Below are 120,972 nucleotides of genomic sequence, written 5' to 3'. Positions count from 1 at the left end.
TTGGTTGATGCATGTCATCGATCCCAAATGCGTGGATCAATGCTCATGATATCAATCACTGGATTGTCTGGTCCAGACTCGATTCTTTACAGACCACCGTCATATAGCTGGAATATTGCTGAGTGCGGCGTTAAACAACAAACCAACCAACCAACCATGGTGCATGTTATTAAATTATACGTTATTATATTATACATTTATATATAGCAGGTATCCAAGTACTAGTATCTGCTCAAGTTCGGTTTTCGGTTCCCCAACCAGTGGATCCATTTACATTCCAGCTATCATTCTCAACTCCCTGGGGAGCATACAATTCAAGCTGCCTAGGGACGCTAGAAGGTTTTTCATCCACCTCACATGTCAGGTACCCAATCCCAGCTGGTTGAAGACAGGTACATTTGAACTAAGTCACTTGCCCATAGAGACACTACACATTTTGACACTTGTGATCTGCTATCTACCATTGGACGAGTGGGTTCTTTTAAATACACAGGGTGTATGTACTGTACACTGGGGGTAGTGACAACACTGTAAAGACCTGTAAACATTGTTAGTCCCAAGGCTGAAAAACAACCCAGTCACTAGCGGGATACGATCTCAGCACCTGGCGCTTTTGACCGCTTGCCCACTCTGCATGTCACACACAGCTGTCAGAGCCTCAGTCAGGTGTTCCAGCAGGTGTCTCAAGACGAAGGTGTCTCACTCTGATGACAGAGCTGTCCATGGCGTAGGTGACACACAGCTTCCCTCTCTCCCTCACAGGGGTGCTCAACATAAACTCCATAGCAGCATCCTTGGAGGCTACAACAGATAATACAGATCTCAGAATGTCCATAGAAAAAAACCCAAAAGTCTATGTAGCTCACCTTCAGTTTTGGTTAAAACTGGCCACATAAGATCAAAGTGAGTGAGTTAAAATTTAACGTTGCATTGGCATTATTTAAGCCATATAGCGATGAGACCAAGTTAATTCATTTACAATTTATTAGATCAAAGACCAATAAACAAGAATATGCAAAAACAAGAAACAGATGTTTCAAGACAGTGAGTGAGTGAGTGTGAGTGAGTGAGTATGGTTTTACGCTGCTTTTAGCAATATTCCAGCAATATCACAGTGGGGGACACCAGAAATGGGCTTCACACATTGAACCCATGTCGGGAATCGAACGCTTTAACCACTAGGCTACCCGACAGCCCCGAGTGAGTGAGTGAGTTAGTGAATATATTTTAACACCACATCAGAAACTTTGCAGCTAATTGCTGTGTTTTAATACACCAAAATAACATGAATGTTTCGTGATTATAAAAGCAGAACTGGCTGATTAATGGGCCAAATATGACATTTTCAACATGAAAGTCATGTTAAAGATCAAATCCTAATATTGTGAGCACATCTTAGAGACACCATTGCTGGGTTAACATACACAAAATGTCATCTAGACAGAGCAGACGTCGAAAATAATCAGTAAATCTTGACAAATCCAGTCAAACCCTGTTATCTCGAACCTAGCAGGACCGTTTTGTAACTTTGAGATATCTGGACGTTGGACATGAAGATGCATTAATACCCAGACAGATCACGACACATAGCAATAGAAATTTAGAACAGCATGTGATGACAAACTGAAATGTATTTTGCTGACCATGATAAATAATAAATGTAACAATAAATATTATAATAAATAATAACTGTGACAAGTTTTGTACGGTGTACATGTACCTTAGGGGTCTTGGTTGATGCATGTCATCTACCCAAATTGCATGGATCGATGCTCATGATGTCAATCACTGGATGGTCTGGTTAGACTCGATTATTTACAGACCGCTGACATATAGCTGGAATATTACTGAGTGCGACGTTAAACAACAAACAAACAAACCAAAAATGCACGTTAGGCATAGCAGTAATCCCTGTTTAGTCTGTCCACTCGATGAAAACAAAATGCCACTCCAACAACTTGAGTGAGTGAGTATGGTTTTAAGATTCTTTTAGAAATATTCCAGCAATATCATGGCTGGGGACACCGGAAAATGGGCTTCACACATTGTACCCATGTGGGGAATCGAGTGAGTGAGTGAGTGAGTATGGTTTTACGCCGCTTTTAGCAATATCCCAGCAATATCACGGCGGGGAACACCAGAAATGAGCTTCACACATTGTGCCCATGTCGGGAATCGAACCCGGGTCTTCGGCGTGACGAGCGAACGCTTTAACCTCTAGGCTACCCGACCGTCCCCCTGTGGGGAATCGAACCCTGGTCAACGCTTTAATCACTAGGCTACCCCACGTCCCAATTCACAGCTTGAGTAGTGAGTAGTGTCATACGGCTTTGATTCCTTGAATCCGACATTGATCGTCACTTTTCTGAGCAACCAGGAAGTGTTTGTACTCATGTCTACTCACAATATTCTATATGTCAACAAAGATTACATTACAATAGGATTAAAATTAATACATACTGTATTCGACATAATAAGGGCCCAGGGCACACTCAAAATTAGAAATAGTGGGCTCTTATTAGAATATTATTTGGTGAAAAATTAAATTGAAAGATAAATTTCATGGTTTATGCTGAGAGCCTGACATGTTTATGTACGACAGATATATTTTTCCAGAATTTAATTGCCCAGAATTAAGGGTGCATATAACACAGGGGTGTTTATCATACGCAAATAAATAGGTCTTGTGTACATTGATCAATCTGAAGGGGTGCTAATTGGGATTGTTCACTAGCCAATACATTAGCAAATATCGCTGTGGGTGCTTATTGGAGCAGGACGCTTATTACGTCGAATACGGTAATTGGTTGAGCAACAATTGGTTTAAATTGCTCTGTACTTTTACAGTCACGTTAGATGTGTGGGAAAGGTACCAGATATACCTGCACTTCTCAAAACTGTTAATGTGACAATGTCAACTTTGAGATAAAGGTGCACACTTCTGCAGATGCAGTCCTAGTTTCGAGATAGCGCAAAGTACATTTATCTCAAATTCGAGATAAGCGGCCAAATTAATATGTATTTATATTGTGAGGCAGTTGGGACCCAGAGAATAGGTTCGAGATATATTGGTACGATAACGAGGTTCGACTGGAGATGTATATAACCTACAGAGGCCACTGTTGGGAAATAAATCCTAATGCCCCATAAAATGCATATGTGATATCCCACATACAGTTTACTTACTGCTATAACATTTCATAATGAAAAATGAAAAAACTGTCTGAGAAATGGGCAATAATGATATTTTCAAAATGGCCACCATGGTGAAATCAGGATTCTTTAAGGAAATCTTGGAGAAGCAACTACTTTGAGCACATACACAAAAGTCCAACTTCTTAAACCCTGAGGTTTCACTACACAGATTGATTGTTTGATGGAGCAGGTAACCTCGTGGTTGACAGAGTGAGTAATACTACCTTGAACATGGTTGACAGTCAGGTGGAACTGTGTGCCCATGGAGTGAACCGCCTTGACCCCATCCCCAGCTGACATCACCAGACTGCAGGATCCACTGCAACAGGCAGGTGCTTGTTTACATGTGTGTCAGTCAGGCAGGTGATTGTTTACATGTGTGTCAGTCAGCAGGTGCCTGTTTACATGTGTGTCAGCCAGGCAGGTGCTTGTTTTACATGTGTGTCAGTCAGGCAGGTGCTTGTTTACATGTGTGTCAGTCAGGCAGGTGCTTGTTTACATGTGTGTCAGTCAGGCAGGTGCTTGTTTTACATGTGTGTCAGTCAGGCAGGTGCTTGTTTACATGTGTGTCAGTCAGGCAGGTGCCTGTTTACATGTGCGTCAGCCAGGCAGGTGCTTGTTTTACATGTGTGTCAGTCAGGCAGGTGCTTGTTTACATGTGTGTCAGTCAGGCAGGTGCTTGTTTACATGTGTGTCAGTCAGGCAGGTGCTTGTTTTACATGTGTGTCAGTCAGGCAGGTGCTTGTTTACATGTGTGTCAGTCAGGCAGGTGCTTGTTTTACATGTGTGTCAGTCAGGCAGGTGCTTGTTTACATGTGTGTCAGTCAGGCAGGTGCTTGTTTACATGTGTGTCAGTCAGGCAGGTGCTTGTTTACATGTGTGTCAGTCAGGCAGGTGTTTGTTTACATTTGTGTCAATCGGGCAGGTGCTTGTTTACATGTGTGTCAGTCAGGCAGGTGCTTGTTTACATGTGTTTCAATCTGGCAGGTGCTTGTTTTACATGTGTGTCAGTCCGACAGGTGCTTGTTTCACATGTGTGTCAGTCAGGCAGGTGCTTGTTTACATGTATGTCAGTCAGGCAGGTGCTTGTTTACATGTGTGTCAGTCAGGCAGGTGCTTGTTTCACATGTGTGCCAGTGGTTAATTATGAGTAAAAAGCAGTTATCACAAGCATGGTAAAGTAATGTACAGTCTTAGAAATTTGTCCACTGGAATAGCGTAATCCTTATTTCACACGCCCTCAGTTTGACGCTAATCCTGCTGCAACAAGACAAAAATGTTTACTATGTTTACATTTTCTGTCAGTTTTATTCAGTTCTGATGTAGAGCAAAATTAAAGTATTGAAAACTGGTTCAGAATTATAGCCAAGTGGGAATGAGGGCTAACAAGATTGGATTTTCCTCAGCACAGTTTAGTAGTCTTGGGCTAGTGGACTAGCACAACTTTCAACGGCTCAATGTATCTTTTAAAAAAGGAAAAAAAGAGAGTTTTATTGTGAAAAATATAATGAATTTAGTTTCAGTAAAGATTTGTCAACAGTAAACACTTAATTCCTGGGAACCATGAAAATTATGGGTAATCCAGTATTCTAGACCGTTATAAGACAATTGTTGTGATAAGCGTCTCGCTGGTTCAATACAACTTCTTTAACAGAAACAACACATCGAGTTAAAAGAGATTGAACTAATGTGGTTTCCCTGTGTGGTCAACTAAAAATGAAAGAAGCACTTGTAAAATCACATTAGGAGAACATTTTACATCAAACAGAGTTTTGAGATGAACAATGTCTTCATCAAAGGATTTCTCGCATGATACTTAATCAACAAAATATTCAAACTTTCATTATGTTTTGCTCAGCTTTCATTGCAGAGCTTTTGATCATTCATCCCTGATCCGAATTGTAATAACTGATAATCACAAGTTCAAATAAAGCCACAACAAACCAAACAAAATGTCCCCTTTTGAAGGTTTCTCCAATTATTTTTAATGTTGAAGAATAATATTGAACCGTCATAACACAGTGCCTTGATCGAAAAATGATGACAAATTAATAATATTCATAAATTTCTGAAAACAAGGGAGATAACCTGTGAGAGACTAATTATCAAGATCCATGCACAGGCAAGGTGAGGCTTATTTCCCCAGCCTAGAAACATAAACTATGATCAAGGGGTAAACGATGAAAGAATACCACAGTACATAAAACAACAACATGTGCATGACATTTTCCCCTCAATGAATGCAAATGATCTAGATTTTGTAGTAATGTTTTCTTTCAAAGATAGGATATGTCAGAAAATGTGCATACTACTGGCATTGAGATTTCTTAATAGCCACAATTTGCCTTATGATGTGCCATAAAATATCTGATATGAATAAATTCCTTTTTTGGAGGTCTCTAATTATCCATAAAACAGAGACTTTCTGAACATCAAAGCATTCTGGACTGAGGTGAGCTGACATTGTTACATCACCTAAATCCACCAAAACTGTTGCCACTAGAAAAGTACTAACACCCTCTAATCAATAATAGCACTGACCAAATCAGATATTGGAGGAGTTCATTATACTCTTAGAGGGTAGGTGTGTGAAAGTTATATTGAGATGAATGAGTCATCCTTTAGCCCAGAAGCTGCCCAGTTGGACACCAAAATGTCCAGTTACCATAGCAACCTGTCCTACCTGGTCAATCACATGCCAGTATCAAAAGCTTTGATTGGTCAATTATGATCTCGACTGACGGATGATTGGTTAAGTGACAAGCATGACGTGACAAGTCAATTGACTACTACTGAGATTAATCAAAACAATTAGAATCCGTACAGTGGAGACACTAATTTCCTTGTTGCTATTTAATATGGCAACTATAACTACCGCTGCTGCTTCTAAGGCTGGATTCCGACAAGACTCCATGATATTATGTGATTATTACATTGTCCAAAACCATAAACCGCATAAATAAAAACAAAAATAGCTCAAATGTCTCAAATTGAATCTCTTTTCTGACGCCATTTTTTCATGAATAACAGATATCCTTTACAAATATGACAAAATGCAGGAGGCATAACGAAACAAAACAAAATGTTTTCCTGGATAATTTGAGATCAATTTTTCTTTAGAAAAAACCTCACACATGCTAAAAATAAACATATTTATGCTGTAAACATTATTTGCTGTCAGATTTGTTGTTATTGTGTTCTTGATGCTCCGAAATCTCATTAAGATCTGACAGAAGTAGCCACAGCTTTCAAATGTCTTAATTTCCACACATCAGATATTCAATAACAACAACTATGAGTGATAAAACCTGCAAATTGGTTTATCCACATTGTAAGTGACAAAAGACCTCCATAGACTCAATTTCCGCTTGAACTCTCACAGCTGTGACATCACTCTGGAACAATGGGATTACATAATACAATGCCATCATTCTACCATGACAACAGAACCTGCATTTTAGCAGAATGTGGAGCAATTGACTAAATCAGTTATTCTACAAAAACGTCATCACACTTTTCACACAAAGAATATGAATGTGAAAACAAAAGATACTGCTAAAAGTGTTCATTCGGGTTAAAAATCCTGAAGATTTCCTGGTTTCAAATCCCATTTACCACCTGCTTTTATAAACCAAAACCTTAAAATTTGAACCAGTCTTTTAACTAGAAGATTGCAGCACACACACCCAATTGTTTAACAATTTCAATGAAGTTTAGCATTCTAAACTAATAATTAAGGACAGGTGAGGTGAAATGGGGTTTAACATTGCGTCCAAGATTATTACACTTATATAGCATTGTGCATGCACGTGTATGTGTGTGTGTGGCTGCTTGTACTAGTCCGGACTGATGCCGTTTTATAGTGTTAGCTCACTGATATAACATGCCGCAGTTTAACATGAATATCTCACTCAGACACAGTATACTGTCTCCGAGCCGACCAGTCCTTGTTTTAGTCCCTTAATGCCGAGCGCTAGACAGGGTAACAACAAGGACCATCTTTTAACGTCATTTGGTATGACTCGGCTGGGGATCGAACCCCGGACCATCCGCTCTACCACTAGACCACGGAGGCAATTAGGACAGGCTCATCTGTAAAATATTTAAAAAGTTTGTTCGTACTTTTTTTAAAAAGAAATATTGCTTGCATGCTGTATTATGGTTCTTAATACTTCAAAAGAGATTTTTTAATCAATATCCTCAAGGAAGTAGCCCGGCTGTACTTTAACGCTTACATGTCCACCTTGGAACCAAGGTCACTGTCATGGCAGGAATAGTGCCATGATGTATTCAGAGAGCCATCAACGCCAACTGGTCAGAGGTGCTAAATGTTGGTAAATGTTCCTATTTTCACTTCACTGACAGGGTTGCAACACAATACAAGAACGCAGTAACAACATTTATGTTAGTTATATATTTTTTGGCCAAAAGATTTCTGTTTCAAATGAAGTAAAGGACTATCTTGGCTAATGTAGACTCCAAGACTCTTATTTGGCCAGATGTTTTCTTTTTTACGTTTCAAGAGAAGAAATTCTAAGAAATAAAGTAATCAAAATATGTTTTTACTATTTATATCTCCTACTAGTAACATAGACCCTCTTATACAATATAAAATGTTATAATTTTATATAAATTTCATGTCTACTATCAGGAATTAATAAATAAATAAATAAAATAATAAAAAAATAAAAAATAAAATAAATAGATTAAATAGATTAAATAAATAAATAAATAAATAAATAAATAAATAAATAAATAAATCAAAAAGAATAAATATAAAAATAATAATAATAATAATTTTTTTGACCGACCTTGTGTGGAAAAGCTGGAATAAATCCATGAAACATAAAATTACAAAAGCGTGGCCTTAACAATGCATTACACTTTGCAAGTCATTAGCTCCTTACATTCTACACTGAAGTAAGACACACTCACTCTTCTAACAGTGGATCAGAGGTAACCTTTTTCTATGTAAGAGTATCTTCAATACGAAATAAAAGTAATCTCATTAAAATCAGACCTCAGTTCTCGCTACCGCTAAACAAAGATCTGAGGACATCCTGTTAGGGATCATGTCAGAACGACCCTTCTTCTGACCAATCAGAGCATCGCTTACCAGATTATGAAAGTGACAGTCGGAATGTGATTTCTATTCATGCAACCTCGAAAACGACTGAATCCATACAATCTAGACCATCTATTAGGCATTCCAGAATGTTCTTTTGTTCAGCTTTCAAATTTGTAATGGAGAATTTGTCAAAATATGTTTCGAAGCGTAGTCGCCAATTTGCAATTAGTGCCGTAAAGCACGAGAAAGCTGCCTTTTGATTGGTCATTCCATTGGTCAGTCAAAGTTTGCGCAAGGTCAGTCTGACATGACCCGTAATGGGATGTCCTCAGATCCCATGTTTAGCTGTAGCGAGAACTAAGATTAATTTTAATGAGATTGGAATAAAAGTCACTTATCCATATTTTTCACTCTTAAACAAAAAACTTTCTCTATATTTACTGTCATCAGTGAATGTTCACAATAAAATTCTTATTGTCGACAATATTAGTCATCAAGTTCTTGGAGGAGGTTCAATGTCTCATCTCTAATCTGAATGAACGTGACGATGCAGGCTTTGTAGACAGTTGAGGAAAAGCTGTTGCGACAAGAGGTCTACAGCATAAACTTTAAATGCACAACTTCAAACGGAGCTTCAATGAAAGGCTATAGTTTGCCTGAGGAAGGACTACCTCAACAAATAAGAGGAATCAAAACACTTCTTTCGAAAATAATTTACAACCTGAATGTTGGAAGTCTTTACAAGAATAATGAGACAAGCAATGGAAACTAGGAAGATGGACCTAGTCTGCCAGGGTTTGAAATTCCTTGTATTTTGGCGCCAGTGGTAAAAAAAGGTTTCAAAACCCTGATGGCATGCTTAAAAACTCAAAGCTTCTTGATGAAACTGGTGTGATTGTAAAATGATTTACATAAGCCAACAGAAACACCAAACACACATAGTATCAGTGTTAGGGTATTCCTTCTGTCTGAACACCGCTACTATCATTTATACATCCATCCCATGGCACATAACTAGCACAACACATTGTGGATCTAGACTAACATTTAGTCTCTGAAATCTTATATTACACAATATCCTTCTTGACTCTAAAAATATAAAAAAAATTCCCTATGCTGATTTCAGAATAGAGCTAGACTTGCTTTTGTATGCATTTCTAGATTATTATTTTTCATAAAATATATTTATTCCACGGTCATGGTGCAGGACTAATTGTGGATCGTGAGTGAGTGAGTGAGTGAGGTTTTTGGACGCTTTTAGCATTATTCCAGCAACATCGAGGTTGGGAAAACTAGAAATGGGCTTCATACCTATTACCAATGTGGGGAATCAAACCTGTTTTTTTGGCATGACGAGCCAACGCTTTAACCACTAGGCTACTCCACCACCCCTAGAATTATAGTATACTAACAACAAAAAGAAACTGTGCATTGTTAATTTTTTTTCTAAATGTTTTCATGACATTGAGTCCAAATGCGGGGCGGGGGTCAACCAACATTGTCACAAACTCAATAAGGGGTATGCCCACTGTCAGAAGCGATAACAGCATAGAGTCCATCAAATGGGCATGGAAGGCTTGTGGAATGGCTTGTGATATTGTCTGCAACTCTGCGGCAAAATCATGAACGTTATCTGGCAAATTTTGTAAATGGCGTAGACATCTCTCTATTTCATCCCATACATGCTCTATAGGAGAGATATTCAGTGAATTTGCAGGCCAAGGCAGTACTTGAACATTGTGCTGTTGAAGAAAAGCCATAGCATCCCTAGCCGTGTGAGGACGGCCATTATCCTGTTGGAATGTCAATCCTGGGCCATGACACTGAAGAAACGGAATTGCCACTATACTGAGAATCTGATCTATGAAGCCCACACCTGTCAAATTGCCCTAAACAACAACTAAAGGGTTCAGTTAGTTTCTATCGCTGGTTATCTGACATGTACTTATCCCAACCCAAATCATCACGGAACCACCCCCAAAGCGATTCCTCGCCATAACACAGGCTTGAGCATGACGCTCCTCAAGACATCTGTAGACAAGTTGATGTCCGTCACCGTGGGAAATGTGAAATCTGGACTCATCTGTAAAAACATCACAAATATGTGCACAGTTTCCTTTTGTGGCTAGTATAGATGACACTATGTCCAAAAAGAAATTTTATAAAAATACAATTTGCAATTTATTACTTAATGATACACCTGCACATTGGAAGCGATATCTACAGTAGAATGAAATAACTTTTCAAAAAAGAAAGGAAATTTAATTATTTTAATTTTGTGTGGTTGATTGGAAGAATGAGTGAGTGTGTGTTTGGGTGCAAAGGCATTCACTTTGGTGTGTCTCAACATTTCTCACCTGGCAAAACTATCTAGCAATACATTAGCAACACATGTTTTTCATTATGGGTGATCCATGCTGTTAAGTGTTGGAGAAGAAGACAGGCACAACTATAAATATACAGAAATTACATCAACAAATTGATTTGTGAAAACCAAGAGGGAAACAAAAGTCCATTTTTGTTCCTTAAATGCCATTAGGAAAAAAAAGGTAGGAATCCACTGCTAGTCCACTTGTACAAACAAAACAATTATCTCCTGAAACTGCAGCGATTCCTAGTTTAATGTATAATTGCATTACCTGAGAGAGATATTCCCACAGTGGTGCTGTATGACTAACAACTAATCCAATCTATCAGAGGTAATCATGTTAGTCTCCAGACAACTAGCTCTGTTTCCAGCAGGGTAGGTAAGCAGCTGCTGCCAGCCGAGTCAGGGGAGCTAACTCTTGCCCAAAGTAGCCGTGAGTCAGCATCGTATGAATGACATAATACCGAGATAATATCATCATGGGTTTGTTGCAGCTTCCCAGAAATTATCTTCAGGATGTTTGTTATATTTACTTGAGAAATTATTATCTTGAGTTTTTTGTAGTTACATGCAAACATATCATAATATGTCGTAGTTTCATGGGAACATATCATTATATGTTTGTTGTAGTTCCTGGAAAAATATCATTATGAGTTAGATGTAGTTTCCTGGAAAATACCATTTTGAGTTGGTTGTAGTTTCTTGGGAAAATACCATTTTGAGTTGGTTGTAGTTTCTTTGGAAAATATCATTTTGAGTTGGTTGTAGTTTCCTGGGAAAATATCATTATGAGTTTGTTGTAGTTTCCTGGGAAAATATCATTATGAGTTGGTTGTAGTTTCCTGGGCAAATATCATTTTGTTTGTTGTAGTTTCCTGGGCAAATATCATTTTGAATTGGTTGTAGTTTCCTGGGCAAATTTCATATTGAGTTGGTTGTAGTTTCCTGGGAAAATATCATTACGAGTTGGTTGTAGTTTCCTGGGAAAATATCATTATGAGTTGGTTATAGTTTCCTGGGCAAATATCATTTTGAGTTGGTTGTAGTTTCCTGGGCAAATTTCATTTTGAGTTGGTTGTAGTTTCCTGGGCAAATATCATTATGTGTTTGTTGGTGTTTACTTGGAAAATACAATTTTGTGTTTGTTGGAGTTTACTGGGAAAATATCATTATGTGTTTGTTGGAGTTTACTGGGAAAATATCATTATGTGTTTGTTGGAGTTTACTCGGAAAACCGTATTCGATGTAATAAGCGCCCCGCTGTAATAAGCGCCCACGGCGATATTTTCTAATATATTGACCAGTGAACAATCCCAATTAGCACCCTTCAGATTGATCAATGTACACAAGACTTATTTATTTGTGTATAATACGCAGTTGTGTGTTATATGCACCCTTAATTACGGGCAATTAAATTCTGAAAAAATATATCTGTCGTGTATCATTTCAGGCTGTCAGCATAAACCACAAAATTTACGATCTTTCACCAAAACTATATTCTAATAAGAGCTCCTTATTTCTAATTTTGAGAGCGCCCTGGGCGCTTATTACGTCAAATACGGTATGTGTTTGTTGGAGTTTACTGGGAAAATATGATTTTGGGTTTGGTCTTGACAAGGAAGACCTTTCCGTTTGTGGTCATCTGTGATCAACATAAATGAGTCCAGCGCTGATACAGATTACTCCTTTTTGATCCAGATTATACCTATCAGCATGAAAACCTCATCTTTGATACTTCTGCTGTTTCAAGGAATGCTTTAAACTGCGTCGAGTCTGCTTGCAGGCTCACTACAACAGGGAGTGTTTCCCTTCAGTCGCTTGTTGTTCAAGTGAGCTTCAGTCATGCCCCATTGTCCAACATAAACAGCCAGGTTTTGACGTCTGCTCTTCCGCTACTGGGAACGAGGGGGCAAAGACCAGCACAAACGTACATTCCAATCAATGGTTTCAATCAAATTTGAGATTGCAAAATTACAAAGCACAGCAACTATACCAGTATTTGGTCCGTTTCTCGGAACATTAATCAGGTTTTGATGTGTAATTCTATACGTAGATGACTTTCATTACTTCTATTTAACACCATTATGTCGCTGACCTTTAACTGATCCCTTTCTCAAACCTGAAATATTCGATGGTGGGATTAACACACAAGATGATTTTTCTAATCGACTGCCATACTGACTTTGATGTGTGTTTTGTTAATGTCCTGGTTGTTTTGTCAGTTTCAATTTGTGTATTCCGACATGTTGGTACTGAAATAACGCCAACTATACAGTGAGTGAGTATGGTTTTACGCCGCTTTTAGCAATATTCCAGCAATATCACGGCGGTGAACACCAGAAATGGGCTTCACACATTGTACCCATGTCGGGATTCGAACCCGGTTCTTCAACTTAACGAGCGAACGCTTTAACCACTAGGCTACCCGACCGCGTCGCCAACTATACAGAGTGTAGACAAGAAATGGCAGGCCATGTTAATTTTCCATTTAATTATAAAGAGTAGGATCCTCTGTGTTGTTTGTAGAAGTGGTAATTGGGTGGGAAGAGGAGGTGAAATCGGGTTAACATCGATTTCAAAATTATTGCACCTATACCGCAACATGAGATACCATGCCACAGATTAACATGGACACCTCACTCAGACACAGTGCACAGACTCTAAGCCCAGCTGTCCTTGTTATATTCCCTTCATGCCGAGCGCCTACTTTTGGTATGATGCCACCAGAGGATAGAACCATCGACCTTCTGCTCTTAGGGCAGACACTCATTCCAATAGACCCCAGAGGCAGTCAGAAGTGGTAATCAGTGTTACTTGTAAATATATTGATGTAGAACCCAGGGTCAACAACCTCTGGAGATGTTGCTTCAGGGGTGAGTGAGTGAGTGAGTGAGTGAGTGAGAGTGGGCTGGTGAGTGAGTGAGAGTGGGCTGGTGAGTGAGCGAGTGAGTGTGTGAATAAGTCAGTATTGTTTTACAATGCAGATTCAACAACTATGTCAGGTTACCTAATCATCTAAGGCACAGCAATGCCACAACCCTAGGGTTTTGGGTTCGAATCCTAGTTCGCCCTCATAATGTTTCCAGGTGTGGTTAACGTCTGAGACCTGCATCACTTCAAGGTACTCCTCACACCAAGCTTACACGCGGATATCACTGAAATACTGTTGAAAACTGTGTTAAGCTCAGCTCACTCACTCACTCACTCACTGATAGTTGGCTCTCAAGACAAACACAGGAATCTCCAGAAATGGTAGATGTTTCACCACAAGTCTCCTTGGACAGGTGAGGTGAGGTGAAATGGGATTTAACGTTGCATCCAAGATTATTGCACTTATATAGCGATGTGCATGCACGTGTATGTGTGTGTGGCTGCTTGTACTAGTCTGGACTGATGCCGATTTATAGTGCTAGCTCACTGAGATACCATGCCACAGTTTAACATGAATACCCCACTCAGTATACACAGTATACTGACTCCAAGCCGACCAGTCCTTGTTTTAGCCCCTTAATGCCAAGCGCCAGACAAGGTAACAACAAGTACCATCTTTTAACGTCTTTTGGTATGACGCGAACCCTGGACCTTCCGCTCTCCGGGTGGCCGCTCTACCATTAGACCACGAAGGCGGTCCTCCTTGGACAGATGACCTTTCTTATTATGCAAATCTTGAAAACAACGAATGATTGTCACCTCATGAAAACAGTTGGTCATGGAGTGTGCGAGTGAATGAGTTGAGTTTTATGCTGCTTTGGAAAGTATTCCAGTTACATCACAGCATGTCAGCTTACCACTTTGTTGGAACCCACAAGCACAGACATGGTGTTGACAAACCTAGAAACATAGCCTGGGCAAACCGGGATTCGAACCACAATCCAGCATGCCCAAGGGATGCAACTCTGCACAGGACATTGCTGTTATTCATGGATATGTACTTCCATAATAACATATGACTGCTCATTCAAAATGCTCACTATACTGTCTTCACAACACTCACTTCTTCTGTCGGATGTATGCAGCAGCATCGACCACCATCGCCAGAACTGTGGCAGTGTCATGTTCCGTGCCATGCTTCTGTGGAAAAAGAAAATCAGTCATAGTGTTTGTTTGTGACTTACACTGCACTCAGCAATATTCCTGCCATTTGACAGCGGCGTGTAAATAATCGAGTGAGTGAGTTTTGATTTTACGCCGCTTTTTTAGCAATATTCCAGCAATATCACGGCAGGGGACAACAGAAACGGGTTTCACACATTGTACCCATATCGGGAATCGAACCCGGGTCTTCGGTGTGACGAGCGAACGCTTTAACCACTAGGCTACCTGACCGCCCCATAAATAATCGAGTCTGAACCAGACAAGTGGTTAAGATCATGAGCATCGATCCACGTCTTTGGGATCGATGGCATGCAATCAACCAAGTCGCTGAGCCTGACCACCCAATCCATTCAGTTGCCTCTTACGACAAGCATAGACAGCTGGGGACCTCATGGGTTCAGTTGTAAGGAAAACAGTAGGAAACAGTATCATAAGTGTCAGTGTGTTAGTGGGATTTATACCACAGCCAGCAATATGACAGCAGTCTGTACAGAAACAAGGCAAATAATTATATTGACAAATATACAAACCCACTGAATATCTTTGATGTTTCTTAGTCTGCAACAAGTCTTACGTCAAAAACTGCATCAAATTATGTGAGCACTTTGATTAAAAACATGAAGAGATTTGGAAAATATCTGTTGATGCTAAGTTGACGGTACACATGCTTTGCAAATCCTGCAATTGACCAAAGTCTGCACGGCAGTTTACGAACCAGATGTTGTTTTAGTTACACGATTTTGATTGGACTGTGCATAGTCAAGATATAACTCCATAAATCCATCCTAGTTCGGCAAGGGTGGCAAGGGTGGGTAAGATGACATTTATAGTCAGTTAACTCCTTTGCCTCGGGAAGATGGAATGTCTGTGTCACCGGAGTCTACAAACTACAATGATTTTGTAATACATTGAAAAATTGAAGTACGCCCATCAATACCTACCGTATTCAACGTAATAAGCGCCCACGGCGATATTTGTTAATATATTGGCTAGTGAACAATCCGAATTAGCACCCCTTCCGATTGATCAATGTACACAAGACTTATTTATTTGTGTATAATACACACTCGTGTGTTATATACAACCTTAATTATCGGCAATACAATTCTGGAAGAATATATCTGTTGTATACAAACATTTTCAGGCTGTCAGGATAAACCACGAAATTTATCTTTCAACTCTGTTTTTTCTTCACCAAAATACCATTCTAATAAGAGACCCTTATTTCTAATTTTGAGAGCGCCCTGGGCGCTTATTATGTTGAATAAGGTATGTTTAATTTATTTCTTCAAACTGGATGCTTTTCATTCGGGGCAGTGGGCCCATGAAACGAAAAATAAAAAATGTGTGGCCTAATTTCAGTGTGTTGTCGTAGAAATTACTTAATTTCCTTAAATCTGGTTGAATTACATCGCCAGTTTGATTGTTCTCAGATTGACTACTGCACACTGCACGGCTGTCAGTGTTACAGCAATATTCAAGTAATGTGCTTCTCCCGCTGTCAATCATTCTGATTGGTTGGAAAAATGTATTGAAAGTCTTCATCAATATACAACACTGATTTATTTTTCTCTCATAAAGTTACATTTCCCATGACATGTATAATGTAATCAATAATTCTTTTCCAACTGTACTTTTACAGCTTAGATTCTGCCTTCCATGCTTCAACTATTCATGAACTGTTTGGTTTCCAGAGTGGATACTGTACAAACTGAATGAATGTTCTCTTGTTACAAACACGTATACCGTATCTTAAATATCGGCACCATCCAATCACTGGGGGAAACAATTCGGAAAAAAGAAGAGGGTATGTTTGTCTTCAAGCTGAGTTGAAGAGTGATTTAGTGAGTGAGTGAGTGAGTGGGTGAGCGTGAGTGAGTGTGTGAGCGTGAGTGAGTGAGTAGGTGAGTGAGTGAGTGAGTGAGTGAGTAGGTGAGTGAGTGATTTAGTGAGTGAGTGAGTGAGTGAGTGAGTGGGTGAGTGAGTGGGTGGGTGAGCGTGAGTGAGTGTGTGAGTGAGTGAGTGAGTAGGTGAGTGAGTGAGTGAGTGAGTGAGTAGGTGAGTGAGTGATTTAGTGAGTGAGTGAGTGAGTGAGTGAGTGGGTGAGTGAGTGGGTGGGTGAGCGTGAGTGAGTGTGTGAGTGAGTGAGTGAGTAGGTGAGTGAGTGAGTGAGTGAGTGAGTAGGTGAGTGAGTGATTTAGTGAGTGAGTGAGTGAGTGAGTGAGTGAGTGAGTGAGTGGGTGGGTGAGCGTGAGTGAGTGTGTGAGTGAGTGAGTGAGTAGGTGAGTGAGTGAGTGAGTGAGTGAGTAGGTGAGTGAGTGATTTAGTGAGTGAGTGAGTAGGTGAGTGAGTGAGTGAGTGAGTGAGTAGGTGAGTGAGTGATTTAGTGAGTGAGTGAGTAGGTGAGTGAGTGAGTGAGTGAGTGAGTAGGTGAGTGAGTGATTTAGTGAGTGAGTGAGTGAGTGGGTGAGCGTGAGTGAGTGTGTGAGTGAGTGAGTAGGTGAGTGAGTAGGTGAGTGAGTGAGTGAGTAGGTGAGTGAGTGAGTGAGTAGGTGAGTGAGTGAGTGAGTAGGTGAGTGAGTGATTTAGTGAGTGAGTGAGTGAGTGGGTGAGCGTGAGTGAGTGTGTGAGTGAGTGAGTAGGTGAGTGAGTAGGTGAGTGAGTGAGTGAGTAGGTGAGTGAGTGAGTGAGTAGGTGAGTGAGTGAGTGAGTGAGTGAGTGAGTAGGTGAGTGAGTGAGTGAGTAAAGTAATTCTGAAAAAAGAAGAGGGTATGTTTGTTTTCAAGCTGAGTTGAAGAGTGAGTTAGTGAGTGAGTGAGTGTGAGATTAAGTGTGTGAGTAAGTGTGAGAGTGAGTAGGTAAAGTAATTCTTAAAAAGGAAGAGGGTATGTTTGTGCTCAAGCTGAGTTGAAGAGTGAGTTAGTGAGTGTGAGAGTGAGTGAGTGAGTAGGTGAGTGAGTGAGTAAAGTAATTCTGAAAAAGGAAGAGGGTATGTTTGTGTTCAAGCTGAATTGAAGAGTGAGTTAGTGAGTGTGAGAGTGAGTGAGTGAGTGAGTGAGTGAGTGAGTGAGTGAGTGAGTGAGTGAGTATGGTTTTCTGCAATATTGCAGCAAAATCACGACGGGGGACACCAGAAATGGGCTTCACACATTGTACCCATGACGGGAATCGAACCAGGCATGAAGAGCGAGCGCTTTAACCACAAGGCTACCCCACCGCTCCTTTCATGTAATAGAGTCAGCTGATGAAGTCAACATCAGAGACATAATCACCAGATTCATAGACGATAATGTGAGGAACAGCATAGAGTGTACGTGAGAAATCTTCATTTACATCACAATGAGTGGAAAGCCCATGAGTGAGTGAGTGAGTGAGTGAGTGAGTGAGTGAGTGAGTGAATGAGTGAGTGAGTCGTCTTTGCACCACTTAAGCAACACTCCTGCAATGTCACTCATTGTACCTATGTGGGGAATCGAACACGGCCTTTGGCGTGACAAGTGAAAAATTTTAACTACTTAGCTACCCCACTGCCAAAGAAACCCCTTAAAAGGGGCATGATAATCAACTTGAAATCTTGGCCTGAAACAATCCACAGATTCTCCAGATCAGTAGAAGAGCCTGCCTGTTTAACATCACTGAACTCCAGACACAGCATGAGTCAGAGTTGGATTTCACATGCTTATCAATATTCCAACATCACAGCAGGGAACACCAAACATGGGCTCACACATTGTACCCATGTGGGGAATCGAACCCAGGTCTTCAGCTAACGGGCGACCCAGGTCTTCTGTTATAATTTCGTAACATAAAGTCGCTATTTTCCTTGAACAGACAGGAGTAAGAACCACACTCATGAGTGAGTGAGTGAGTTTGGTTTTACACGGCTTAGAGCAATATTCACACAATATCAGGGCGGCAAACACCAGAAATGGGCAAGGCTTTGCTACTCCAGTATATCTACCCTACTGTATAAACATTGCCTCCTACGTGTATATATACTTGCTTACTGCACTCTGTAAATCACTTGCTTGATAACGGTGTTAGAACCTACACCGAAACGTCGCCCTTAATTGTAATAAAGAAGTTGTTCATCCATAAATTCTTATCCTTACTTAGTACTCCAACTTCTAAATGCCTATCAAAGAAGAAACCAGAAATGGGCTTCACACATTGTACCCATATGGGTAATCAAACCCAGGTCTTCGTCTAAAGGGTAAACGCTTTAACCACTAGACTACCCCACTGCGCCTGCACACAGAAGACATGCCAATACATTTATTACAAGTTTATATATACGACAAAAGCTGATTCTACCCAGAGGCATCCCCATTCTTACACAAACCAACTCACCTTCCTTCCACCATACTTTCCACCGAACATACATGAACATTTCACACAGACAACCCTTGTAAGAATTTGACAAAAAGTCGTAATCCTTGTCAGAGCCTTGAATGGAACAAGTGGGACGTGACAATATCGGTGTTGTTTATCATCCGGAATTTACTCTTCAGTGTTCCCGAGTCAGATCCACGCGAACAATGTCGTCCATGTCACAGCCAACAGGCTTCAAGGACTGTCAGTGATTATATACTAAAAATCTTTCATCACACAAGTAAATTCTATTAAAATGATACAACGGATGGCATGTACACAAACTGATGCCTGTTCTAAATATACATATATGATACATTGCCTTGTTCAGCTTGAGGAGATCTGTTGTTATTAAGTTGTGCATGCACGCTTTTTTCATAGTCGATATAATTATATCAAAATGAAAATGCCTTTTGACAGATAAGATGCTTATTTTGAGTGAGTGAGTGAGTGAGTGAGTGAGTGAGTGAGTGAGTGAGTGAGTATGGTTTTACGCCGCTTTTAGCAATATTCCAGCAACATCACGGCGGGGGACACCAGAAATGGGCTTCACACATTGTACCTATGTCGGGAATCACACCCGGGTCTTCAGCGTGGCGAGCGAACGCTTTAACCACTTGGCTACCCGACCGCCCCTGCTTATTTTGAACACTTGTTTTGTTTTACTTTGGTAAGAAATTTTATTTCAAGATTATTTTTAAGGAATTGGACACAAAATAATGAAACTCTTTTAGGAGATGTTTTGCCTCTTTGAATAATGGCCCAGGGGGACAAACATGAAATAAATTAACACACATGTGAACATAAACAAAGTATGAAAATCCTCTATTAATTTGGACAGTTGCATTCCTGCTAAAATTGTCCGGATTGACTAACTTCAGGATTAGCAAATCCTAGGAAGAAAGATGTGTTACTTGTTTACATGTAACTATTCCTAAATGTAAATGTCCAGCAGGTAGGGTTTCAAGATTCCATGGAACATATTGCGTTTGTAGGGCAAGCATTGTTTACATGTAACTATATTCCTAACTGTAAATGTCCAGCAGGTAGGGTTTCAAGATTCCATGGAACATATTGCGTTTGTAGGGCAGGTTCCCTCCTCCATGGGGTTTCAGGGTAAGAACAGGCCCCCAGCAAACATACCGGATATGCCTGTCATAAGAATCGACAATAGATTGGGTGATAAGGCTCGGTGACTTGGTTGAAAGCATGTCTTCAACGTGGATGGTCGCTCATAATAACAACAAATATCTAATCAAATATAACTTTCAAATTCAAATATTTAGTGATGAAATAAATTAGCAATATTTACATGTAGGGAAATATTTGGTTGTTTCCATTCTCAATATGAAACATGCAGCACTTTGAGAAGAAAAGAAAATTTGAAGAATGAATTCAGTTTTACCCCAGTAGGCATTAAAACAACCTTCAGCTACCCTGGTCCGTCTAAACAAGGAGTTTGTTGATTACACAGAAGATGTGATAAATCAGTAGCACTATATAGTCCATTTCATAATTATTTCTGATTTTAAAGTTGTTAGGAAATCTATAGGGCTACAATATTTTTTGGCCTTGAGTACACACTGGCATTAATACTATATAGGTTGCTATGAAGTTAGATCTAAAATGCCTTCCGAACTAAGACCTTATGTAAATATACACTACGCAACTTAATTTTGATTGATTTCAAGAACAAAACGTTTCAGTTTTTAAACCACTGCATAAAAAACCCAGATCTGATGAAAATGGATTCTTAATTGCCATATTGCTTTTAAACAAATGAAAGAAACATGTTATATTTTAGAGGTCAGTACACCATGCAGTGATATTTGAAACAAACTTGGAAAATAATAAAGATATCAATATTCCACAACTGAGTTGTGATAATAGAGTCAGGCCCAAACAAATAACTTTCATGTCAAACTGTGCACATAATTTGTACCTGTCAGAACAAGAGTTGTCAGTATTTATTGCGCAGTTGTTTCCTTCTTAAAGCTTCAACGTTAAAAAAACAAAAAAGATAACAATTGCACTGAAACACAGTTCGTCAAAGGAGGACATTTTGTTCAACTATCAGTTATTAACCAAATGTATTATGTAATTTAATCAAGTCAACAAACTTGTATTCCCTCATGCATCTATTAATTCCACCTAGGCTATTATCCGCTAATCCTGTAGAGGGGCCAGGGGTCGTCATTTCACCATGGAAGTCTCCCGCGTTACTACAACCAGTTGATCAATGTGAGTTGTGCTGGCCGAGAGGGTGAGTCATCCACAAGCCTTCCCTGCCTGCCTGCAGCCACTGCCAGGGACCAGTCATTGACTGCCAATGTCTCTGTGTGGACCAACATGCATTCATAACTACAACATGTGTCTGTTGTGTGATAAGTTGAATGTAGTATGATACCCCTCAGTCAAAAGATAGTGCACTGTTGGCTATGGTATTATACACCCATGTCATAAGATAATATACTGTTGAATGTAGTATAATACCCATGTCATAAGATAATATACTGTTGAATGTAGTATAATACCCATGTCATAAGATAATATACTGTTGAATGTAGTATGATACCCATGTCATAAGATAATATACTGTTGAATGTGGTATAATACCCCACAGTCATAAGATAATATACTGTTGAATGTGGTATAATACCCTTCAGTCATATAATAACATACTGTTGAATGTGGTATAATACCCCTCTGTCATAAGATAATATACTGTTGAATGTGGTATAATACCCCAGTCATAAGATAATATACTGTTGCATGTGGTATAATACCCCTCAGTCATAAGATAATATACTGTTGAATGTGGCGTAATAACCCTCGGTCATAAGATAATATACCATTGAATGTAGTATAATACCCCTCAATCATAAGATAATATACTGTTGAATGTGGTGTAATACCCCTCAGTCATAAGATAATATACTGTTGAATGTGGTGTAATACCCCTCAGTCATAAGATAATATACCATTGAATGTGGTGTAATACCCCTCAGTCATAAGATAATAATAAATTGTTGAATGTGGGGTAATACCCAACAATCATAAGATAATATACCATTGAATGTGGTGTAATACCCCTCAGTCATAAGATGATAATAAATTGTTGAATGTGGGGTAATACCCAACAATCATAAGATAATATACTGTTGAATGTGGTGTAATACCCCTCAGTCATAAGATAATATACTGTTGAATGTGGTGTAATACCCCTCAGTCATAAGATAATAATAAATTGTTGAATGTGGGGTAATAACCAACAATCATAAGATAATATACTGTTGAATGTGGTGTAATACCCCTCAGTCATAAAATAATACTATACTGTTGAATTTAGTATACTACCCCAGTCATAGGATAATATACTGTTGAATGTGGTGTAATACCCCTCAGTCATAAGATAATAGACTGTTGACTGTGGTATAATACCCCACAGTCATAAGATAATATACTGTTGAATGTGGTATAATACCCCACAGTCATAAGATAATATACAGTTGAATGTGGAATGAATTGGGGCTGGGACAGGTATCTTGGGTACTCGGGTCGGGTGGGTACTGACATATTGTTTAATGACAAAAATTGTCTAGATCTCCATGGTTACACAAGTCAATAATGTTCGCATTTCTTTCTGCCTTTCATATGTTTGAATAAAGATAAAACTTCAGTCAGCTTCAGTGTATGCATGACCAGACCATTTAAAAAGTGTACATCTAAATACATTTTTTCAGGGTTACGGTCAAACTATTCCTAATCGGACATTTCGTACCTACCTCTTGAGACCTGCAGTGGGTACCCAGGTAGGGTCGAGTAATAGAGGGGTGGGTATCGGGTAGTAATTTTGGACTCATTCCAGCCCTAGCATAAATATCCTCAATTATAAGATAATACACTGATGACTGTTAATAATACCCACATATCACCTAGAATTTATTCACTAAACAAGACTTTATCTTCAAGCTGAAATGCTTTCTCTTCAACTTTTAATCTGAACAGATATTATCAAATAACAAAATACTGTAACGCTCATTCACAGAAATCCTATACTAAAACCCTGTCATGAAAGTATCACTGAAATGCAAGATGATACAAAAGGTCCAAAGGAAAACATACATCAGCCAAACCTGTATCAATACTTAATGCTGCACGACAGAGGTGTGCATTCTCCCACAACCTGACAACATTCCTCAGAACAAAGTCAGTTTAATTATGTATAACAGGACAAATATAGGTAGTGGTCAGCCAATGAGAGCCCCACCAGCATCCCTGATCTCGGGCAGGCCATATCACTGTCACTGTTGGGTTTTCAGGAAAACTGCTGATATCCTTGAGACAGCATGAGTGAGTGAGTAAGTATGGTTTTACGCCGCTTTTAGCAATATTCCAGCAATATCACAGCGGGGGACGTCAGAAATGGGTTTCACACATTGTATCCATGACGGGAATCAAACCCGGATCTTTGGCGTGACGAGCAAATGCTTTAACCACTAGGCTACCCGACCTCCCCTGAGACAGCATGAGTGAGTGAGTAAGTATGGTTTTACCCTGCTTTTAGCAATATTCCAGCAATATCACACCGGGGGACATCAGAAATGGGTCTCACACATTGTATCCATGACGGGAATCAAACCCGGATCTTTGGCGTGACGAGCAAATGCTTTAACCACTAGGCTACCCGACCTCCCCTGAGACAGCATGAGGGAGTGAGTTAGTATGGTTTTACGCCGCTTTTAGCAATATTCCAGCAATATCACAGTGGGGGACACCAGATAATGGGTTTCACACATTGTACCCATGTCGGGAATCAAACCCGGATCTTTGGCGTGACGAGCATATGCTTTAACCACTAGGCTACCCGACCTCCCCTGAGACAGCATGAAAAGTGAGTGAGTGAGTGAGTATGGTTTTACGCCGCTTTTAGCAATATTCCAGCAATATCACGGCGGGGGACACCAGAAATGGGCTTCACACATTGTACCCATGTCAGGATTCGAACCCAGGTCTTCGGCGTGACGAGCAAATGCTTTAACCACTGGGCTACCAGACCGGCCCGACAGCAAGAAGAACAGCGAGCCCCGTTGAATCAAATGGTACATCAGGTGCCGAGAACACATCATTTTATTTTTTTATTCTCAGCATCTCCAAACTGTGTAATTCTGGTACCTGCAGCCCCCCACCATCCAAACTCCCCTCCCCTGGTTGGTTGTGTGTCATCACACCCTGATGGTGTGTTCATGCTATCATCCACTGGTTTGACTGGTCATATAAAAGCTGCCCTGATAGAGCACACTACTGTCAACTACTGCTTAAAACAACATTCATTTCCACTCAGGACAAATGATGTTACTGATCAACTATTTACTAAACACTTAAAAATAAGAAAATCAAGTGCGTCTCTAGTTCACTTCTGTATAAAACTATGGTTAAGGATTTAAAGTAAATACTTCAAAAATATTCGATTTCCACACCTCCAGACGAATTCCACTGAAAAATCTGTCAATTACAAATACAAGATTTAACGGTGTGTCCGTAAATGAAGCCTTTTCGTCACTTAATTGAATGTAAAAGGCAATTAATTAACACATTTGGCCTTGGGTCAACAGGGCCGACAGAGATGTCATATAATCAATGGGGCTTTCACACAAGATGATTAACAATGCATTGCCTGTGGTTTTCCCAGTCTTCAACACAGTCGTGATCAGGAATTGGCACAACCGTCAATACAAATCAGACTCTCTCTCTTTTACCCATTATCCACAAATAAACAGTGAGTGTCAGCTAGACATATGTACACTTCGTAATGACACACTTGACATCCACTCCACCCACTACCATCAGCCAAGAGTTGACGTCTGCTACTGTAGTCTTCTGTCACCATTGTAAACAATCTGGAGGACAGGAGTGGACATAAGTAATTGCCAGGGGACGGGGATGGGGGCGGGACGTCTGCTACTGTAGTCTTCTGTCACCAGGGTAAACCATCTATTGGACAGGTGTGGACATGAAAAGTACAGTAACCGGCTTAGGGGGATAGAGGTGTGACGTGACGTCTGCTACTGTAGTCTTCTGACAGTCTGTCACCAGTGTAAACCATCCAGAGGAAAGGAGTTGACATGAAAAGTACAGTAACTGGCTTAGGGGGATAGAGGTGTGACGTGACGTCTGCTACTGTAGTCTTCTGTCACCAGGGTAAACCATCTATAGGACAGGAGTGGACATGAAAAGTAGATGAGGGATGGGGACGGTATGGGGACAGGGGATGGGGACGGGGGATGAGGACGTGATGTGATATATCTTCTGTCACCAGTGTGAACCATCTAGAGGACAGGAGTGAACATGAAGCGAAGCCGGGGAAGGGAGACAAGGGCTCTGAATGAACCACCTAGAGATTACATTATGCTTATGCATGACTAAAATAAAGCCTTCTTGTCAGTGAACACATTTTGCACATGGGTGGAATCAAGGTAGGTTTGAGGATGTACAAGCTTTTTTGATGCTGGGTCATCAACTCTGTGGTGGAGTAACTGCTGGTCTTAGGGGCAGGGGCCACATGATAATAATCAAAGCCAGCAAACACAGTGGTGAGGTGAAATGGGGTTTAACGTCGCGTCCAAGATTGTTGCACCTATATAGCGACGTGCATGCATGTGTGTGTGTGTGTGGCTGCTTGTACTAGTCCGGACTGATCCATAAAGGTCAGAAAGGCTAAGTAAACGAGGAGTGTGTGGTCACAGTGTCTGACTTTGTTGAATATGTCACTGTACCATGCATTATAGTGAAACTTTGTTCATGCCATCAACCACTGGTCAGCGACAGAAACTATCAGTAGTCCTGTAGTCCTTGCCAAACTGCCCAATGGTTAAGGTATCATAAGGTCTAGTAGAAATTCGCCATTTTAAAGAATTTTTCAATATGTTATTATTATAAGGACGAGTGGACTAAACATGCTAGTTTCTATCGTTGCTGGTGTGCCTGACCCTCACTCACTCACTCACTCACTCATTCACTCACTCAACTTGACGGACCACCTAAACTACAAGCCCTTGCAGGGTTACAAACTAACAGTTTTCGTCCTCTAGTCCTTATAATGATAACATATAGCAAAACCCCTAAAAAGGGCAAATTTCTACTAGTCCTTATGATACCTTTACCATTGGGCAGTTTGGCAAGGACTATAGGACAAATGCCAATTTCTAACGCTGCCTTGAAGGCTACTTAAACCGATTGCAGTTATGGGCCTGAATTTATGGCCCAGGGAAACTCTGAAAAACAGACACCTGATGCAAATCAAGAACCATATCAGTTATCTTGACTTCAGGTAAAAAGGTTTTCAAGAAAGAAATCTAAAACAAATGCAGAGTAACTGATGACCTGAAATGTGATGAATACACTGATAATACCTTGATATCACTGGCATACAGGTCGATATCATCTATAATGACCACATCGGGGAGACAACTTGTCATGTGTATGTTGGCACACCATCCAATCAGCTCGCTCGCATCAGAAAGGTATCTGCAATATAGCATGAAACACACATAAGAAAGAGGCTGTCAGTTCCCATCTGCTTGACAAATAGCAATGATTACCCTTATCAATTAATGCCTAGAGACATTGTCTGAGAGTCACACACAGCCCTTATCTCAAACTACAAGTGGGCACCAGACCATCAGTTTCTCTTACAATTCCAGAATCAACTCAACTGACATAAATGATTGTTTGTTTGTTTGTTATTTAACGCCGCATTCAGAAATATTCCAGCTATATGACAGAGGTCTGTAAATAATCAAGTCTGGAAAAGACAATCCAGTGATTGACGTCATGAACATCGATCCAAGCAATTGGAATCTTAAGACATGCATCAACCAAGTCAGCGAGCCTGACCACCCGATCCCATTAGTCGCCTCTAATGACAAGCATAGTTCCCTGTTACAGCAAGCATGAGCTGCTGAAGACCTATTCTTTCCTGGATCTTCACAGGTTTCCAGAGAAATTTACTAAACTCAAACACTCAGAATCAACTTGTCTTTGGACAACTCGAACACTCAAAATCAACTTATCCTTGGGACAACTAAAACACTCAAAATCAACTTACCCTTGGACAACTCGAACACTCAAAATCAACTTATCCTTGGACAACTCGAACACTCAAAATCAACTTATCCTTGGGACAACTCGAACACTCAAAATCAACTAATCCTTGGACAACTCAAACACTCAAAATCAACTTATCCTTGGACAACTCAAACACTCAAAATCAACTTATCCTTGGACAACTCGAACACTCAAAATCAACTTATCCTTGGGACAACTCAAACACTCAAAATCAACTTATCCTTGGACAACTCAAACACTCAAAATCAACTTATCCTTGGACAACTCAAACACTCAAAATCAACTTATCCTTGGGACAACTCAAACATTCAAAATCAACTTATCCTTGGGACAACTCAAACACTCAAAATCAACTTATCCTTGGACAACTCAAACATTCAAAATCGACTTATCCTTGGACAACTCAAACACTCAGAATCAACTTATCCTTGGATAACTTGAACACTCAAAATCAACTTATCCTTGGGACAACTCGAACACTCAAAATCAACTTATCCTTGGACAACTAGAACACTCAAAATCAACTTATCCTTGGACAACTCGAACACTCAAAATCAACTTATCCTTGGACAACTCGAACACTCAAAATCAACTTATCCTTGGACAACTCGAACACTCAAAATCAACTTATCCTTGGACAACTCAAACATTCAAAATCAACTTATCCTAGGACAACTCAAACACTCAAAATCGACTCATCCTTGGACAACTCAAACACTCAAAATCAACTTATCCTTGGATAACTCGAACATTCAAAATCGACTTATCCTTGGACAACTCAAACATTCAAAATCGACTTATCCGATACCTCAATAGTTGGTAGTGCAAGAAGGGAATATTTCTAAAACACCGGGTCCAATTCCACAAAACCATCTTAGTACTAAGGCGATCATCACTTCCGTAATGTAACACAGACATACAACAGTCAGAGTGCTAAGTTGGCTTGGTGGAACAGGGCCTAGTTCTATCAGTGCCCAATCTCTGAAATAACATTATTCTTCGTTGCTACCTCAATCAGCATGACATCCAGACAAGGCAGCATGTGCACACACCAGCTCCCAGCAGGAAGACATTGTTGGTCGTACATCAAGCTTCATCACGTCAGTACGCCTGGCTCAATGTATTCCTAACACCTCGCAGAGAGCTCAGTCACCGCCTTATTTAATTGTTTGTGCGGAGAAATAGAACAATCACAAACAATTACTGATCTATTTGAGTGCTCGGATTATTGATATGAACAGCACATTGAAGATTGCAAACTGGCATCAAGCAAGCAAGTCCTTACTCTGAGATTCCTCTCTGCAACTGTGTGAGTGAGTGCCTGTCTTATGATGCAGGCAACACTATTGCTGCTATTTGTTATGCATTGTAAGAGGTAGTGCAATGAGCTGTATTGGTAATTTTTAGATTAATGATTGGTTTTAAAAAGAAATCAATGATGGTCCCATTTCTATTTGCCTACAGTGCATTGCGGCTACAGTGCCGATCGCCTACAGTCAAGCTGGTCTTTAGTGCACTTTGCCTACAGTGCATTGCGGCTACAGTGCCGATCGCCTACAGTCAAGCTGGTCTTTAGTGCACTTTGCCTACAGTGCATTGCGGCTACAGTGCCGATCGCCTACAGTCAAGCTGGTTTATAGTGCACTTTGCCTACAGTGCATTGCAGCTACAGTGACGATCGCCTACAGTCAAGCTGGTTTATAGTGCACTTTGCCTACACTATGAAACATGCATCCCTTACATAAACTGGGGACAACCATATTTGTTTCCCAAAATACACAGCTGTGTAGAAGGGGGTGTGTATTATACATGCCATAATGAGTTTTGAGGTTTTTTCCCCCCCAACGGAGACATTTAGGGAGAAGGCGGTAATAAGTGCTGCACTTGTGCCCAATCCCTTTGTCTTTTTGGACACTAAAATATGTTTAATAATAATAAAACGGAGACATAACCGTGAGCACATAGCACTGGAAATACCATGTCAACAATCCATACTGGAGTACACAATGTAATCTTGTAATTACACTGTCAGGCTATAAAAAGTGTTCATTGTATATCTGGACTTATGTTTGTAACTTATCTCATTAATTTTATTCAAAATTTCTTTTAATATTATTTTATTATTTTATATTGATTAATTTCAGCGAAATCATGTGTGAAGTGATCCGAAGATAGCACAACTCACTGTTATTTAGAGCAACCACGGTCAGATTACCGCTATTGATGCCTTGAAACGAACTTTAGTTGAGAGAGAATTGATACATATATCATAAGTGCCTTACTTTGACTCGTTAAAAGTCATACTTGTTGCATTTTGATGATTCTGTGTCAACATCTAGTTCTCAGGATCACATACGGTACATGGGAGCCTCAACGGTGACTGGACAAATTGTTCCATGTGAAAAAACATATCCGGCAAAAGCTTAGGGTTATTTTTATTTTGAATATTTTTTGAAAAAGCTGCAACTAAAATAACATGATATTGGAATAAATTATCCCTGATAAAAAAATAGTTTCAGATACAATTTTCCACGATCCTTGCATTAAAATCCTTTAAAGTTCAATCATTGGGTAAATTTTTAACCGAATCACCAGTAGATTCCAAAGAAACGTGTGTACAGCTGATTACTTTTTCCGGCTTAGTTTACGAGAAAATGCACAAGGTAATCTTAATCCCTGCATGTGAAACAATGACTAACAGAACAAAAAAGAGGGGGGCCATCTAATTCCTATGTTGAACACCTCATCAGCAATCATGGCCATCTAATTCCTAGGTTGAACATCTCAACAGCCATCATGACCATCTAATTCCTAGGTTGAACACCTCATCAGCCATCATGACCACCTAATCCCAAGGTTGAACATTTCAACAGCCATCATGACCATCTAATTCCTAGGTTGAACACAGCCATCACAACCATCTAATCCCAAGGTTGAACATTTCAACAGCCATCATGGCCATCTAATTCCTAGGTTGAACACCTCATCAGCCACCATGACCATCTAACTCCTAGGTTGAACACCTCATCAGCCATCATGGCCATCTAATTCCTAGGTTGAACACCTCATCAGCCATCATGTACATCTAATTCCTAGGTTGAACACAGCCATCACAACCATCTAATTCCTAGGTTGAACACCTCATCAGCCATCATGGCCATCTAATTCCTGTGTTGAACACCTCCACTGACTCAGCCATCATGGCCATCTAATTCCTGTGTTGAACACCTCATCAGCCATCATGGCCATCTAACTCCTAGGTTGAACACCTCATCAGCCATCAGGACCATCTAATTCCTAGGTTGAACACCTCATCAGCCACCATGACCATCTAATTCCTAGGTTGAACACCTCATCAGCCATCAGGACCGTCTAACTCCTAGGTTGAACACCTCATCAGCCATCATGGCCATCTAATTCCTGTGTTACACCTCCACTGACTCAGCCATCATGGCCATCTAATTCCTATGTTGAACACCTACACTGACTCAGCCATCATGGCCATCTAATTCCTGTGTTGAACACCTCCACTGACTCAGCCATCATGGCCATCTAATTCCTGTGTTGAACACCTCCACTGACTCAGCCATCATGGCCATCTAATTCCTGTGTTGAACACCTCATCAGCCATCATGGCCATCTAATTCCTGTGTTGAACACCTCCACTGACTCAGCCATCATGACTATCTAATTCCTGTGTTGAACACCTCATCAGCCATCATGACCATCTAATTCCTAGGTTAAACACCTCATCAGCCATCATGACCATCTAATTCCTAGGTTGAACACCTCATCAGCCATCATGACCATCTAATTCCTGTGTTGAACACAGCCATCATGGCCACCTAATTCCTGTGTTGAACACAGCCATCATGGCCATCTTATTCCTGTGTTGAACACCTCCACTGGCCAACATGGGGGGTTACTCAGGATCAAAGTCCGCATGTGAACCCCCTCATGGTGTGTAGAACGTGGTCAGGGAATGGCAATCATTGAATACTGATAATGGTGCCTAACGAGGTACCTCTGGTATAATCTGCGTCCAGCCTTACAGGCCCTTCCTGCAACATCTACTGACAGCTTGTTAATGTTTAACAAAACATCCGGGGCTGGAGAAACCTATTAACATTCTGTGAGTCATCAACTCATGAGTGAGTGAGTGAGTGAGTATGGTTTTACGCCGCTTTTAGCAATATTCCAGCAATATCACGGCGGGGAACACCAGAAATGGGCTTCACACATTGTACCCATGTCGGGAATCGAACCCGGGTCTTCGGCGTGACGAGCGAACGCTTTAACCACTAGGCTACCCGACCGCCCCTATCAACTCATGATAAATGTAGAGATAAATAAAAACAATTTTATACAAGTAACAAACAAACATAAAATATGTGGTAATTAAAACAAATTCTTCATTTGGATAAGATTCTGTTGCTTTGTGGAATCTGTCCTCAGTCGTGTACGCAAGCGGGGAAGCCATGATGGTGCGAGCAGATGCTGACACCCACTTATACTGATTACATCCATCTTATTGCACAGCACATGTTTGTCTGGTAACAGGTCTAACCTCTGGCTGTATTACCATGGTCATTAACTGGACTTATTGCTTGTTATTATTAAGTCAGAGCTGTTTGTCGGGAGTCACATATCAACTTAAGAGAACATATTTCCAAACCCTGCCATATATTAGTCCCATGGAAATCTCACCCTGGAATCAATAGACATCCATCACAGAGTGACTGCTGTGAGAAGTATCTGGTCACTAAGGTGAAACTTTTTCAAGACAGGTTTATGGGTTCCATCAACTGTTTTCACAGTGAAAAGTGGGGAAAATACAATCTGAAATGTGCTCTTCTTTTTATTCGGCCATAGGCAAACTTACGTGTTGACCTCAAAAGAATTGCACATACAATAACTTACATGTGGACCTCAAAAGAATTGCACATACAATAACTGCAAGAATATTTATCAGGTGACAATAGGTCAAATAACAAGACATATTCAGATAAAAAAATAAAAAATAGAGAATCTGAAATGTCTTTTAATGTTTTATTTAATATTCTGCCCCGATTCATTGCCCAGCTTTGTCCCCAAAAGCCAAGAAACAAAGGTTTAAAGACAACAAACTTCCATCTTCTTCTCTCCAGGGATGATGAGGATAATTCACAAGTCATTACTATTATAAATAACAAACCAGTGAATTGATTACCCGGTAATAAGCACCGTGAAGGCAAGGCTGGACAGTGTGGAGAGACTATCCAAGAGATAAGGACATAATTCACTTGGAAAAGTCTCCCGCAGCACAATGAACACTCCCCAGAAATGAGTCATCACTGCTCTGATAGTAAACACTATATGAAAGTAGTGGTCGGTGACATCAAACTAGGCAGCTGTAATCTTCAAACTCAATTAAAATCATAGCTGGGTGTCCCACTTGTGGAATGATGTTGAAGCAATGCAGAGACAATGTTGAGAGACAATTCCTTATTGCCTGTGATCAGTGACACTTAATGCATGCCATGAGGACACTACCTGCAGAGTAGACCTACACCAAGCACACTGTTAAATGCATGGATTATGGATTAAATCAACTTACACAGATTGAGTTACGCAGGTAAGGTTATTTTAATCAGGAACAGGTATAGTTGTAGAACGGAGGCATTGACTGACAATAACATTAAAACATGCTTCTGTAGGTAATATGACAATAGAGTAAGAAAAATAACTTTGGCTTCAACAAGTCCGCAAATTTATCCATGTTGATTTTTAAAAGTTTATTTATGGTTTTCATATATTGATGAGAAATAAAGTTAAAAATCATTTGTTTGATAAATGGTTGTCTCATTGAAGTAAAACTAGAACCACTACAATTTAATCCAAAATGAGCAGTACTATGGACAAGAATTATTACAGATGGTTTTTTTGTAACAAACAATAAATTAAAATCACTGCAATGATCAATAAAAGTATGTGAAGTGAAAATCACAAACTAGTTCATGAAAAAAAGCAATATTCATAAAGAATATTTAATGTCCAAATTGTATAATCACCAAATTTCAAGCATTGTTTATTCATTCATAGTTCTGTTTCAAAGCAACATTTTCTCAATTTATTTGCCTGAATAACATCCATTTTTCCATTCAAGGAAATGTTAATTTCATATGAAGCAGCCAGTAGTCAATATTTAGGTCAAGTTAGTGAGACTAACTTATCATAATCTTATTCAGTTGTACTTGGTGGTGAGTCATTCACCACACTGCTTAGGGAGGACGTCTTCGGTTTGATAAAACATACTTGTCGTCAATAAATCTTTGTGGCTTTTTTCTCAAAACATATTTCTTATTTTTATTAGGCAAGAAGTAATAATATATATTTTTTAAATCTTCTGTTCAAATAAAACAGAACATAATGTCTTTAGCCTATCACCATCAAGCTATAAATTTAGGATGTTACTAATCATGTAATTATTTTACCAACATGTTCATACAAAACATGGTTTCCTAGACACTTGGTTAGAAGTTAAGGAATGGTGAGTGGGTGAGTGAGTAAGACAGGACTCTGGTAGGAATATTACAGGAATATAACGGCGGGGGACCAACAAGCACTCAGAGCTTTTTGCTCTGTTGGGAATCAAACCCAAGTCTTTGATGAGTTGATTGAACACTTTATTTACCATGAGTGGGCTCCCCTACCCAAGGGTTTAACTAGACCTGCTGAGAGGGGTATGTTCGGCCCAAAGTCTGTAGGAAATGTCAGTAGGAATTACCAAATTGCAATTAAATAAAATATATATAAACTTCATGTTGATATTATATATAGATTGCAATCTCCAAATACAATCTCAAAATGTGTCTGAACTTAAGATTGAATCCCATTTTCGATTAATCTGGCAATTTTGGATAAATCCTTGCTACCACACTGTACATGTTAAGGGCACCAAATTTATGTTTATAACCAGTCAAAACATATTAGATACACAGTTTGTGCTGGGAGTCATAATTGTTATGAGTTTTATGAAGCGTATTCAGAGTCGCTTCAAGTCTCCCGTTAACTCAATATTCTGTGGTGTATTCATTCGCCATCAAGGTCGATTCAGATAAAATTTATAAAATAAGAAATTGTTTTAAGTTTGTGAATTCATTGTTTGTTGTTAAAGGTCCAATACCCATTCAAACAAAAAGGTGAATTGTATTGATCTGAACAAATAATCCGTTCTTGAAATGCTGGAAAAAAATAATTTTTCGTCAGATTTACAATCAATAACACTGGGCATGGAACTGGACGAAGAAGAACAAATTTCTACTCAAACAAAAACTCCCCCTGCCAAAGAATATGGTTGGGATCTTACATAGATACAAACAAAGATAATAACTTCCTTTCACAAGCTTGTTACCTTGACAACGTGCCCCATCCTTGTTATCAAAGGGGAAGCAATGTTATAATTTGTCATTGGCTTACATCGTAAAGGAAGATTTCAATCTGGATTGTGGTTCAAGGATGGTCCAAACGTATTTGGTTCAAGGGTATCTCAGTTCCCACCAATTGTTCTCCAAGTATTAGTCGTAACGTATGGGCTTTCATTGGGTGAGATTACTCGCCCGATTAAAATAAGTCTTGTGGCTGAAGTTGCAGACTGGATGTCATCTGTACAGCTTATTCCTGGAGCGTCATATACAAGATTATACACTAGGTGTGATATTCTACCAGTTATTCCCCATTAACTAACCTGACAGGGTCACTGGCCATACAGGCTTGTACAGATATAAACATCCACTTGCACAGGACTACAAAGAGATATTGGGACATTTTTAACATTTCAGTCAATGCCCCACTATGGACCATTAGCTGCAACTTGCAAGTATAGCATTAAACACTGGGAGAAGAGATTTTTTCAGATAAAAGTGAATTTTAGAGGCATAATAAAAATCATAATTGCAAAATAACATTACAAAAAAACGACCTCATGATATATTTAACAATATTTGACAAAGTAATACCAAGGAATCCGAATGAAAGTATAAACAAAATAGTATGAATAAGGTAATGTAAACAATATAGTGTAAAACAAGGGAGTGTAAACAATATAGTGTAAAACAATATAGTGTAAACAATATAGTGTAAAACAAGGGAGTGTAAACAATATAGTGTAAAACAAGGGAGTGTAAACAATAAAATGTAAAACAAGGGAGTGTAAAACAATATAGTGTAAAACAATATAGTGTAAAACAAAAGAGTGTAAAACAAGGGAGTGTATACAATATAGTGTAAAACAAGGGAGTGTAAACAATATAGTGTAAAACAAGGGAGTGTATACAATATAGTGTAAAACAAGGGAGTGTATACAATATAGTGTAAAACAAGGGAGTGTAAACAATATAGTGTAAAACAAGGGAGTGTAAACAATATAGTGTAAAACAAGGGAGTGTAAACAATATAGTGTAAAACAAGGGAGTGTAAAACAATATAGTGTAAAACAAGGGAGTGTAAACAATATAGTGTAAAACAAGGGAGTGTATACAATATAGTGTAAAACAAGGGAGTGTAAAACAATATAGTGTAAAACAAGGGAGTGTATACAATATAGTGTAAAACAAGGGAGTGTAAACAATATAGTGTAAAACAAGGGAGTGTAAACAATATAGTGTAAAACAAGGGAGTGTAAACAATAAAATGTAAAACAAGGGAGTGTAAAACAATATAGTGTAAAACAATATAGTGTAAAACAAGGGAGTGTAAAACAAGGGAGTGTATACAATATAGTGTAAAACAAGGGAGTGTAAACAATATAGTGTAAAACAAGGGAGTGTAAACAATATAGTGTAAAACAAGGGAGTGTAAACAATATAGTGTAAAACAAGGGAGTGTAAAACAATATAGTGTAAAACAATATAGTGTAAAACAAGGGAGTGTATACAATATAGTGTAAACAAGGCAGTGTAAACAAGATAAACAAGGTAGTATAAACAAGATAAAGAGTAAACAAGATAGTGAAAACAAGACAGTATAAACAAGATAAACAAGGTAGTGTAAACAATATAAAGAGTAAACAAGATAGTGTAAACAAGATAAACAAGATAGTGAAAACAAAGACAGTATAAACAAGATAAACAAGGTAGTGTAAACAATATAAAGAGTAAACAAGATAGTGTAAACAAGAAAAACAAGATAGTGAAAACCAGACAGTATAAACAAGATAAACAAGGTAGTGTAAACAAAACAGTGTAAACAGATAACAGTAACACACTGCGCAGAACACTTGAGAAATAGGGTGTTACTCTTGCCAGCTTATCGTAACCAATCAATACCAGTTGATAAGACTGCATGTTGAGATCACAGTGCAACAGTATATGACATGTTACTTTGCAGCTTAAATGGCATCAAGTTGTTCATGTATGCTGTGATCTACAATCCAGACACACGAATCGTAAACCACCTTAACAGACCTACTATGAACGGTGGGTAACCAATATAGCCTTGTTGTCCACAACAAGGATGACTCACTGCTTGCATCACCAAGTTGATCAAAATAGCCCTTCTACTTCTGCTAGACTCTGTGACACCTTAACGTTTCGCCAATCTCATTGGTCCACGCCACAATACGTCAATTAAGTATTTTTTATTTTCATGAAAAAAACTGACTTGAATAAAGCCCTGAAAAATACCATGGCCTGATGAAAACATCTGTGTCTGATTCTTACAACACAACTAACTTCAACAACAGAAATAACACTCACAGTAATATTCTAAATATTTCATCACTTGACGCTGTGAGTGAGTGAGTGAGTGAGTGAGTGAGTGAGTGAGTGAGTTGGGTTTAATGATGCTTTGAATAGCCATTAGTATGTTGAGAAAATTCTACAGTGAGTGAGTATCTACTATTTAGTGTTTGGTGTAACAGTTCTTAAAGCAAACATTTAAGGTAAGAATCAATATTTTTTACCTAGTGTGTATTGTCCCACCACTACTAGTCATGTGGTTAACCTTGTCACACCAAGACCCAAGTTCAGTTCCCAATATGTGTGCATGTGTGAAGCACATTTTTGGTGTCACCCTCCATGATAGGATCCCTTGGAAACCTAGGATAGTGGGTTTGAATCCCGGTTCGCCCCATTTATGTTTCTAGGTTTGTCAGCACCCTACCCATGCTATTGGGTTTCACCGAAGTGGTAAAAGTCTGAGACCTGCATCACTTCGGGCTTTCCTCCCACATTAAGCTGACACGCCGCGATATAACTGGAGTACTGTTAAAAGCGGCGTTAAACCCAACTCACTCACTCATTCCATGATAGGACTGCAGTCATGCTGAAAAGGAACATTACACCCATTCCCAGTTACCTGGTCCCTCATAAAGAAGAAAAAAATGATCTGACTTACACGAACTTGACAGCCTGCAGCACAGAGGGGTCCGGGGTGGGCATCCCATGTACGGGGAGGGGCAGGCGGGACAGGGGGTGGCGGCAGATGAAGGTCACGGTCTGGTTCTCAGTAGCATGTGTTACAGCACATTGAAACAGCAGGCTTGTCTTGCCCCTGTGGAAGACAGACATATGACATACACAACACCTGTACAGGTCTTATTCCTGTGTTCTAATGCTTGTGGGACACACTCATTGGTCATGTCTGGAAGACACCCATTGGTCATGTCTGGAAGACACCCATTGGTCATGTCTGGAAGACACCCATTGGTCATGTCTGGAAGACACTCATTGGTCATGTCTGGAAGACACCCATTGGTCATGTCTGGAAGACACCCATTGGTCATGTCTGGAAGACACCCATTGGTCATTTATCATGTTTATGGACGACACCCATTGGTCATTTATCATGTTTATGGAAGACACCCTTGGTCATGTTTATGGAAGACACCCATTGGTCATCTTTATGGAAGACACCCATTGGCCATTTGTCATGTTTATGGAAGACACCCATTGGTGTTGTTTATGGAAGATACCCATTGGTCATGTTTATGGAAGACACCCATTGGTCATGTTTATGGAAGACACCCATTGGCCATGTTTATGGAAGACACCCATTGGTCATGTTTATGGAAGACACCCATTGGCCATGTTTATGGAAGACACCCATTGGTCATGTTTATGGAAGACACCCATTGGTCATGTTTATGGAAGACACCCATTGGTCATGTTTATGGAAGACACCCATTGGTCATTTGTCGTGTTTGTGGAAGACACCCATTGGTGTTGTTTATGGAAGACACCCACTGGTCAACAGATAGGGAGGTAGAGAGCTTACAGAGAAATCCTTTACCATGTTTACTGGTGACCTTACAACAGATGGGAAGTAGAGCTTACAGAGAAATCCTTTACCTTGTTTACTGGTGACCTTACAACAGATGGGAAGTAGAGCTTACAGAGAAATCCTTTACCATGTTTACTGGTGACCTTACAACAGATAGGGAGGTAGAGAGCTTACAGAGAAATCCTTTACCATGTTAACTGGTGACCTTACAACAGATGGGAGGGAGGCAGAGCTTACAGAGAAATCCTTTACCATGTTTACTGGTGGCCTTACAACAGATGGGAAGTAGAGCTTACAGAGAAATCCTTTACCATGTTTACTGGTGACCTTACAACAGATGGGAGGGAGGCAGAGCTTACAGAGAAATCCTTTGCCATGTTTACTGGTGACCTTACAACAGATGGGAGGGAGGCAGAGCTTACAGAGAAATCCTTTACCATGTTTACCGGTGGTCTTACAACAGATGGGAAGTAGAGCTTACAGAGAAATCCTTTACCATGTTTACTGGTGACCTTACAACAGATGGGATGGAGGCAGAGCTTACAGAGAAATCCTTTACCATGTTTACTGGTAAGCTAACAACAGATGGGAGGGAGGCACAGCTTACAGAGAAATCCTTTAACATGCTTACTGGTGACCTTACAACAGATGGGAGGGAGGCAGATCTTACAGAGAAATCCTTTACCATGTTTACTGGTGACCTTACAACAGATGGGAGGGAGGCAGAGCTTACAGAGAAATCCTTTACCATGTTTACTGGTGACCTTACAACAGAAGGGAGGGAGGCAGAGCTTACAGAGAAATCCTTTACCATGTTTACTGGTGACCTTACAACAGATGGGAGGGAGGCAGAGCTTACAGAGAAATCCTTTAACATGTTTACTGGTGACCTTACAATAGATGGGAGGGAGGCAGAGCTTACAGAGAAATCCTTTACCATGTTTACTGGTGAGCTAACAACAGATGGGAGGTAGAGAGCTTACAGAGAAATCCTTTAACATGTTTACTGGTGAGCTAACAACAGGTGGGAGGGAGGCAGAGCTTACAGAGAAATCCTATACCATGTTTACTGGTGACCTTACAACAGATGGGAGGTAGAGAGCTTACAGAGAAATCCTTTAACATGTTTACTGGTGAGCTAACAACAGATGGGAGGTAGAGAGCTTACAGAGAAATCCTTTAACATGTTTACTGGTGAGCTAACAACAGGTGGGATGGAGGCAGATCTTACAGAGAAATCCAATACCATGTTTACTGGTGACCTTACAACAGATGGAAGGGAGGCAGATGACATGAGTCCTCCAGGTCACAAGAGCTCCAGACAAGCTGTGAATTTGCGTAAATAGGCAAACTGAATCACCATTACCCAATTAATTTTGAGTTGTTTGCGTACAAATACGTATGAATAAATTTAAAATCCCAAAGTATAACGCTCTGTGTAACTACCTGATGTATCCTTTTGAACTTGTCTGCATGCATTCCTTGACAAATCTTTATTGACTGATAGAGTGCAGGCACCACACACACATGAACTCGCTGCAGTGAATAATGCATACAAAAGTGATGTGTCTCTTACCGTAAACAGGCATGTATATCCCTGTTGTGAGTTTATTCTAACATGTCAGACACTTGGTGCAGCACACGGACAGATACAAATCGGAGGTCACCAGAAACAATATTTCAAGCAGAATTATTCAAAACAAATGGCTACTCATTGACATAAAAGTACCCAGTAGACAGAACCAAGGGGAGGAAAATATACTTAACACCCAAAGAAAACTACCCAAACCCAATGTGAACGATAAAATGTGAAAAAAGTTATCTGTTGCCGTGGGGCAGGTAACCCACTGACAGTGAAAACCATGAGTCTGGATTTAGAAACATAATATAAGGCCTGGGGATATGTATCCCAGAATTTGAGGCTCATATACTTCTTAATCGGTCAGTGGTCCAGAACCTGTCAATGCTATGCACTTGTGACACTTGGCTATCAATCAAAATATTTTCTTGACCTTCAAGTAAAATTTCAATGATCCATTTAGCATTGACAATTAACTTGCACTTGTGATGACAACAGGTCAACTGGTACACACATCACGTCTGCTTGCAGATTGAAGGGAGATAACTCTTCCAGCATCATGCAGCTTCACTGTTCACATTAACACATGTGCCCAGAAGCATCATGCCATTTCAAGGATACCAAAATACATTTGTTTAATTGATTCCTAAAGAATTAACAACTGCTGAGCATGAAAAAGAATTAAAGACAGGGGTCAAAGGGTCAAGGTCCATACATTCAAGGATGATATGTTCAGGTGAGGTGAGTCGAAAAGGGGTCTAACGACCCTTTCAAGATTATTGCGCTCACCTAGCAAAAGTGTGTGTGTGTATGTGTGTGCACGCGCGTGCATGCCTGTCTAGTCTTAACTATAGCCGCTTTTAGGGTGCTAGTCTCGGCCACAGTTTAACATGGATACCCGAATTCGACACAGTATACTAACTCCGAGCTGACCAGCCCTCCCCTTAATGCCAGGTAACAACTAGTACCATCTTTTAATGTCTAGGTATGACGCAGCCAGGGATTGAACCCCAACCTTCCCTTTTCTGGACAGACGCTCTATTCTCTAAAGTGAGTGAGTTTGGTTTTATGCCGCTTTTAGCAATATTCCAGCAATATCACAGCGGGGGACATTAGAAATAAGCTTCACACATTGTACCATGTCGTGATTCGAACCTGGGTCTTCGGCGTGACAAGCGAACGCTTTAACCACTAGGCTACCCGACCGCCCCCTATTCTCTAGACCACAGAGGCAGTCTCATATTATATTATTTAAACTTGGGGTGATAGTTGCATTTCAAAAGGAAAGTACGGATGTAAAAAAAACTGCAAGTATTCTGGTGGAAGAAACTAGGAGCATCTTTATAATTATTCCTTTTATAGTCCATCAAAATTGATCACCATGAGTCTCAATATACAACAACAGTAATAACAAGTGGAGCCACCAAACAGCAATACGTTCTTCAGATAACTGACAGACAGACAAGCTTATTCAATGAAAGGCCTGAGGCCCATAATACACACACGAAAGAGTCATTTCACAGGTGAAAGTATTTTTCATCAATCAGGCCACACATTATTTATTTTTTGTTTGCCTGCTCTCCTACTGAAAAGCAGCTTGAAAAGAAATAAATTAAACATGAAAATATTTATTTTTATTGTCTTTCGCAAGTAATTTTTACCCTTAATAAAAAACGTTATACAGAAATTTCATATCTACATGTCTGTGATTCAAGTAGCCACCTGCAGTTTTAAATCCACTACAGATTGATTTTTATATGGAAAAGCTGGAATAAATCTGTGTAACATAAAATTTATAATGTTAATAAGGAGTAAAAATGACTCACAATGTTTACCCAGCTTGTCCTGCAGTTTCTCTATTGTATGATGGTAGGGGCTGGGGTAATATATCATAACATCGTATTTCCAGTTATCAGTGTTCCTGTTCACCAGTAATTTCAAGTTTTTTACCACTAAAATGAAGCTTGGACCGGTAACTCATGTGACTGCTAGTCCCATTTGGACCAGCAATAAAGTACCTCATAAATCTTCGTTGTACAACAAAACATTGGCGATAGTCATATAAGTATAGTTTTCGAACAAAGTCAGCTTGTCTGTTACCATCAGGGTTTCCCATAATCTATTTTTAGTGCAAGTAAATGACATTTTGCTTTGCTTCACGGTTAAATATATATTTGTTGCAACTTAGTCTCTAAATATTCAAAAGAAAGAGAAAATTGTGACTGAACTTTGTGTGAATGATGTTTAGATCTAACTAAGTTACTTCGGAGATGATGTCATCGCATTAAACATGATGTTGAAATAATTAAAACCAGGTAATTTTCATAATTTTTTTCATGTTTTCATGACTGGTAAAAAATGTGTTGGAGTTGCCAGTCCACCAGAACTGAAAGTTTCAAAAGCCAGCAGGGGCACTGGTTATATATTAGGGTCAGCCATATCACCTGTGGTTTCTTTTGATGGAGAATCCAAACTGACCTGATTGTTTGTGGACAATTGCAACTCAGGCGAAACCCATGTATGGTGGTCACAAACCAAGTTTCATATAAATCTGGGACGGAAACCGTTGACCAGCAGAACATGGCACTAACTGTGAATGAAAGGGCAACGTCAATGTCTTCTCTCTTAATGTAAGATAGACTGCTGTTAGAACTAATAGAGTGCTGGTCATAACAATCCCACCCGAACAAGAGTTACACAGAATAATTCCACTTACACTGCTGAACTGCCAGTAACAATTACTCCTGACGGCTTATCCTGGGCCATCTTCTCGACCTGGTCAAGGTCAGCATGGGTGGGCAGCATCCATGGGGACGTCATGGGGAACATGTTGAATAGTGCCATGTTGTAATCTGTCCACCTTGGGAAAAAAGAATTTCATCTTTCTATGCAGGTTTCTGAATTGATACGGAACAAACATTCTGTCTGCCATGAGACTGAAATACTTATGCAATTTATTTCTTTTCATTCTGTGGCTTTACAGAGCAACGGAAATATGTTTTGTTCATTGTACCTGGTCAGTCAGTTTTCTGGTCATGTTTGTGGAAAATGTCTGTTTTGAACAGTATTCTTAAAAGGACACCACCTAAAAGTCCATTAAGACATCTTTAACATGGGACAAAATGACTCAGGTTGGCAGGCTATTATGAACTTCTTTCCCTGAATGAGTGAGTGAGTATGGTTTTACACCGCTTTTAGCAATATTCCAGCAACATCACAACGGGGGACACCAGATATAGAGAATCTCACCCGAGTGTCCTTTGATATCAAATATATCAACACAAGTTGATAAAAGTGGTTGATATATTTGATATCAAAAGACACGAGGGTGAGATTTTTTTTATCATCCAATATCATTCTTCCAACTTTTTCAATTTGTAGACATGGGCTTCACCCATTGTACCCATGTGGGGCATCAAACCCATGTCTTCAGCGTGACGAGCGAACGCTTTAACTACAAGGCTACCCCACCGCCCCGCTTTCCCTGAAAGCGATGCAAGTAGTACCAAGCCAGACAAATATTAATGGGACTGAATCTGGGATTTGAACCCAAGACCAATAGATCATGGCAGTGCATAATGCTAATTGCAGAGATCTCAATATAAGGGTACTCAAAGATTATATACAGGCTTACTTATGAAACCTCATGACATGGCAGCATTAGAAACTAACAGTTTTCATCCACTAGTCCTTATAATGATAACATATAGCAAAACCCCTAAAAAGGGCAAATTTCTACTAGTCCTTATGATACCTTTACCATTGGGCAGTTTTGCAAGGACTATAGGAGTAGTGCCAATTTCTAACGCTGCATGGAGTTAGCTGCATATGATTAAATTCTCCTGTTCACAAAAGAGCCTCCTGTGGAGAATCTGTTTCAGTGACATGGTTGATTGTGTGTCACTGTACCCGGATTGTGGATTGTTGCTCATAATCACTGTATGTCTGGTCCTGGGAGACCATTGGGAGAAAAGGGGCAGGAACTGACTGGGTATGTGGTGGCAACAATATCTTGATCAATGAACCATGTCACTATATAGAAAAGTTCCAGCAGAATAAATAACAGCCAAATATTATATCAAATTGTTCCTGAGAAAAATAGTCTCAGTGACATTTGCAAGTCACTTGATGTATTGTTGGATCATAGGTTTTCGGACATCATACATGTTCGGACAGCTATGTTTATCGCGATTACCTGGGTGTCACACAGTCATTGTAAATTGTCATATGATGGCTTGTTTTTAAGATATAGATGTCTTTTAAAACTGAGTGAGATGTTTTACAGTCGCTCATGTGATTAGCAAGAAAAAATATGAATGTTTCTGAAGTGTTCAAAAACCCATAACAAGGGGATAAATAGCTTGAGATCTAGATTCACAAAAAGTGATACACAATAAAGAAGATAATATATGGATGTCAACTTCTTTATTAAGAGGATCACAACGTTTCAGTGTATATGCTTACTGCTTCATCAGGCGAATGATGATGAATGAGTAAGCATATACTCGAAACGTTGTGATCCTCATAATAAAGAAGTTGACATCAATAAATTATCTTCCTTAGATCTTTATTGTTTGGGGGGGGGGGGTTTAAATAAAAAGTGAAACTTCTAAGTGCGTTAATTCATATTTTGTATGTGAAGGATACCGGTAAGAAAATATGTGACTGAACGGTCATTAATATATTAACAGATTACAAAAAAACCGACATGGGCGTTTTTTTCACATTTGGGTTTTACCTGCTTCAGATCGGAAATCACAAACGTCAAGAAATGCGAAACGGTATATAGAATTGAAACATGGCTTACATATGGGGGATTCAAAGTTGTATACAACAGGGTTGTTCACACTTGTTGACAGCGATTCTGTGGGAGTAAACTCTATAATTCACATATCACAAAAATTCTAATTTCCCGCAAATAGGAATGCTTTTGCTTCCGGGAATCGCTTTGCGTCTTCCGGTGATTTGTCAAGCTCAAGACGTATGTAACGGGAAATTTGATTGGCTATGGGTGAATCATGTTACTAAAATTAGCTAGTGACCTCATTCACGCGTACTCGGACAGTGTTTGAAAATGGCTGTAGGATCTGTTTTGAAGATATGTTACGTATATTTTATTAATCTCAATGTGTCATAGTTATTCCAACAATACTCCGGTACACCAGAAACACTTACATCAACGAGAACAGCCAGTGACAAGTTGGATATGTGTGTGCCGTAGGATCAGGCGGACAACTTCACTAGAACCATGTTGAATCGTCTGTCAGCGACGTAAGTTATGCTGGTTTTGTTTGCAATGAACGCGTGTGTTTTGGCCTAGTTCCTCCGTCTGTCTTTTCTTGTTGCTATAGGGTTCAGTTTATGTAATACACTGTAGATGTCGAGTCGATAAGGTGAATGCATTTTGGTTGTTCATTTGATGTGCCGCTTATGCCGGTGACCGGCCACACGGTTGAATAAATGGCAGTGTTTATACATGTGAGAAGTTTGACCTCTGTCGGTCACACACTCATACTGTAAGCAACTGGGAACTACGGTGTACCTGTGTGTATTCCACGGTGTTATTTGAGGAGTTATACCAATCAACACGTGTCCAGGATACTTCACGGGTGTGTATTATGTGACGCTGTTTCATAATCTACAGGTGTCCGGTAGATACATTTCCAGTGCGTTATGACTATCATGTGTCCAGTCATATGGCACACCAGATTTAGGACTGACAACGTGAGTCACCGTGAGATAGGATTATTAAAATGTTCCTACTGTTCCGATGAAGTTGATCAATTGTCATTTCACGGCTAGTTGCAATGTCAGGCAATGATGTTTTATATTTTACACTATATGCCACACACTTATGATACAATATTTGGACTTGTTTATGTCAGGGCTATTGCAACACAGGAAGACTTTTGAAATTATAACATACTTTGGCTCCCCAACTTACACATGGAGTTCACTGAAATTCTAAATAACACGACAGTAACATTTGGTATATTTAGCCAAAATATGTGATATATTCAATCAGCTTTGTAACAATAATGATTCAGAGGTGTTATGTAATCTGTACCATTCCTTGATTATTCATAGGACAATTAAGGATTGGCCCAAGGGAGTGTTTTTTCATGCTTGAAACTTGTGGATAGGTGTCAGTTATGAGATATGGGTGAAGATGTGAATAAAAGTAAAGAAAATCATATTATTTTATAACCTCTTGACAGCTGTTAATATTGACAAAAAGATATATTTAGATCTAGTCAATTAGTGTAGATGTTAAGTGTATGGTAAGTGTATAGCCAAAAAGTGAGTCACTGAAATAGTGAGATTGCAACAATTATTGCACAACGAGCTAATTGATAAGAATGTATGAATCATCTGAATACAATTATTATGATCTTGATTGTGATAATGTTCTTGGTATTAACATGTACATGTAATGATGTTGATGCATCTGAAGGTATTTAGTACTATTTACCATTCCACTATCTAATATGAATAAAGATGTGTGTCAGTTTTCCTTTAATTTGTCTGTGTAACCAATCAGTGTGAAATGCAACTGGGCAAAAGAACCCTGTGATAGCCCTAGTAAATTGTGTGACTGTTCATGAGGTAAGCCTCCTTGTGATGTTGACCATAGCCAATGATTTTATCAGCAAAGGTTAATTTAAGACATCTATATATTGGGAGGTTTATGCAGATGTTTCTGTTAAAACTTGCTATTCACCATTTTTTTACATTGAAACTTATCAATTATGAATTGATAAAATTAAACATTATAATATATGATTTTAAAAATTAAAAAATAACCCCTTTAGCTGAATTGTACATAATTTGTTATCTGGCAAGAGTTGTAAAACTAAATAGCAATGAATACATACACATTTCTAGCAAACATGTTTTGTGATGCATTCACACACAAAAACATGCAAGAAAAAGCTGATAATGCTACTCATTTTACTCTTTGTTTTGAACAAGACAGCATTTTTTGAAACCTTACACTTGCAACAAGAGTGTGCTGAACTGATGATACATGTGGCGGTAATGATGAAGATAGCTGGCATGTTGTAGAGTCAGCCTGTCATTAGTCATGGCCGTAGCCGTACTTCCATAAGCACACATGTATGTCATTGGGTAAGTGGAACAAATCTTATTGGGATGTTTCCTAAATACAACAGTTGGTTTGTCCTTGCCAAGATAAACATTCCATATTTCCTTTCTTGATTCATTCTGGAATCTGAGTCCAGGTGATGTACACCTCCTGTCTCATGGGTGCACTTACAGATGTCTTCACACACAGAATACACATTCTCATGTGAATCATTCATGTGGAGTATTTCTGATAAATGTTTGTCTTGTGTTCAAGATCAGGGTTCTGATGCTGCTAGTCGTTGTGATATGTCAGAAGGAAAGCTTTTTGAAATTGGTGAATTTCAAGAAGTCTTTTTGGGTGGGACTAGACATTGACATACTTGTGCCTGTTTCTCAGACAGGTTAATATAGGGTCCAGCCTAACCTGTGACCTAAGTCCTTTCAGTTACAGGTGGATAAAAATGTCAATAATGTTAAAGGTAGCTACAAGGAATGACAACAACATTAACTATTCCAAAATGACAAACTATAATTCCAATCCAGGGATTGAATTGTATTGCAAACTCGCTGCTAATGGCTTCATCACTGCCAAGTGGGAGTGAGTTCTATATCAGTCTAATTGCAGATGGTTTGTTTGAAGTCAAGAATAGACCTGGTTTTGCCGCAGTCTGTGGTTGCATCATTCCTGCCAGATGCCAACATACTGCTACACAGATAATGAGATATTGTTATTGAAAATGCTCGTTCATAGGATAACATAGTTAATAATTCTGATCTGGAAAGGATTTTTGAAAATGTCAAAATCAATCAAAGTTTATTTTCTTGCTGATTTTGTATAAACCTTTTTGTCATTTTTAATATGATATGATTTATGATGGCAGCATTTTGAACAGTGTCATTATCTCCTAATTAGGCTAAATACGTGTCAGGGTATACCATTCCCGTGAAGATTCCGGGGTAGAATAGGTCTTCAGCAACCCATACTTGCCGTAAAAGGCGACTATGCTTGTCGTAAAAGGCGACTAACAGGATCGGGTGGTCAGGCTCGCTGACTTGGTTGATACATGTCATCGATCCCAATCGCGTAGATCGATGCTCATGATGTCAATCACTGGATTGTCTGGTCCAGACTCGATTATTTACAGACCGCCGTCATATAGCTGGAATATTGCTGAGTGCAGCGTTCAACAACAAACAAACAAGTAAGGGTATTTCATTTTTGAAGGCATGAAAGTATGCAATGTGAACTGTACAAATACTGAAACACAGACCTTGAAGTGAGTGAGTCAGTTTGGTTTCACCCCGCTTTTAGCAATGTGCCAGCTATATCTCAGACTGAAAATTAGGTCACTGTGGTAAACATTAAGAGAAACACACAGGTCATAACACTGTGTTCAAACCGCATATCCACTGTTGATCAACTATCATTTCGAGGGCTTAGGTCTTTGATGTGTAATTCACTGATATAGCTGAAAGTGGGAATTCCATGATTTAATGAATATGTAAATTTCCTGTTGCAGTTCCAAAACACTGATCAACAGTGCATGCAGTGATGACATGCATAATTCTTACTACAGGCATTGGTAACTGAAGCTGGTTTTGACCATAGTTGCATGCTACACTGATCGTTGTTGTTCTGGATAGTTTCATTGAATGTTATTTGGTGGAACTTTGTTCGCTGGCACCCACTAGATCATAGTGCTTTTGGTTACTAATAGACAGATTTATTTCATATGGAGAAAGTAAGTTATTACTAATCCCTATGTCAGAAACCGATTATCAATGTGAATATCCAGAGCGATAACCAGCACAAGGTACTGTTATGCACTTTGTTGTGATATGATAGATATATCACGATTCCTGTACTTGGCAAGTTAAGGAAATATTTCCATTGTCAATATACCAAGGAAATAGACAGTAACCCAACTGAAACACATGAAGCAGATTTGTGTAAATTAATAAAACAATGAGCTAAGACTTCTTGTACATACAAGAAGAAAGTAGTATTTTACCATCCATGTTCATACCATTTTACAACCCGTGAAGATCCAGGGTAGAATGGGTCTTCAGCAACCCATGCTTGCCATGAAAGGCGACTATGCTTGTCGTAAGAGGCGACTAACAGGATCGAGTGGTCAGACTCGCTGACTTGGTTGATGCATGTCATTGTATCCCAATTGCGTGGATCGATGCTTATGATATTAATCACTGGATTGTCTGGTCTAGACTCGATTATTTACAGACTGTTGTTATATAGCTGGAAAATTGCTGTGTGCGGCGTTAAACAACAAACCAACCAAATCAAAACATTTCACATGTCACCCTTGTTTCGAATGGAGCATGTAAGTCAAGGGGCCCTTATGACAACAGTGATAAGTTAGCCACAGTTACAGCGGAGAAGACCGAAAGGACCACCTATTAATTTCAATAACTGCTTGTATATGGTATAATATATCATTTCATGACCTATGTATACAATACTTGTATCATGTTATATCAACATATAACCTATGGGATACAACATTTGTATCACTTTTTATTAGTTCATGATCTAATTATACAATACTTGTGTTTTGTATCATTTCTTGATTTTAAGATACAATACTTGTGTTGTTTTATATCAATTAATGATCTACAGATACAATACATGTATTTTTTTTGTATAATGTCATGGTCTTCCATTACAACACATGTATTTTTTTTATTGATACCTATTGACCTATTGATACAAGACTTGTATTGTTTTGTATAAATTCATGATCTATGGTTCTCATACTTGCATCTTTTTGTTCAATTCATGACCTACAGATACAATACATGTATCATGGCACAGAGCATAAGAATGCACCAATATTCAGTGAATCGTTGAATTCCAAGTAGTATTTGTTGGTTTGACTAGATAGATCACTGACTGACGTTGGATTGTGTGAACATGTTGATAGCAGTAGGTGTTTTAGAGGGTTAACCCGCTGATATACCTCTGGCTGTATCATTACAGCAGGTGTGTCATGGCGGAGATGGCGCTGAGCCTGTTCATAACAGTAGATTTGGTCAATCTTTCATTGCAGTGAGTGAATATTGTGCATTGTATTAGCAATTTTGATATTCAAACAATCACATTCTTCTTGCATTAGGCATCCACCTGCTTTAAATTTGATAAAAATAATAAAATAATTATCTATGTTGTTTCCCAAACCATGTAGTATGTTCTTAGTTACGACCAGATTTGTATTGTGACATGCACATGCAAATCTAGCAAACTAACTATGCTAGCTTCAGTGAAAAGGTCATGCAATCATTCATTGTATGGAGTATGCACTTTTGGTAAGGGGTTTAGCATGTTAGAAATGTCCTTTCTATTCTTACCAAAGATTGTTTTATTGAACAACTGAAGAACATTTGTGGTTTTATATAACCTAAGCATTTTAAATGAACAATTCATTCAATTGCTTCATTCTGAAGTGTAAAGAACTTTCAAATGCTGGAAAAGTCGTCTGTAAAAGTGAATGCAGTGTTTGGTTCTTCAATAGCAAAAAAAGACTTTGTAGCTGTTTTGGGAAGAACTAGTTATCTTCTTAATGTTTTAGGACAGGTCGGGTAGCCTAGTGGTTAAAGCGTTCACTCTTCATGCAAAAGACCCAGGTTTGATTCCCCACATGGCTACAATGTGTGATGCCTATTTCTGGTGATCTCTCTACTGTGATATTTCTGGTATAATGCTAAAAGAGGCATGACACCATTCTCACTCACACTTCCTAAATGTATAAACTGAGTAAGGCAATACAAATTAGTGTGATATACTGTGAAATGGGTCATCGGAGGATATGATCTAAAAATGTATCTTCAAGCCTCAATACATTTTTAAATAGGACACTTACAGTGTGAAAAGCACACAGGTTTATACAAGGGGCAACCAGTTATGACTCATGCCCTTGTGATGATATCAGTGATTGTCAGGTCGAGTCAACACCTGGTGATTTTGTAATTTGTAGGAACCTTCCTTGCCCTAGTCATTGTGTCACGGCTGTTTGGAGTTCACTAAGTGATGGATGAAGTCACACAGCCAAAGGAGATCATGAACGCAATGATTTAGCGAGGGATGCTAGATGACATGTTGAACTGAATAGGTGCTGTGGTAGTTTAACTTAATGTGTACATAGGTAAAATGTATCTCACTCAGTATGAATAATTGTTAGTTTGTCACATTGACATCTAAGTGTCTCATCTAAAGATGTCAAGTTCATATGCTCGAATATGTCCGACTTTGAATGCTATCATGTATAGGAATTTGATCGATAGCACAAAGCAGAGATATACTGTCTTCAGGTTTTGTGACATGGATGCATGTTTTTGTGTGTGTGAATCATGATTGCCAAACAGTAGCTGATCATGTTTGTGTGTAGGTGTCATTATGAGTGTGAGCTGTGACTCCCGTCAATAATAGCACTTCGTTCATTCCTGATCCTCTTGTGTTCATACAGAACGCTCAACAAATGAGTAATGGCTGCCACATTCTGCTCTCTTTCTTTACACACTGTAGCCAACCTCCCCCATTTTCATGACTATGTGCTCACAACTGGAATGGGGCTGACAGAAGGGGATTCTTTTTTTGTGAATCACAGGGCAGTGTATTGGGATCAGACTCAGGTGTTTGTACCTGTACCTCGCTGGCCAGCTCCTCCCCTTGCCCAATGTTAACGTCGCCATCACATGGAGGGAGCCGTCCTCGCTTGTCACTCATATTCCATACCTCACACATTTCTATGTACTTTTCTGAATCATTTTATTTGGCAATAGTGTGAGATTAGGTTTACAAAGGTCAGGGTTAAAAGTTGGAGAGAGGAGCAGACGGCATAATGCCTTGACATGTTCCAAGGAATCTCAGTGCAAGTATTTCATACGGTATATATGCAGGATTAATATTTGCTCGACTGTTTGCACTCATATGCTGTAGAAGCGTTAAATATCACCTGCAGATAGGATAGGTTGTCATGATTTTAAATATGCTTGAGAGCCAGGTTTAGAATATGTACTGGCTCTACATTATACACCGTTAACATTTGAGTAAGTATTATTATATTTCGCGAGTTTTTTGGGTTTTTTCTTGGTTGAATATTGAATATGTTTTCTATTACACTAGAGAGTAATGTATGTACTGAATGTACTGAAATATTCTAATGATGTCCTTTCAATGAATCACAACCTGTTTAATCATCACAAAAGGGACTGATTCTGATAAGTGTGATAGAAAAAATATGACTCAGGATTTGTTTAGGCTGATATGTATTGTTACCATAGTAACCTTGCTAATTTAAGAATAAGTTTATTTGTAGAAGACATTGGGTCAGTTGGGTGAAAAAAGCATTCGCTCACTTTCACCTGGGACATTTATATCTGTATTTGTCTCCTGTCATGATGTTGCTGTAATATTCCCAAAAGCGATGTAAAAGCCGCCTCACTCACTCACTCACTCTCAAAGTGCCAATCTTACACACAAAAAAGGTTCAGTGTTGTAACATATTCATTTGTTTTTCAGATTGACCATGCCTGGAGCATGCAGTAAGACAGGCCCCACCCCCCTCCCTGTGGCTCCACCCCAGAGGTTCTACACGACACCCTGGTACGTCGCGGTCAGAAGCATGTGATGGAGGGACAACATACGGACCATGTCAGGAGACGCTTGTGTTCCTATTAAGGGTTTTAAATTCAAAGTTTCTGTGATACATTAAGGATATACTGTTAACGATGGCCCTGATCATGGACACAAGTGAGGTGCCATGTGACCCCTCCATGGTGGACGAGAACGGTAATGGTCTTCCGTGGGGACTTACCGATCATAACGGGCTTGTTGATGTGCTCAAGAAAAGATGTGAGAAGGTAAGCAAAATATTGTGATTTATGTTAATTTTTCTTATTATGGCACATACTGTAACAATACACTTTAATAATAATGTGCATATTCAGAGTTAGAACTAACATTTTTAGTCCACAAATCCTTACAATGATAACATATAGCGAAACTCTTAAAAACAGCGAATTTCTACTAGTCTTTAGACACCTTACCATGCTTACCTATTGGGCAGCTTGGCAAGAACTATAGGACACTGATAGTCATTATGACCACAACCACACCCTAAAGCGTGCTCAAAGCGCTACATTAATACCCCGGTCAATGGATCAGTGTGTTTAAGATTTTTCATTCTCAGCTCCTTTGGGAGTATACAACCCAAGGTGCTGGGATATGATTGTGATATGATACACAGTATAAACTCATGATTCTGGTCATGATCAGGAGCTCTAATTCAGTGTTTGAATGTAAAAACTGTAGACTAAATCCAGTTTGTAAATAAGAGTCAGTGTATAGCATCAGAAAAGAAAGTATTTATCTTTGAAATAAGATATAGTTAGCTCATGGCAAGTTATGGTTTAAATCAGAGATGCAAATTGGCGCTGGCCTATTTCACCGAATAACTTTGTTTAATATTAATGTTGTCCCAAGGGTTAGAAGAATTTCAGGATTATACGTCGTCGCTTGAAAATATTTCATGGTTTTAAAGTTGTATCCCTGATTAGATAGACTGGGAATCTTTCAAGTCGCCTATCTCATCTGCCTACTTAGGTAAAGTAAAAGCACTGCATAAGCATCAAAGAAATTAATATGTCTTCTGTATGAATGAACATATCTTTGACCAGTCAATCTAATCATAATTGGCTAGGTTTTGGTCAATCTTGCTCGTTACCATGGTTATACATTTAATACACTGAAAGAGCCCTATGTGAAAGTTTGAGAAAGCAACTTATGATCTTGGATATTTTACTTTGTGCCTTCCACAAGTATCATTTTTTACAGCACTTCTGTCCATTAGACTGCTGATAAATACTTAACAAGTCTTTTTTTGACTAATAAATCATAAAGTTATACAGTATTCATGTTCCTGAGCAAAATGTTGTGGTATCTGATTGAGATGATTGGCTTATTGGAAGGGCAGTGTTTGAGACAATAAGAGGTCCAGGGCCCACTTGCACAAAGCGGTCTTAGCGCTATGAAAATTGTAAGCCTATATTAAAGTATGGGAGTTTTGATCATCTTAGCGCTAAGATCGCTTTGTGCAACTGGGCCCTGCTGTCCTTGAGGTTTGCCGCTCTGGTATTTGAATCAGGGACGCCCCAAAATCTTAAATCTCAGATTAAAGTTATGATGACCCCTTGACTTTCATGCTTAATTTTGAACACTGCAAGGAGAAATTACATCAAATAAGCAGGATTCCTGCATTAAGATGAACCATCATCATATATATTTGATAATAATGTCTGTTATGAAATAATGTAATTTTGAAATAATCAGCTTACATTTATGAGCAATATTTATGTGATTGAATGTGACACTAACATCATCCTGTGACATAATTAACTCTGCATCTTTAGCAATAAGTCGCTGCAGCCAAGTCATGACTCACTGACTGAAGCCGTGTCAATGTATCATCGTGACTAACTGCCTGCAGCGAGGACAATGTACCATCATGACTCCCTGACTGCAGCCAAGACAATGTACCGTTATGAATCACTGATGCAGCCAAGACAATGTACCGTTATGAATCACTGATGCAGCCAAGACAATGTACCATAATGACACACTGACTGCAACCAGGACAATGTACCATCATAACTCACTGCCTGCAGCCCAGACAATGTACCATCATGACTCACTGCCTGCAGCCCAGACAATGTACCATTATGACTCCCTGACTGCAACCAAGACAATGTACCATCGTGACTCACTGACTGCAACCAAGACAATGTACCATCATGACTCACTGCCTGCAGCCAAGACAATGTACCATCATGACTCCCTGACTGCAACCAAGACAATGTACCATCGTGACTCACTGACTGCAACCAAGACAATGTACCATCGTGACTCACTGACTGCAACCAAGACAATGTACCATCATGACTCACTGACTGCAACCAAGACAATGTACCATCATGACTCACTGACTGCAACCAAGACAATGTACCATCGTGACTCACTGACTGTTATCAGGACACTGTACCATCATGACTCACTGACTGCAGCCAAGACAATGTACCATTATGACTCACTGCCTGCAGCCAAGACAATGTACCATTATGACTCACTGCCTGCAGCCAAGACAATGTACCATTATGACTCACTGACTGCAGCCAAGACAATGTACCATTATGACTCACTGACGGCAGCCAAGACAATGTACCATTATGACACACTGACTGCAGCCAAGACAATGTACCATTATGACTCACTGTCTGCAGCCAAGACAATGTACCATCATGACACACTGACTGCAGCCAAGACAATGTACCATCATGACACACTGACTGCAGCCAAGACAATGTACCATCATGACACACTGACTGCAGCCAAGACAATGTACCATTATGACTCACTGTCTGCAGCCAAGACAATGTACCATCATGACACACTGACTGCAGCCAAGACAATGTACCATTATGACACACTGACTGCAGCCAAGACAATGTACCATTATGACACACTGACTGCAGCCAAGACAATGTACCATCATGACACACTGACTGCAGCCAAGACAATGTACCATCAGAGTTATACTATTTTAAGTCACTGACCACAGGTAATTCATAGCACTTTTTATCTATGACAGGTAATTTTTCCTGATTTCCGGATCATAGGTAAATGAGAGTAATATTAACATGATTAAACCAGCGTTATATTCAAATTCTCTTTGTGAGTCTGCATGTCAGATCAACAACAGCCAAAGAAGCATGGAGACGCTCAAATTTGCCTTGGCACTCAACAGGTCCCTTATTGGTCAATTCCATCATGTATGCTGCAGTTTAGTCAATTAGCGCTATTCTAACAGCGTAGCAGAGTCATCTGTACTTGGGCACTTGCTGTGAGCAAAGGCAGTCGTAGAAAGCAATGCAGCAGCCAAGATTGGTCAAAACAACTTTTGAAAACAACTTTTGAAAAATAATTATATCGCATTGTTAAGTTCCATGAAGAAACAAAACAGAAAACATGGAATTTCAATTAAGTTAAACAATAACAAAAGGTGTGAGGAAAAACATCTGAAGTGAAATATTGAATCATTAGTAATTATTTTACCTCATAATGTATAACAAAATAAGTATTCCATCCCCTTGTTATTGTGCAAAAATGATTTCATTTGATTGAAACTTGTGCAAAAACTAAAAGTACGGATTTATATCAGTAAGAAATTGAATTAGTTGTACAAGAAATGTTCTTTACTGTCAAGTTGATAGCAACACATACTTAAGACATAAATCAATAGATAACAGTGATCATATTCATGGTGTGGCAGGCTTGTGGGAGCACATGATTCATGCAGTAACTTTCACATTTCTCCCCACCAAAACAACTGCAAATGAGTTACCGGCAGTTACGCGAATTCACAATGACTATGAAGATTGTTTGGCTGACGGGACAAAAAGTATCCGTCATGTCTAAAATTGGTTTATCTCTTCATTCTAGGGAAACACTGACTGTACCAGCAGTGTAGGGATGAATAACACGCTAAGATTAGTGATAGTAGACAACCACAGGAATGTTAGTAGCCCAGGCTGGTGCTGTGTGATGTCTGGACTCTGGACTATAGTGTTAGTCACCGGGTAGTACACAGTTGGTGCTGCGACCATCTGGTAGACTTACATGGTTGGCAGCACCTGGGAATTCACTCTGGGTCAAGTTACCCCGTAACCCACATCGATAGAAACTTAACAGTTTTGGCCCACTAGTCCTTATAATGATAACATAAGGCAAAACCCCTAAAAAGGGCAAATTTCTGCTAGTCCTTAGGATCCCTTAAATATTGGGCAGTTTGGCTAGGACTTTAAGACTAGTGCCAATTTCTAATGCTGCCCCAGGGAGGGTCAGTCTATGGCTGTATTCACTGGGTTTAAGGTTCCCCATACCCCAGGGAGGGTCAGCCTATAGGCTGTACTCACTGGGTTTAAGGTACCCCATACCCCAGGGTGGGTCAGTCTATGGCTGTATTCACTGGGTTTAAGGTGCCCCGTACCCCAGGGAGGGTCAGTCTATGGCTGTATTCACTGGGTTTAAGGTACCTCATACACCAGGGAGGGTCAGTCTATGGCTGTATTCACTGGGTTTAAGGTACCCTGTACCCCAGGGAGGGTCAGCCTATAGGCTGTACTCAGTGGGTTTAAGGTACCCCATATTCCAGGGAGGGTCAGTCAAGCTGTATTCACTGGGTTTAAGGTATCCCATACCCCAGGGAGGGTCAGTCTAGGCTGTATACATTGGGTTAAAGGTACCTCATACCCCAGGGAGGGTCAGCCTATAGGCTGTACTCACTGGGTTTAAGGTACCCCATACCCCAGGGAGGGTCAGCCTATAGGCTGTACTCACTGGGTTTAAGGTACCCCATACCCCAGGGAGGGTCAGTCTATAGGCTGTATACATTGGGTTGTGGGTATCCCATACCACAGAGAGGGTCATTGTTTAGGCGTGTCATCATGACTTATAAACAACTTATTTGCAATGAAAAGTAAACTTGAGATTCCAGCCCAAACAATGTATTTCCGTTTATGTTTGTTCACTAACTGCTAACCCAGATGACTCAGGTGAAGACGGTGTGATGAACATCAAGAATTTGCACGTATGTTGAGAAGTCAATCGGTTTACCTGTCTGGTAGACCAATCAACCACATGTTCTAAGCTGTACTTGTGTGAGTTGCTCTATGATGCCATGGGATCCTACACTGCATTACACACGTGTCAACAATGTCCTAATGTTGTACTATTTACCTGTAAACAGGTTCTAACAGATAAAAAGAAATCCCACCACAGATGACTTCTAACTCTTGATTGCAAAAATTGTGAATGTGAAAACAAATGTGAAAATTCAGGGATAGAGGCATATCACAATAACTGTTTGCTGGAGACATTTGTTCAGTGTTACAGATATTCTGGGCCAGTATTTAGACATTGTATTGAACCAGTGAAGATATGGGTCAAAATAGTCTTCATCAACCCATGCTTGCCGTAAAAGGAGACTGCTTGTTGTAAGAGGCAACCAACGGGATCTGGTTGTCAGGTTCGCTGACTTGGTTGATGCATGTCATCCTATCCCAAGTGTATGGATCGATGTTCATGATATTTATCACTGGATTGTCTGGTCCAGATTCCATTATTTACAGACTGCTGTCAAAAAGCTTGAATATTGCTGAGTGCGACGTTTAACAACAAACAAACAAACAAACTGATACACACTATGAAAGCCAAAGGATCCTTTCCATAAACATAATGTTAAGAATTACATAACAATTGTCTGTATGTTGATATACCAAAGCAAAAACTCTCAACAAGAAGAATCCAAGGTTTCTTTCCCTTGGTATAGCCTAGTATACTCATGATTAAACATTTTTTAAGCTGTTTAGTAGGTTTTTGTCCTAACTGCATGACTCCATGATGTCCATAGCAATGCCTTTCCTGTCACTTTCTCAATGTAACCATACTGATTTAGTGAATACATACTGGCTGTTATGAATCATTATTTGTTTACTGTTAAGGCCTTAGTCACTGAGTGTATTGTAGTTGCGACAAAGGCAAAATGTACACATAGTATTCCATAGTAACGAGGCGTGTGAAGTCCCTTACAGCCAACAATACCCTGTTTTCCAAGCCACCTGATATTGACAGGTCGGTCAGCCTGGTGGACTGGCTGAGCACAGAGGCCACCGGACTTGGATGAGTCACCCTGGTCAGCCTGAGTCCATAGTTACTACAGTACTACCCCCTGATTGGTGCGTCCATTGTCATAGTGCTGTATGCGTCATGTATTCAGTATTCACCAACAGTAATGCCATTAGGCCAGTACGCAGCATGTATTGGACATGAATCATGTGGTCAGTTTACAGTCAAGAAACAAGTACTGTTTGATGTCTATTTATGTATGAATCATCGGGTCGTTAATGGTGCTTTGAGTGATATTGGAACCACATAAAACATTTCATTGATTCAAATAAGAGTGGTGTTATGTTTCCACGGAAAAGTGATTGTGGTAGCAAGCACAAAAATGATACCTCATGTCGTTTTTGCTAGCTAGAACATTGCAATTTTTTCCATCTGTCCCCTGTATTTGCGTTTATTGCTAATTGATCCTAACTATACTTCGAAGTAACGTTTACTGTTAATCAGAGTAAGTGAGTGAGTGAGTATGGTTTTACGTCACTTTTTAGCAATATTCCAGCAATATCACAGCGGGGAACACCAGAAATGGGCTTCACACATTGTACCCATGTCGGGAATTGAACCCGGGTCTTCAGCGTGATGAGCGAAGGCTTTAACCACTAGGCTACCGCCCCAGTTAATAACATGCTACCCAAGTAGGTAACGCTGAGTACTTGTACTATTTTTTGTGAATAAATCTGTTAAGTAAGGCATTTGCTTTATTACCTGAAACTTCCATTTGAACTTCCGGGAATGAACATGCTGTCATGAAAATAACTGGTTTGCAATATTTGGCTCCTTTACAAATAAATTAGGTTTCAAAGCCTCCGTGTATTGGATGGATGTGAAAACATGGTGGACTTGAGAGTAAGGACATCTGTAGGATTTAGTTTTTCTTGAACTTAGTTTAAGATGTCATGTTGACAAATGGTCATCCCGATGAAGATGCCTCATAGAGAATATGGTAATGGACTGATTTTAAGAATAAACAAAATACATTACTGTATATATACCTGGTTTAGTCATGATAACAGTATTCTTTACTTACTTTGCATGCAATACTCAGCTTTGACAGCTTTGAAGGAGCAGCACTATCAAAAAGGAATATCAACATGTCAGAATATTACAGATTCAGTGTTCGAACTTGAGGAGGGTCCGGGAGGCCAAGAGATTGCTTATGTAGTACCTCTCAATCTTTAACTTTGGACCTTACGGTTATGACAAGTAAGGATGTCATCCTATATTGCCATATCGATATGCTGGGAATGTTTGATGTCGATACTGTACATACAAATTTATGAATATTGATACTCAACTAATAATTCACTCCCACAGAACCATATGTAAAGAATACCATGTTTAAACTAGACAGTGAGAAACAGAAAATTCAATTTGAAATATTTAATGGATCAGCCTAGTTCATATTTATCTTAATGCCAAATGCAGGTGGAAGTACCGTATTCGATGTAATAAGCGCCCCACTCTAATAAGCACCCACGGCGATATTTGCTAATATATTGGCTCGTGAACAATCCCAATTTGCACCCCTCCAATTAATCAATGTACAAAAGACTTATTTATTCGCATATAATACGCACTCATGTGTTATATGCACCCTTAATTATGGGCAATTAAATTCTGGAAAAATATATCAGTCGTATATAAAAGTTTCAGGCTGTTAGCATAAACCAAGAAATTTTTTAATTGGGCACTTATTACGTCGAATACGGTATATATATATATCGATGCTAAAATTTCCAATCAATGACACCCTTTTTGGGGGGACAAGGATTCCTTGGTTTCTTTTGGCACAGCTAACATAAGACACCGTGGATGGTTAAATACAATATATGTACAGGAAAAAGTAAATATCTGTTGTCAAAGTTTATCATTGGAAACAAATATTGGTATGAGGATCATTGTTTACCTGTGTTTAGTACTATGGATTCATTCATTCATGGGGATTCATTTGTGATTCATTGTGTTTGTTACAATTTATTGGTGGTAGAAACTCTCTGCTCGTCCTGAAGTATAATGAACCATCTTCCAAAGAATCGTAATTATGGAGTCAGTTCCTAGAGGCTGTGGGACTTGTACCAATCAAGCCTATTATGGTAGACAGTTCTTTCAGTTGTAGCATACAGTTGGAGGAGGATCAAGTCATCCACCATCACACAGACTCATCCTATGTTCCTATATAGCAGCATAGCCCCCAGCTGACTGTTAGGCTGCTCTGTCCTCCTTCCTCCCAGCCCCATCACAAGCTGCTTCTGCAATCTCTCACATACAATTAGCTGGTCCTGCTACTAATTCCTGTAGACAGAGCCTAGTCTTGCGTTATCAGTGGCTGTGATCACAGGCGGTGGCAGCTCTTGCACAACTGTTGGAGTAGATATTGGACCATCTGTGCCACAGCATTGGAGGAGTTATTACACCTTCCTCTGTGTGGATAGGCATTTATTCTCCTTAAAATGGGGATGTCTCATTCCTTTTTTTTATATTTCAAAAGTAGCTTCTATTTAATGTCTGAAAATGGCAGAGGTTGTCCGTGAAGGAAAATGTTTTTTTATTCTCATCTTGGATGTCCATTATAAGCACTTGAAGAAAACGTTTATGTATTTTGTTTGTAACACTTTTTACATTTCATCTATCTGATATATACTACTCCACTTTTGATAGGGATTTTTTCTCTTTCCATGATGCATAAAAATGATTCTCCTGTGTCAAGTGGGTATAAATATATCTGATTATGCCAATCGTGATGTGAGTGGTATATATTTGTTCATAGAACTCATGAGATTTGTGATAAGTTAAGTATGATCATCGGTGAAATTGGTATTTTGGGCAATGCAAAGTGAGATTTGGATGAGATCTGAGAGTGATACTGATATTATAGCTAGCATATGTAGTAGCCATTGTAACTGCCACCTCAGGCAACTGGTGAACACTCAGGTGCTGTATGAGTCAGCACGGTACAAAACATATTCAAGATCAATCTCTCATTACTCGCACTGAATGTGCCTACCTTAAGCAGGGAAACCAATATGGCAGCACAGTGTTGAACTCTCTATTAAACCTGTAACTGGGGAGGCAGAGAACCTGTCAGGTTTGATCACAAGTGGACAATTCTTTTTGATATTTTGAGGTAGCAATATTTTGACAAAAGGAAGACTGTGTCCTGGAGTCAGTCTAATATACCAGTGGGTAATTGTAATGCACGGGTGTATTATGTAATATGTTTCAATAGACATGGTTGTACAAAAATAATAATGCATATAAGTTAGTAATTCCTGCAAATCGTTTAACTCTATTACGTCTCAGCCATAAATCCTGTATTTTGGCTGCAGACACACTATAACTAAATCTTCAGATGTTTAACAGAAGTCCTTTTCAGTGTCAACTAGTTGTTCCCCTAATAGCACATGTAGCTCTTCAGCTCTTCTGTGCAAAAAGGCGGGAAAAACGTCAGTTCTTTCCTGTGTGTGCTATACATATATACACAAGTATGTTATTCATTTCGTTTGTTTGTTGTTCAGTGTCGCACTCAGCGATATTCCAGCTCTATGATGGCAGTCTGTGTAAATAACTCTGGACCAGACAGTCCAGTGACTGACATCATGATCATTGAGCTAAGCATTTGGGATACGACATGCATCAACTAAGTTACCAAGCGCGACCATCCAATCCCATTAGTTGCCTCATTCGACCATCATGGGTTGCTGAAGACCAATTCTAACCCGGATCTTGATGGTGGTTGATCCAAATATGCCTATGATTTACCACTGATAATATTTTATATTCTCTTGTTTTCTGCCAATGTGGTCTGTGATCTTGACTAACCTGATTATCTATACTGTTTGTATTATTAAAACTGATTGCAACAATGTACAACTTGAAATTTGTAGCATACAAAAGTTATAAAAGTAATAAAGTAAAACATTAATTAATAATTATATTTATGAGCAAAAGTTTTGTTGACTGTTGATACAATGTCTGAGTTGGTAGTGCACCTGAAGAGCCTCTGCACTGTCAACCACTGCACAAACATATCACTTAACCTGGTAAAGCACACCAGTTATGACTCATCTTGTGTGTTGTGTTCTGGATGGCAGAAAAACTAGTGTACTCGCTGCGGCCTGTTAGCATCATTCGGACAACTCACTGGCAGGTTCCAGGGCTCAACAGCGCTGCAAACAGGACTCCTCGCACCTCTCAAACATTTGTTGCTACTACACGACCAATTTAAATCATTACAAAGAAGCATTTGTTTTTGGGAGGAGGTGCTCTGAGTTCACATTGCTCGAGTTCAAGTGGAATCATCAGGGTTAATTTTCTATTTTGAGATGTCATAACTTACATTAGATATTGTATTTCAAGTTTTGTTTGATGTCTTAAAGTCTTTTGTTCCTGTTGGTCGGACACACACATATAAAACAGTCTATGTACAATTGGTTGACTCGTGAAGATCCAGGTTAGAATAGGTGTGCTTGTGTAGTCAGATCGTTGTTCTTGTAGTCAGATCGGTGTGCTTGTAGTCAGATCATTGTTCTTGTAGTCAGATCATTGTGCTTGTACAGTCAGATCGTTGTTCTTATAGTTAGATCGTTGTTCTTATAGTCAGATCGTTGTTCTTGTAGTCAGATCGGTGTGCTTGTGCAGTCAGATTGTTGCAGTTGTAGTCAGATCGTTGTTCTTGTAGTCAGATCGGTGTGCTTGTGCAGTCAGATCATTGTGCTTGTGTAGTCAGATCAGTGTGCTTGTGCAGTCAGATCAGTGTGCTTGTGTAGTCAGATCCGTGTGCTTGTGCAGTCAGATCAGTGTGCTTGTGTAGTCAGATCAGTGTGCTTGTGCAGTCAGATCAGTGTGCTTGTGTAGTCAGATCAATGTGCTTGTGCAGTCAGATCAGTGTGCTTGTGTAGTCAGATCAGTGTGCTTGTGCAGTCAGATCAGTGTGCTTGTGCAGTCAGATCAGTGTGCTTGTGCAGTCAGATCAGTGTGCTTGTGTAGTCAGATCAGTGTGCTTGTGTACAGCTCAGTGGTATTATTAACTTGTGCGACATGTGTGGTATTGAGGGTAACAGCCAGTCATGTGACCACGAGTGGTGACCTTGTATCAGTCTACCTTGACAGGGTAAAGATTAAACATTGAGTCTCGATGTGTGCTGATGACTCACTCCAAGTCTAACACACATGATAATCATGCCCGTTTGCTATTCACTCGACCAAGGAGGCTTCAGGGACTGCAGGGGAGAAGTCATTATCTAATCCAGTAGTCACGATGTACGTTGTTGACATGATCATAAAAAAGAAGAATATGAACTTCTAATAAACATCAGTAAATTGTCATGATTCAGATTCGTATGTTCGTGGTCTATGAACACTAGAAGTACAGTGGGACTTTGTTACTGACAATAATACAGCAACATTCGCAGATGGGTCTGTATGTCCATGGTCTATGAACGCTACAAATACAGTAGGACTTTCTTCACTACAGATTAGGGGTAAAACGGTGCAGCAGTGCATCGCAAGTTTTCATACCACGATACGATACACGATACATGTTTTCTGTATTAATGAAGACGATAATACACCTGCTAAAATAAATTATTTTGTTATCAATACAGTTGTATGTTTTCTTATTTACTCACCAACTTCTAACAGTTTGATGCATGAGGATTTATAAACCTGCTCTGAAATATTTAGTTTAATGTGGATTCCGGGGTAGAATAGGTCTTCAGCAACCCATACTTGCCGTTAAAGGTGACTATGCTTGTCGTAAAAGGCGACTAAAGGGATCGGGGGGTCAGACTCGGTTGATACATGTCATTGATCCCAGTTGTGTGGATTGATGCTCATGATGTCAATCACTGGATTGTCTGGTCCAGACTCGATTATTTTACAGACCCCCGTCATATAGCTGGAATATTGCTGAGTGCGGCGTTAAACAACAAACAAAAAAACAAAAATAGTTCCATGCGATTTGATGTGAATATGCTTATCATTATATGTATCGTATCTTTACTTATATATAGTTTCACTCCTACTACAGATAGTACAGCAATATACATAGACCGGTCTCCATGTCTGGAATATTGCTGAATGTGACGTCTAACAAAAAACAAACAAATGTGCTGCATCATATGTAGATATGGTAGATGGGTCTGTATACCCACAGCTCCAAGCCCCGTTATATCAAAGGACAGTTTAAAGATGGTACTTCAAACCTTGCCTGGCACTTTGCATTAAGAATATATAATCAGTATGCTATGTCTGATTGGTATATTAAACTGAGCACCTGTGAAGATTTGGAGTAGAATAGGTCTTCAGCAAACCATGCTTGCTGTAAAAGGCGACTATGCTTGTCGTAAGAGGTGACTAACGGGATAGGGTGGTCACGCTCATTGACTTGGTTGATGCATGTCATCATATCCCAATTGTTTCATCAATGCTTATGATGTCAATCACTGGATTGTCTATCCAGACTCGATTATTTACAGACCGCCGTCATATAGCTTGAATATTGCTGAGTGTGGAGTTAAACAACAACAAACAAATTAAACTGAGTGGTATGTTAATCTGTGGCATAGTGTCCCCATTTCACCTCACCTGTCTGTCCAGAGAGGAATGAACTTAGAGGCAGTGTCAGTAAGTGTTAGTTCCCAGTGACATGGGGGTGTTCTATGAGTTTGAGAGACTGTATGGTTCTTGTTCAGGTTATTAGGGACTTGTCAGAGAGGGGATTGATTTGCAGCATCAGAAGGATGGCCTCAAACTGTGTTGCTTGTAAGATAGATTGGGGTCTTATTCTTGAAAAAATATATCATAGTATTGGGTAATATTAGCTTATTGGTAATCTGAAAATTTGTATAAACAAGGATTCATGCAGTGAGTCTTCTCATTCACTTTATTACTTCATACTTTTTTATATGATTTAAAAGAGATCTTGCTTTGTGGTTATTTAGGATCTAAGACAGTTAATATAAAGTAAAATTCAGGAAGGACTAATGACATCTTGAGGACTACCACTTTTACCATTAGATAGATGGCAAGAATGCCATTATTTAGGATCTAGTACACTTAACATCAGGAATATTATTTTGTATGGAAGACATGCCATTTATTGTTCAAAGGGTTTACGCAGTTTCAGTGTTTGAAATTGTCATAAGTCCACTCGTCTGAGACAAGTAAAAATTAGGAAAGACTAGTGACATCTTGAGGACTACCACTTTTACCATTAGATAGATGGCAAGCATGCCAGAAACCTATGATTGTGGATTGGAATCCTGGTTCGCCCCAATTATGTTCCAAGGTTTGTCAGCACCATACCCGTGTTCATGGGTTTCACCAAAGTGGTAAACATCTGAGACCTGCATCACTTCAGGCTGACACACCGTGATATAACTGGAAAAATTGTTAAAAGATTATTAAACAGTGTTAAACCCATCTCATTCCGATTTCACTGACTCAGCCTTGGTGACAAGAAACACCTTTCATCCGGCAGAAAACAAGGAAGTATGTTCAGTTCAGGGAAAAAACTTAGTTACCGTATTCGACGTAATAAGCGCCCCGCTCTAATAAGCGCCCACGGCGATATTTGCTAATATATTGGCTAGTGAACAATCCCAATTAGCACCCCTTCCGATTGATCAATGTACACAAGACCTATTTATTCGTGTATAATACGCACTCGTGTGTAATATGCACCCTCAATTCTGGGCAATTAAATTCTGGAAAAATATATCTGTCGTATATAAACATTTCAGGCTGTCAGCATAAACCACGAAATTTATCTTTTAACTCTGTTTTTTTCACCAAAATAATATTCTAATAAGAGCCCCCTATTTCTAATTTTGTGAGCGCCCTGGGCGCTTATTACGTCGAATACGGTATACGGACCACCCCAGCCTGGGAGAAGTCAGATATGATACAGTCAATCACAGAGGAGTGAGTCTGGACGTTATTGTTCGAGGGAATAGCACATGTTTGAGATAACAAACCATGCGTCCCTTGGAGTGTATCGTAACCTGAGTTGGCTGTTAAACATGTTGAACCAAAATCAAGAATTCATAAAGAACAATCGTATTAAGAATCTATGCAATTTGGGATTTGTGTCTCATAGTCATGATAGTGAAGTGATAGTTTATTTATTGACATTTCAAAATTTATTTATTTTAATATTTACGGAAAGGTTATTTTCGTGATAGCGGCTTATTTTCAGTCTTGACGTCAAAGTTTTTATTCCCTGTGAAAATCGGGATTCGTGAGAAACAATCATATATCAAATGAGTAAGCTTCTTTTTATAGTAACACTAGAAGTACATGCACTTGAAATATCCTTTCTCACATCTCTATGTTTTAATTGCCTGTGAACTTGTTGAATAATATGAAACATCACATTTCAAAAGAAGTAAACTGCTTTTTATAGTAACACTAGAAGTACATGCACCTGATCTCCTTACATCATGTACATATAGTGTCTGTTTGTTTGGTCTTTGTGATGCTTTGCAATGTCATTCACCTTGTTTCACCTTGGCCGTTGAAGGTGCAGTGCTGTAGACTGGGGCACAGATGGGAGGGGCAGTTTGGGGTACTGAGGGGAGGGGCAGATAGGGGCACAGTTGGGAGGGACAGTTTGGGGCACCAAGAGGACATGGTTCATTGGGGCATTGAGGGGAGGGGCAGATCGGGGCACAGATGAGAGGGACAGTTTGGGGCACTGAGGGAAAATGGTAGATTGGGTTACTGAGGGGAAGAGGTAGATTGGGGCACAAATGGGAAGGGTAGATTGGGGCACTGAGTGGAAGAGGTAGATTAGGTTGGTTGGTTGGTTTGTTGTGTTTGGTTTGTTGTTTAACGCCGCACTCAGCAATATTCCAGCTATATGACAGCTGTCTGTAAATAATCGAGTCTGGACCAGACAATCCAGTGATTAATATCATGAGCATCGATCCACGCAATTGGGATCGATGACATGCATCACCCCATCCCGTTAGTCGCCTTTTACGACAAGCATAGTCACCTTTTACGGCAAGTATGGGTTGCTGAAGACCTATTCTATCCCGGAATCTTCACGGGTCAGGTAGATTAGGGCATCCCTGCCCCAATCTACCCTTCCGATCAGGTAGATTAGGGCACAGATGGGAAGGGTAGATTGGGGCAGGGATGGGAGGGGCAGATTGGGGCACAGATGGGAGGCCAGATTGGGGCACCAAGGGAAAGTGGTAGAGGCACTGAGGGGAGGGGCAGATTGGGGCACAGATGGGAGGGTCAGATTGGGGCACAGATGGGAAGGGTAGATTGGGGCACAGATGGGAGGTGCAGATTGGGGCACAGATGGAAGGGGCAGATTGGGGCACTGAGGGGTGGGGCAGATTGGGGCACAGATGGGAGGGGCAGATTGGGGCACTGAGGGGAGGGGCAGATTTGCGGCACTGATGGGAGGGACAGCTAGGGGCACCACGGGGAAGTTGCAGATTGGGGCACTAGGTTGTGTGTGTGCTACATTCGGGCACTGTATGGAAGGGCTTCCAAGATATGTCCTTGGTTTCATTTCACAGTTTAATTAACAAGAGACATTTCACAGATATGCAATAGTGATAGTCTTGTTGTTCATCCTGTATATGTTCAGTGTAGATATGGTAGATTATAAAACAAAAAGACTGTCTGTCAAACCATGAAGTTTATTTCTTATCCCTTTGTTTGTAATGACAGGTGTATATTATAGTGTTTGTTATATGATAATGGATTGAACTTCAGATTTGTGAGAAACATAATTCTTTGTCCATGGATCAGCTGCTACCATACTCAGAGCAGTGTGTGTATTGGACATGTTAGATGAAGATAAATCATTTCCACAAGTTTCTGTGAAAAGAAGTCTGGTTAAACTGATTGGGCATACTCGTGAGTCTATGTGAAGCCCCACAGCGGAGTATACAGTTAGATTGGATGTGTGTTGTGGCCTCGGTAGACGACAAGATGGCTACACCCTCACAGCAAGCACTGAGTCATAGCTTACCGATACATGAATGTACCAATCTTCTCCCTAGCCCCCAGGGACCACGTGCCCTATACGCTCCCCTTGTCAATGGATTCAGCCGCAGCGCACTGCTCATTCACAAGTTCCGCCTTAATGCATGGGTATATCATTGATGTACTCGGAGAAGGAATCTATTGAAACAAAGGAGTATCTTGCATGGGGCCATGATCATTGTCAGGGACACTTTATGCCTGAACTGAAACTGCGGTGTCTCATGTCCAGATATGATTAATGATGAAGTGATACATTTTCATTGATTATTTTCGTCTGTTACTGTCATGGTAATGAATGGATGATCCTGTTATCATATTATGATTTTGTAAGTGATAGTTTCCTGTTTTTGTGAAAGAATTGCCTTTGTAAAAATGTTGAAGTATTTTCAAAGAAACTGACAAAATTGTTAATCTTTCATGTATTAAAAGTAATTTCTAATGACAACCTCCAGTCATTCTGTTGCGAGGGTCATGTGCTCAGTTCATGGTTTTTACTTTGTAAACAGGAAGTGATCTCACCTTATCAGCATACACACGTTTTGCTTCCTCATTAAAGATATATGCTCATTGGTCAGAGGTTATATCAATTTTATTTTTTTGGTTGTCCAGCACAAACTGAATTGAGCTACACATGATCTGTATTGTAGTGTTTTGTATTATTAATAATTGAAATAAGTAATGTATCCAGGGAATACTTGTACACATGTGAATTCATGCTTCTCAAAGGAATTTCTTTTCATAAATAAAATATGTAGAATGTTGATGTCCATTGAGTGTAATTGAGGAATTTCATCACAAAGTCAGGTGTTATGTCCCAAGATTGACAACCTTTCAATCATTCATTCCTGAAACAGTTGTAGATTCCTGATGAAATATTATGATAGTGACATAAGACACCTGTATGAATGAGCAAGGGTGACAGTGTGACTCATACTGCTGTGTGGCTGTCAGTAGCAGGGATAATCAATCCCATTGGTAATATTCCACTGCAAGTCGGTGGGTCAGGATCTGTGAGTCTTGATTCTAGTTTTCAATGCTTGCGATCCAGTCTGAACAGTGACAGGTGGAGTCACTTCTCCAACTTTGTGTGTCTAATGGTGACAGGTAGGTCACAGCCACACCATCGTGGCCCCCTTAACGGTGACAGGTCAGTGACAGATGAGTCACTGACACATTGTCATGTCACCCTGAACGGTGACAGTTTAGTCACTTCACCACCCTATTGACACCCCTAATGGTGACAGGTGAGTCACTGCCACATCCTAGCATCACCCTGAACGGTGACAGTTTAGTCACTTCTCCACCCTAGTGACACCACCGATGGTGACAGGTGAGTCACTGCCACATTCAAGCATTACCGTGAACGGTGACAGTTTAGTCACTTCACCACCCTATTGACACCCCTAATGGTGACAGGTGAGTCACTGCCACATCCTAGCATCACCCTGGAAGGTGACAGTTTAGTCACATCACCACCCTAGTGACACCCCTGATGGTGACAGGTGAGTCACTGCCACATCCTAGCATCACCCTGAACGTTGACGGTTTAGTCACTTCTCCACTATAGTGACACCACCGATGGTGACAGGTCGTTGACAGGTGAGTCACTGCCACATCCTAGCATCACCCTGAACGTTGACAGTTTAGTCACTTCTCCACCCTGGTGACACCCCTAATGGCAACAGGTGAAGCTTTCCTGTTTGATCATGTCAATAGAAAAGACTACTCACACCTCTGAGGCAGATGTTATCAGTGAAAATTCTCCTGATACGTATTATGTTGTATTTTTCAAGAGAGGAAAAGATTGTAGAACAGTTGTTTTGTCATGCGCGGGTGACTTTTATAGCTGAACACATTGAAGGGACCCAAGAATTACGATGTTCAAGAAAATCAGTTATACTTTGCTTTTGTTGAGATCCATAACCCATAAATAACAGGGTGTCCAGTAAGGAGTAAGAGTTGCAGGAATTTGTATGACGTGTTTGCGGCGAGTCCAGTGACATCACACAGTGTGCCCTGTCTGACGCAGGCTCCCTGTATCTGGGTATGTTGGAGCTGTTGGTGCAGACTACCTCCTCCCCTCCCGGGTTGAAGACTTCAGCCTGAGGTCACTCAGGTTATCAGACAGCGGGTCGTAATATTTGCGCAATTATGACGTGTCTACATCCTTCCTGCTGACTCCCTGTGCACCCTGCTCTGGTACTGATGGGGTCAGGGTATAGCTGTGTACCAGAAGGCTGCTAGCATGATGGTTATGACTAGTCTACGGCCTGTACGCATTACACTTAGTTATGGCCTGGGGGACTGATGTGTTGTCATTTATCAAATACATTGCAGGAAAAAAACAACCACGCATATCTTCCAGCAACAGGAACTAACAGTTATAGTCCACTAGTCATAATGATAACATATAGCTAAACTTTTAAAAAGGGCAAATTTCTACTGGTCCTTAGGATACCTTAACTATTGGGCAGTTTGGCCAGGACTATGGGACTAGTGCCAATTTCCGACGCTGACTTCTGACTTTCCTCCCTGTCTTATTTACTGCTGACGTATATGACTAAAATATGGTTAAAAGAGGTGTAAAATTGACTCACTCAACTTATGGTGAATGATGTCATGGTTCTGTTTGAAACAGGAGTGTTTTATTTGTGTTAATATAAACCCAATTCAGCTTGTCCATGCTTTGATGACAACATGGCCTCTTCCTCCTTGGTGTTATTGAAGTGTTGTGTGCATCCTGTAGGATAATGAAAGATGGCACACCTGTAGTAAGCAGTGGCTGAGTGCAATACCAGGTGCACAATGGGGGAACATACCTGCAGGGAACTCTCCTTCAAACTGCTGCCGCCACTGCACTCCTTGACTTGGCGCAAGTTCCATCCCCGCCGCTGACTTTGCAATACATGTGGATGCTCTCAGCACTTGATTCAGTCATGGTCTTCAAGTTTGATTTGATGTGATTTCCTTGTAATAAATTTTCAGCCTTGAACTTTTGAAATACAATAGAAGAATTGATGTGAGGATAGAAACAAAGGTTGTGGTTTCTCCGTCAGACCACATGCCTGTTTGTGGAGAGTCCTCCGGGTGGGAATATTAAGAATGGCAATTCCAATTATTTATTATTGTGATATTGGAAAGAAGGTGTAGCTTGCCTGGGTGGCAATGTGTCATCAGTTCCGAGCTAGAGCGGTTCAGTACATTCAGTTGTCTGGTTACATGTATTCACCACAGACTTGACTTTAGCGTTAACCTGGAGTTGAAATAGAACTTGGAATAGACTTGCACAGGTCTCTAAGGTCATTAAATCATATTTCCTCAATTATATAAACAACAAGAAGTTGTCCATGGCGTTCTTGGATACTGTCGGCTTATCTAGGCTTGTTGATTATAAGGATAGAATCACTGTACATCCATGGACATATCATTCAGTGCAGCCTTTGAACAAGGCTATATATTTAAGTATAACCTTTTTTTATTCCTGAAGTAGTTGAGGTACAAGGGTTCAGGACCATGTGCACAAATCCTTCTTAACAATATGACTTGTAACTCCCATATCTTAACAAACTACAGTGGTCATTGCTCTCTGAAGAGTGGATCCAGAACAGTGATGTTAGTCTGTCTCCCAGACCATAGGAATAAATTTAAATTGAATCCAAGTGAAGTCTAGAATGACTTGGCAAGTCTAGATTCCTGTGCAGTGTTAGAAAATGGAACTTGTCTCATAGTCCATGCCAAACAGCCCAATAGGTATCATAAGGACTAGTAGAAATTTGCCATTTTAAGGGTTTTGCTGTATGTTACCATTAAAATGCCGAAAATTTAGTTTCTACTGCTGTGTAGCTCGACAGGGCCAGGAGCGGTCAGATGGCCTAGTGGTTAAAGGTTAGCTCATCATGCCGAAGACCCGGGTTCGATTCCCGACATAGGTTCAATGTACGAAGCCCATTTCTGGTGTCCCCTGCTGTGATATTGCTGGAATATTGCTAAAAGCAGCGTAAAACCATACTCACTCACTCACTCTACAGGGCCAAACCCGTCTTCTTAGATACTTTCGAACTAGATATTTTAAACATACAATGCTTGGGTTACAATGTTCAATGTTGTTTATCATTGTAGGTCCTGGTGATTGACAGTCGGTCATTCCTCGAGTTCAACACCAGCCACATTCAACAGAGCGTAAATGTATGCTGCTCCAAACTGGTCAAGAGGCGTCTTCAGCAGGACATGGTAAGACAGCCTAAGTCTAACACAGGTCCACACATGGCACTGCCTGGTCACAGGTCTGTGAACAGATCTATGTAACATGGAATATTTGCCACGTTCACCCTCGGTAATCTGCCCCATGTTGGAGGTGACTGTGGGTCAGTGGAAATTTCCCGCTTCTGATAGTTTTACCAATATGTTATGACTAATTGGATGAGTAGTTATATACTATTTAAAAAGTTAGGGACCACCCGATTCTTACATATTGCTGTAGTTAATCTGTCATGGCAGGACATTAACTATTGCATTTAAAAGAATTGAGTGGTTATTAACTTTCTTTCAGTCATATATGTAATGCTAACAGTCTGGGGGTGGTAAATACTAGGCCTTGTTCCCTAGCCCAAAGTGATCTGCTTCATGGCAAAGTAGTTTATCATTAGCTGAAATTTCCTGTTTCAGTTAGATTGCCTATGTACGATATCATTGAGCGAGTGCTGAGAAAGAAAGAAATGGTGTTATATGATTTTATCTTGCCGAGCTCAACCCACAATGCAACATTTGTCATGGATGATTACGTGACTAACAAGACCATTCACATCTCTCTAACTCCTGAATACAGCTCTGACTGATTTACCTATTTTTATCTTTTCTCCTGCCCGTCAATACTACTGTACAGGCTAAATGTTCAATTGTTTGTTGTAGTCAAGAGATCCATGTATAGCAGTGACGATGTTTCTGTATTTCCCCATATTGCACAACCACAGTACATACATACTAAACACGACCAGCCTGGAAGCTACCAACTGAAGTATGATTCATGTTTTGATCAATATTGACAGCTATGAATAAGCTGACTTACACTCACTGCGTTGGATCCGGCCTAGTTACTTTTATTTCCCTTGGACAAGACCAAAAACAGGATCTTTTTCACGACCTTTTCTTCTTTGAGCATTTACAAGTCCCGATTGAATGATGCTTTGTAATTTATTTGTTGAAGTAACGGTACATGAGAAGGTAATCAGAAGGCCTTATGGGTACTAGTCTTGACTTTTGATCGTGTTTAAAGAGTCTGGCTTGATTGTAGGTCATTCACTGATTAAAGTTCAATGTCCTTTATATCAGGAGTGCCAAGATCATCTCCACCTTGTTTAGTAAAGTAGTATTGAAACCCAGGCATGTCTGTGGGTGTGGATAAGCCACTGCAGAATCAGGCATGTCTGTGGATAAGCCACTGCAGAATCAGGCATGTCTGTGGATAAGCCACTGCAGAATCAGGCATGTCCTTGGGTGTGGATAAGCCACTGCAGAATCAGGCATGTCTGTGGATAAGCCACTGCAGAATCAGGCATGTCCTTGGGTGTGGATAAGCCACTGCAGAATCAGGCATGTCCTTGGGTGTGGATAAGCCACTGCAGAATCAGGCATGTCTGTGGATAAGCCACTGCAGAATCAGGCATGACCTTGGGTGTGGATAAGCCACTGCAGAATCAGGCATGTCTGTGGATAAGCCACTGCAGAATCAGGCATGTCCTTGGGTGTGGATAAGCCACTGCAGAATCAGGCATGTCCTTGGGTGTGGATAAGCCACTGCAGAATCAGGCATGTCTGTGGATAAGCCACTGCAGAATCAGGCATGTCCTTGGGTGTGGCAGCCGCTGCTGTTCTGATTGTGGAGAGGTAGACACCATTCATATCCAACAGTCCACCACTCATTGTGGATGAGTGATTTATGTAAAGTCGTTGGATTTTGGGAGAAAACAACTAATCCCTCTTCAATTTCATTTGTCTCAAACAGACCCGTTGACATTTTCACCTGTGAGGATGCTCTTGTCCACTCACTCATTCACTCATCCACTCATGATACAGACATAACTGAAAAAAGTAACGCAATTGCCCAATACTTTTTACATAACAATTTACAATTAAATTTACAGATGCCTACTCCAAGAACAACTGAAGCTGAAACTCTGTAATACAAATCTCATCGATTCGTTGCTGTTGAAGCTTGTTGCAGCCAAATGATCAATAGAAAACTAATATGATTAGGTCTATGTTTCTTATGATTCATTGATGGTGTCGTCACTCACGATTCAACATGTATTGGCATATTGACCTTCCAAATTAGTAAAGCAAGAAATCTGTCGGCCCATCTGCTTATATGTATTCATTCATCTGTGCTGCTATTTCTTGATATGGAACCTTGATTCCGGATATCCACCAGAGTGATGATTGTGCTTCATTGATAGGGACTTGAGCCTGAGTGACGGTGTAGCCTCAGAGTGCGCAGTTGTGAATCATCCAGTTACACATTGATTTTCCTTGTTTGTTGATGCTGAAGATGGTCATCCCAGCCTTGGCCCCTTCGTCCCACCTGTTGGATGTTCAGACCATATCTCCCAGGAGGTGTCACTTGTTGTCACAAAGAAGATTGGTAGTGCCAACTGTTTACTGTATGACAGCATTTCAATGGGATAGGAGTGGACTGCTCTCTCTCTCTCTCCCTCTCTCTCTCTCTCTCTCTCCTCTCTCTTCCTCTCTCTCTCTCCTCCCTCTCTCTCTCTCTCTCTCTCTCTCTCTCTCTCTCTCCCTCTCTCTCTCTCTCCCCCCTCTCTCTCTCTCTCTCTCTCTCTCTCTCTCTCTCTCTCTCTTTGGTCCTCTTTGGAAGACATTTGTACTACATCATACTTCTGACCCCTTTAGCCAACTGCTACCACTTTTTTCTGTGACTCAAGTGGTCCACCTCCTGCCACTGTGGGCCAGGCAGGCCAGCCAGCCAGCATATCCTCACACCGATTCACATCTACAGCCACCTCAGCACCTTGGATGATGACTCACATTTGTAGACTGCAAACAATAAGCATTGTTGTTGTGCTGTTAAGAATTAGAAACATTTGATCAGGGCTGTCATACTGCTAGAATGTGGAGAAGAGGCAGATGTTGTTGGGAGGAGGTTTTAGAATGTGTGTGGAAGTTGCAAAGTCGGAGGTTGTTGCATCATGGTGCTCACCATGCTGCTTGTCGACATCTGTAATCCACGATAGGTGATGCTGAGTGATGTGTTGGCGAACACATAGGTACTAGCTGTGAGCTGAGTAATGTGTTTGCAAGTATACACAAACCATGAGCTTAGGGATGTGATAGTGTGCATATACACCAGCTTTGTGCTGGGGGATTTATGTATAGCTTGCATATATACACATGATACACTAGCTATGAGCTGAAGAATTTATGTGTAGCTTGGACATACACACTAGCTATGAGCTGAGGGATTTATGTATAGCTTGGACATATACACTAGCTATGAGCTGAAGGATTTATGTATAGCTTGCATATATACACTGGCTTTGAGCTGAGAGATTTATGTATAACTTGGACATATACACTAGCTTTGTGCTGGGGGATTTATGTATAGCTTGCATATATACACTAGCTATGAGCTGAAGGATTTATGATTAGCTTGGACATATACTCCAGCTTTGAGCTGAGAGATTTATGTATAGCTTGGACATATACACTAGCTATGAGCTGAGAGATTTATGTATTAGCTTGCATATATACGGTGGCTTTGAGCTGAGGGATTTATGTATAACTCGCACATATACACTAGCTATGTGCTGAGGAATTTATGTATAGCTTGCACATAAACACTAGCTATGTGCTGAGGAATTTATGTATAGCTCGCATTAATACACTAGCCATGAGCTTAGGGATGTGATAGTTAGAATGTATATATATACACTAGCTTTGAGCTGAGGGATTTATGTATAGCTTGCACATAAACACTAGCTATGTGCTGAGGAATTTATGTATAGCTCGCATTAATACACTAGCCATGAGCTTAGGGATGTGATAGTTAGAATGTATATATATACACTAGCTTTGAGCTGAGGGATTTATATATAGCTTGCACATATACACCAGCTATGACCTGAGGGATTTATGTATAGCTTGCATATATACACTAGCCATTAGACTACCATTTAGTCTATGAAATCTTATATGACACAATATCCTTCTTGACTCTAAAAAAAACAAAAATCCCTATGCTGATTTCATAGCTTGCTAGACTTGCTTTTGTGTGCATTTTTTTTTTTTTTCAAAACATAAATATATTCCACAGTCATGGTGCAGGACTAACTAGCCATGATCTGAGGGATTTATGTATAGCTTGCACATATACACTAGCCATGAGCTGAGAGATTTATGTATTAGCTTGCATATATACACAAGCTATGTGCAAAGGGATGTGTTTAACAAGTGTATGCACTGGCCATTGGCTGAGTGATGTGTTTATGAGCATATATATACACTAGCCATGAGCTCATAGTAGCTCTGTTCCTGTACAGAGCATGGCACAAGCTGGTACATAATGTCCCCTGAGTGGATCAGGTTCCTGCTGCACCGGTCGTGGACATCAACAGCTGCAGTAGATGTGCAGCTAGCGGTTCAATACATACCTATTATCAAGCCATTGGTATTAATTCCCATTTTTTTGACATTTTCTCTGAATACATTTCCAAATTTTTCACACAAATCTTTTTAGTTGAAAACCTGTTCCTTATAACAGCGTTAGAAATTGGCACTAGTCATCTAGTTACTACCAAACTGCCCAATAGTTAGATGTTTTTGCTTTGGTCTTGTGGTCAAAGCCCTTTGTAAAAATGATATGAATATCAAAATAATATTTATTATCCTGTGTACAAGTCAGGTTAATTACGTCTGCTGTACATCAGACGACAACCAAGCTATATCCCATTCCTCCACAGCTTGAAGTGCTGTGTGATACATGTTTATATTCACCAGTTTGGGTAGATATCGGTGCTGTGTATCTGAGACTTCACATCCTGATGGACAGACTACAAGAAGCAGGAGCTTCCCCACAGGGCTGATCACCTGATTGGGCTGCTACACATTTGCTGCACATAGTTGACTTATGAATGCGGTTAAGGCAATATGTAGCTGGACTGGCCAATATGAAAGTATTTCTGTAGAAGCTGCCTACAAGCTGTGGGGATCACTCTGGCCTCATGCCAGTCTCCGCATGGAGCCTGTGATTTGCTCAACTAAGAGTAAATCTTCTGTTATGAATGGGCAACTTTTTATTTTTATTTAAATTGTCAGAAAAGTCTGGTGGAAATGTATACCTTGTTTCTATTTTGGTGTGGGTAATCTTACATCGTCATGAATGAATACAGCAGTGGAGATTGCCCTGCTTTATCTGGTGGAAGTATGTTGGGACATTACACAAGTCCATCTTCACTATGGATGATGCTCCTGTAACTTTTACTCCAGTTCAATCTTAGTCATATGACCTTGATATGGGTATCCTTTTCCGCGATACAGAAGTTGACAACTGAATTTATGGCTGAAATGTGTGTTATCCTTTTTTATCAAAGGTTATCCTTTTCAACCATTCTCGATAGCGTAGAGTTTGAAAAAGGGTGTAATTGCACAACCATGAATGTTGACAGTGGTTTAAGTGCCTGAGTAGTGAAGCAGTGGATTGTGGGACGTCAAACATTGACAACTCGGGGCTCAATGTTATCAGGGTCAAGGTTGTGTGACGCTCACCTGTGCACAAAACATGCACCAGGCAGTTGTTGTGGTGCAAATTAGGTGCATTTGACATCCAGCTGTCAGGGAATTACATCGCCCAGCAAGTTTGTTAACTCAATAATTTTCACTGACGTCATGTTTGACATGTTTGACAGTATCTCTGCTGGGTGAACACTGATTCATACCGTGACAATATTGGTCTACAAGTTTGTCATGTTTTATGCAACTTTGGCATATTTGTAACCCCCCAGGAACTAACTAATATATTGTCCTTCACTAAGTGCTTGGCAACATTCTATCCAGTTACCAGGTACTGGTTCCATACATTTGAAAGAGAAAGTTTAACAGTAGCTTAAAATGTTTATAAAAAAAACACAACAAAATATTAGCCCACCGCAGTTTTAAAATCAGGACTATAAACTGCTGTTGTGATGAAAACGTTTACCAAAACAAGTTTGTTAATGGCTTATATTTATTTCAAATTGAAGCAATTTTATGAGATAAGATTTTGTATAATGTTGACTTGAGACTAAAACATTCATAAGACTGGCATGAAAACATTTGTTAATCACCATGCTTGTGGTCAGTGAAAGGTAATTGACCATCTCATCATCTTTATTTTTAACCCAACAATGACATGAATCACAACCACTTGTTTCTAGCATGTACTTACAACATCAGTTAGCCTGTTGGGACAGAGACTGACACCAACTAGCTTTGTCTCATGTCAAAGGAATGTGGGCGACTAAACTTGCAGGCTTTTTAAGGGATGTCCGCATATGTTATCACTGATCAGGCTAGTTAATTTGGACTGTTGACCAAGGCCCAAAACATTAATGTGGTTTTGTTGTCCTTCATGACCTAGCCACAATGAATAAACCTGATGAACTTACCTTGTTGTAAATGACAAATATTGTACTTAAAATGCCAAACTAGGTTGAACGTAAATGATTGACCTTTGGTACATACCACTGCCAGCGAGTACATGTAGATATGGATGGTAACTTTGTGAAAACATTGAGAATGGAAATTTAGAATTTAACATTTAACTAGCTATGGTCCCCATTAGTCCTGTGCCATGTCTGTGGAATTCATATATATATACATATGTTTTATTTATTTTTACTAGAAGCCTAGGCAAGTCTAGATCAAACTAAACCATGTCTAGTTTTCTTGAAAACAGCAGAAGAGGAAAGGTTCTTTCGAAGAAAAAAATAAATAATTATTTGTGTTAGTCAAGGTCCCTATAGACACCCTAAAATATAAAATATATTTTATAGTTCCATGCAAGTCTATAATTGTTTGGCATATCTAGATTTCCTCAATTTCTGAAAATGGAGATATTGTCATGGTTTCTTTCCAATGTATATAAAAAGAGAATTTTAAAATAATTTAAAAAGAATTAGATTAAATAAACTACTCATACTGTCTTAGCAATGTTGCAAGAATGGCGAGACAGCCTGGTTGAGGCTCGTCTGTCATCCTTGCTATTGTTTTTGCCATATGCAGTGTATTACTTCAGCAAACACATATGTTGACAAGACCTTTCGTTTGTTTGGGGTTATGACTAAAGAGGCACGACATTACTGTCAAATGACATCACAAATTGTAGTGATTCCCTGTCTCACATGCCAGTGTGTTAACCCTTAGACGCTGACTCAACCCCACCATTGTTTATGATGCATACAGATCTGTAGCTTGGGAGGAGAACACTGGGAGAAGGTTAGTGGTTAACGTACCTAACTTGCCACCAGTCATGTGAAAAGTATACAAACATCTGTTTTTTGCAATTGGAGTGATTAACAAAGACTTTGAAATAGATACTGTTGTTTTTTTAGATATGGATGACTTTGTTCCCACTTTTGTTCCTTTTAGTTCACAGTAAAATACATGTGTGCACGTTGTTTTTTGGGGGTTCTTAGCTACCATCCAAGGCTTCATAAAGATGCCATTAAACTGGAGATGGTATTCTTGTCAAATATATTGTACCCTTGCAGCCATCAGTGTGGAGGTGATGTTGAGGTGTTGATAGCTCACCTGGAAAATGTTTCTGTGGAGTTACTGTTGGCAGTTAAATGATGTATCAACAATGCAAGTACCTGTTGACAAAGAGTTGTACTGAAAGATAAGCAATAATGATAGATTGCTGTCGGTGTTTTCCACAGTCAGTAGTAAACTAAGTTGTAGTTTGAGTCACTATCGTTGATGAGTTTGACTGCTTCTGTCCATAAAGTTGTGTTTTACAATGCATCCAACATAAAAAAATGAGATTTGGCTCTTTGTGTTTTCGGGTGGCTTCTTAAATATGTGTTGGAATGATTTTGAACCATTAGTTAAAGAACTAATTGATTTGTGGTTTATATATTACTGTTTTTTAAGATATTTTAAGTACATACTCTCGAGACTTGTAGAAACATTGCACTCAGTAACTTCATCTGGTATATTTTTCAAAAACGGTTCTCTGTGTTTTTGTACTCATGCTTTATAGTGTCTCTTCGTTAATTATGGAAATATGTCAACACAGCATTGTTACTGGAGTATATGAGGGCCTGTCTATATTGATATGACATTGATGCCTATCTACTTATGATTGATTGGCTGATGTGAGAGCCTGAGTCACAGTGAGGTCTTGACAGCTAGTGTATTACCCTGCCCATGTGACTATCACACGCCCAGCCAAGTGAACTAATAGTCGGCCTTGACTCACCACAAAGCTTATTAAGCAAAGTAAGAAACCACATCAAAGTCCCAATTGCTGATGGTGTTTGGGAGACATTGTGACTGATCTATCTGAAAGTTTGTAGAGTTGAAGACTGATATGTTGCTATGGGTGGTAGTTTGAGTATGACAATTAAATTGAATTGTGGTGACGGTAATTATAGGAAAATGTCACTTTCACTAACTGAGATAGGTTTTTAAAATCCTGAATTCCAAACGTGTGATGAATGTGAACAAACACACTGCTCACAGACTGTATGCATGCACACAGTGGCTCACACACACTATTCACAGACAGTATGCATGCACACAATGGCTCACACACACTATGCATGCACACAATGGCTGACACAAAACTCACAGACAGTATGCATGCACACAGTGGCTCACACACTACTTACAGACAGTATGCATGCACACAGTGGCTCACACACACTATTCACAGACAGTATGCATGCACACAATGGCTCACACACACTATGCATGCACACAATGGCTCACACAAAACTCACAGACTGTATGCATGCACACAGTGGCTCACACACACTACTCACAGACAGTATGCATGCACACAATGGCTCACACACTATGCATGCACACAATGGCTCACACAAAACTCACAGACTGTATGCATGCACACAGTGGCTCACACACTACTCACAGACTGTATGCATGCACACAGAGGCTCACACACACTACACACAGACAGTATGCATGCACACAATGGCTCACACACTACTCACAGACAGTATGCATGCACACAATGGCTCACAAAACTCACAGACAGTATGAATGCACACAGTGGCTCACACACACTACTCACAGACAGTATGCATGCACACAATGGCTCAGTCACACTACGCACACACAGTATGCATGCACACAATGGCTCACACACTACTCTCAGACAGAATGCATGCACACAGTAGCTCACAGACAGTATGCATGCACACAGTGGCACACACACACTACTCACAGATAGTATGCATGGACACAGTGGCTCACACACTACTCACAGACGGTATGCATGCACACAGTGGCTCACACACACAACACACAGACAGTATGCATTCACACGCAAAACACTTGCAGACAGTATCCATGCTCACAGGCTCACGCACTAGTCACAGACAGTATCCATGCACACAGGCTCACACACTAGTCACAGACAGTATGCATGCACACACAAGAACTCATAAACAGTATACATGCACACACACCACAAGCACATGCTCACACATATATCTTACAAGTATACATACACACACAGGCTCACACACAAGAACTCACAAACAGTATGCATGCACACACAAGTACCTACATATAGTATACATCATACATGCTCACACAGACACTCACCACAAAAAAACACTACAAGCTCATTGACCCAAATGATTGGAGCAATCTGATATGAAACTGTAAGCCTGGTAAGGAACTGTATGGATATCCAGTGTTGTATTTTCCAGACCACTAGCTTGAACAATGTTAACACTGGCATGCTCACTATCCAAGATATGAAAATTTCACTCACCCAAGTTATATACCACTTTTACATTGGGCAAGTCCCCAATAATCGTTTCAACTTAAACATACTAAATTCTAGTGTATCACAGTATCACCATCCACAAGTACCTAGCATGCAGTGTACCTTGCTGGATAGATAGTAGGTGGGAGTGGAGAACTATTGGTATTTGCCGAATTGATTAATAATGAATATGTTTTGTTTGCTCTATACCTATACATATACGCAAAGTCAGCTTCCAACTGACTGGCTGTGTGTGTTGAGAGTCTCTGTCCGCATCATCTATGTTTCATGTCCCAGCAACAGATACACGTATTGATTCCAAGCATGACAGATCAATCTCCACTTTCATGATTCCATTGCAGATGAGATAAAACTTAGACTGTTACACAAGGCCATGTTTCAGAAAAGCAAATTTTTTATTCTTAACAGACATTTTAGTCTAACATCGTCTGGTGTTCTTTTACAAGTCATGAAATATGTAACATTAAACTTTCTAAGTACACCATTCTTATGATATATACATAAAGGCAAGATGATAATAACTGTATACTCACAGGGATGATGCGTTTAACATAGGGTTGCTTGTAGCAAGTGTATAATAACTGTTCTGGTATCAGGTTTGTAGAGGATATTATATGAGTGTTCATGTCATACTATGTTTACGACATGAGTGTCTAAATTCCGGTATTTCCCGTGCAAGGTAAATTCCGGAATTTAGGCCAAGTATCGTAAACGTAGTATGACATAAACACAAATATAATGTTCTATGTATTGACGAAGATGTCTACATACAGAGACAAATTTTAAAGTTTACCTATAAGGACAGTCGGTAACCACAATTTGTCGAATGACATCAACAATCTTCAGCTATGATGTCGTTTCTAGTGTGACGTCATTCCGAGTCACCAAATTTGAATGACTTTAACAATGCCATTCGGATGACGGAAACAACACACTGTTGTCTCATGACATGATGTGTCCCTAGGGCACATATGATTTATGTGAACCCGGATATGTTTGCCCTCCTAGGTAAAAAATGTATGTATGGACATAATGACACCAGCTGCTGTATTGTATGAGAGCTAGGTGATGTCCAATCACACTCAACCAAGATGTAACTCTACACTGAGACGGAACACACTTGAAAGGCATGTATGTATTACAAGTGAGATTTCTAGGGCTTTCGTGATGAAAGGAAAGTTAGAATTTTCTTATTTGATTTCCCAGGAGGAAAACCATAAATCAAGCTGATTTTAGAAAGAAATGCACTAGATTCATTGGAATATTGGATTCGATCCCATCAACATGTTCCTCTTTTCTTGGGCTGTTTTTATTGTGAATCTGATACCAAATTGATGGGCAAGAGTGCTTGGAATAAGACTACTTATCAACTCTTTCCTTGCATGTGAAAGTATCAGATTCATTTCCAGATGAATCGAGATAGAATTAAATGTTTTTTAATGGCTCTCTCATGTCAATACTTATGTAGATTCTCAATCAGATGCCTTAACAAAGATGGCTTCCCTATTCCAGATGCACTGGTGCTCTACTGGATGTAGACAACAAGTAGTTTTAAACTCACTGAAATGAATGACAGGAAAATGATGCTGTTGTGAAATTATTCTTTGTCATTTATGACCATTCTATTTTCAGATATTTTTGTTATTAGATGATTGGTGCAGATGATGCATGAGAATGTTCTCGGGCGTGAATGACAGTATATCCATTAACATGAATGTTCGGGTTAAATTAGATGAAACATGGAATGTACATGGTGTCGACTTCAGGACATTCTGACCATAACACACACTTGCACACATTTTGCTGTGATGGTGTGATATGTCCATGGCTGAAGGTGCTGTGCATGTACAGAGAGCTTACTGTGTTGTAGGTACACGTTAGAGACCTGCTGGCACAGACATGTCATGCGGATATTGACGAGAGTTGGAATGTCATCGTGTACGATCAGTGCACGGAGGACCCCTCCCTCTTCACCGAGGACAACTTTGTCTACGTTCTGTTACGCAAACTGGCACTTGTCTACAACTCCGTCACTTTCCTCAAAGGTAAGATGAGTTATCTTCTTCAGAAGTTGGTGTTCACACGAGACATGAGAATTTCACATTTGTGAAAAAATCATATTTGTTAATCAGTAAGTAGTTTCGATTGATTGTATAAGCTATTTTTGTTTGACGGACAGATAAAAATAATCAATGTTTATGGAAACTTTGAAATGTTTAGCTTACTTGTGGATCTTACTTGCAGAGAGCAAAAACACTTTTTCATTTTGGCTATGTCTTCGAAGGTTTTATTGAAAATCATTTAAGCTAAGATTGAAAGTGTAATGTAAACCAAGGTGTGATGAGTTCTTCGCCTCTTAGCTAGTCTGCCTCATTCCTGGTGTCTGCTGTGTTCCCAGAATCCATGCATCAAAGATAGACGGCTTAACCAAAATAGCATCTTAACTCATACACCAAAAAAATGGATTAAATCCTGAGTGTAAGGAGATAAGGTGTGAGGAGGCCCACAGCCTCCTGTGAGAGGGAGGTGGAGGAAGGCTTATGTATGCACAGGGGAGACTCTAACATGGGATGATAGGATGGTGATTGGATGGGGAATATAGACAGGTATATGGAGCAGAGAGCAGACAGGTGCCCTACAGGGATGGGAAATTGTAACTTACATTGCAGGATTGTCAGAAACAATTTGGAAGAAGCAATAACTTATGCAGTTTGAGAAGTTTGTGTTTTACTTTGCATCTCCTGATGTTAACATGTTTAAGGGTCTGTTCTACACATCTGAGTGCTCGACTGATGGATTTCACATACTTTAGCATAGACCTATGACAATCACACACTAAGATTGTATTGTGGGAAAGGACCTGTTTTTTTATCTTTATTATTTCATGAAGAATATGAAGAAACAAGATTTTTGGGTCTTTTTGTTTCAGGCATTGTAACATCCTTTGAGTCAATTGTTCTTGAAATTTCTCGAAATGATGACCTCTTTTGAAAGAAATTGTGATAATGAATGACCAACAAATTTCCAATTTGATACTGGTCATTGGTATCAATTGATTTTGACTCACTGTTGCATACAATCTGCCAATGAACTTGCTTCATTACAAAGTACGTCAATGGTGGCCACAAAAACATGATCACTAATAGGATCCAACGTGCTATCTGGAAGTTAGTGATGTGAGTGTAACACAATAGAGAGGGTGTTGTAACTGTCATATAAGAGGGTGGGGAGGGAGATACGGATGATATTGACCATACAGCTGGACACTCCCTCAGTGCAGATATGTGTTCATCCTAGGTGGATGTGTCATCTCATTAGCATAACTAGGCCTCCTTCCTCCATTCACAAACAGCATGGGAAAACATCTCATACAGGGATGTGATGTTATCATTTAGTATCCTGTTTGCTTTATTGTTTATTTAATCTGTAGAAAAACGTCACTATCAGGAAGTTATAGGTAAGACACAGTTGAGAAATGGGAAAACCACTTGGAAAAAGTTTTCCTGTTTGATTTCAACATGAAGAAGTTTAGGATCTGTGGGTGTCATTTAAAAGTTAGATGTGAAACTGATGACAAGATAGTATGGATGATCACCATCTTTATATGTTGCTACCTTTGTAATACAGTTTTGTTTTGTTTGTTTGTTTGTTGTTTAACGCCGCCCTCAGCAATATTCCAGCTATATGACGGCGGTCTGTAAATTATCAAGTCTAGACAGTCCAGTGATTGACATCATGAGCACCGATCCATGCAATTTGGATCGATGACATGCATCAATCAAGTCGCGAGCCTGACCACCCGATCCCTTTAGTCGCCTTTTCCGTTAAGCATGGGATGCTGAAGACCTACTCTACCCCGGATCTACACATATAGAAGTTGATGTACAATCTGGTCAAACAAGTTTATATAAACAAATTGCAGTATTTGGTTTGATTGCAATCATTAAGGGATGATTTATGTTATTTAACAATTTTAGAAAATACTGTTGCATCCTGTTTCTGTGATCAACAGGTGCTATTGGTTGTAGGAGTGTAAGTGTTGTGGGTATCGTGACTCTGAAATCAGGGAATTGATTACCGGGTACTAACATGCCATTGATGATACATCATAAGGGGATTGCTCACTTCTCCACATTTACCTCTGTTGGCAGTTAATCATTGGCTCGTCGCTTGGTGGCTGTATGTTGATGCTGAATATTGGTTTAGATTGCACAAGAATCCTGCTCACTCTACTTTATGATGTGAACCAAATACCTCAATAAGCAACTGGAGTACACTTGTGAAGGATCCATAACCGCAGTTTGACATGGTTCCCATGAAGATCCGGGGTAGAATAGGTCTTCAGCAACCCATGCTTGCTGTGAAAGGCGACTTTACTTGTCGTAAGAGGCGACTAACAGGATCGAGTTGTCAGGCTCACTGACTTGGTTGATGCATGTCATCGTATCCCAATTGCATTGATTGATGCTCATGATGTCAATCAGTGAATTGTCTGGTCAAGACTCGATTATTTACACACCGCCGTCAAATAGCTGGAATATTGCTGAGAGCTGTGTTAAACAACAAACAAACAACAACGAACAGTTGGACATGCTTTTGTCCAATATAAACATTTCATTTTATTTTTTGAATTTTTTAGAGATATGGAAATTGATAATGATAATGTTTGGCCTAAAATGATACCGGTACAATTTTTCATCTGTCAAACTTGAGTTCTATGTCAACCATATTACATTCACTGGCACCGTCTTTACAGGTGCAGATTGTTTCTATTTTGTTTCAGTAATGTTTTGTTCTGATCGTGTGTTTTTTTATCTTGTAGCTTGATATTATTATGATCATATTACTAATGATCTTGTGCAGTGGAGGTAATATCATGTGTCTGTGTGTTGCAGGGGGGTTCTTGGCATTCCAAGCCATGCACCCTTCTCTGTGTGAGAGCAAGTCGAGCTGCAGTTACAAGTGTGCCCCCCTCACCTCGCTGTCCCAGCCCTGTCTCCCTGTCACCAACATCGGACCAACGCGAATCCTGCCCTTCCTCTACCTGGGCTCACAGCGAGATGCTCTCTCTCAGGAAACAGTTCAGGTACTCACTCATTGATCAGTTGGGAACTGACTAGTTAACACAGAAGGCTGCTTAGTCTGGTGCTAGTCAGTGTCATCCTGTATGAAGATGAAATGTTGATAAGTCCTGTGGATACCTTATCCCCAGCGTTATACCTGTCTTTCTCCTGTTACTCTCAGGAAACGGTGTCAGGGTCATTTGAGAAATTTCAAATAGCCCTGTATATTTTCCGTCACCAATGTGTGGACTGATTCCCCTGCCGTTCCTTGACTGGGGGTGACAGTGAGATACCTTTGTGTAACAGTCCAGGTCCTTGTTCTACAAGGCTATCTTAGCAATGACTGTTGTAACCTCCACAGAGTGGTGGGGTAAATGTGTGGTCAAAGTGTTCGCACGTCACACCGAAGACCCTGGTACAATTTCCTGTACACAATTGCATGAAGCCCCTGCCATACTGCTGGAATATTGCTAAGAGCTGCATGAAACCACTCGCTCGCTTGCTTGCTCACTCACTCACTCACTCACTCACTCACTCACTCACTCACATACTCACTAACTCACTCACATACTCACTCACATACTCACATACGCACTCACTCACATACTCACTCACCCACCCACCCACTCACATACTCACTCACTCACTCACTCACTCACTCACTCACTCACATACCCACTCACATACTCACTCACTCACTCACTCACCTCCCATAATTTAACATAGACTTACAACAGCCGTAGCTCTAATACTCCCGTGTAGAACAGGGCGATGGTGTATGGTGTCCCTACTCACACACCAAATGCTCGCTGAATGAGAATTGTGGGTCTCATGATGGAGTTCAAGTGTACAGTGGTTGTTAATAGTACTTATGTGAGAGATCAATAATCTGTCAATAACTTGTTAGTCACCGAAAACGGTTTGACAACAGGGTGTCGTTTTGTATTTATTTCCATCCTTGTTATAGAGGAATATACACACTAATATACACGCACACACACACTACACAAAAGAAGTCAATGAGCACCCAATTTGTTTCATAAGACTATAGTTAATCTGTCAGTCAATCTATAGTAATGTGAAAGACAAGGGCGTTCTTAACTTCTTTTGTGTAGTACATGTATGTAGATGTATAGTGTGTTTTATCATATCATTCATTATGTGATGGTATACTAACAACAAGGTGCTACATTACAACAGGACACCTTTTGATATTTCCAGAGCTGATCCAATCTTGTGTTTTAACAAGTCGAATTAATTTTTCATTGAGAAAGTGGCTGTAAGACATTTAGGCGTTTGACAATCACAGCATGGCGTTTGAATGTGCCGTTCTGTTGTTGTTAAGTGCCATGTCTCGGGAGAGCTTGTCGGGATTACGGCTTGGTGCAGCAGGTACCTTACGCGTGGTGTCTTATCAGTACACGATCAGTACACGCATGATGCTGTTTATAGAACTACGTTGACACCCAGTTTCTCGTCTCAATGAGAATGTCAGTGAAATGACTGTGAATGTAGGTCAGCCAACTTACAAGGAAGCAGAATGGTGTGTTCACTGACCCATGGCCACATAGTACAACTGCCCGGGACAGGGTCGTCCAACCATGACCAAAGCGTGTTGTGAATTACGTAGGTAACAGTGTGAATGTATAGGGGGAGTGGCCAGTTTTATACAGGGTGTTAACGCACTCGTTACTCACAAGCATCATCATAATCATACATTAGTTGTTTGTTAAGGGGGAAGTTTGTCGTCCTTGACAACTCCTATTTGTAAATAGACATGTCACTAGTTGATACGTAGGGCCTGTTTTATGTGTATTGATTTGGGTGAATCAACAATCAACATATAAAGTGTTTCTATGTTTTAGTGTTGGTTTGTCAGAAAATTATTTAATTCTTTTAGGTTAATTAGAATGTGGAGATTATTTGGACACAATTGAGATAATTCCTGTTTGGTTGCTTGCTCATACATATAGGTGAGTTTTTCCAGAACTGGCTCGGTGATGACTCACATCTCACAGCTGTATGCTGCCGCGGCAAAATCTAGAAACGAAATCAATCAAACTATCGCATGGCATTGATGAGCAATATTCACATCAATATGTTACCACTTGATTGAGAAGCTTGTGGTGAAGCTCGACTGCTCTAAGTTAATTGCTTTCATTTGAAATAGTTTGAAAAGCAGAATTTTAACGTGTGTATTTTTGAAAATCTGGAATGTGAATTGGAGAACACTAAACAGATGAATTTGTGTATGTTTTTTATTGATTTATCTTCTCAAATGTTTATGTGTTGTGTTTATATTTTTTTTAACAGATTAATGCTGTTTCATGTAACAAAAAAGTATTCAGTGGTTTGGTGTTGTTTAATTTAGAGATTTGTAATTAAGTTGTACGAGCTATTAAGAAACTTAAGTCGTCAGTACGGTAGATCTTGTTTGATATAGGAAACTAGAGGTCTTTGCTACAACCGTTAAGTGGACCCTTCGACTCTTGTCCTATGAGGCAATCAATATCCACTGATAATCTAGTAGGATCCAATTATTGTTTAAACAGCGTAAGGGAGGTAACTGCGTGGTAACCAGCTAAGGTGCATTGACCTGTGTGTGATAGATGTGGGATGAGTCATGAGTGATAAAAGTCGTCTTAGAGCTGTGTTCAAAATGTTGTCATCCTTCTTCCTGCCTTCACTCGTCACTTGTATTCCGGGGTTCCCTCTCAATCATTCAATCTGTCTGGCCTGCTTCCTGCAAATTGTGGTTTCTAACCATTATCTCTCAACCAGCATTTTGGCATTATTTCATGGGGTGTATACGAACCATAGTCATCACTGATGGTGTCTGTCATGCTTTATACCTGCTCACGGCTAAAATTCTTTCTCTTTTCAAGTCAGGGTGTCTTTAATTTTTTAATTTATTATTTAAGTTATTTTTTCGTATTATTATTATTATTATTATTATTATTATTATTATTATTTGTCTCATTTTTCAATTCATTTTTTCCTATTGTTATTATTATTATTTTAATATTATTATTATTTTTTATTATTATTATTATTATGTGTCTTTCATTTTTTCCTATTATTCTTATTGTTGTTATTGTTATTGTTATTATTATCCCTTGTTGTATTTTGACTATCATTCTTTATCCCATCAACTTTTATCTTTTACCTTCCAAGCTTTGAGAACAGTGTCTGTCATGGTCTGTCTCCCACATGAAACAAAGATCTATGTAATATGATGTAAAGCTAACAGAAATTCCCATTTGCGACTTCGGAGTTGTTTTTCAGTTTTTTAGTATGTCACAGGTGTCCACACTCAGTGAGTTGGCCCGCATTGTTTTCAACTCCCATCTCTGTGAAGAATATCTTGTGACACACAGTGAAGACATTAACTAGGGAAACAAGGCATGCTCTAAAGGTCATGGAAATTAAATGAAGTCTCTTTGAAGAATGTAATCGTCGGTTATTTGTCAGTTGATCATTGTGGTCCACGTGTGGAGGACTTATAGATCAAGATGGTGGAAGACAAGACTGTAATTACATAAACTGGTCCTATTTTCGGCTAAAGTTGCTTGGCTTGTTAACATGTCATAAATCCATTGGAGCTTATTTAAGTGGGCCTTTATCTTCCAAATGAATGAGCTGGTACATCTTGACATTGGAACTCACAACATTTCTCAAGATTTATGTTCGCATTGAGGCAGACTAAGTGATATGTTCCCAGCATCCCTTAATTGTTGTAATGTGCTGTATTAAGAACCATGTAGGCACCCCTGACCAATTTCCAGACCAACTTGCAAGTAGTACTTCAGCTCCATACTAAGCCCCGCACCCCCTGAACTAACTGGAGTAATATTCAGTGACTTTATTGGAGACAAATGCCATTAGGACATTTGATGATTTCCATTCTAACCATTCACTCCCTACCATCATTTTGGCATTTATTTCTTGGAATTTACACGAACCATGGCAAGGGCAGATCCAGCATTTTTAAAAGGGTCCAAAATATCAAAATCCTCTCTCAGATAATTTTACTGTCTACAACATGCTGCATTTGGTTTTCAAAAGAGGGGTGTCCGGACCCCCTGTCTGGATCCGCCTATATGTTGTCATTACTGTCTGTTGTGTGTCATGCTCTATTTCATCAGCTTTTCATAGGACATTCTTCTATGTCCTTGTCAATTTTGAAAATTATGTTTTAGACATTTTAGTGGACAATCATCAGTCATTGTCCTAGAAAATGAGCTGATCTGAAACCCTGTTATTACTGCAAATATGATACTATACTTTTGAATGGGATACTTGAGATATCTTTCTTGGCCAATGGCTTCCAAATCCTAAGAAATCTGTTCGTTGTAACATTAAATTGTGAGACTGTCTCTATCATCAGTTGAGTGGTATGGTTTATTGGGTGGCAACAGTGGCTACTGACGACGAGTGCTTGTGTGTGTGTGTGGCTATCATAGCATTCATTATGTCTGTGTTTATACCTGTCTTCCATATGAATTGTGACCCGTGAAGAGCCGGGGTAGAATAGGTCTTCAGCAACCCTTGCTTGCCTTAAAAGGCGACTATGCTTGTAGTAAGAGGCGACTAACGGGAACGGGTGGTCAGACAATCAATCAGTGGATTGTCTGGTCCAGACTCAGTTATTTACAGACCGCCATTTTATATTTGGAAGATTGTGCAATGTAAAACAACAAACAAACACCATATGAATTGTAGAATGCACTAGAATAATCGTGTGTTGTGATTGTTGTTCTAGTCGACCGAATTTCTGGAATGTTGTCAGTACTAACATGATGTGTTTTTATTGCCTTCAGGTAAATGGGATTAACTACATCCTAAACTTGAGTACTAACTGCGGACAGCCACCATTTGTCCAAGATGGCCACTTCCTTCGCATTCCAGTCAATGACAATTACAGTGAGAAGCTGCTGCCATATTTCTACCAAGCATTCCAGTTCATTGGTGAGTAACTCACACCACATCCCACTGGTCCCCATCTTAGAAATCAGACTAAGTCAGTGTTGTCAAATTCCACGGATAAATATTCACATTTGTATGCACACAAGCTTCTTCTGACATTGAGCAACCTTGACCTTGAACACCATGTGTAGGACGCCGGCAGATCATGTTCCCAGTATTCTCCCCTAGATGAAGAGCTGAATGAAATGGTTACAGTGTGCGGCCTGTCTGATAGAGTGTCATCATTCCCCAACTGCAGCGATAGAAACTAACAGTTTTAGTCCAATCGTCCTTATGATATCATATAGCAAAACCCTCAAAAAGGCCAAATTGCTGCTAGTCCTTATGATACCTTAACTATTGGTCAGTTTGGCATGCATGGATGATGGCTCAAGCTGCAGGGGTAGGCGCCGTTTGTCAAATTCAACTACAGTGGTCCACAGCTCATTTCAGACTAATTTTGTTTAAAAACTAACTAGTCCTTATTTCTCACTGGACTTGAACTAACAGACTTGTGGCTGAGTCAAACCCTGTGTTGATAACCATGGGTACACTTGATTGTATACAAGCTGATATTTTGTGGGTGAAATTATACTACCTGTGGTTTAACATCTCTCAACCTGTGGATCTTGTTTGGTCTGAAGCACATGCAAGTGTAACCTTGAGTGACAAAAGCTTCATCTATGCTCCCTCATGAAATGAATTAACTAAACAGGAGTACAATTCGGAAACAAACAAGTTTCATCCCAATCTTCTTCTGTTAGATTTATGTATGTCAAGGAGTCCTAGTTTTAGTAATACATTTAAATTACTGAAGTCATGCATTTATCATGTCCGAAGAAAAACATATTTGAATTATAATCACAGAAGTAATCCAAGTCAGGTAATTACTTCTACTTATGCAGTACATGTTTTAAGTTTACCTCACACAAGTAGATATTTGTACCATTATTCTTGTGATTGATTAAATGATAATGATAATGAAAATGTGTACTGACCCGTGAAGATCTGCTTGCCGTAAAAGGTAACTATGCTTGTCGTAAAAGGCGTATAATGGGATCAAGTGGTCAGGTTTGCTGACTTGGTTGATGCATGTCATCCTATGCCAATTGCTTTAATCGATGCTCATGATATCAATCACTAGATTGTCTGGTCCAGATTGATTATTAACAGACTGCCGTCATATAGCTGGACTATTGCTGAGTGCGTCATTAAACAACAAACTTAAACAAAGAAAATAATGTGTACTTGTAAGGCACCAATCCCATAGGCAGGGCATGTGCTGTGAAGTGCTACTGATGGTAACTTCCACTACGTACATGTCGCTTGGTATCTGTAGTACTCACATTTGACATCTTGAAGTATCAGTCTAACATCAATGGTCACATTTTGTTCCAGACAAGGTGCGTGAGGCAAATGGCTGTGTACTGGTGCACTGCCTGGCGGGGATCTCCCGCTCACCCACACTTGCTATTGCCTACATCATGGATCACATGAAGATGTCTTCCGACGACGCCTACAGGTACCTACCACATGACACGGGTCATTGTCACACATCCAAGTAACAGGAACTCTCCATTACGTCACCTATGTTTGTACATACAGAAACCTACGGTTATAACAAACTCAGAGGGACCACTAATTTCAGTTCTTTATGACCGTAGTTCGTTATAGGCATATATACAGCAAATGGACAGGACCAAAACTACTTTGTTATATCCATCAGTTTGCTATAAGCGTCTTTGCTATAAATGTAGTTTACTGGACATTTCTTTCAAAATGTCTACCTCCAATGATTGAGAAAAAAGTACTTTTCTATTCGTATTAGCTTCTGCTGGGTGGGCAATCAATTCAGCTGTTTCTATTAGAGGTGGTTATTGTGATTTGAAACCTGTGAGTGACAAATCTGGTAGTTACCAAATTCATGGTAGAATATTTGATCTGCACATTTGTTATTTGGGAATGAGGTTGCAGTTAATGTAACGTCAATGTTATTTCTGTTTATCTTCTACTTCACAACCTGAAAGTTTTAAATTACTTCCGGGGGCACGGGTGGCCCAGTCATCTAAGGCGTCGCAGTTCGCTCTGCAGAGTTGCGTCCCTTGTGCACACCAGAAACCTATGATTGTGGGTTCGAATCCCGGTTCGCCCCGATTATGTTTTTAGGTAGGTCAGCACCATACCCGTGCTCGCAGGTTTCACAGAAGTGGTAAATGTCTAAGACCTGCATCACTTGGGGCTTTCCTCCCACATTAAGTTGACACGCCGTGATATAACTGGAATACTGTTAAAAGCGGTCTGATACCCAACTCACTCACTTAAATTTTCTTCCAATCCTTTTGATAATAAAAGACCAGGAACCCTTTTCAATGCAGTATGTATTAACTTTGAGGGTATATATCTGTATTCATTGGACATTGCAGTTCTGAATTTCTGAGACAGTGTTTAGAGACTTGAAGTGTGTCATTAACCCTCAGAGATCCCTTCTTTCTTCAGATTGTTTGTCACAGACTGATTTCTGTTGCAGGTTCGTCAAGGACAAGCGACCAACCATATCACCAAACTTTAACTTCCTTGGGCAACTTTTAGACTTTGAAAAGCAGTTGCGACAAGGTCTGAGTGAAAGTGGCAAGAAATCCCCTGATGGTGCAGCTAAGACTTACGAACATCGACCAACTCCCTTTGTGATGGATTTGCAGTTGTGTAGTCCATCCTCACCTGTAACAAAGTCTTTCAGCAGGCACCCGATCTACTTGGAAACCGGATTTCCATGTGGGGACACAACTGTGAAACTTGCAGCTTCATCGACACAGACAGCAGCAGCAGCAGCAGCAGCGGCGGCAGCAGCAGCAGCAGCAGAGGAGGCAGCACAACCAGAGGTGGAGGACCAAAGTGGACCGTGTGCAGAAAGTGGTGTTGAGAGTGTGTCCGTCTGTGCTAGCTCAGACAATCAGACAGAGGATCCTCGTCTCATTCTTCCTCTCACCTCGGACATCTCCTCCTCATGTGAACTCATGGACACAGTCACACTCAGAAAGAAGTGCGCTCATCCTCAGTCGTTATCTCTGGGTGTTCAGCAGCAAGAATCAATGCAAGTAGATTCGAGTCCAAGTGATGGGACATTTGTGAAGGATCATATGACCCTAGAGACTAAGACAATTCGTTCCACCAGAAGGAAATTCTCACTTAATCTCAGTCCAGTGACAATGAGTCCAATTTTTCCATCAGCTAGTTCACCTCAGACTCGACCAGTTTCAATGGATAGCTTTAAAGTACAGTCTCCAATGAAAAGGACATCTACGCCGAGTCGGCCTACATCTCTCGAAGGGTTATCTTTGCCTTCTTCTGAGAACAATACACCATCAACACCAAGCAAGCCGTTCTCATTGCTTGGACTGCTTCCTTCTGAAAGTAACACACCATCATCAAAATCCAAACATTTGAGGTTGCCAGGAGCAAGCTCTAGCTCAGGAGTTCCCTTTAGTCTTCAGTCACCAACGACAGCCATGGCCAAACTCAACTTCAGTCCGACACTTGCGGAGCAGATGGAAACTGTCACTGTGGAGAATGAGTCCCAGGTTCACAACTTTCCAGCTACCTCACTTGACAAACTCAGCTTCACTCCATGCCTGGCTAGTGACGACAGCCCTGGCAAGCATAAAGGAGCAGGAGCCACAAAGCGACCAATCAGCACAGCTTCAACAGATTCTAAATCCTCGGAGCCAATATCACCTATGTCCATCAGTAGTGTTAGCTCTAGCAGCAGTGCATCTGTGCCCTCGCCTGTCACTAACAAAGTTGTGTTACGCTCCAAGAAGCCATCGTCTCGGAGTTCTCCCAGTTCAAGCACCTCTCCAGTGTCAGAGACCAAATCTCTAGAACCTTCTTCACCCATGTCCATAAGTAGTAGTTCTTCTGGATCTAGTGTCACATCACCAACGGCAACGACCTCCAAGGTCATTTTACGATCTCGTGAGAACAAGGCAAAGCGACCAATGGTACGCCCCAACAGTATTGCCTTCTCTACTTATCCTACCTTCGACCTTGGCTCTGACTGTCAAGACTCGCCGACATCCGGCAGTGCGTCTCAGGATGACACGTCAGAGGCTTACATGTTACAGAACAGTAAGAAATCAAAACAGGAGGATTCAGAAAGTGACTCTTTATCAGAGAAGAAATTCAGGTGGGGCAAATACTCTGAAAGAGAAGTGTATAAACAAATCACTGCTGCAATGAATAGTGCTATGTTACGGACCAGAGTGTATGAAGCCTCTCGGAAAGCTCGCAGTTTGGACGATATATTAAGTTCCGAGGAAGGTAATGCTAGTAGTGACTGTGATTGCACAATGTTCGGGAAGATTCCACGACGCTGCGGCCCAGGCGACAGGTTCACATCTCCATCCTCATTCTTCGATCACCTTCCGTGTCGGTGTCGTGGGTCATCCGACCCGTACCAATCTAATAGCAGCATATCCTCGAGTGGCAGTCACAGCTCACTGCATGGGAGTCTGGAGATCATTCAGGTATCCTAGAGCTGCCGGACACCGTTATATGTGCAATTCGTGGACGGTCACGTTGTTGTTGTGCAGTAGTGTAGTCATACTGGGTGTTGTGAGTCTGCACGTCCTGCTCATCTTGAACATTTACCACTGCATGTTTACTTCCAACCCAGTCTCACACAACTGGAAAGGCTGCAGGAATACTTCCTGTTTATGATTTGTCTCAGTTTATGATTTTTAGCTGCTTCCTCTGTTTTTCTTGCTGTATGTAGAACCAACTTTTCACGTGTGTATATTGTTTGTTTTCCTTTATTCTTCATTGTCACTTCATACGTTGTGTTACCTCCCCTTGAATGACTTGATTGGCTTGTCTGGATTCTTCTGTTTTGTTTTTTCTTTGAGCCTTGCAGAATGAATTTTTTGCATAAAACATTGCTTGTCAGTGCTTCACTTTAAGATATTTTGGGAATGGCTGTCCTTGTGTTTTTGTCACTCTTTCTTTTGGTGAGGATTTTTTTGTATCTATTCAAGAAGTATGTCTTTATTTTCATGCATTGCCATGTCACTGTTGCATGTGTTGTCACAACATGATTCTTAAAGGGGGACTTGGCTTGGGCAAATTGACAGTCCTGGCACAACATGATTCTTAAAGGGGGACTTGGCTTGGGCAAATTGACAGTCCTGGCACAACATGATTCTCAAAGGGGGACTTGGCTTGGGCAAATTGACAGTCCTGGCACAACATGATTCTTAAAGGGGGACTTGGCTTGGGCAAATTGACAGTCCTGGCAAGTTTGGTTTAGTAATTCAAACACCGCTTTGTTATCTGCTCACTCCAATTTTATCATGTCTGCATCTGGCAGCTGTCTCAGTTGCCCAAGATGATGTCTAAGGTTCACACATCACCAATAACAATGTCTGGACCTGGGCCCACTTGCACAGAGCGATCTTAGCACTAAGATGGTCGTAACTCCCATACTTTAACATAGGCTTACAATAGTTGTAGTGCTAAGATCGCTTTGTGCAAGTCGGCCCTGGACAGAAACTGGACTCCAGACAAGCACAGTTCCCCTTTAATGTCACGAAAACAATTAGAAGAGATTAGTGCAAACTCTAGGACTTTCGTGTTGCCATTTTTGTGACAAATTTCAGCAAATTTTAATTGCAATTAGAGTTTGTTACTGTTTCCACTGTTATGTTATTTGATAGATTGACGTTTTTTTCCCATAGTTCACATTTCTGATGTGGGAGGAAAAGGTCTCACACATAGTTCAACTTGATTCACAGATTTTGATAGGATGGTAACTAATGAGAGAGCTAACATGTTTTCATTCTGTGAGTGTACATAGTACGAGAGCATGCGGCAGTGTCGCCACGATAACTCTTACCCATCTGTTACCCTTACTGTTACTTTACCCACTAGTTCATAGCCCAAGTCTAGTCAAATTTCTTTCGATCTCATAAGCTTTGCTTATAAAGGTCCTTACAGTAACAGTAAGATCTACTGAAAAGAATGTCAAGAAACAGGTTTGGGCTTGTAGACTCAAAAGTTTATGGCACCGATTGCCATCTCGTAGCCGACATTCTGGTCACAAATCTAGTAAAGGTGGTCAAGTATTAAAGCTCACTCTCGCCATTCACAGCCCATTTCTTTTACCGCTCACCCACCCAGTGTAGAAACGTTTCTGTAAGGCAAGGGATCTACCTGTGTAGTTTAGGAGATGAGAGGGTTTATATGAAATTCGAAGAGTAAGCTGGTACAATATTAATGTCAGTTGAACTTACACGTAGACAATCTGATGAAGCTTTGAACACAAGGCTAGCAGTTGATGATGCATCTACTCAGTACATTACTAAGAGGCATCGAGAAAAAGTCAGGCTTGTCACAGCAATGATCTTCAATAATTCAGTTCCAGCATCCAGGTCAAAGATTTATCGAAAAAGCTGGCATTTCTTTTCATTTTTCACTTTGAAATATTCCAAAGGTTAAGACATTGGTGACTCTTGAATTCCAGCCTCGATGTGTGTTCCCACCACTCCCTTCCCTGTGCCATGTTGTGTCCCCTGCTAATGTACTGACAGACTTTGATCTATTGCAGCTCTCCAACTTGGCTCCCCCTAGAAATCCTCAAAGCAGAAAAAGACTTGTAAGCATCAAAACATTCTTTTTGTCAGTGTTGTCTTTGCCTTGAGTTAGATGGGTTTCTTCCAATGTTTGTTTGTTTGTCATTTTGAAATAAACTGATACAATATTTCACAGTACTTCTTGCCCTTCAACACCTTTGTGACAAAAAATGTCATTCATCTGTAGCGACAAGTGTGACACATTTGGCATTCAAATAAAAGAAATACGATCCTAAAGTTTTCTTCTTTCTACATGTCTACTTTTTATACATTGAACAATGAAACTGAAAATATTTCTCTAGTTTTCTAACAGGAATCAGCCAGCGTGCATGTTTTAAATACAATCATTATTGCCTGAAAAATTACATATGAAGCAGTGTTCAAAATATGGGTGGTCAGGGGTCAGGTGTTGTAGACCATGGCTCTTATGGTATTAGAATCAAGGACCCTGAGGCTTTATTTTTCTGTCATAAGGGTTGTGAAAATAAGGACCCCTCGACTTCCGTGCCTGATTTGGAACACTGTGGAAAGAAAAGTGTATTTTGTTTTGTCAACTGTATTGTCTAACACTGTTTCTGCCTCCTCTTTGCAAGCCTCACCGCTGAGGAAGGGTAAGTGATGAGAGACTATATCAGTGTACTCAGGGGTGCTTTGTGCCTTAGTGCATGTGAGGAGGACGGCCATGTTTGGGACATTCGCCATCACAAGTATTAAGGGATCTCCCGACCAAAGGATTTGTTTTTAACTAAAAAATATTGTCAACATTTTTACTTTTCTATGTAAACGCTTAATTCTCATTGTGTTTTGTAAAGAATTTTGAGATTTTTTTACAATTTGATAAGTGGTAGTAAGTCTGCACAGATCTCTCTAGTTCACCTCATTTGATGTTTTTCTTGTGTTGTGGTTCACACTTTTATCAAAACAGTTTAGAAGTAATGGCTTGAAATTGAAAGAACCTGAATTAAGATGCTGCTAATTTGGTCCCAGATATAGTGTTCTGCATGGTAAAACCCAGAGTGATGGAGACGGAAGGCTGTCATACAGACCTCCATTCCTTGCAGTAACACAGTACACACTGCCTAATCGTTTACCCCAGTTCTCCATCCTCCCATCCCAGCATTCGAACCACTTGTCCTGCATTTGATCATAACGAAAAAGCAAGTTCAGCATTTTATAATTGTTAAATGTTTCAATTTCAAGTGAAATGCATGATGTTAAATTTTTTCATTTCAAGTTTGGGTTTCATGTAAAGGATTTAGTTTTTGATTTGTAGTAGTAACTTTATTTATAGACATTATCACAATGGTTAATTTACAATACAAGAACACTATTGCCATAATGAAGCATTGCAACAGTTTGCAGTCTACCACTAGAAATAATTCCAGGACGACACAGGTGGATGAAAGCCCATTAATGTTCAACATTTTGTAAAGATCTCTGACCTTTATGGAAGACCCTGGTTACTATATAACATCCCTGCTGTTTTCTGTTCATGTTCTTCGATACCGTATTTATCCCCATCTGGGTAGTACTTGTTAAATTAATGCAGTAAATTATCATATGTATTTTTTACCATCTATCGGCGTATCTCACTAAACTCTTATCTATAAAGGATCAGTGTTTAATTATAAATGAAAGATGTTTAATTTAGTGGTTTACTGTGAACTGTTGCTGTGTTAAAAAGACTGGGACCCACTTCACCAGATACCTCATTGAGATCAGCTGATTCCCACTCACTGATACACAGTGCACTCTCTCAATGCATGAATGGTTGTTATTATTTTCTTTAAGTTATGACAGCATATTAACTATTTACAAGTCAGCATACCAGTTGGTAATAAATTGAGACCTGAAATTGCAAGCGTTGAATGCACTTAGTGCATGCACTACAAGCATGGAGAAGTACTACACAATGGTTGTGTATCGTGATACTGTTAGTCCTTGTTCCCACAACTCTCTCTCTCTCTCTCTGTATGTCTGTGAGCCAGACTCTGCATGATGGCTGTGAACATCTACAGGAAATGTTTCATTAACCCTTTATATAGAGTACCCTGTGCTGACTGCGCTCCTGTGTGATGTTCTCCACTGGCTAGAACACAATGGGTTAATAACAAGACATGTGACAATAAGAGAGCTGTATCACAACCAAATTGTTATTTCACCCTGTATTTCCTGGTCAGAATATGTAAACTGTACACACATGGTCACTCACAACATACCTGTTGTTTTTAATGGGCCCTAATTATGAATAATGTTTTATCGGAGCTCTACATTTCCTGTGGATAGAATGGTGCTGTTCTAACCCAGGTCAAACAGCCAGGGACCAATCACTTTCGAGCTGAAGTAATCCAAAAGACTAAATGTTTATAAAAATGTTCTTATGGAGAACACAAAGTTGTCCTAATTAACTGTATAAGAGTAAGTAAAGAAACTGAAATTTTCTCCTTGCTTTCTGTACAGTTTGTCCACTGATCCTTTTGTGGTCCAACATTGTCTGTTTTCCCCCATCTTTCTGAGGCAAGAGAGTCTACTGACTATAAAAGTCCAGTAGTATAAGTAAGTCCAGTTTCCACTCTTGCCAACTTAGGCTGGCATTATGGAGTTGTATTTTGGCTGGACTAAAGAGTCAATGAATACTCAAATGAAAAATTGCGGAATGAAATCGACATCCAGTTCATAAAGCCGATTTCGGTCAATTGCTGGATTTGCAAAACATGTGTCTGTCAACTTAGCATCAACAGATATTTTCCAAGTCTTTTTTCCAATGTTTTTACTCAAGGTGCTCACATGATTTGATGTACTTCGGTAAGTAAGATCTGTTTTATTACGAAATAGATCTTGATTATCAATCAGATCGTCTTGACTGGGCACCACCATTTTGTTGGAAGCAAATGCAAGTAATATGAGAGGTGGAATCTGATTTGTCAATAGGCGGGACATAGATGGGACATTACTTGTAACAGCCACTTGTGGCGCTACGACTGAACCCAGAAATTCCGTCCTAGTTCAGCAAAGATGGGAACTAGACTTTTAAAGTCAGTTAACTCCCTTGCCTTGGGAAGATGGTTTTCCCCTACACAGAGAGGATTTGAGGCCACAGATGTTTCTAGAAAACTGGTCATTGTGGAGAGTTGGTGAAGACAAGAACCTTGTGATTTGTTACCTCTATACATAGTTCAGGTTAGCTGTGATCGTTGGAATGTACAGGAGAGTGTTTTATCTAAAATGACTCATGAATGTTGCAAGATTGTTGTTGAATGTTTACTGTCCCACTGTTCTTCACCATCTATATTCTATTTACTGATGTATCGGTCATGTGATAAATTGTTTTGTAAGTGATAATGTGATGGTTCATAGTTATATTAACATTGTTTGTATTTCAAAAGAAATGTCACTTTTATGAAATAAGATGTATTTCTACAACTGGCTGTAGACAGGCAATGATGAGATGTTTGTCCTCTATCGTCTTCAGACTTCACATGAGCATATGTAAGGAAAACTGCACAGTGCCACATTCTTTGATGCTGTTGGCTATTGATGAAAACCATTGGCGCTCTATATATACCGTATTACACCACGAACCATTTTGTCCCAATCCTCCAGGTTTTCTTCAACTATACATGAGATTTTGCTGGTCAGAAAACAGACTTTTATTCTGACCTTGTCCTTGATAGGAAATGACGCTTTGATAATATATACTGCTCAAAAGAAATAAAAGGACACCCGATTCTTTCATATTACTATAGTTATGTCATGACCTCTTAGTCTGTGAAAACATTTCTTTAAAATAATTCTTTCTTTCTTTTTCGAAAGAACCTTACCTCCTCTGGTGTGGAATCAAGGAAACTAGATTTGCCAAGGCTTTTAGTGAAAAACAAATAAATATATATATATATTTAAGTATCACAGTCATGGCCCAGGACTAGGCATGACAGATTAACTATAGTTATATGAACGAAATGGGTGTTATTTAACTTCTTTTGAAAAGTATATAAAGCTTCATTTTAAGGAAGAGAATTTATGGATGTCAACTTCTTTAAAAGATTTGGAGGAACACATCATTTTGGAGTATATGCCCACCCGTTCATCAGGTGATGAAGGAGTTAGCACATACATGTACTCCGAAACGTGTTCACCAAAATAAAGAAGTCGACATCCATGAATTCTTTTCCTTATGCCTTTCAAAGTCAAGTTTCATTTTGTGTTAATAAAAAGAAACCGATTGAGATTCTACAAATGGTACAACAGTGGTGTATTGTATATTCCGTACCACTAGCTCTCATCAGTGCAGTTCTACTGTATATGTTCCATGCTGTTTCCCCAGGCTACAACAGCCAGATCTCGTGTGCTAGGTAAGAGGGACAATGTATCATGCACGTTACATGTCATTGTACATACATGTATAGGTACAAGGGAAGATGGATATCTACCGTATTTCCCCATCTTCATCTCCACTATATTCAGCTACGGTGTATACCTGGTGTATACCTTGTACATGCCAGTAATTTATTTTTTACACATTGGCAACCCTAGCAGTATTTTGCTATTGTCTTTGGAACTGTTTGATACCCAAGTAGAATTGTTGTGGGCGTATCCTCACTCTCCCAGTGGACACTGTCTAGTCTCTTTGTAGATATCTCTGTATATGTATGAATGGTTTATAGCAAATCAACCCTTTATCCTGACACTGTGACTAGTGACCCGCCTGGAAGGCTGTGTAGTGGGAGGGAGGGGGCAACACATCGGATTCACAAGTATTTTTCACGAATCCATTATTTTTGTACACTTAAGCGTCATACCTCTCAACTACTTCATTCAGTAACACTTACAGACAAGGTACCGGTACTGACATTTTGAAAATGTCACTGAAATTTTGGACACACTCATTTCCAGATTGTTATTCTCCAAGACATCTTGAATCAAGATTCTTAATATACACAACATTTTGTATTTTGTCAATTGTTAATTAATCAGCATTAATTTTGTCAAAACACTTTTTCACAATGCTGTAAAACATGGAACTGTTTTGAAACGATTTTTCTTTCAAGTTCTCAGCTGATATGAAAATTAATCAAAACCCAGTCATGTCTCTATAAGTATAAAATATGCATGCCTGACTGTTTTCACTGTCTTTTCATTCATTGTTGAATATTGTGAACATTATGGGCTGTGCAGTTAAATGTATATACCATGAAAGGATGTCTCCTATTTTGTAAAGCCGCCAGAATGTGATTATTCTGGGATTGTGATAGACAAGGAAACTGCTGCATACAAGAGGGAGATGACGCTGCTGTCTTGCATCACAGGATCTTCGTACCACCTCATATCATCCTCTGTTATCACACTTGAAATGTTTGTGATGGACGTACGGACAACTCCGCGACATCTGTGCATCTCAATGATCTCATGTGCACTTGCTGCTAGGCTTCTACATGGAGGAACCACCGTTGCTTTGAGCTGTTGCTGAATTATTGTTGAGCTTATTTTGTCTTTTGTTTGGTTGGGAGAATGGTGATGTGAAATCACATCTCCGTATTTGTTGAGTTTTTCTGACACATTTGTTTAGAACTCGTAGGTCAGTTCAATTTGCAAAACAAGAGCAAGGCTAGGGCTCCACTGGGAATTTCAAATGTTAAAGTTGCGGAAAACGTTGAAATATTGGTATGAAAATTATCAGACTTGTTCAAATTGCTAACATCTAGCCTTTTTTCTTTCTTATGCTTGCAAGTTTTGGACTTCGATATAACCGAATTCCAAATTGTGGCTAAATGAGTGAAAATGGGACAATTCTCCAACTTCCAAGAGAAAATCTGTGTATGAGTAAGTCTGTGACACCAGATGAATTTTGTTTGTACTGTTCATAGCTACATCTACTTAGTAATCAGCTTGGGGAAAAGTCTTGTCATGTCCAAACATTAGAAAAATGCTTCCTCAAAACCTTGAAAGTCAACCTGATACATTTTCACCTTACCATGCAAAGTCTAATTTTCATTCATACAGACCAATTTCATAACTTTGATTCTGATTTGCAAAGGCTTTCCTCATTTCCTAAATTAGGCATATCTCATTGGCAAAAAGCGCCCTAATCAACGTAGCTTTTTCTTTCTAGAAGGCAAAACTAAATCCAATAGAGTTTTACAGATCTGCTTCTTTAGGATATCTTTTGCACAGTTTAAGGGTTGGTTTTGCTCAACAAAATGATTAAGTCGGTTGTTTGTTACATGACAGCTCATTATAAGGATGTATCTTTAGCAGAATGTTCCCATTCAGAGATATGTGTTTCAGTGTAGTAAGCACATTGGTTGTTTAGATGGTGTTAGATCAATTGAATATACCACGAACTACAGCACTTTGATATGGCATCGGCACACACTGTTGTTTTAGACATACACAATAGATTTGTAGTCTTGATGTTAACATCTGAATTCAGAAGAAAAACAAGAATTTATATGAAATCAGATACATTGAGAAGATTTGTATTAAATGTCTGGGTAACTATCACTGAATGTGATATGATATTTGAAGAATTACATGGGATACAAATATTGACAATTTTGTTTTTATTGGCTGTTGTAGGCTATTGTTATTATTAAGTGTCCCCTGAAACGAGCAATCATGTGGATGTTGTCAGCATGTGGACTGGAACACAGGGAAAGCAAATTCAGTGTACACCAGTCACATGAAGTGTTTCAATGTAGTAGACCACTCAAACATATTGAAAAGAGAAAAGGCTCTTTATCCCAGTTTTTATTAATTATATCCAGACCATTTTTATTTCTTGTTTTTGTTGATTTTCTTGCCCAGTATACTACAGTTCTGGAAGCAGTTTGCTGGTCAGTTATAAATAAAGCGACAAAACCCTTTCCATATCCAATATAGGTCGATTGTATGATTCCGACTATATCATGAGCATGTGTTTATGAATCAATATCAAGTAGTAATGATACCAAGTGTAAAAGTCATGTTTTTCTTGTTAGACTTTGATCAATAAATTGAAATTTTGATTGATTTTATGGTAAATGAAGAGAAAAAACCACTTAGTTTGACATTTTTTTTTATTTGAAATAGGCATACTTTTGAAAGTACAGTGTTTTGATTTCATTTCAGGAAACTTACGAAATAAGAACGAATAATTTCAAAGTGTTGTTTAACAACCTTTGTGATAAATATAGCCTTTCACAACATCCAGGTGATACTGCCAGCAATGCTCACTGAAATGTAGAACTATGTGTTTCATTACATGTTCCTTGTCCCTGACTGCTGTGTGTATAGAAGATGATCCTCCACATCAGAGAGATGATAGGTCCACGTATTGCACAGTTGTGTATCAGCATCCTCAGTTCCCTGCTCTGTCATTGGGCGATCTTATGTCATGGGCATACCTCACACACTACTCCATCATCATCAGGGAGTCTCAGTATAGACAGTCAACTCCAGATAGGACTCGACAAATGAAATTCTGTTAGTATGGCCATAATGAATATTTAGAAGTGGTTTATGTTATATTATTTGAATTCTTTGAAATGTGCCTTTTCTTTCTGGACAAGTGCTCTTGCTGTGTCAGTGGGCAACTGTCACTGTGATGCAATGAGTTTTAGGGAGTTTGGGCAGAAGTTGATTCGGAAGGAAACTTGGACATCTTCTTTGTGGCCTTGTCTGAAATTTGCTATTCTTATGAACAATAACATTATTACCATTGTATAGCTGAGGGCTCCTTATATGCAACACTGTTGTATCTCGAGTTGACTGTACTGTGCTCTGTCTATACATTTTCACACCTGAACAATCTATGCATACCAACCTGATACCTTCTTAATCTGAATAGAACTGATAAAAGTCTATTTTTGGTGATCAGTGGAACCAGCACAACAGTCATTAAAGAAATGAGTAGTGTGTTAGGTATGTTCCATGCTGTCCTTTAAGTGTTGACCCAGTGTGTTACATTGTTATCTGTTGCTGCTTCATTCCCCAGACCCCAACTCATCTCACCCTTGTCACATGACTCCATCTCACCCTTCTGTCACAGCTCTTCATCTCACCCTTGTCACATGACTCCATCTCACCCTCTTGTCACAGCTCTTCATCTCACCCTTGTCACATGAATTCATCTCACCTTTTTGTCACAGCTCTTCATCTCACCCTTGTCACATGACTTCATCTCACCCTACTGTCACAGATGATTTTATGTCGCCCTTCTCTCACAGAGGAAGTCATCTCACCCTTGTCACTACGCTTCATCTCACCCTTTTGTCATATTGGACCTCATTTCACCCTGCTGTCAGAGGTCTTTTTCACCCTTCTGCAACAGAGGACTTCATCTCACCCTTCTGTCACAGGACTTATCCTCACCCTTCTGTCACAGAGGACTTGATTTCCCCCTCCTGTAGCAGAGGACCTCATTTGACCCCTCCTGTCAAGGGTGTCTCTTCATTTGTGTGTGATAATGCATCTCTAATGACAGAAACAGGTTGGATAGATTGGTGACAATTTTCTATTGTTTCTTGGTGTCAGATCCTTGTTACTGAATTTATCAGATTTTATTCATCAGTTGTAATATATGGTGGTGTGGTTATCAATAAAATATCTTTGCAATAAAATGAATATATGTCTTTTTTCTGCCAGTAACAAAATGCTTTCTCATTTTGAGTGAGTGAATAGTTAATCACACAACAGGAAAGGGACAGCAGTAGGGTTCCAGCCCATGAGAATAAAGAGCCAGGGTTCAACAGAACAGTACATTTGACATCAGCAAGGCAGAGCTCACAGATGATCTCCCTTCTCCCTGCCCATCTATGCACTAGTTACTGGTATAGTAAGCAGTCATTGTAACCACTGACTGAGGTACTGAGGACCTATTTTAGTCCAATTACAGATCAAGTGAATGAACTTGCCCATTGCCACAAAATGTTCATAACTTGATTTAAATCTGATATAATTCTTACAAAACTTCTACCTCTATTACATCTCTGCCATAAATCCTATATTTTGGCTTCAGTCACACTAACTAAAATTTTCAGATTTTCCCAGAGGCACTTCCTGCAATGAAGTTAAGATATATGAGAAGTGCGCCAACACATCTAAAAAACATTCACTAACAAAGCCGAGGCACTGACCAAGGCGAAGAGACGAGAGGCCGCCAAGATGAAGGTAGAAAACGTCACAGCCGAGAAATTGGCTTCCACCCAAGCGTCTCCCACTCCAGCTGATCAACCATTTCCTGCACTCTCTATGAGTGATTCATCAACTATTCAAGAACAGCAGGAGATGATGAAGAATATGTTAAGAGACCAACCTTTCAACCCTGGATGAAGAAATGGAGAGAATCAAGCAGATACCTCTGGCATAGAAGAATTCCCCGGTCACGAAACCATATAGGGGGATGACATCTGTCCAATCATCACACACGTCCGTAGGGCCTTCTCCAACCGACCAGCAAGCTGTGCCATACGGCCAGCCATCCGACCAGCCGGGTATAAGCCAGGAGGCTTTTTCCCTACCGTGAGACAATACGGTATGGGAGCCGCACGATATCCATGGACCAGCCGTCTACGACAACCAAGAAAACGTCGAGGTCTGTTACGACAGCCCAAGTCCCAACCTTTTTCCACGACATCCTGTCCATCTAAACGTCTGGAACTTATCACGCAAAATGCAGATATCAGGGTACTCTAATTATGCTTCTGAAGCGGTGGCAAGATCATGGACACCTTCATCCTCCCTTATATATGACAACAGATGGGATACGTTCATCCAGTGGAGAAGACGACAAGGGATTATAACTAATACAATATCCATCCCTATGATAGAGGGTTTTTTTCTACTACATCTACGTCAGGAAAATAAGTTACGACATATGGGACGACAAGGTTACAGATCGGCTCTTCACTCTGTACTGCAACATGACAGACTTTCAATCGGAAACCATTCTATTCTAATCAGACTAATGAGATCCTTTCTTCGAGATGATGTTCCCACACTTCGTATCTTCCCCAAGTGAAATCTATCTGTTGTACTATCGGCACTTTTAACGGAACTTTACGAGCCCATGGCTAAGACTACCTAACTCCAAAATCCAGGAAAGCATCCTTCCACCTAGCCATGGCAACATCAGCAAGAGTTTCAGAACCCATGACTCTTGGCTACAGACCCACATTGACACCATCAAAGGAGTTTATATCCTGCAAGACCCATTCCAACAAGGACATCACCAAGGCTACAATAGCGGGTTGACTTAAGGCTACCGTTGCAACAGTTATACACAAGCTCAGAATTCCACGCCACGTCTCGGATCCTGCTCAGCGCATGAAATCAGAGCCCAAGCCACGAGTCTCGCTCCATGGACATCAGTCTCAATAGAACAAGTAGTTTCCAGTTGTCAGTGGGCCTCACAAAACACCTCACAAACCTTTAATTCCGTGACGTTCAACAGGACCTAGAGGGCATATATTCCCTTGGTCCCTTTGTTGCGGCGCAAACTATCATCCACCAATAGTTTCTCCCCTTCTATCGAAACGTGTGTGTGTGTGGGGGGGGGGGGGGGGGGGGGGGGTTTGATGTCATTATTACGATCCAGATCAGCAAATATAACAATAATTCTAGTGAATGCATCACGTATTTGACTGATTCTTGACCTGTTTCTGATTTTCAAGTCCTCAGGGGGAATTTCAGAGGAAGTTATCTCAAGTTCGGGTTTGAATCAATAAATAATGGTTTCCAGGATTGCTGTCAATTGCACAGGGAATTACTATAAGCAGATCCCACCAGGTCCCTCTTGTATATTCTGGCAGAGATGTAATAGAGGTAGAAGTTTCGTAAGAATTATCGAACAATAGTCATCATTGATAATAATTCTAAGAATACTAGCTCTATTACTTCCAAATTGCTCACTTCCACCCACCCCCACCCCCACCCCAATTCATCTACCTTTAGTAGTTAGATGTGGCGGAAAAAGTGAGGTTGCCGTCATTGCTTACGTCATAGCTTGGGTGGTTACGATGCTACATGGCAACAACTATTTGTGTAATTGACAAAGAAGAGGACGTCTGCTGAAAATCTAAAGATTTTAGTTAGTGTGACTGAAGCCAAAATACTGGATTTATGGCAGAGATGTAATAGAGGTAGTATTCTTAGAATTATTAACAATGATAACTATTGTTCGATATTTGTGGTATTTTCACTTTGTCCAAATAATTATGACTTGACTCATGTTTCACCATTGGAATATTAACACTTCAGGGGTCCACATGTTGCAGTCGATCACTTCCGGCTTCGTTCACCATCTTTTATGTTCCTTCTTGCATGAAACTGGTGAAACCAAGCATCAAGTGCAGCTCATAACATGATATCAACTCCTTATATTGATCTACTAATCATAAATACCGGTTCAAAATATCAAGTTATCGAATATGATATAACATTAATAGGATCATTACGTTGGTTAACAGGCAGTGAGCAAATATGCTACATATCACAACTGCCTATGAATAGTCCTATCTGCACACCCAATGGTTCAGTTTGCTGTCACAGCAGGTGCAGGTTACACTGTAAACACAAGATAATCACAAAAAGCCAGCCTCGATCATCCAATCGAAACGGTTCCATTGGGCGCAAAAGGCAAAAGAGCCATGTAAAACATATGAATGGACCACTGAACACCAGTGACGATACGTGCGCGCCAAAAGGGCAAGCATGACCTGCTCTACCGGTAGCACTCATCACTAAAACAATCTGCGCAAAAGCAAGTGTTTGTTGACTGACGCCGTAGAGTACATAGTACTAACCACCGATCTTCAGTCAGTTGCCTCCATCAACCAGCCAGCATGTGGTACTGTGACCATTTCTGTCCAGAACGACTTGGAGTAATACATGGCGTTCATTATCACGGAATATAAGATAGCAACGCCATAAATCGCAAAGAACAATGAAGAACGAAGCGTGTTTCATTTTACGATAAAACATTGTTCTACCATGACGTCATTCTGGAGATTCTAACAGGCGTTCGCAACGTGATGACGTCGTAAACTGGACGACGTTATTTTTCAGAGGGAAGTGACGAGTGAATTGTTGCCCATAGATGTTGCTTGGCAACGCAGGTACACGCAATTAACGCATCCATAAGTGGGGGAGATATGAATTGGGAGAAAAGGCACAGATAATCGATGTGAAAATTGTGACAATATCTGCGAAATACCAAATTTATTCCCCCGGTCATAAAATGAAATCGTTCGACATTACCGAGGTCGGATTGTATTCAGGGAGTCATCCTTATTAAAATACGGGAATATATTTTCAAAGCTTGTACAATTTATTAATATCCTAAAAGAGGCTGTACATAGTTTTGATATCTCATACCAGAAAAAAACGACTCATGGTCGTTGTTTATTGTACAATAAAACACTGCACCCCTCATGGTTTATTCCCTCTGCAGTGTTTTATTGTACGACAACGAGTCCTTAATTTCTTAATTAATGCAACGATAAGGTATACCACCGAGAAGTATTGGGAAAAACAACTCATACACAGTTTTGACTATTTGGACGTATGGCCTGAACCATCAAGACGTATATTCATACTGAAGTAAAATGCGACTAACGGGATCGGGTGGTCAGGCTCGCTGACTTGGTTGATGCATGTCATCGATCCCAATTGCGTGGATCGATGCTCATGATATCAATCACTGGATTGTCTGGTCCAGGCTCGATTAATTACAGACCGCCGTCATATAGCTAAAATATTGCTGAGTGCGGCGTTAAACAACAAACCAACCAACCAACCAATCATACTGGAAGTTATATAAGGTGTGGATATTAATACTTCCTTAGTCATTTATCTTTTGTACGATTATATAATGGACAGTTATTAAGCCATGAACTGCCAGCGCGACATGAATCAGTAGGTGTCACGCTGAGTGGTTCGCACACCGGGTGCAGGTTTGTGCGACACGTCATCACGGGCGCTGGGTGTGGCGTCTGCTGTTTGACACTTCCTCCCAACTCCCGTAAGACATAACAAGAAACGTACCCAAACAATCAGCACGTGGGGTCTGTTTCCAAAACATGACTCCGATTTGACGAAATTTAAGCATCAAAGAATACGCATTCTATACTGTCGGTGGACGGGCGTCTTTTAGGGATATGTTACCAACACGTCCGGTGAACATTTCTTCTTGTTGATGTTATCATCAAGGATGCAGCTCTTGAACTTGACTCGCTTCCTGCCTTTGGTAGCTTAAGGGTAGAGGTATTACACACACATACACACACGTGCACGCACGCACGCACGCCTCATATCGTTGAATATAGTCCGCAGACTTTAACATGCCGAAACAAGCTATACTGCTGAAATATAGAGGAATAATGTTTAATACTGATAGTCTGGCAGAGATATCACATTCAGATGACGGGCGGTCGGGTAGCCTTGTAATTAAAGCGTTTGCTCGTCACGCCGAAGACCCGGGTTCGATTCCCGACATGGCTACAACATGTGAAGCGCATTTCTGGTGTCCCCCGCCGTGGAATATTGCTAAAAGCGGCGTAAAACCTCACTCACTCAATCATTGACCTCCAGATGTCGCAAACATCAACCTTATCAATGTTGGGTGGGGAAGTTACCTTATTTCTTCGACAAAGGGCATTATGCATACATTTTCACAGCGTTCATTGAAAGAGATACTTTTTTTAATGCATATTGTATGAATGGCGGCTGCTACCGTATAGGGCAGGACTCATTAGAACCCATTAGAACACCTGCTGTCATAACTGATCCATTCGCTGGTCCATTCATATCATTTCCACAGCTATTTGCCCTTTACGCCAAGTGGAATCTGTTTTGGCAGAACATCTTGGCTGGTTATTCTGCTGAATTGATGATTTATATTTCTTAAAATGAAACTGAGCTATGAAACTAGAGTCGCGGGATACCAGGAATTGGTTCCACAGCCTGTCGGGGCCGAAATGGTCCTTCCTGATTGACATAACGGCAAGACAATTAGGATAGCACAATAATTGAAGAAGAAAATACAAACAAATCCGATTACCACAAACGTGGCAGTTTGCACAAGTTCCGACAAATAAGACGACAGGGAAGCCATTGGCGCATACCAAGGGTGGACAACTCTAGTACAAGACCTTTATTATCTCACCCTGCATGGAGGGTGTGTCGACGTGCTCTCAACGTCATGATGGTTGGTTGGTTGGTTTGTTGTTTTATGCCGCACTCAGCAATATTCCTGGAATATTGCTAAAAGCGGCGTAAAACCTCACTCACTCACTCACTCACTCACTCACTCACTCACTCACTCACTCACTCACTCACTCACTCACTCACTCACTCACTCACTCACTCACTCACTCACTCACTCACTCACTCACTCACTCACTCACTCACTCACTCACTCACTCACTCACTCACTCACTCACTCACTCACTCACTCACTCACTCACTCACTCACTCACTCACTCACTCACTCACTCACTCACTCACTCACTCACTCACTCACTCACTCACTCACTCACTCACTCACTCACTCACTCACTCACTCACTCACTCACTCACTCACTCACTCACTCACTCACTCACTCACTCACTCACTCACTCACTCACTCACTCACTCACTCACTCACTCACTCACTCACTCACTCACTCACTCACTCACTCACTCACTCACTCACTCACTCACTCACTCACTCACTCACTCACTCACTCACTCACTCACTCACTCACTCACTCACTCACTCACTCACTCACTCACTCACTCACTCACTCACTCACTCACTCACTCACTCACTCACTCACTCACTCACTCACTCACTCACTCACTCACTCACTCACTCACTCACTCACTCACTCACTCACTCACTCACTCACTCACTCACTCACTCACTCACTCACTCACTCACTCACTCACTCACTCACTCACTCACTCACTCACTCACTCACTCACTCACTCACTCACTCACTCACTCACTCACTCACTCACTCACTCCAGTTCCGAGTTGAGGCATTTCCACCACGCTGGTGGTCCAGATCCAGTTGGGGCGAAACTGTCACTTCGCACGTGGGACCGAACACGCTCGGCAAGCACTGCTGGCATTTTTCAACTAGAGTACTCACGGAAATGAAAAAAAAACTGTTTTTTCGACCTCAGATCTTAAATAAATGCATTTAATATACATTATATGTAAATATTCAAACAACTAAATTAGTACTAATTGGGCCGTGGCACAAATACAGCGTATCAAATGTTTTTATGCCTTTTTACACGTAAAAGTGTGTAAAAATGTGAATAAAACAGACTATTGTGAAACAGGGCATAACCAGGTGTAAGTAGATCAAGGTGACCTATGACACCTTGACGACAGCTCAGAACAGGTGCATAATGCCTATAGTCTGTTTCTGCTCTGTCAATTTGGACTTTTTATTTATTTTATTTTTGATGGTGGAAAGTGCCTACAAATTACCTCCTGTAAAGTACATTTTGTATTGTTCACTGAGATCAAACTAGCAAATCCAGACTAGTACTTTTCGAGTTGTTTTGTTATTTCGTATTTACAGCTACGTAACACTTTGTGTCGATTTTTAAATTGAGAAAAACAGGGTTTTTTCATTTCCGTGAGTACTTTTTTAATATTGCTTCTGCCACTGCAGGCTACTGTATTCCTGGATACAAAGAGACGGGTCCAACTAAGTCAAAGGGTTTATGCTGTAAACGGGTTGAAAAACCCGTGTCCAACTGTACATGTACACTGACTGACACTGCCCAAAACCTGTTTTTTCTGCGCATCCCTCACTCACGCTACACTCATGCGACGCCCCGGCTCCACGGTCACATGATCACTGGGTCTAATTATAACTTTACCATTTGGCTGCTACACTAGGTTGCATTGAGATACCGTGCCGCAGTCGTCCTGACGTCACAGTCCTTGTTTTCTCCTCTTAATGACGAGCGCCAGGCAGCGTAATAAGAGGTACCTAACCATCTTTTGATATCAAACCACTGACATTCCGCTCAACGGACAGGCGCCCTATCCACTGCACCACGTCGGCGATTAATTGATAATTAGGGCTGTTGTTTCAGTGAACACTTCAAGAAAGTCGGTTTAAACTAGAAAATCATTACTTTGATTTTAATCTCCCGAACCATCGTCAATGTGTGATGCACACAGGCAGAATGAGGTCTATTGTCAGTGAGGACATCACATTGCCTATCTGTCACGAGATGATCGATCAGCATCCGTGACGTCACGACTTTGTGTATCCTCCTGACTTTCAATCACACACGTGTGTCGCATGTCAATACAGATTAAACGATCACACAAGTTGTGATCGATCGTTTATGCTCCGCTTCCCACTGTCATGTGTTCCGCAGGGGGTGTCTTTGGAGTGACAGATTGTGCTATGTTCTGTATCACCAAGGGCATTTTCAAACAACGATGATGAAAAAAAATACGTATGACTCATGGTCTTCTATTTAAGCGCAGCATTTGAGAAGACATGTGATGTGACCTCTCTTACCTTTGGGGCCAATTAAAAGCAATATGGTTTTGTAATTATTAATATCCCGACAAAATCAATTCTCACAATCTGATAGGCCCGCGGTTAATAAGATAGTCATAGAAGCATCTACCAGCTACAAAAAATAGAGTCGTACAAAGTATGAATCTGCTGTTTATTTCAGGGTCTATCAACAACCCCTGTCAAGATCCGGGTTAGAACTGGTCTTCAGGAGCCCATGCTGTCGTGAAAGGCGACTAACGGGATCTGGTGGTCAGACTCGCTGACTTGGTCGATGCATGTCATCGTATTTCCAATTGTGCAGATCCTTGCTCATAATGTCAGTCACTGTATTGTCAGGTCCAGACTCGATTATTTACAGACCACCGTCATATGGCTGGAATAATGCTGTATGTGGGCGTTAAACGACCAACAAACAGATAAACAAACCCTACCTATAATAAGATCTTTTGTGAAAGACGTAACACCAAACCACGCCTATTCCTAACCGTAAACTAGGCTCAGTGAAAGACATGTATTTTTTATAATGGTGCTATAATTAACAATATATGAATTAGGGCAATCCCGAAAACAATTTTACATCATTAATACCTGATATTATTTGGCTTTTCATTGCTACAAACATCCACTTTGCCCGTCGCTGGTACATCAGCAGCGAGCACTATTAGTTTCGAACGTCAAAAGTAATGGTTTGTCAACACGTATATATTGCTGGGTTATTGCAGGAGGGATGTCAACACGTATATAGTGCTGGGTTATTGCAGGAGGGATGTCAACACGTATATATTGCTGGGTTAAGGCAGGAGGGATGTCAACACGTATATATTGCTGGGTTATTGCAGGAGGGATGTCAACACGTATATATTGATGGGTTATTGCAGGAGGGATGTCAACACGTATATATTGCTGGGTTATTACAGGAGGGATGTTGACATGTATATATTGCTGTGTTATTGCAGGAGGGATGTCAACACGTATATATTGCTGGGTTAAGGCAGGAGGGATGTCAACACGTATATATTGCTGGGTTATTGCAGGAGGGATGTCAACACGTATATATTGCTGGGTTATTGCAGGAGGTATGTTAACATGTATATATTGCTGTGTTATTGCAGGAGGGATGTTGACAGATATATATTGTTGGGTTATTGCAGGAGGGATGTCAACACGTATATTTTGCTGGGTAATTGCAGGAGGGATGTCAACACGTATATATTGCTGGGTTATTGCAGGAGGGATATTGACATGTATATATTGTTGGGTTATTGCAGGAGGGATGTCAACACGTATATATTGCTGGGTTATTGCAGGAGGGATGTTGACAGATATATATTGTTGGGTTATTGCAGGAGGGATGTTAACACGTATATATTGCTGGATTATTGCAGGAGGGATGTCAACACGTATATATTACTGGGTTATTGCAGGAGGGATGTAAACATGTACATATTGCTGGGTTACAGCAGGAGGGATGTCAGCATGTACATATTGCTGTGTTATTGCTGGAGGGATGTCAACATGTATATATTGCTGGGGTATTGCAGGAGGGATGTTAACACGTACACATTGCTGGGTTATTGCAGGAGGGATGTCAACACGTAAATATTGCTGTGTTATTGCAGGAGGGATGTCAACACGTATATATTGCTGTGTTATTGCAGGAGGGATGTTGACATGTACATATTGCTGTGTTATTGCAGGAGGGATGTCAACATGTATATATTGCTGGGTTATTGCAGGAGGGATGTTAACACGAACGAGTATTGCTGTGTTATTGCAGGAGGTATGTCAACACGTATATATTGCTGGGTTATTGCAGGAGGGATGTCAACATGTTCATAGTGCTGGGGTGTTGCTGAGGTATGTCAACACGTATATATTGCTGGGTTATTGCAGGAGGGATGTCAACACGTATATATTGCTGGGTTATTGCAGGAGGGATGTCAACACGTATATATTGCTGGGTTATTGCAGGAGGGTTGTCAACATGTATATATTGCTGTGTTATTGCAGGAGGGATGTTAACATGTATATATTGCTGGGTGATTGCAGGATGGATATCAGCGCGTATATATTGCGGGACAATTGCAGGAGGGATTTCAACACGTATATATTGAGGGAGAGCTTCAGGAGGGATGTAAACATGTATATATTGCTGGGGTATTGCGGGAGGGATGTTAACACGTATATATTGCTGTGTTATTGCAGGAGGGATGTCAACATCTATATATTGCTGTGTTATTGCAGGAGGGATGTCAACACTGAAAGGGTAGGAATTCAAACGTTTTTTAGGTGACAAGCATTTTCATCGGGAGGAAGAGGAAGCATAAGAATCAGAGGAAACAGAATAAGAAGCAGAAACAGGGGAAGCTGAGGTTGCAAAGGAAGTAGAGGAATCAGAAGCAGCAGAGGAAACAGAGAAAGTAAAGGAATCAGAGGAAGCCATGGAAGAAGAAATAGCAGAGGAGGAAGAAGCAGTAGCGGGATCAGAGGAAGCAGGAGCAGCAGAGGAAACAGAGGAAGTAGAGGAAGAAATAGCAAAGGAGGAAGAAGCAGTAAAGGAATCAGTGGAAGAAGAAGCAGATACAGATTAATAAAAACTTTTTTTCTGAAAATAAATAATGCATCGTGCAATACATATTCATGAAGATCTCGACATTGAGGTGATTCACATTGGCACTTTCATGTTAATAAAGCGACAAAACCCTTTCCATATCCAATAGGAGTCGATTGTACGATCCGACTATGTCATGAGCATGTGTTTATGAATCACTATCAAATGGTAATGGTACTAGATGTTCGCGAAAAGGCGAGGGTATCCTGCCCCGCCGGTGGCACCAGTCACAAACACATGCAAAGGCAAATCAATTGTCAAAATTATGGAATTGTTGTCATTGGTCAACATTGAGGGAAAGTTGCCTATTGGAAAGTTCAAGTCATCTCTTGTCATACAGTCTTGTGGGGAGTGGTTTTACGCTATGAATCATTATGCATAGATCTAAATGTGAAGCAGATGAGGCGGTCTCACTGGTCTCCTTTATTTCTGATTCAGGTGGATATATCAGGTGAAGGGAATTTGCTATTTCATTGTTATTGAACGATATCAGATCATAGCTATACCTGAAGCTTAGGTTACGTGGGGGATGGAGTGAGTAGGCTGGTATCGTTCGAGATCATGTTCTATCCTTTTTGCCAATGCAGGGACGTAACGTTCCGCTTCAGCAGGCTAATGCCTGCCCGCCTGTTGTAACAGACGTTTTAAGGCAACATAACATTGCTGTTTTCCCAGAGCTCTCCCCTATATAGAACATGTCTGGGGTGAGATGGAACGACGCCAACGACAGGACTAAAACCATCCGGCTGACATCATCTGGTGTCTTCAATTGGCGACGCTGCCTTGCCTGTATCAACGCAAATGTCAGATTAATGTGGGAGGAAAGCCCGAAGTGATGCAGGTCTCAGGCGTTTATCACTTCGGTGAAACCCACGAGCACGGGAATGGTGCTGACAAACCTAGAAACATAATCGGCGCGAACCGGGATTCTAACCCACAATCATAGGTTTCTGCACAGCGAATCGCGGCACCTGAGACGACTGGGAAAATTGAGATCTGTTGTTTGATTCTCTAGTTAAGCTTCTCCGACCCATGAAGATCAAGGGTAGAATAGGTCTTCCGCAACTCATGCTTGCCGTAAAGGCGACTGTGCTTGTCGTAAGGGGCGAATAACGGGATCGGGTTGTCAGGCTCTCCGACTTGGTTGATGCATGTCATCGTTTCCCAGTTGCGTAGATCTATGCTCATGATGTCAATCAGCGGATTGTCTGGTCCAGACTCGATTGTATACAGACCGCCTTCATATAGCTTGAATATTGCTGAGTGCGGCGTTAAACAACCAACCAACACAGACTTACAATAATCGTAGCGCTAAGATCACTTTGCGCAAGGGGGCCCAAATATGAGAGTCATCTCATCAATATCCTACATAATCCCCGATCACCATCGAGAAGTGAACTATCGGAAGCCACATTATTGAACATAGACGTACGACAGTCGTGTCCCTGAGATGGCTTTGTGGAACGGGCCCTAGAGTTTCAGCATCGAGAGGGTTTCATGGCGAGTAGTATATTCACGTTATACCGGTGTCTGTTCCGGGGGAAATAGAGCAAAAGCTCGTCTCTGAGGACAAGCGCTCTCTCGGAGGGTCGGTTACAGACGGGGATGTCGGGTAGCCTAGTGGTTAAAGCGTTCGCTCGTCACGCCGAAGACCCGGGTTCGATTCCCGACATGGGTACAATGTGTGAAGCCCTTTTCTGGTGTCCCCCGCCGTGATATTGCTGGACTATTGCTAAAGGCGGCGTAAAACCATACTCACTCTCTCACCCGGTTACAGACCCGTGAATCCCTTTCCGTCCGGCACTGTCATGACATGTTTCCGATCCAACGGCTGACTTGTGTGTACAAAAGGTGTATATTCTGAACAATTTCTTTGTCTTGTTGGGGTCCGTCAAGGAGAAAATTTGTCTCAAATGTTGTTTTCATTGTTTCTAAATTATCTGCAACCATTTTCATATTCTCAAAACTGTCCTAGTGTTTGGTCAATCTGAGTCACTTAATGGTCTGTTAGATTTCTCCGTTGTTTTGTTCGCATTAGTAAATTATATGTATATGATACTGTTTTGTTAGCCTTAATTTTAAATGAGCAAAATATGTTTGATATCTTTTCACTATACTGTAAAATATGGAGGTTACATATCAATACTAGTAAAACAAAAATTGTAGTTTTGGTGGTACAAAAGGAGACAAGAGTAATCATATATTATTTCATTGTTCACCAATCGACTATATTAACGATCATAAATATCATGGAATTCACA

At 40.1% G+C, this 120,972-nt stretch overlaps 2 protein-coding genes across 4 annotated transcripts; one reads left to right on the top strand and one right to left on the bottom strand.

Annotated features, from left to right (window-relative positions):
• Positions 1–397: 397 nt before the first annotated feature.
• Positions 398–44,937, bottom strand: LOC139474480 (uncharacterized). The gene is made up of 7 exons (XM_071257519.1): positions 44,870–44,937; positions 42,779–42,922; positions 37,599–37,754; positions 26,510–26,624; positions 14,626–14,702; positions 3,420–3,514; positions 398–801 (listed from the first exon to the last, which is right to left on the bottom strand). Coding segments are annotated over exons 1-7 (732 nt in total). The 5' UTR covers positions 44,872–44,937; the 3' UTR covers positions 398–658.
• On the top strand, positions 32,577–108,168 carry LOC139474479 (dual specificity protein phosphatase 16-like). Of its 3 annotated transcripts, XM_071257518.1 has the most exons (10): positions 45,119–45,333; positions 52,685–53,025; positions 73,028–73,138; positions 84,805–84,979; positions 87,830–88,020; positions 92,818–92,965; positions 94,361–94,484; positions 95,490–97,485; positions 99,561–99,608; positions 100,179–108,168. In XM_071257518.1, the coding sequence occupies exons 2-10, from the start codon at positions 52,894–52,896 to the stop codon at positions 100,188–100,190; spliced, it is 2,937 nt and encodes a 978-aa protein (XP_071113619.1). In that variant the 5' UTR covers positions 45,119–45,333; positions 52,685–52,893; the 3' UTR covers positions 100,191–108,168. The 3 variants fall into 3 exon arrangements, with proteins under 3 accessions (XP_071113618.1, XP_071113619.1, XP_071113617.1); XM_071257517.1 differs by lacking the exon at positions 45,119–45,333 and adding an exon at positions 32,577–32,838 and having other exon boundaries at positions 99,561–108,168; XM_071257516.1 differs by having other exon boundaries at positions 99,561–108,168.
• Positions 108,169–120,972: the final 12,804 nt, after the last annotated feature.

This window comes from Haliotis cracherodii, unplaced genomic scaffold (genome assembly GCF_022045235.1).
Source record: "Haliotis cracherodii isolate W230 unplaced genomic scaffold, xgHalCrac1.p SCAF_3, whole genome shotgun sequence".
In the NCBI taxonomy this organism is placed as follows: Eukaryota; Metazoa; Mollusca; class Gastropoda; order Lepetellida; family Haliotidae; genus Haliotis; species Haliotis cracherodii.
Note: the sequence above shows the minus strand (reverse complement) of the source record. Positions and strands in the feature narration are given on the sequence as shown.

Bases quoted from the DNA above. Each gene is read 5' to 3' on its own strand.
- LOC139474480 (XM_071257519.1), bottom strand. The intron at 3,515-14,625 runs GTGAGTGTTGTG...TGCCTGTTGCAG, and splicing joins GCATACATCCGACAGAAGAA to TGGATCCTGCAGTCTGGTGA. The intron at 802-3,419 runs GTAGTATTACTC...TATCTGTTGTAG, and splicing joins GACTGTCAACCATGTTCAAG to CCTCCAAGGATGCTGCTATG.
- LOC139474479 (XM_071257517.1), top strand. From the start codon at position 52,894: ATGGCCCTGATCATGGACACAAGTGAGGTGCCATGTGACCCCTCCATG. The intron at 53,026-73,027 runs GTAAGCAAAATA...TTATCATTGTAG, and splicing joins TCAAGAAAAGATGTGAGAAG to GTCCTGGTGATTGACAGTCG. The intron at 88,021-92,817 runs GTACTCACTCAT...TATTGCCTTCAG, and splicing joins TCTCTCAGGAAACAGTTCAG to GTAAATGGGATTAACTACAT.